The following is a 144,179-nucleotide window of genomic DNA, read 5'->3' as shown; positions in this document are numbered from 1 at the left end:
GACGAGAGATCTGAATGGAGGGATGTGTAAAAGTAGGCCATATCCCTTCTCGGGCTGTAGCACCACTGGTATAAATGGATGGCAAAAGCCGGTATGAACTTCTCATAGTCCGACAGTCAGGCTGGGCATGGTACGTATCCCGTATGGGGGACGAACATATTGTTCGGCGTAACAGAGATGTCCCACGGAAACGTTTCTTTGGAAAAATAATGCAATGATTTAAGTCTATTAATAAAAAATGCGCCATTTTACTGTGTCACAAAGTGCCTGTTTTACCCTATAACGTAGAAATTTGCGTCACTTAATGTTTCGTACTAAAGCCATAATGATTATACTAATTCCATAATTAAATGTCTGAACGTAACCATCTGAGAAGTTACACTGCAAAGACTTTCTTCCAAGCCAATAATACTAGGCCTACAATAGTTTTACTCAAAAGATGCATTGTAAAACTATAAGACGGATGTGAGCTGTGGTTTGTCTAGACCAGTGATGCTCAAACTACGGCCCGCGGGCCAGATCCGGCCCGCGACGTGGTTCAGACCGGCCCGCCAAAACATTGGCACAAAAGATAGGAAATAGAAAAAAAATTAAAAAGGTTGAAAATTTTTTTTTCTATGTTAGCATTCACTTTTTCTTTGATGGATTTCACTCTAATTTTTCTTCTTGTAGTAGTCACGTTAATTATTTTTTTCTGTAAGAACACAAGTTATTTTTTCGGCGACAAGAATAAACAGTTGTTTTAGAGTCTTGGATAGTTCCGCGGCTGTCTTGAGCTAGCCATGTCCTTGACATCTCATGTGTCTAACACAGCGCATCTTTTCTGCATCATTTTGATTCGTGTTCCTCTGATACCAACATGATTGGTGCCGCTCCATGTAACATTTGGTCGATATTGTAATGGGATGGTCGTAGAAACAAAATTGGAAGTTGAAACTTTCAGGAAAAGTGGACAGATCTTTTTTTTTTGTGGAACATAATAAGTCAATATGTTTGATCTGTACAGTAATATTTTTAAGTAACATAGCATAAAATGCATTCTAAAACAAACCATTACAAAAATATTGAGGCATTCTTGTCTTGAGCCGCAAAAAAAAGATCGGAAAGTTACGTCAAAAGTTGAGTAGAGTTTTGCGATTGGCGAAAATATTTACCAAGATGTCAAGAAATGAGTCGACTGTAACAGAGGCTACAGAGTTGCTCACATTTTAAGAAGAGAAATGAAGCCTAAAAAACTGATTGCTGGCAGAGAATAAATTCGTCCATAAAAAAACAAAAGTTGTAGCTTTCAGCTTTTCTGCCATGAAAATTGCAAAATGAGTGAAAGATGTTAGTGAAAATCCTAATTCAAAACTAAATGACAGAGCAGCAGATTTCGAAATCATTTCTATTGCCGCTGATTGACTTACAAAGCCAGACCTCCCTGCTTGAGAAATTTCGTCAATGCAGACAATAGATTTCTACGCCTTGTTGTCCTCATGAACCTTGCACATTTCTGAAATTCTGGGTATGATCACAATGTTTACAAGAACTTAATTTAGTGGAAAACTTTCAGTTACAAGACGCCTGAAACCATTGTTACATATTGACTTATGGGTGTAAGTAGATCTACAGCATACACGGGATTGTGATAAAACTATTTAAAATGTTTTAGTCTCTATTTCTTTTTTTATATCTTTCGTTAATGTGGCCCGCGACACGAGTGTCGGAAATTAAAATGGCCCGCAGGCCATATAAGGTTGGGCACCACTGGTCTAGACTGTAGGAGGACTTAAGAGACTTTATATTTAATCGCCATGTACAATTACATTTAGAACTAACTGAACACTAAAGCAACTCTTCAGATTAGTAGTCTTTATCTGATCGTTCATTTTTGTAATTACAAAAATATTTCCCAAATGACTTTGGGTATATAACCTTCGTTAAGAAATTATTTAACCGAGCGAGGCTCGGCCACCTGGTACTAGTAGTAATCTGAGTAATAAATGCAGCAGAGTAATAGCAGCAATATTAGATACAGCAGCAATATTAGATACAGCAGCATTATTAGATACAGCAGCAATATTAGATACAGCAGCATTATTAGATACAGCAGCATTATTAGATACAGCAGCAATATTAGATACAGCAGCATTATTAGATACAGCAGCAATATTAGATACAGCAGCATTATTAGATACAGCAGCAATATTAGATACAGCAGCATTATTAGATACAGCAGCAATATTAGATACAGCAGCAATGACACAGGAGCATGTATTTCAGCAGCTATATTCAGCAGTTACATTCAGCAGCATTCATAGCCTGCAATACATATATACAAAATCATATATATTCTATTTGATCTAGAACACTCATAGCGGGACTAATGGACGCCGCCATCTTTAATACAGCATGTTGACAACTATTATGACAAATAGTCCAAGTAGAAAACAAAACTAAATTAAAATATATCTAGCATATTTACACACAGTGTAACATAGATCTAGCAAAAGAAATCTAAAATATTTCTACACTTACAGGCCGTCCCAGGTACAGAAATATAACAATGATTAAACATACGCCAGATCACTAAGATCATCAACTGTCACACAGACAGAGATATACTTTACTGACCGCTGGTCAACTGTACAGGATGTAGCCTGGATTTAACTATTTATACTACCGGCCCTAACCCATATAACAAAAAGTGGAAGTACAAATATTAATTCTGGCACTAGCCTATAAAAAATAGAATACATAAAAATAGCTCTAGCCTATAAAAATAGGCATAAAAAAATAGCCATGGGAGCGCAAGCTCACATAATCTTATTTGAACACGCTTCAACGGGAATTCCTACACTCACCTCAAATGTTTCCTTGTATTTCGATTACGCTTCGGCGGATATTCCCGCACTAAAACGTGCATTTTGCGCACCACCTTATGTAGAAATTAGGTGGACTGTACTACAAGAAAGACTACTGATAAAGTAATACAAGATGTAGCCGTAGTAGGTAATACTATCTAGTGTACAATAAATTTCATCCTAACCCCTGTCCTCGTTTCCACATGCAAAAGAACTCGAGTTCAAATGAATAATGCTCAGGAAAATTCAACAATGGAAATTCAAAACACTTTAAATAAAGTCAATGGGATAGCATCACAAATCTAAGCAACAGTGAAGAATCACACAAGTGTTTTGTTTTAAATCCAGTCTATTGCTATTAGTTATCTTATCTTATATAATACAGACGTTACTTAAAAAAAGAAGATGATTACATCCTACGCGTAATGCATTTAGTCATGCATATTAACCAATGATCTAAATTCTACAAAGTCACTGGTTTTCCTAGCTAGATCAGGCAACCCATTCCATGCTCTAATATCACTAGGGAAGAAGGAGTATTTGTACAAATTTGTCTTAGCACATTGAACGAGGAATGCGCCTTTATCTTTGTGTCTTTCTGAGTATTTTTATTAGATTTTGTTTTTGTATTTGAAGATACAGTGTTTTATGTATAATTGCTACTTTACTTTTGAGCTTTCTGTCCTGAAGACTTTCTAGATTTAGTGATTTTACTAAAGGTGTTACTCTAGTCAACTGTGAATATTCTTTTGTTATGAATCTCACTGCTCTATAATATGTCTGTTGCAGTTTGTTAATATTTTCTTGAGTTAAGGGGTCCCAAACAGAGGATGCATATTCTATTATTGGCCTAACCAACGTTGAATAACATTTAGTTTTATGTTCTTATTTGATTTATAGAAATTTCTTTTAATTAACCCTAATGCTTTGTTTGATTTTTCGATAGTTTCATCAATATGGTGATTCCATGACAGTTTTTCCTTTATTATTACACGTAAGTATTTTGCGTTTTTAGTCTGTTACTGGTTAAACAAACCGGCTCTGCTTTCATCTACTGAATTCTGTTCCATCTATAGCCTTAGCAAGACCAATTCTTAGGAGATAGATCTACATTCTAGAAGCTGAAATTCTCGTTTTTAAAAATTCCCACAAGGTGCGTGATTTCACCCCCCCCCCCTCCTTTTCTTGTTAGTATTGTACGCTATTCGCCCAATGTTGTCCATCTACGCGTAGACTCGATTTTAAAGAAATGCCTAATGTGTAGATTTTAGGTCGTAAAGACAAATACATCTATAGAACTGTAGTGTTGAATGACCAATGGTCAGCATAAGGTCTACTTCAACTTGAGATTGCTGGGATCTGTGCTAGATTTTTAAGAAACGTGAGACCCTTGTTTCCTCTTTTGTCCCCCACACACTTCTGGCTATGAAACCTCAACAAATAAAGTTCATTAGGGAGATAACTCTGCTAGAGAGGACTCGCCATCTATACTTATTAGTTCCCCTGTCTTCAGTTAACGACACAGAAGCTAATAATGGCCAGATTTCCCTCCAGATCTTCCAAGCAATTCGCCCGTTCGCCTCCCAGCTCCCAGGCTCACAGAGGACCCGGGCCTAGCCGCTAGTGTCACGCCATCAGTTTATCAGTGGAATTTATATCGGGGCTTCTGCTAGCATATGGACAGGCCAGGGGGAACCCAATGATCTTGTAGCATGAAAAGTGTTGAGTCAGTGACCTGGTAGATAGACGCGCTTGTCCCTGATACGTACGTTGTTCTGTGACCTGTTTACTTTTGAAACAATTTATCCACTTATAAATAGCGGCTTATCAGACTTCTGAATTTTGTATAGATTTTTGTAGAAGAATCGACATTTTTCAGAAGGTATGTTATTTAGCGTAGAAAACAAAACTAAAACCAACTTTTCGCTGTCATTGACATGTAACTCTTCTTGGACTTTGGTCACTTTAAAAATGTTTTTTGCGTCTCAGTTTAAGAATATTGGAATGTGTGTTTGTCCAAGCTAGGATTCTATTCTGAGAAATAGCCGGTCAGTTATGCTGGTAACTAGGCTCGGAGGATTCCAGCTGCGTGGCGCCTCCGTGGAAACGTCTAATAGTGGAATTAGATAGGCTAAGTGCGAGTAGCGAACCAGGCCCGGCCTGGCTTCCCTGGGTGAGCTTTTTTTTTCTCTCTCTCTCGGGATTGGGATGGAAAAAACGCCCGGGACCCAGTCCAAAAAATACGCCACGCTTGGCCCAGTCAGTCACAATGGTCGCTTATCGCTGGGAACTCTCAGACTGGACAGTGGTGAAGAGCCCCATGTCCAGCCTGGTTTTTGGATAAAAGCCTTTCTAACAATCAACGGGATAAAGGCCTTAGGCGCCGATTCCCTACTGGACTTTTGTTGAAGGTAACTAGGCTACTTATCGCCTCCTGTAATACACGCCCACTTAAGAGACTAGAGATACATTCAAATTACGTTGATACATTGTTCGTATTTTTAGACACAGTTTTAAGTTAATTTTTTAAATTTTTGATTTAGAATAGGATGGCTGTGTGTTATGCGCTCTGAACTGCCGTTACGAAGGGTTTGAACCCTGTCCGCCTCCATCCTGCGGGAGATTTGGTTGAGGTCAAAATCTTCACATCTGAAGGACCATCCGAAACATGTCAATCAAACCAATTATTTGTTAAAATTTGAAAGACTTGTACTTTACTATTGACATAATACATTTAGTTTCAACAGCACTGCATCAATTATGCATAAGAACAATTCATGCATAGTCAATAGGCCCTAATATGAATATTCCTGCTTTTTAATAAAGTTACTATCTTGTTTGAGAATGTAAAAAAAAAAACCAACAACAACAACACTACACTGAGAGGAAGGTCGCAGTTATATGTAAATATGCACAAAATCGATTTTCTTTACATAAAACGTAGGCGTCCTATGCGGGTCCGTCGTACTCACACATTACGTCACACACCAACTTACATGTAAATGTCATAAGCAATAGTGATTAGGAAATAAACAATAACATACCGTTAATATGATCAATAGATGCAGAGGCGTAGTGGGGGGGGGGGGGGCACGATACTCATTGCGCCACCCTCACGGGGGCGCAAAACGCTGAAAGGCGCCACAAAAAATTATTGTAGATATTTTAGTTAGGTCATACATTCTAAGTCTATTTTTATTATAATAGTATTAAATACTTTTATTTATAAGCCTATATTTCTAAGTAATGTTCATGGATAATGGGGGGGGGGGGGGCGCCAATAAAGCTTTTTGCCCGTGCACACATTTGCTCACTACGCCTCTGGATATTGAGGAGGAAATAAGGATTTCTGACAACTTGTGTTTGAAGCAGTGTTACCTCATGGTGATCATGGACAGCTAGATGTACAATATATATATGTCAGGCACGGTTACATAGATAGTGAGGTGATCATGGACAGCTAGATGTACAATATATATATGTCAGGCACGGTTACATAGATAGTGAGGTGATCATGGACAGCTAGATGTACAATATATATATGTCAGGCACGGTTACATAGATAGTGAGGTGATCATGGACAGCTAGATGTACAATATATATGTCAGGCACGGTTACATAGATAGTGAGGTGATCATGGACAGCTAGATGTACAATATATATATGTCAGGCACGGTTACATAGATAGTGAGGTGATCATGGACAGCTAGATGTACAATATATATATGTCAGGCACGGTTACATAGATAGTGAGGTGATCATGGACAGCTAGATGTACAATATATATGTCAGGCACGGTTACATAGATAGTGAGGTGATCATGGACAGCTAGATGTACAATATATATATGTCAGGCACGGTTACATAGATAGTGAGGTGATCATGGACAGCTAGATGTACAATATATATATGTCAGGCACGGTTACATAGATAGTGAGGTGATCATGGACAGCTAGATGTACAATATATATGTCAGGCACGGTTACATAGATAGTGAGGTGATCATGGACAGCTAGATGTACAATATATATATGTCAGGCACGGTTACATAGATAGTGAGGTGATCATGGACAGCTAGATGTACAATATATTTATGTCAGGCTCGGTTACATAGATAGTGAGGTGATCGTGGACAGCTAGATGTACAGTATATATATGTCAGGCACGGTTACATAGATAGTGAAATAATTTGTCTACTAGATTTGTAGACTAGTTTTTGAAAGTTCTAAACGACAGAGATGCAATAATAGCCTGGTCGTGTGGTAAGCGCGATGGACTGTCATTCGGTCGCCTCGATGGTCCCAGGTTCATACCCGGCACGCTGCTATCGCCCTGCGGGATGTTTGCACCAGGAAGAAGATTCTCTGAAGCTTGAAGAAACGTCTGAAAGATGTCAAACTTGTTATCACGTCATAAATGTCAGCAGTAATGTGAAGAAATAAAGAAAGCAGCAGCTACTTTCAATCTTCAATCAAGCAGCCACTTTCAATCTTCAATCAAGCAGCTACTTTCAATCTTCAATCAAGCAGCCAGTTTCAATCTTCAATCAAGCAGCTACTTTCTAACTTCAATCAACGGATCTTCAAAGCTTAAAAAAAAACTTAATTGATTTGTGGGTGATAACCAATATTATATTATGCATCTTCTGTTATTCTGTTTGTGACCCTTGAACTCAAGAGATCATTAAGCATACGCATAATAGAGCCCTGAGATTAAAGCCATTGAATATTCACATTTGACTATAGCAACACCATTTCCAAAATCTGTAAATTTAGAGACACCCCAGGAGAGAAGACTAAAACATTAAAGCAGCAGTAATACATAAAAAAAAACTAAACCATAACTTAGAAATACAAAAACACAGCCTAATAAAATACCGAGACACAAAGAAAAAGGCACATTTCTTGTTCCATATGCTAGGATGTAATATAACCGGACCTTAAATCAGTGAACATTGATACTGACCATTGGGAAGATATAGCCCTAGACCGCACTGACTGGAGAGAGACGGTGACCATAAAGCTATGGACTGTGAGAAAACATGGGCCTCAGCTTTGGAAGAAAAGCGTGCCATACGAAAAATGGCCAGCTCCTCTACCACGAAAGCGAAAGCCACCTTATGCTGCGATATTTGTGGACGGGAGTGTCTCTCCAAAATAGGGCTCTACAGTCACACGAAGAAGTGTTCGAGATGAACCATAGTCGCTCATTACAAACTCTAAGCTCCTTTTCAAGCTGCTTGACGCATGATATGCTATATGCGCCATTACATTATGTATGCCCATAACATGCTGTATCCCCCATTGCATTTTGCCCATTATATACTGTTTGCCCCATAAAATGGAATGTTCTTTGGTTTCACTAACACTACTTGCACACTATTATAAAAGTCAATGTCTGTATTTCACTCAATGGACACTCAAGCCAATACTACCGTGTCAGTGGCGCTGAACTCATGACAGAGCTGACAAAGTATATACACAAATATTATCTTATTATTAATTAATAAAGTCTCCCAAACAATTGATACAAAGTTATTACTACCAGGCAGCCATCCGTAGTGACTGGTGAATACTTGTTCCCCCCCCCCCCCCTCTTATTTTTTCGTGGGGTGACTATCCGCAGAAATAAGAGAGTGATCATTTCTTTACTTCTTCTTACTTCTTCTCGTCCAAACTCTCGAGCCATGAAGAGAATTATATATATAGATTATTTTTTAAAGAAAGTAAAAATAATTAAAAGTTCACAAATTTTCTCCATCTAGAATTGACCACAAAAAGACGAATGAACTTGGATATAAGTAACAGATTTATTTCTCCGAATTTTCCAAATTTGTCTATTAAAAATAAACGAGAGAAACTAGATGTCTGAGATTCTGAGAGAGATTATGAGGCCATTGTTCCGGTATATTGATTTGTTTCCCCCCAGGTTGGTCTACATGACCTCGTCTCTAATTAGGTCTATAGCGATCCCATTAACGATTTGGCTCTACATGTAAAACCTTTTAAAGAACACTGTCCTGCGTGCTGACCAGCTGGAGACGAATTCTCTGCCTTCAAAGGTTATTTTTGAGGGACGCACATTTTATATTAAAGTAGTTTGTTCAACAAAGAGGAGTTGTGTGTTCAAAAAAAAGGATATACATAAACTATCAAATTTATAGGAAAATCGTTAGAGCCGTTTTCAAGATTTATAACAATGTTACTTTAATTTTAAAAACAAGCAAAATATTTAAAAAAAACTTTTTTTTTTTAAACTAAGGGAAAGAACTCGGCACTTACAACTATATTTCTCAATAATGTAAAACTATTTCCCGTATTTGATATCAAACAAAGTAATAATTACCAATAATTAATAGACTAATTGGTAATTTCTAAATTAATTCATGAATTGCTAGGTACTATAAATAATTGTTTAAAGTTTTAACTTTGATCTGAGAATGTGTGAGGGGAAATAACGTGTTCAGTTATCTAAGGTGACGAAACCCTACATATTTAGCCGTATCTGTGAATACTGAAGAATTAATTCCACTTGTTAATATTAAACAAAATAATTAATTACGAGTAATTAATTGAATAATTGGTTAATTTTTTTTATTGATTCATGTCTTGTCTATGTCAATAAATAATTGTGCAAAGTTTCAACTTGATCCGAGAAGGGCTGTGGGGCAAATAACGTGTGCAAACTTTTTACCTCAAAGTCAAACAGACCGACAGACAGACAGACAAAGTGAGTTGGTAGAAGCTGTGTAGTAAAATATATGTCTGAAACATAAATTGATATAGGCCCTATTTGTATCGTAATCATATACATGGGATATAAAGTCTATCCTATGGTAGATCTTCTTTAATGGTTTAAAGAAAACAATAAAAGTTCTGAGTGAATAAAAGCAATCATTTCTATCTCAGTACTTTGTCATAGTGTGATAAGACATAGCCCAACAGTTTAAACAAACCAATCATTTCTATCTCAGTACTTTGTCATAGTGTGATAAGACATAGCCCAACAGTTTAAACAAACCAATCATTTCTATCTCAGTACTTTGTCATAGTGTGATAAGACATAGCCCAACAGTTTAAACAAACCAATCATTTCTATCTCAGTACTTTGTCAAAGTGTGATAAGACATAGCCCTACAGTTTAAACAAACCAATCATTTCTATCTCAGTACTTTGTCATAGTGTGATAAGACATAGCCCAACAGTTTAAACAAACCAATCATTTCTATCTCAGTACTTTGTCATAGTGTGATAAGACATAGCCCAACAGTTTAAACAAACCAATCATTTCTATCTCAGTACTTTGTCAAAGTGTGATAAGACATAGCCCTACAGTTTAAACAAACCAATCGTTTTTATCTCGATACTTTGTCATGGCATGGTAAGTCATAGCCCAGCAGTTTAAAACATTGGCCTTTTAATATTTATTAATCCAGAAACAGTGCATCAAATACCGACAGTTGTGAACATAAACTCTCTTGCTAATGGTGGCAACAGGCGAAGACATTATTCACTAGCATACTAAATTATTCGTTGGGCTCGTGGTCTAAAATTTGATTTATAGGTCTTTATATGTCGTAGGGTAGTAGACGTTTCTCCAGAGAGTAGTCCTCGGAGAATTCTCTAGACACAACAGAAAGACGCGTTTAGTTTTTTAAAAAGTGCATTTGTTTTAGTCGGCGTTTCTCAACGTCTAGTAGTCCAAGTCATTTCGGTACCAGGCCATGAAGTTTGGAATGTTTGTAGCGAACAACGATTTGTAAAAATATACCTTTTTTTTTAAAAGTAGACTGGGGAATACTGTGTTTTGGAAAGAAGAAGTCAACTCAAGACTGGGATTTGGATTTTTTTTAGGGCGACCCTGAATTCTCAAAACTCTGGTGGGTACATGACATGAGTTGGGGAAAAGTAAAGGAAGTTGATCGTTGTGCTGGCCACGTGACACCCTGCTAGTAACCGTTGGGAAAAGAAACGGATGATCTTAGCATCATCTGCACTAAAGATCGCAACGTCTGAAAGGGAAACTTTACTTTAAGAAGTCAAGTTATGTGATTATTCAATGTCAACTCAATGGAAACGTATCGTCGACTCAATAGGTTCATGAAAAAGTCAACTCAATAGGTTCATGAAAAGTCAACTCAATAGGTTCATGAAAAAGTCAACTCAATAGGTTCATGAAAAAGTCAACTCAATAGGTTCATGAAAAAGTCAACTCAATAGGTTCATGAAAAAGTCAACTCAATAGCTTCATGAAAAAGTCAACTCAATAGGTTCATGAAAAAGTCAACTCAATAGGTTCATGAAAAAGTCAACTCAATAGGTTCATGAAAAAGTCAACTCAATAGGTTCACGAAAAAGTCAACTCAATAGGTTCATGAAAAAGTCAACTCAATAGGTTCATGAAAAAGTCAACTCAATAGGTTCATGAAAAAGTCAACTCAATAGGTTCATGAAAAAGTCAACTCAATAGGTTCATGAAAAAGTCAACTCAATAGTTTCATGAAAAAGTCAACTCAATAGGTTCATGAAAAAGTCAACTCAATAGGTTCATGAAAAAGTCGACTCAATAGGTTCATGAAAAAGTCAACTCAATAGGTTCATGAAAAAGTCGACTCAATAGGTTCATGAAAAAGTCAACTCAATAGGTTCATGAAAAAGTCAACTCAATAGGTTCATGAAAAAGTCGACTCAATAGGTTCATGAAAAAGTCGACTCAATAGGGTCATGAAAAAGTCGACTCAATAGGTTCATGAAAAAGTCAATTCAATAGGTTCATGAAAAAGTCAACTTAATAGCTTCATGAAAAAGTCAACTCAATAGATTCATGAAAAAGTCAACTCAATAGGTTCATGAAAAAGTCGACTCAATAGGTTCATGAAAACTTAAAAGAGTTGTGAAAACTAAAAGTCAGCTCAACAACAGAAAGTCAACTTAATGTATATTTCAATATTCAAGGCAATACAAAAGGGTACTTCGGATAAAACAGCTTGAGAGGCTCTGGTTAAATGAATACTCCCACGCAGCTCCATGTTTAATAGTTTATTTGCTAAGAGAAATGTGTAGTCACTTGTGTTGTGTCTTTGTGTTTGTTGTGTTCATGTGTTGTGTCTTTGTCTTTGTTGTGTTCATGTGTTGTGTCTCTCGTGTGTGTATGTGTGGATTATGTTTCGTTCTCAATAAAGTAGAGACAGATATGAGAGCCAGACACGTAGGTTTAGGTGGCCAACTGTCCAAACCCTCTCCCCTCCTATCAGAGATAGCCGCTTGTCCCAATGAAATAAACAATGTGACGCTAGTCGAACAGGGTAAAAGATGGCTTTGGTGAAATCAAGTTTTGAACTTCTCTTTACAAAGCTTACATCTACTCCCTCTGTCTGTCTGGGGAAAAGTTTGAACACAATTTTTCTACTGCACACATTCTCGGAGCCAATAGACAATTTGTGAATCATAAAAAATTAAATTATTCAATTAATTACTGGTTATTAATTATTTTGTTTGATACCAGCAAGGGAAATATTCTTTCAGTATTCAGATAAATGGTTAAATATGTGGGCTTTTGTCCCTTTGAATAATTGTACACGTACACACCAATTCAAGGATAAAGTTGAAACTTTACAAAATTATTTATTTTACCTAAAAAATCACGAATCAATTAAAAAATTAACCAATTATTTAATTACTTAAATAATTATTTTGTTAGATATCAAAAAGGGAAATAACTTCTACAATATGCGGAGTTGTGCGGAGTTCCTACCCTTAAAAAAAAGCTTTGTTATTTTAAAACAAGATTTGCTTGCTATTTTTTAGTCCAACTCGAAAGACGGTCAGATAAACAACACTAACACAATATCTGATACAAGCAAGTGTATAGATTTAATACATTCCTTAAACAAGTCTTTGGTTTATTTAAAATCCAATGTCAATAAATCTTTTGTTTTATTTCTTCTACGTTCAGATTCAGGAGATCTAGGACTGAAACAATTAGTGGACAAATGCTTGGATAGTCTGTCAGGGGAAGAAAAAAACAAGGCTGTCGAATCAATCATTGGAGATCAGAATGTTTTTCTCTCTATCGGCCTACTTGCTTCAACTTGCTCTAACCTAGCAGTACTGACCAGAGGTCATGTCCAGCTCTCAATTTCACCCAGTAATCACGTCCAGACAGAGACGTGGGAAGGGATAGGGGGTGAATTGAGAAAGATCACGAAACTATTGAGCCCAAAACACTTTCTGTTCTAACATTGACAGTAGACCAAAATATTCTGTTACAACATTGACAGAAGACCAAATTTTGTTCTAACATTGACAAGAAAACATTTTATGGTCTAACATGAACAGAAACACAAAGATTTCTTCCAAATGAGATTATGAATTAGCATCAGAGCACATGCTCCTGTACTAACGCTTACAAATGGCGAGTCTCAATTTTTAAAAACATATTTACATTAATAAAAAGGATTTGGTTAATATGCATGACTAAATGCATGACGCGTAGGACGTAATCATCTTCTTTTTGAAGTAACGTCTGTATTATATAAGATAAGAAGATAAGGATCTGATGTTTAAAATGAGTACACTAGTACAGTATTTGTACATTACAGGAATAGATTCTGCATTTAGAGTAAGCTGTCTAAAGAAAATGAATTTATGTTCCATTGGTGTATGTAGAAAAACAGCAGCTTCAAAAGTTATGCCAAATGCAATATGAAGCTTTATTGAAGTACTGGATGGCTGAATGATGCATACTGGACCCTCGATCGGATGGTCTCGATGGTCCCATATTCATAGCTTCATACCCTACCCGCTGCCATCTCGCGTAGTCCTGCGGAAGGTTTGATCTAAGAGTTTGAGCTAAGAATTTGAGCTAAGAGTTTGAGCTAAGATGAAATGAACTTCAGATCTGAAGGAACACTCGAAACGTTAAAAAAACAAACAAGTGGAAGACTAAAATTTTTATTATTATGTTAGAAATGAACGAGTAGTCATTCTCTGGCGCTGCCAGGGTCGAGTTTCGCTAAAGAGAAACAAAATTCATCGTAGTCCCTTTAACAGTTTCCACTGAGGAATTTTCTGGTGATGTGGCAGGTCTGCAGCAGTACCGCCCTCTGACAGGCAACGAAGATGTTCCTAGGAATGTTAAGGGCCTTGAAGGTGTCTGTGAGGTCAGTTGTTATTATCCCCTCGGTTGATATAACAATGGGGTATATTGTTATTTTGGACAATTTCCATAGACGCTTAATCTCCAAGCCCAGGTTCCCATATTTTCTTTGTTTTTCTATCTCAGTTTTTCTTAAATTATGAGACAGTGGTACGGCGATATCGATAATGGTAGCGGTTTTTTCTTTTTTATCGATGAACAGCAGATCCGGGCGATTGAAATCTACCGTTTTGTCGGTCAGAATAGGCCTATACCAGTATAGCAGATGTTCAGTAGACTCGAGAACCTCTTGAGGAGAGTATTTATACAAAAAATAATACACACCTTTTGTTGCAAAGACTTCGGGGGGGGGGGGGAAGAAAATTGCAGAAATTAAGATAAACATGGTAAGAACTATGACTAGTAATATGGCTAATAAAATGGTAAGAACTGTGACTAGTAATATGGCTAGTAAAATGGTAAGAACTATGACTAGTAATATGGCTAGTAAAATGGTAAGAACTATGACTTGTAATATGGCTAGTAAAATGGTAAGAGGAGGCGCGATGGCTGAGTGGTAAAGCGCTTGACTTCCGAACTGAAGTCCCGGGTTCGAATCCTAGTGAAGACTAGAATTTAGTCCACCCAGCTCTAATGGGTATCTGACATTAGTTGGGGAAATGTAAAGGCGGTTGGTCGTTGTGCTGGCCACATGACACCTTTGTTAACCGTGGGCCACAGAAACAGATGCCCTATAGACCTCAAGGTTTGAAAGAGGAACTTTTTTAACAATAATGATAAGAACTATGAATAATAATATGGCTAGTAAAACGGCTAGTAATATGACTAGTGATATGGATTAAAATATAGCTATACAACTTGCAACTTGGCAAGCTATATGGCTAGATATATGGCTAGTAATATGCTAATTGACTAATAAAAAGAGTAAAATAGCTACACTGCGTGATAACTAATTCACTATAAGAAAATGTCTCAATCTACATGTAGCGGCTAGTCTATTTCAGACCAGTGTCCAGTCTAGGACTGCGTCTGTTAACTTAGTTTCCATAAGACATAGATGGATCCATCGCTCTGACCTTGCGAACACGCTCTCACAGTCCATCATGTGACTGACGTCCTAGGAAACACGGACAAATAGATTGCGTTCAAGTACATCGACCGATGACATCATCTGTGTCCACAATTTAGACGTATTTATGGCTTGACATCTTAGGGTCAACAGTTTTTAACCCTGACTCTACTAGATGTAGTAGAGTCTGGTGGGAAAACCTCAGAACCAGTAGCTTAAGCTTTCTAGATTGTATACAGTGTTTAAATGCTTTTCTGTATTGGATATATCTAAAAAAAAAAACAAGGTTACAAAAGACAGTTTGTGTGGAAACACAAACTCAAAATCGGCCCCCGAAGTGGTCCACCCAGGCAGGCTTCAATATTTTCAGAAAGAACATCCGCATGAAATTATATCAAAGACAAATGAGAGATAGGAATGGAGAAAGAAGGTTAACAGATCTTGTGTAGTGCCCCAACGGTCCCGCAGATCAAAGGATAGATGAAAGTGAATGTAAAGTTAGATGTGAACCTGGCCTAACTAGTTCCCCTTTTAGACCTTGTGGTCTATATGTGGCCTACAGTTAACGAGTGTGTCATGTAGCCAGCACAACGACCAACCGCCTTTACTTTTCCAGAACTAATGTCAGGTACCCATTAGAGCTGAGTGGACTCAAAGAGGCGCCCAAGGATTCCAAAGTTGAAAATCCCAGTCTTCACCAGGATTCGAACCCAGGACCCCCGGTTCGGAAGCCAAGCGCTTTACCGCTCAGCCACCGCGCCTCCCCTGGTCTAACTAATGTCTTATAATTGATCTAATTGTTTTGAAAAGGCTCAATCTCTCTGTTATGAAATTATATTCTGTATCGGTTATCGTTCTTGTGTTTACATGTGCTTGTAACTCGTCCGTGAGAATGTGTTCACGAAATGTGTGTTGTGTATTCATTCAGTGTATTAAAGCCATACTATACAGACATGTTCTTAACATATTGGAATCCTTGAGAATAGGGAGGCCACTACCCTAACAAAATTCAGGAGAATGAAATTTACATGATTACTATTCGTTTTAAATTAGGTCTAACTTATAATGCATACTAATTAGCTTTTTCTCTTTTAAAAAACTGCTTGCATAACTGATTTTAAAAAATTAGATTTTTCGCTTTCAGAAAAAAAAATAGCTGTTGCATCAGAACTTTGAATGGTCTAAAATATTGTGATGTCGGATTTTCAATATCTTTTCTAGTTTACGAGATCTAAACGGGACGGACGGACAGACATTTCGCACAAAATTAATAGCGTCTTTTCCCCTTTCGGGGGCCGCTAAAAAACACGTTTATGGAGGTTTCTGTATAGTTAAAAACATAATTCCATTAAAACAAAAGCATTTCTACATTTAATGTTATGTGTGTGGTTAGTCTTAAGTAATAAAAGTGTACAATTTTATTTTTATTTTTTCAAATATTTTTTTTTTATTCCGTAACAATTTCACATTTACATTTTTACATTGCCAAGAACACACAAGCCAAACAGGAAATCTCCGGAAGTGCAAGAGGTTCAGGCTCTTTCACACGGTCAAGATTTTGGAGAGATTATTCCTGATTTTTCACATTGATTGCTAATAGTTTACTTTTTCTTATTTATAAGACTTCCAAGAGCTCCGTAGTCCTGTCTTCATTTTTAAATCAAGTTAGGAGGAGACAAAAGATTTTAATTGTTGAGACAGTACGTGCCTGTTGTCACTTCATAGTCAATAAATACATACATTAAGTAATATATAAAAAAACAGAAATGCAAAATAATAAACAATATAAAATTTAGTTTTGAAAGTTGGCTCATTAGTTTTGTTTTTATGAGAAACTTTAATGTATAGACATATATACATATGTCTGTGGTTATATGTATAGACATATATACACATGTCTGTGGTTACTATGTATGCTCATTTCGTTTGTATTGTTGTAATATTTTGTTTTATGCTCTATTGTAAAACAACCGTCCTCCAGGATTATGTAGTGATGACTAATCTCAATGTGCTGAATTAAACTTCTTTCACCAAAATGTTTAAATCTTGTAGACATAACACAAAAATGAGAATCGAAATGTGATCCATAAGCTTAGAGGATCTCGTGCTGGAAAGAAATCTGCTATGAAATACAAAGTGAAGTCGAGATCTCGGCCATAACTAAAATCAATTTATTGAATTGCAGCCACTCCTGTTGTTGCTGGGGCGATAAAAAAATTTATTTGATAAGACATTTTTCCATTCACGTCCGCAGCTAGACAAATTTCAAGTCCAATGTTTGCACAGGTGGAATATTGAATGACCAACACATGATAATAAAACGTTGTAGACAAAACCAACATTTACTTTCAATAGTCTATTTGAACTTCATTAGTTGTTAGCAGTTGGGTTTAATATTAAATGAAATTTGAAAAAAATGTATCTCTAGTTATATTATATACATTAACGGATCTCTAATTAGTTTATTACGTGTTTTTCATTATTAATATCTTATGGGAACATAATTAAATCTAATACTTAATATATTTTTTAAAAAAAAATTTGATATATAAGATTTCCAACTATGACACTCTATGTGTTATGTTGCAGCTGGTGTTTCTGGTTTCAAAATATGTGCTAATAATTTATGTATTTTAAAAGGTATACGATAATTTGTTTTATTTTAGCGCTGAAAGATCAAATTTCTAAAGCCTATTAGCTTACCGTACAAAGTGGTTGTTATTGTTGAGTTGGTGACAGTGATCTGTCAATATGGCGTCTGTAACATTGTTACGTTTGTCCATTTATCTCTCCCAATCTTCCCCTGGATATTTCTTACGTTATTTTTAGTTTTCTTTATGTCATACCCCCAACATTTCTCCATATGGTTTACTCTTCTTTTTCTATGTTAACGTATTTTATTACATGCGCAACTGTAATTTAATCTTAAAATTGAAATGTAAATAATCAAAGGTGATATTACTGTGTTTGAAGTTAGTTGGAAAAATTTGATTGTAAAAAGATTTGATTTGTGCTTAAATTATAAATACGTTGAAAGGTAGAAGCCTAAACTCAGAGATCTGTTAGGCCTAATGAAATTGTCTATAATGTTCTTTGCTCTGCATGATTCTTAATCACTCTCTTTAGGTCTAGTAGAAATAATTCTGTATCAAGGCAAGCTCGTTGGTCAGGCATCTTCACATTCTGTCTAATCATGTCTCACGCCATGTTTCCAGTGAAGTACTGAGATTTATCATGGCGCTGCCTGGTGTCTCAAAATCTTCACTAGTTCAAGGTTAGCGTGTGACATGATATCGTCTGACAGCCTCGAACATAAGAAATCGTATAGACGGGCTGGCATGGAAACACGAGATGAAATTGACATGCGGATCACTCGCTTCTTTAAATACATCTCCAATTATCGACCTGGTAAAAGGGGGCTCTCATTCTAGTTTATGTAATAATTGTTTCACCATGAGTTAAATTTCTAATTTTCTGATATTAATTTTGCACAGAAAGTTATAAGTGCTCGGATGCGCCCATGGAAAAAAAAAAAGGGAGGACAAATCATTTGAAACTCAAGAGAAGTAACAGAAATAGATCTGCATCTAGGAAGAACATAATTTCAAAAACATTGGAAACTACGCCAGCGTTTCGCTTATGAAAATAAAAGGTCTTATAGTTGTATATTGTTAGCTTCAAAGTTTAAAGCGGCGACCTACAAACTAGAAAAGGAGTTAATTCCATTTATAACCAGCACATCAGTCAACTACCATTTTTTCTTTTGTTCGAGATACCAAACAAAACTACTAATTACGAATAGTTAATTAACTAATTGGTTTATTTTTTTTTTATTGTTTATTGTTTTGTCAGGTACAAGAAATAATTTTGCACAATTTCTGCTTGATCCGAGATTGGGTGTGGACGAAATACCGTGGACAATCTTTTAACCAGACAGACAGGCAGAGTGAGTTGATACAAGGTTTGTAAAATAGTATCTGGGTATACTCTCTAATCCCTCAGGCCCAACACACTCTTAAAAACAAATAAGAGATAGAGAGAGAGAGAATCACTGTAATTAAAAGATAACAAACCTAAATATGTAAATTCTACTAAACACTATTTTTAATCTCTTGTCTTATAGATGGTAAAACATTATAATAATTATTATTATTATTACTTTAGAAATGAGCCGATATTCATTATCTGGCATTGCCACGGTCGATGCTCAACCTAATTCGACCTGCGGCCCATTATAATTTCCGACACTCGTCGCAAGCCGCATTACGGAAAAGGTGCGAAAAAAAAAAAGAAATAAAATTAACCTGTAACTATTTCCTTAGAAACCCATGGAACTAGTACTTACATTGATTACCTGGGATAGTTGATATCTTTATTTTTACTCGTCAAAAATGGCTTCAGACCTTTACCTAAAATGTGAGCAACATTGTAGCTAGCTTAACCACCGATTCATTTTCTTGTTTTTTTTTGCAAGTATTCCCATCAATCCTCCTGTCTTTATGCGTTGTTTGACAATTCGCAGCTCGAACCAAGAATGTCGCCATAATGTCGTTTAATTTTTTTTTTAAACAACCACACTTTCTTTCTAAAACAAATATGGTGGCTTACCATCATGTTCCACAAACAAGTAAAGATACGATCACATTTCCTGGTAGATTCTACATTGAAGTCCCGTTTCAAAAAACATAAACGGTCTTAAAGGTCATGGTAACAATCCATCAGAGAAAAGTTGAGGTCTCTTATTTTAGTTAAGATACATTTTTCAACCTTCTTTTTTTTTTTTTTTTACACTTTGTGCTTATGTTTCGGCGGGCCCGATTTCGCCCGCAGGCCGGATTTTCGTCATGACAGCGTTAGAGTAAAAAACAAAAAACTCTTGTAGTCCCCTTAAATAGCGACCACTAAGGAATTTTATGATGCGGCAGGTCTGCAACTGTACTGCCCAATGACAGGCCCTCGAATGTGTCTGTGAAAACGATTATGATAAATGAAAAACTGTCATGGAATCCACATATTGATGAAACTATAAAAAAATCAAACAAAGCATTAGGATTTATTAAAAGAAATTTCTATAAATCAAATAAGAACATAAAATTAAAATGTTATTTAACCTTGGTTAGGCCAATAATAGAATATGCATCCTCAGTTTGGGACCCCTCAACTCAAGAAAACATTAAGAAACTGGAACAGACTCAAAATAGAGGAGTGAGATTCATAACAAATGAATATTCACATTTGACTAGAGTAACACCTTTAGTAAAATCACTAAATTTAGAAAGCCTTCAGGACAGAAGACTCAAAAGTAAAGTAGCAATCATACATAAAACACTGAACCATAATCTTCAAATACAAAAACAAAATTTAATAAAATACTCTGAAAGACACAAAGATAAAGGCACATCCCTCGCCCCATATGCTAGGACAAATTTATACAAATACTCCTTCTTCCCTAGTGCTATTAGAGCATGGAATGGGTTGCCTGAGCTAGCCAGGAAAACCAGTGACTTGGCGGAATTTAAGTCATTGGTTAATATGCATGACTAAATGCATGACGCGTAGGACGTAATCATCTTCTTTTTTGAAGTAACGTCTGTATTATATATGATGGTATAGTGCGTGCGCTATTGTACTTTCAATAGGTTTATTTAATATAAAATAAACCTGTATCGTTTTAAAAATGGTGTATCTGTATATGAATAAAAAGGTAGCATTTTAATTTTAAAAAAATAAAAGTTTTTGCGTTCAGCAGAACAATAGCGCTTGTAACACGTTATAGTTATGGGTGAATCAGGTTGTCAATTATGCTTTATGTTTTTGAGATCCAACTCTGGCAGACGTACAGACAGACCACACAAAAACCAATAACGCTCTTCGCGGAGTCACTAATACAAATGTACGCAGAGTAGTTTGCAAACGCAACCCCCTAAACTATTTATACAAGTATGGATATTTCTGTTTAGACATGCAGACCAAATAATGACTCAGTGATCAATTGCATTGTGAGATGCAGAGCTGAGAAATTGTTTTTTCCCATAGAATTACGAAAGACGTGCATAGAATTCATAAAGCAGAAGACAAAAAAAAAATAACAACCTGAAGTAATCGTGTGAAATCAGGCTTAGACATTGCTTTGCATCTGACATACAGAAGAGAACTGTTTAGATTGTGGTCAATCTTTGTCAGTATTTGATATGGGCTACAACTCTGTGAGGTCATTTTTTTTTACTTGCATCAAAGTACTTATGTTTAATGTTACATTTTGTCAAAACTACTAATGAATGCTTAAACTGTGAATATGTAATATTACAACTGTAATATCGTCATAGACGTGGAAATGCAAAAGGTATAATATGAGGAATATGATGTATATATATATATATACATACTTATAGATTTCAAAACCGTTTGACCAATAACACAAACTTGAATTGTAGAATAATAATCACAGAGAATACGTCAGGTTTATTGACAGATGATACATAAATTAAAATAATAAATCCACAGTTGAAAAAAAAAAGTACTAAAATAAAAGACAATATGAAATGAATAAACCTAACATTATTGGAGATGTTCACGAGAAACGAAACAATGTCAAGGACGCTCCATTGAAATTCACTGTTACCAACTAAATAAAAGAAGAATTGAGCTCTAATTGGAACACTATGTCTATGTACCAAATTACATTTATTCCAGCTAGTTAGTTGCCCATAAGTTTCAAGTCATAGGATGAAGGTCTTATGCTTCCACCCAGTGGCGTCACAAGGCAGGTGCGGGGGTGGGGGGTGCGGTCCGCACCGGGTGACACCCAAGTCGAAAAAATGCACTTTTACAAAATGTAACCTTTACAAATACAAATGACTCCCTTGAATGTCTCTCACAGTGCAGTATCAACATGTCCCAAACCTTGTTAACTTAATATTGTAATCTTCCTAGTAGGAGAAAATGAATGCGCTGAGGACGCCAGGAGAAAGAGTTTCTGAAGATCATAAATGTAGAAAAATAAAATGATTGACGAACTTAAATTTTTTTATTGTAATCTATTCAGAAACACACAGAATTAAGCCCCTCGCACGTCATTAGACGTATATTTCTGCAAGCTCCATCCACAGAAATCAGTCTAAGGCGACTTTCACAGCCACTTCTCAGCTGGTGCCCACAGAAGTCCTCAAAAAGGTGTGACGCTTTGTTAGACGTGAACTCTGGACGGCCATGTTTTTTTGTTCCTCTTTTCGGCTTTCATATTCAGTCTGACTTTGTTCAACGTGTCTCGTCTTGTAGGTCTCACAAATGTCAGTCTGACTTTGTTCAACGTGTCTCGTCTTGTAGGTCTCACAAATGTCAGTCTGACTTTGTTCAACGTGTCTCGTCTTGTAGGTCTCACAAATGTCAGTCTGACTTTGTTCAACGTGTCTCGTCTTGTAGGTCTCACAAATGTCAGTCGGCGTTCAGTCGCAACTTTCATTAGACGGCGAATGCCTGTGCGGGAAAAGATTTCTCAATTGATAACATCATCTCGGTATGTTATTCTAATGATCCTTCTCAGCCATCACTGCTCAGCCTCTTTTCAGCCTTCCACGTCTCGAAGTTAGGAGGCCGTTGGGATAATGATTGTATTGTGTAAGTGGATTTTAACCTCCAGGCTAATTGCTGTGTTTGTTCAGATAGATCGTACTTTTTGAAAGACGGCTCCTGCTTTCCAATCCGTCACTCGAGATAACACTGTGACTAAATAGGTGAACTTTTCTATTTGTTCAGGATCAGTCTGACCAATGTTGATGGGGTACTGGGTCACCTGCAGCCAATAGGTATAACTTTGAGGTCGTCTTTATCCGTCATCCCGTGTATATATTTAATTATATTTCAATGTAATGCTATGTCGTCTGCAAAATCCAACTCGGTTTGATTTACGTCATGGGAACCTGAATGGAATAAGATGCACCCTAATTTCATATTCGTCTCGATGTTGAAGAATTCCACCGTCTGTTGTGATACAACAGCTTGATTTGCTTTAGACATGTCTCTGAATTCGGACAAATTGTTGCGAGATGCCTTATTCTCTTGCTATAATTCAGAGTGATTCCGATTGACGCTATCAAACTTTTTTTTTAAATCTACAAAACATCAATATTCTTTGTTGGCATTCTAGGCTTTGCTTGACATATACATTTCAGTACTGATTTGTTTTTTTTCAGAAGCAGCTGAGAAACACTAGTATACTTAAAAACTTTTTCCGCAAGGATCTCTTAAATAATATCTAATAAAAAAAATAGGTTAAACTTAATTTTTCTCAATTCAATAATTGTACAATTTTAATTTATATAATAACTTTAGATAAACTATCCAAAAAAAAACAAAAAAAAAAACAAAAACCCAACAACATTGTAAACTAGAATCAAAAACAATTTTCGGGTGTAACCAATCAATGAATCAGCTTACAGTTTTATTATTCAATATAAAGAAACAAAATAAATAATAATAAATAATAAACAATAGCTGTTTGTTTTTTAGGGGGAGATTTTTTCTTGGGGGGGGGGGGGGTGACACCCCGAGCTTCTCGCACCGGGTGACACCGACTCTAGTGACGCCACTGCTTCCAGCACAGTAACATAAGGGTGTGCACTAAAAGGAAGAGCTTCAAAACATTGTGCAGTGATCAAAAGTACACACACACACACACACAGAGATCATATAGCTCATCAAACACTTCCTTGATTGTGTACACCAGATACACACACACAGAGAGATCATATAGCTCATCAAACACTTCCTTGATTGTGTACACCAGATACACACACACAGAGAGATCATATAGCTCATCAAACACTTCCTTGATTGTGTACACCAGATACACACACACAGAGAGATCATATAGCTCATCAAACACTTCCTTGATTGTGTACACCAGATACACACACACAGAGATCATATAGCTCATCAAACACTTCCTTGATTGTGTACACCAGATACACACACAAAGCTAGCTAGTTAGAGTTATTCCGCTAGGTATGAAAATATACCAACCGAAATAAATTTAATAATTACAAATAGATCTATTGAACAGAGCTGGGAACATCTACAGTTTTCTCAGATGGTTGTTAGTAGCTATCATAATGCTTGCTATCCTTGCCCTGGTAATACGTCACAACAAAACTACACGAACACCAGTAAATAGTTACAGTACAAAAGTACTGGTAATAAAACAAAAGTACTGATATTAAAACCAAGGTGATAATAATAAAACTAAAGTACTAATAATAAAACTAAAGTACTGATAGTAAAACTAAAGTATTGATAGTAAAACTAAAGTACTGATAGTAAAACTAAAGTATTGATAGTAAAACTAAAGTACTGATAATAAAACTAAAGTACTGATAGTATAAAACTAAAGTATTGATAGTAAAACTAAAGTACTGATAATAAAAGTAAAGTACTGATAGTAAAACTAAAGTAATGATAGTAAAACTAAAGTACTGATAATAAAAGTAAAGTACTGATAGTAAAATTAAAGTACTGATAGTAAAACTAAAGTACTGATAGTAAAACTAAAGTTCTGATATTAAAACTTAAGTATTGATAATAAGACTACTGATAATAAAACAAAAATTCTTCTTTTATAATTTGATTTTGTCTTTGAAGAAATGGAGTTCTATCTTGTATGCTACTTTGTTATTTAACTCTTTCTATAACTCTCTCTTTCTCTCTCTCTTTCTGAAAGATATTTTTCAATAATTTGTTTGAACTTAATGTGCAGCCATGCTAATAAAAAAAATGAGAATGTCTGTGTCTAGGTGTAAGAGAATGAGTGAGAGAAAGAGAAAGATGAGAGAGAGAGAGGGAGAGAGAGTGAGTGAAAAGTTCAAATGAGAATCGAAATAGAATGAAGATCATTTTAAATATTAACCCCACTGATCTGTTAAAATTAGATATTTAAGGTCATTTTAAATATTAACACCGTTCGTTGATCTGTTTACATTTTGATCTTTAAGATCATTTAAAATATTAACCATTAAGATTTCGAAACACATTGGCACACCAAATTCAAGGATGCCATATTTAAATATCATTGTCGCCAACTCAATAAGTGAAACCACTTTGCGCTACAAGCGACAGACTTTAGAAATTTGATTCTATAGTGACAAAAAAAAAGTGAAACACATCTGTAGCTCACCCATAATTCCGTGTTCTGAGCTTGCTCATTAAGGATTTCCCGCGATGTACGAGAACCACCCACAACATAATTTAAGGCAGTTTTGAATATTGATAGAATTGAGGTTTAGCGTGACCAGGTCTGTCCTGGTTTAATTGGTCGACCTGTCCCGCTGTTTCAACAAGGAGAAATTGAAATCGTTTTTATAGAAAGGATCATTTGGAGGATCCGAGACAACAAGATTTCTATCTAGAATGTTCTCGGTATTGGAATAAAAAGAAAATGTTTGCTTATTGTTTGTATTTATGAATTCAAATTAATTAGACAGTTGTTTTGTTCATACCATCCATCATTATAATGTTGACTTTCAGAGTAAGGTAACATTTTGTGTAGGTCCAAGGTGACTACATATAATCATACTTAACATACAGAGTTTAAGACAATTTCCTTAAACGTAATATCTTCAAGGATGAGATTAAGGTCATCTGTTTCTTTGGCCAACCGTTTACGAGCAGGGTGTCATGTGGCCAGCACACGGACCAACCTCCTTTACTTTCCCCAATTAAAGTCTCAGGTACCCATAGTGGTGTGTTGACACAGGGGCGCCCTAAAAGTCCCGAAATTAAAAATCCCAGTCTATAGCGAGATTCGAACCCAGGACCCCAGGTTCGGAAGCCAAGCGCTTAACCACTCAACTACAGCGCCCCTACTCACGTGACAGTAGAGACTATTAAAGACATAGTGCACTACAATACAGTGTTTTTGTTAGACTTTTAAAAAGACATTCCTGGAGCGCACAAAGAAGTTGTTTGGTGCCTAGGCCAAGCCTCGAAGTCTGCTGACGTGTTCACTGTACTCCCCATCATTTGTAATGGGATGTTTTTCCGTTTGTAAAATTAGAGTCTCAGCTTGCACAGGGCCTCAACATTTCTTAGACCGGCCTTCTAGAAACTTTCAAATTTTAACAAAAATTATTAATTTGTTTTAAAATGACTCTATGAAGTCTATGCGAAACAAAACCTGACACAGTTCTGTAGTGATATCATGATATTATGTTCATGAATTCAGAAAACTACAAAGAAGGCCTATATATAGTCACCAAATTTAAATGTTATCAATTAGGTCCAAGATTGCTAAGATCTCGTGGGAAATAATGGCATCGGGGAATGCACGCCAGTTTACATGGCTAGAAGAAGTGTATCGATTGTCATTTCAATAATATCTATGTTCCAAGTCAAGAACCAAGCATATAAGAGAAGTCGATGTTTCAGGTCAGGAACCAAGCATATAAGAGAAGTCTATGTTCCAAGTCAAGAACCAAGCATATAAGAGAAGTCTATGTTCCAAGTCAAGAACCAAGCATATAAGAGAAGTCGATGTTTCAGGTCAGGAACCAAGCATATAAGAGAAGTCTATGTTCCAAGTCAAGAACCAAGCATATAAGAGAAGTCTATGTTCCAAGTCAAGAACCAAGCATATAAGAGAAGTCGATGTTTCAGGTCAGGAACCAAGCATATAAGAGAAGTCTATGTTCCAAGTCAAGAACCAAGCATATAAGAGAAGTCTATGTTCCAAGTCAAGAACCAAGCATATAAGAGAAGTCTATGTTTCAGGTCAGGAACCAAGCATATAAGAGAAGTCTATGTTCCAAGTCAAGAACCAAGCATATAAGAGAAGTCTATGTTCCAAGTCAAGAACCAAGCATATAAGAGAAGTCTATGTTTCAGGTCAGGAACCAAGCATATAAGAGAAGTCTATGTTCCAAGTCAAGAACCGAGCATATAAGAGAAGTCTATGTTCCAAGTCAAGAACCGAGCATATAAGAGAAGTCTATGTTCCAAGTCAAGAACCAAGCATATAAGAGAAGTCTATGTTTCAGGTCAGAAACCAAGCATATAAGAGAGGTCTATGTTTCAGGTCAGGAACAATACAGATAAAACTAATTTATGTTTCAAGAGAGAAAAGAAATGTTTAAGTTATATATAAGTCAGGAACTGTGCTGCTGAGACATGTCTATGTTTCAAGAAAGGAACTGTGCTGCTGAGACATGCCTATGTTTCAAGAAAGGAACTGTGCTGCTGAGACATGTCTATGTTTCAAGAAAGGAACTGTGCTGCTAAGACATGTCTATGTTTCAAGAAAGGAACTGTGCTGCTGAGACATGTCTATGTTTCAAGAAAGGAACTGTGCTGCTGAGACATGCCTATGTTTCAAGAAAGGAACAATGTAGATAAGACATGTCTATGTTTCAAGAAAGGAACTATGCTGCTGAGACATGTCTATGTTTCAAGAAAGGAACAATGTAGATAAGACATGTCTATGTTTCAAGTCAGGAACAATGTAGATAAGACATGTCTATGTTTCAAGTCAGGAACAATGTAGATAAGACATGTCTATGTTTCAAGTCAGGAACAATGTAGATAAGACATGTCTATGTTTCAAGAAAGGAACAATGTAGATAAGACATGTCTATGTTTCAAGAAAGGAACAACGTAGATAAGACATGTCTTTGTCTCAAGAAAGGAACAATGTAGATAAGACATGTCTTTGTCTCAAGAAAGGAACAATGTAGTTAAGACATGTCTATGTCTCAAGAAAGGAACAATGTAGATAAGACATGTCTTTGTCTCAAGAAAGGAACAATGTAGTTAAGACATGTCTATGTCTCAAGACACGAACAATATTATGAAAACATGTCACTGCTTCTACTTTGAAGCATTGTGACCTTGACTAGGAATCCATTTGTGACCAAGAGGAAACAAAGTAACTAGAGATGTCTTACAGTAGTTGGTTACTTTGAGACTTTGCTTTCTTGTTATAAGTTAGATCCCAATATTGATGTTGGTAATTGTAATCAAAGTTTCTAATGAGAGACACAGAGAAGAAAACTTCAAGACATCGAGTAGAACAAAATACATGGCTGAAATACATGGCTGAAATACATGGCTGAAATACATGGCTGAAATACATGGCTGAAATAGTTCGGATAAGTCTGAAAACATTTGTCCGATGTTCGTCCGATGCATGCCAAGATTTGTATCTTTGTTTGTGTCTTTGTTTTTAATTCTTTGTATTCTAAGAATCCTCCAATGCGTTCCTTGAGCACAACATACAGTTGTTTAACTCCTCGACGAGACTCAAGTGACACAGAGTGAGCTACATTGTTCTTGGAATTCATCTATTGAAAAATAATTGATCTGAGATTTAAATCAATAAACTTAATAAAGCACAATTATAATAGACAAATTTAATTATTGGCATGTATCTCATTTATTTTTGTTACACTTACCTATATAAAATACCTTACACCCAAACGTGTTTACTAAGGCTTCGATCCCAAACATTACGGATGAGTGTTTCAGATGGCCACCCAAACCCAGCTGGGACAGGGATCGTTTTACATATTATGATGAAGCAAAAGCCGTGTCTATTTAAGTTTTCTTGACGTATTCTGCGACTGTTATCTACAAGGGCTTTTCTTTGGGCCTCAGATCTGTATCCCACGGCATTTTTGAGAGGTCTCCAACTGTCTCTCTCGGGTGCCATCTGCTGCCAACTACTTTTCTCTATGCCAGTGAAGGTGAAAGGGCGCCTGAATTAATTCTTATAACGCTTGCAGAAGCACCTCTGTCACGCCTCTGTTTGCTATCTTCTTTGGCACAAATCTGAGACTATTGAGGCACGTTCCGCTCAGACGGCAATGTGTTCAACTGTCAGTGCTCTCTGTCCCATATTAAAACAAAAAAGATGGTCGTCACAGAGCTTCCCTATGCCGATGATTGTGTCTTCTTGGTCACACTGTGTATAAGCTCCAGCTCGCCGTTAACGAATCTACATACTCTGCCATTTGATTTGGTTTAACACTAAACATCGGGAAAAATAAGTCATGTTTCAGAAGTCACCAAATAAAAGTTGATCACCGCCTTGCTAAGGGAAGTTAGCGCTTTTTGGACGCCTTCAAGTGAAAATGTGGAGGAATAAACCGTTTCTCCTGCGTAAAATAAATCAGTGTTTTCTAAGCAGTGGTTCTCACCACACTTTTGCCACTGAGACCTGGTAGCTCTAAAGAAAGCATCTAATGCTCCTCGAACACTTCAATAAAGATGCCTTCGCTCCATAATGGGACTACGTAGGCAGGACAACCTTACAAATAACCATGTTCTGCTGGAGGCTGGTGTGGACAGTATAGAAGCACTACTTACCTTTTGACTGCTTGCCATAGTACTCGTATTTTATAAGTGGCAAGCCGTCCGGCTGTAGCCACAGGTGGTGCCCTAAAAGATATACTTTAATGTTCATTTGTGTAAAACGGTACAAATTGCTATTTGAGGGTTAGTCTGTCTAACGACACTCGGAAGCGGAAGTGCGCATAGAAGTTACTTCGTCCTATCCGGAAATCAACCGGATGTGGAGATCATTAAGCAAGACTATCACAGATATTTCTTGTTCACTCTTGCGTATTGATTTTTATTGATTTATTTTTTTTTCTTCTAAAAGTTTTTGTATTATTTGGTTTTGATTTTTTCTTTTCTTGACATAATTTGATATCCAGTTGGAACGAACTCAATGGTTGGTCAGCACGTGCGACATGAAGTCTTCTTTGTCTTGGGGGTTGCCTTGTTTTTGTCTAAACACATTCAGGCCCTAGTGATAGTTACTTGGGACAAATGTGTACTGCTAGATTCAGGTGTTGTTTAGGCCAGTTTGCGCTCCGTTCGATGGCTATCCTTCTCTCTCTCCCTCTCTCTCTCTTTCTATTTTTTTCTCGTTCTCTCGTTCTCTATCTCTCTGTCTTTTTTCTCTGTCTTTTTCTCTTTCTCCGTTCTCTTTCTCTCTCCCCCTTTATTTTCTCTCTCTTCCCTTTCTCTTTATCATCAAATGAATTTCTCCATCGTGACTTTTCAAAGTGTTTCTCAAAACATTTACCAAAAAAAAAAAACACACACTATCTTTTAGGTGTAATTGTTTTCTCTGTGGCCACGTTCTTGTTTGTTTAAAACAGAATATTTTATTTCAGTTTTAACCCAAGAATTGAATGCCACGTCCAGATGTTACCCATATTGCTTATTTTCTTTTGGGCCAGATTTTCAGTGTCTCAAAGCAGTGACCACGTTGGCCTTATGGTGAAATGTACAAGAGAAAAGCAAAAGAAACTATTGAAAGAACACAAGTTTGCAGACGAAGCAATGTGTCCCCAGTTACATTTCAACGCCTAGGATGCAGCGAGGTATCGTTAGAAGAAGTATACACTCAGATGACTTATATTGTCATGATTTATTATACTATCTCAAAGCCTGGAATACTCAGATGATTTAGATCAGCGTTTCTCAAACCTTAGGACGTGCTACCCAGAGAGACACGTCATGCTAAGAAAAGAGCGCGACCTTGGCCTTTTCGTTTAAAAGCAAACATTCTGATTTATTTTTATTGTAGTCATAAACCTAGATTTGGGTATTCATCAAGTTAAAAAGATAATTATTACCAATGTTTTAAAAATCAAATTCTTAAATATATTAACGCCATTTCATTTTCAAAGTAGGACATTTCATTGTGCATTTTAGCGTTGTCCTACCATCGTTATATTGTCCTACCATCCTTCTGTTGCCCTACCATCATTCTGTTGTCCTACCATCGTTCTGTTGTCCTAGCATAGTTATGTTTACTACCATCATTATATTTTCCTAACATCATTATGTTGACGTTTTTTTTGGTGAACAAAACAGGCCCGCCACAAATTATCTTACGACGATGAACTCTAATTAAAAAAAAAAAAGGACTTGCTCTACTCTGTCTACTGCCTCGAATGTCTCCCACACTACAACATAGGCCCGTCCAATCCCTTAATAATTGAACTCTATTTGACATGCACACTTTGACTAGAAGAAATAGCGCGCTGTAGACGAACGGAGAATGAATTTTCGGAGCTCAGAATTAAGAAATAAACTTTAGCGCTGGTTTTAATCATTTCTCTAATCTACAAAACTCCCCCAAACTTCCCGGCTGTCTTGATGAGGACGCGATTGTAAATAATTTGGCTCTGTGTAAAAGTTTGAGAAACACTTGAGTTCGATTTAAAATCTATTCTTTATCCACTTGACTAAACTTCTCAATAATTTCTTATGACATGATACACAATCTTTTTTTTTAAAGCTAGAAATGTACAGCTCCCCTTCCATTCCCTCCCCCCTGTCTTTCGTTCTGTCTGAAAAGTGACCAGTCAGATCAAAGATGATCTCTTCTAGACCAGTAGACTTCCTTGTCTTCTTCAATTTGTCTGGGGCCGCGCTATATTGGCTAGAGCGCTACAGCATAACTCGCTCTGTACAAGTCGGCTTTTGGACAGAGGACTTAATCACTGTTGATGACTTGGACATCATGAAGAAACGAGGCATGATCTTTCTTACTCGTGCTGGTTGTGTTGGCGATTCTGTGTGTGTGTGTATGTTGTGTGAGTGTGTTGTGTGTGTGGGGGGAGGGAATGATAGTTAGTCATGGGGCTTTTTACTTCCGGCAGGGATGAGAGGGGTTTAGTATGTTTTACATCAAAACAATTTTGTTTACTAGCAGCATTGTGATCTCCAGTTTTATTACATTATTCGATAGCATTCATTTTGAACACGTAACAAACAAAAGCATACTTTTAAAAAACAAAGCCTATCTAAGGGAAGGAACAGCTAAGTACTGCCATTTATCTGAAACTTACATTATATCCCTTTCTGTAATAGAAAGCAACATTAATTAATTAGTACTAAATGGTTAACTAATTGGTTAATTTTTGGATTAATTCGTGTATTGCTATTTATGCAAACTTTCAACTTGATCCGAGAATGGGAAGTGGAAGATAAAAGATGTCAAAGCATAGGGGACTAAATCCATATATATATATATTGTTAAAGCCTCTGCGCGGTGTTGATTCTTGACAATATGTCTAGTGTAGATCTGACTGGAAGTAACGCTGAACTCAACTTATTCAGTAACACCGGCGAAAGGCCGAAACAATCAAATATGTAGTCGACGCTGATGTTGTTCTATAACGATATTTAATAATCAAGAAGGGAATCGTCCGATGTCAGCTATGTCCGTAAATCATTATCTATTCTATTGTACTCAAGTCTACTACAAGAAGCGTCTTCCTTTTTGCGTCGCTTAGAGCGTTCTTGTTTTTTAACCAACTTTACGTCATCGTCGCTAAGTAAAACTTTACCCTATTCCCGAAACAAATAACTAATTCCTAATCATGTCATAACAATATATATATGTATCCACATATCTTATTGGGCAGCATTTATTACCCTTATTTCAATATAAAAAATAATAATTAATTACCTACGATTAATTAACTTATTGTTTAATTTTTAAAATAATTCATGTCCTTTCAAGTTTAATAAATAAGTGTGCAAAGTTTTATATTGATCCTAGAATGGGAAATGAGAGAAAAAAAAATGTAAATACTTTTTACCAGACAGACACACAGAAAGACGGACAGACAGACAGAGTTGAAATAAGGTTTGTAAAAAAATGGGTTTCTCTTTTATTTTATCAACAAAAGTGTTGAAAGAAAAATTCAAACTGAAAGATATCATTCTCTATGACACAATAAGACATGCACAAATATGCACATTAGAAATACTTAATCTACAACAAATTTGTCACGGTAGTACTCTATTGCGACGTAGGGACAAGTAGACTCCATCCGAAATGGCAACCATAAGAAGGTGTAACAATAGATATAGATGGAGGGCAACAAAATGTTGAGTAGTAACATTAAGAAGTTGATTTTTAACAACAAACAAGTTCTCCTTTCAGACCTTGTGATCTATAGGGCAGATGTGTTTCTGTGGCCTACGGGTAACGAGGGTACCATGTGGCCAGCACAACGACCAACCGCCTTTACTTTTCCCCAAGTAATGCCAGGCATCCAATAGAATTGGTCGGATTCAGAGGCGCCCAAAGATCGCGAAATTTAAAATCCCAGTCTTCACCTGGATTCAAACCCGAGATCTCCATTTCGGAAGCCACGAGCTGTACCACTCAGCCACCGCGCCTTCAAACAAACAACAAAAAAGCAAAATAAATAAAAATCCTTTTTACAAACAAAGTTTATCTAAGGAAAAGAACTCTACACTTACAACTATCTCTTAATAATCTGGAAGCTATTTCCCTTATTCAATATCAAATACTATCAATTACCAATAATTCGTTGTCTAACTGGTTAAATGTTAATTTTAATTATGTTTTATTAAGTACAATGGATAATTGCTTAAAGTTTCAGGATGTATTTTCGAATCTTTGTCTTAAGGTGGTTAACATTTTAACTTTAATTTCTTATTAGGCTCTAATTAGTAATGTAAACTTGTATTTTAAAAACCCTAATGAATTGTGTGCTTTTTGTTTTATAATAACATTTCTGTCTATGTCTCTCTTCTGTTTGTTGGCTGCCATACTGATATGGTATTGTTAGCTTCGAGACGAGTGTACACTAATCAGAGAAATAATCTTTTTGGTTGCCATAAGTATTTAGTACTTTTTAAAGTGGAAGGACTTGATCCATTTCTACTACTCATTAAAATATTTTTCTACTTAATTTCTGTTCATATCTTATGTACATTGTAGTCACGTGACTAGGCCGTTATTTTAAAATGCTAATATAAAAAGAGTGTATATGGACAGAACTATCTTATCATTGTGCTGAAGCTAACTGACGTAAGAGATTTCGATCCAACACTGTACCTAAGGCTCTCTACAAAACTCAATTCTTTCTTTTTTTCGGTCTGTTCCGCATTTAATATTCCTTGGGAGTGGCAACAAACAAGGGAGATAATTTACTTCAGTGCCATTAGGAGTGCTCTCAAAGCCTCTAACTCGTGTTTGCTAGGAGCAGACACAAAGTCGAATCCGATTCTCAGGATATCTGGCGCTGATTAGAGTGCCGGGCGCCTTTAGCAAGGCGATAATCTAAACAGAGAGATCAAACAGAGAGATGGCAATGTGTACATCAACACCAGGTCTGGTCATGGAGACAGTGATTTATAGATTGATGCTCAAAACGAAGTCAAAGACGCTTAGTATTTTTTTAAAAAATCGCGTTTGTGTACCACATCTTTCATTCTAGAGTAAGCTCAATGCAGCTAGGGTACGTGTGGGGGCATTGGCATTGAGAGGGGCATCTGGGAGAAGGTTTGCGAGCTACTCGAATCAAGATTCGAAGTCATGCCCTCTTTCAAATTAGCCAAGCAGTTTAAGTCACTCAACACATTCAAATACAACATTACTTTAACATATATAAGCATATTTATTACGCAATAGACGAATAGAAGCATATATGCTACGTAATAGACCAACAAAATCATATTTGTTACGTAATAGACCAATAGAAGCGATATTTGTGGACGGGAGTGTCTCTCCAAAATAGGGCTCCATAGCCACATGAGGAAGTGTGCCCTGAGATGAACCATAGTCGTTCTACGACTGAAGGAGGCCAACAAAGACCGTTAGAAGCATATTTTATAGTTATAGATAAATAGAAGAATATCTGTTACGTCATAGATCAACAGAAGCTTTTTTGTTACGTCACAGATCACATTTGTTTATTTTTTTATTTTTTTCTTGTTAAATGAGTACCATTGCATTTCTACAGCATGCTTAGTGCACTCTGGCCCAATTCTCTTTTGAGGACAGGGGGGAGGGAATATCTGGGAGTACATCTCTCGTTTCGGTTAAAACGACGAATTTAAAAATCATGGTCTAACTCGATGATTCGAACTTAATGCCCCTCAGTAATGTAGCCAAGCTGTTAAAACATCTCACACTCCTACTTAACCATTTACTAGCAATAGATTACAATAAAATAGTTGCGTTCAAACAAACATGAGTAGTCAAGAAAGAAGCAAATAAGAAATCCTTTACGTTCCAGTAGGATGTCGTGCTTAAATGGATGTCAAAAGGATAGACTACATGCACATGAACTCATTCCGAGAGACACGCGAAGTCAAAATACAATCAGATTCTCAGCCGAGGTGCATGCCTACCCAGATAGCTACATGCACATGATGTCTCATCTAAACTCATTCCGAGAGACACGCGAAGTCAAAATACAATCAGATTCTCAGCCGAGGTGCATGCCTACCCAGATAGCTACATGATCTGTTCGCACATAAATCTCTGTGACAGCACCACCCAAGAGCAGCCGATGATAGCTCCAGCTGAGGATATTGAGATACGAACCCATGGGATGTAATTAAAGCCTTGTCAGTTTTTATTAGAGCTGTGTGGACTTAGCACGAAACGTGAACTCTGGGAGGGAACACTTTCCCTCTCACAACGTCCCCGAACTCTACACGAGATACATAACAGCTTTATCAGATCATTAGGGGCTTCAAATGTAGGTCATGCCTGGCCCGTTGCATGAGGTGTGCGAATCGATACAATCAAATGTTAAATTGTCTTTAATTGCAGTTTAGAAAGGAAAATTAGTTTTTTTTTCTCCCCATAACATTTAACGACAATGATTGGAGCTGACAGGGTCAGGGTCAAGGTAACACACAAGAGAGCAGAGTTTCTGGAGAAATAAATGAAGAAGAAAATATTTTTAATTTCAGAAACCTGTAATTAAATAAAAAGGCTATGAAACGATTCATCAAGGTTTATTGAAAGCTACCTCTTAGTCTCATGTTTCACTGGAGGCAGGGGCGCCCCCATGATTTTTTGCAGAGGGTGTGTTTGTGTGTGTGCAAATTGCGACCTATGGTTTTAGTGCGCCCCCTTCTTTTTTTTTTTTTTGCCAAATGTGATATTAAGAGCACTGTAAATGTTTATTTCATGAAAAAAAAAAAAACTAAACAAGTAAACAAAATATCTACTGTACACGTTTTTAAGTTTATCCATGCGGCCCTACGGTTAAAAAACAACAAAACTGCAAATGTTCACTGTCAATACCTTTACTGAAGAAGTGCTTATCGTCGCTATGGACAAGATGGCGATGAACGCTTATCGTACACAGTCTGAGAGTCTTCTTCACGTACCAGCTCTTGCCTCGTTTTAGGAACCGTAACAGAAAATCCTGTTTTGAAACCCCGTAGGGAAGGGGACAGTGGTAAGATCACTGCTCTCCGGCAAGCTCTCCATCTACCTGACCCCAAATTGCGATGGCTCTCCATCCCTTTGGATCTGGTCTGTATGGAAGAGAGGCGATCTTTGACGTGAGGGCAGCCCAGCACACGCAAATGTACCACTAGGCTTTCATACAGCAATGGAGCGGTCACTCCATCTTAAGCTGCAAAGGGAAAAGATCGTCTCTCGAGACGTAAAATGCCTCAGACATGGTTGGCCATCAACTCCTGATCAGCTTATTCTAGTTTATAACAATAATAGCTTCTCCTTGCCCCTGTACTTAAGTGGAAGTTGCTACTTTCAAGAAGTTAATTGATTTGAAGGTGCAAAAATTGTCTAAAATTTGGCTACTCAGAATTCAGGGAGGCGGGGTGCACGTACATGGTGTGCATGTGCATCAATTCCTAATAAGCCTAGGCTGGTTTTGTGTGGTGTCATGCACAAATTGTAAGAACATTTCTTTCTTGATAATAAACATTATTATTATTATTGCTATTAGTCTAATACAATAGCTTATCCTTACAACTGTACTTCAATGGAAGCACTACAGTTGCTACTTAGAAGGAGTTAATGGATTTGAAGGTGCAAAAAATTGACTAGAATTCGGCTACTCAGAATCCAGGGGGGGGGGGGGTGCACGTGCACAACCTTGCACCCCCCTGCGGGCGCCCATGACTGGAAGTTACGTCTAGGACTCTAATTTCCCTGTCAGCTACGTCTAAGACTCATGCATCACTGTAAACTACGTCTAAGACTCACGCATCACTGTAAACTACGTCTAAGACTCATGCATCACTGTAAACTACGTCCAAGACTCATGCATCACTGTAAACTACGTCTAAGACTCATGCATCACAGTAAACTACGTCCAAGACTCATGCATCACAGTAAACTACGTCTAAGACTCATGCATCACAGTAAACTACGTCCAGGACTCATGCATCACTGTAAACTACGTCTAAGACTCATGCATCACAGTAAACTACGTCCAAGACTCATGCATCACTGTAAACTACGTCCAAGACTCACGCATCACAGTAAACTACGTCTAAGACTCATGAATCACTGTAAACTACGTCTAAGACTCATGCATCACAGTAAACTACGTCCAAGACTCATGCATCACTGTAAACTACGTCCAAGACTCACGCATCACAGTAAACTACGTCCAAGACTCATGCATCACAGTAAACTACGTCCAAGACTCATGCATCACTGTAAACTACGTCCAAGACTCATGCATCACTGTAAACTACGTAAACTACGTCCAAGACTCATGCATCACTGTAAACTACGTCTAAGACTCATGCATCACTGTAAACTACGTCCAAGACTCATGCATCACTGTAAACTACGTCCAAGACTCATGCATCACTGTAAACTACGTAAACTACGTCCAAGACTCATGCATCACTGTAAACTACGTCTAAGACTCATGCATCACTGTAAACTACGTCCAAGACTCATGCATCACTGTAAACTACGTCCAAGACTATGCATCACTGTAAACTACGTAAACTACGCCCAAGACTCATGCATCACTGTAAACTATGTCTAAGACTCATGCATCACTGTAAACTACGTCCAGGACTCATGCATCACTGTAAACTACGTCTAAGACTCATGCATCACTGTAAACTACGTCCAGGACTCATGCATCACTGTAAACTACGTAAACTACGCCCAAGACTCATGCATCACTGTAAACTACGTCCAAGACTCATGCATCACAGTAAACTACGTCCAGGACTCATGCATCACTGTAAACTACGTAAACTACGCCCAAGACTCATGCACCACTGTAAACTACATCTAAGACTCATGCATCACTGTAAACTACGTCCAAGACTCATGCATCACTGTAAACTACGTCCAAGACTCACGCATCACTGTAAACTACGTCCAAGACTCATGCATCACTGTAAACTACGTCCAAGACTCATGCATCACTGTAAACTACGTCCAAGACTCATGCATCACTGTAAACTACGCCAATTTTTATGTCTGATTTACGTCCACGACTCAAGTCTTTTCTTCTTATCTTATCAATTAGAGATTTTCCATCGAAAGAGAAAATCTCACTTCTAGCTACGATTAAGTATATGTTTCACTGCAACCTACGCCTATGACCCAAGTTTCACTGAAGGTAAGTCTATGTTTCACTGCAAGCTACGTCTATGGCCCAAGTTTCACTGGAAGTAAGTCTATGTTTCACTGCAAGCTACGTCTATGGCCCAAGTTTCACTGAAGGTAAGTCTATGTTTCACTGCAAGCTACGTCTATGGCCCAAGTTTCACTGAAGGTAAGTCTATGTTTCACTGCAAGCTACGCCTATGGCCCAAGTTTCACTGAAGGTAAGTCTATGTTTCACTGCAAGCTACGCCTATGGCCCAAGTTTCACTGAAGGTAAGTCTATGTTTCACTGCAAGCTACGCCTATGGCCCAAGTTTCACTGAAGGTAAGTCTATGTTTCACTGCAAGCTACGTCTATGGCCCAAGTTTCACTGAAGTTAAGTCTATGTTTCACTGCAAGCTACGTCTATGGCCCAAGTTTCACTGAAGGTAAGTCTATGTTTCACTGCAAGCTACGTCTATGGCCCAAGTTTCACTGAAGGTAAGTCTATGTTTCACTGCAAGTTACGTCTATGGCCCAAGTTTCACTGAAGGTAAGTCTATGTTTCACTGCAAGTTACGTCTATGGCCCAAGTTTCACTGAAGGTAAGTCTATGTTTCACTGTAAGCTACGCCTATGGCCCAAGTTTCACTGAAGGTAAGTCTTTGTTTCACTGCAAGCTACGCCTATGGCCCAAGTTTCACTGAAGGTAAGTCTATGTTTCACTGCAAGCTACGTCTATGGCCCAAGTTTCACTGAAGGTAAGTCTATGTTTCACTGCAAGCTACGCCTATGGCCCAAGTTTCACTGAAGGTAAGTCTATGTTTCACTGCAAGCTACGTCTATGGCCCAAGTTTCACTGAAGGTAAGTCTATGTTTCTCGTTCACTGCAAGTTACGTCTGAAACTCAAGGTTGGCTATCTTATAAAGAGAAGTCTCGTGATGTTAAGTTTAAAATATCCTGATTCCTTTATGGAAACCAATGAACCATATAATTTAGTATATTGAAAATCACACACACACACAAAATAGTTTTATTATAGATTCTACAAATCTCCTAATTAAAATAAACAGTTTTTCTTTAAAAAAAAACTTCAATAGAAATCTAGAGGATAATTTTATTTGCAAAAAAACAAAAAAGAATACCTAAAAGAATCGTGTTGTTGATCTGACAGCCAACTGTCCGAACTCTGCCCTGGGCAATGTTAAAAATACTAATATTCTAATGGAAATGTATTAAAATAAAAACCAATGGTATTAGAGCAGTCTGTATCTTAGCAACCATCGAGACCTATTGTAAATATACGTGAGATATTTTTAAAATGTGGCGTGGAAAACTAACAAGATATTGGACTTCAACTTGAAATGTAACTTTAAAAGTATCTGTCATGATCCTAGCAATATATGTACACACATTTATTTATTGATGTAAAAATAAAAGAACTAAATAGGTATGGATATGTGTAGGCCATTATCCTACTAAACGTAAACAATCTTACAATTCTTATTTACCAAACATATATTTACCAAGCTTACAACACGTGTTCAGATTAATAGAGAAACAAACATGTAGGAGCTATATGATCGCAGTTATATGTAACTGCTGTTTCTTTTTAACAAAGCTTCTATCAACTCACTCTGTCTGTCTGTCTGTCTGTCTGATACAAATTTTGAACACGTGATTTTTCCCACTTCCAATTCTCAGATCAAGTTGAAACTTTGCACAATTATACATCGCTAGTAACCAAACATGAATACATCCAAAACTTTACAATGTATTTAAATAAATAGTGATAATTAACTTTGTTGCATAGTGAAAATATAAATTTTATAGCATTGAGAGAATATGGATGTAAATGTAGAATTCTTCCCACATTTTTTAAAGTATTTCTTTTTATTTGCTTGTTTGTTTATACACACTTAGACACGTTTAAAGTAGACATAAATTATTGATTAATTGCTGCAATATTTTCAATAACTTGTGTTCATGTAAATAGCGATGAAATCAGGAAACTATACAGTATTGGTTGTTGCTAAGTATTTTAACTCTGTTTAAAGGAATGGAAAAAAAAACAACACTTTGTCAAAACTATTTCTAATGTGAATGATACTACTGATTAAATTATAAACAGTATACAAGTTTCCATATCAATTCATTGTGGTGTGTTGCTATTAAATATTTCATTCCAAAACCGAAATGCAAAAGATTGTTTGGAAAAACGGGGAAGAAAATGAGGCGAAAAAAAAAGACAAGCTCAGACAAAGGCTCGAACCACGGACCTCTCGTTTAGCTTCATCACATAACAGTGACCCAGAAACAACATAGAATAGTAATACTATAACCAAAAAACCCACCTAGAAGTTTCCATACTTTGCTCCGCCTTCCCCCTATCCCCAATTCTAATAAGATCAAAGCATGAATCCACGACTCTGCAGGTTTAGACCTTGACCAGATGTTGTGTAAAAAAATAACAACAAAAAAACAACAACATATGCTGGCCAGCAGAAAAAAGAAAATTCCAAAGAAATATTTGGAGAAAGGGTCAAGAATTATTTTAATTAGAGAGAGAGAGAGAGAGATGTCTGAGTTCATTGAATGCTCATTAGATGTTCATTGTATTTTAATGCATGTTTATTGTAAGTTCAATGTATGTTCAATGATCTTCAATGTATGTTCATTGTAAGTTCAATGTATGTCCAATGATCTTCAATGCATGTTCATTGTAAGTTCAATGTATGTCCAATGATCTTCAATGTATGTTCATTGTAAGTTCAATGTATGTCCAATGATCTTCAATGTATGTTCATTGTAAGTTCAATGTATGTCCAATGATCTTCAATGTATGTTCATTGTAAGTTCAATGTATGTTCATTGTAAGTTCAATGTATGTCCAATGATCTTCAATGTATGTTCATTGTAAGTTCAATGTATGTCCAATGATCTTCAATGTATGTTCATTGTAAGTTCAATGTATGTTCAATGATCTTCAATGCATGTTCATTGTAAGTTCAATGTATGTCCAATGATCTTCAATGTATGTTCATTGTAAGTTCAATGTATGTCCAATGATCTTCAATGTATGTTCATTGTAAGTTCAATGTATGTCCAATGATCTTCAATGCATGTTCATTGTAAGTTCAATGTATGTCCAATGATCTTCAATGTATGTTCATTGTAAGTTCAATGTATGTTCATTGTAAGTTCAATGTATGTTCATTGTAAGTTCAATGTATGTCCAATGATCTTCAATGTATGTTCATTGTAAGTTCAATGTATGTCCAATGATCTTCAATGTATGTTCATTGTAAGTTCAATGTATGTTCATTGTAAGTTCAATGTATGTCCAATGATCTTCAATGCATGTTCATTGTAAGTTCAATGTATGTCCAATGATCTTCAATGTATGTTCATTGTAAGTTCAATGTATGTTCATTGTAAGTTCAATGTATGTTCATTGTAAGTTCAATGTATGTCCAATGATCTTCAATGTATGTTCATTGTAAGTTCAATGTATGTCCAATGATCTTCAATGTATGTTCATTGTAAGTTCAATGTATGTTCATTGTAAGTTCAATGTATGTCCAATGATCTTCAATGCATGTTCATTGTAAGTTCAATGTATGTCCAATGATCTTCAATGCATGTTCATTGTAAGTTCAATGTATGTCCAATGATCTTCAATGTATGTTTATTGTAAGTTCAATGTATGTCCAATGATCTTCAATGCATGTTCATTGTAAGTTCAATGTATGTTCAATGATCTTCAATGTATGTTTATTGTAAGTTCAATGTATGTCCAATGATCTTCAATGCATGTTCATTGTAAGTTCAATGTATGTCCAATGATCTTCAATGTATGTTCATTGTAAGTTCAATGTATGTTCAATGATCTTCAATGCATGTTCATTGTAAGTTCAATGTATATTTATTGTATGTTCATTGTGTGTTCATTCAATGTTCATTGGTGTTCATTGTATGTTCAATGTATGTTCATTGCTGTTCATTGTTGTTCACTGCTCATTACTGTTGGTCACACCCTACTGTCTGTCAAGCTACACTATTGTATTGATGTATAAAACGCGATCCTTCCCTTGAATGTATTTCCTGGTAGGAGACATATTCATTTTCTGTGATTGAGTTTGAAGGTTGTAAATGAACGGTATTGTGACCCTTCAGTTGAGTATTGGAAGGTCACGAAACTGTGTGCGTTGAATTTTAGAGATATTTAAAACCAAAAACAAAGTTACAAAGACAGTTTATGTGGAAACTCACTGGAAACACAAACTCAAAATCGGTCCCCGAAGTGTCCAAAATCGTAAAAAGGTTTACGTAACTATAAGTAGCGAAAATTTAAAAAACGCTTACATGATTAAATGTAGCCGAAATATAAAAAAAACGTTTGCTTGACTAGATATAAGTATTATTTAAAAATACACAAGATTTAGCCAAAATCTTAAAAAGGCTTACTGAACTAGATGTAGCTAAAATTTAAAAAACGCTTACTTGACTAAATGTAGCCAAAAGTTTAAACAAGCTTACTTGACTAGATGTAGCCATAATCTTAAAAACGCCGACTAGATTAAGCCAATACATTTTTTGTAGTGTTTTTAACGTGGCTAGTATTTCAAGTAATTTAAAATCTACGTGTGTACGCAAACATTTCAGTCGTTTTATTGTCCAGACATAAATTGAAGTTTCTTGTTGCTCTTGTTCCATGTTTATCTAAGGAACCCCCATGCCATCTCTTAGAGTCTGTGTGTCTTCCTAGACACAGTTATTTCATTATCTCCTGGAGCCTCACTTCAACCGTATTTGATCCGGCTCTGCCAAGGCAGTCAGATCAAATCAATAAAATAATCTCAGACCGAGAAGGAAAAACGTCTTTTGTGTTGCTTGAGAAAATAAACTTTTGGGACACATTCTCGACTCTTCACCGTACAGCAGAACTCTCTTCTTTTTGTCATACAAGCTGCATATTTACAATATCAACGTAGGCCAAAAAAAAACAAAAAAACACACACAAAAAAAAGGTTAATAAAATAAGTTTCATCCCTAGGTTTCGGCCTTAGTCTATTGGTTGTTGATATAAAGTTCTATTTGATATCTCAGACTACCTTCACCTTCGATTGTTGTACTTATTTTTTAACATCTGCTCACATCTATAATTTGGCCGGAAGTGGAGGCGCTCGGCAGACGTGATCTTACGACAAATAAGGGGAGATTACTCTCACAGGAAGTAGGGGGATAACCGGCTCTTCGAGATTTATCGAGTACTTTAGTTTGGATAATCGCCACAACCCAAGTCAGAATCTGTTGTCTGTCTGTCGTATTGATTGCCAGGAACCCCAGCGCTCACCCCAATCTAAAGCGCTTGATTTCCCTAATTCTATAAGTTTACCATTGAGTCACCGTACGAGTGAGATTATACTGGTCTACGTTAGATGTTTACAAATACACTGTACAGAAAACTTACATACATACATTTATATAAGCATATATACATACATACCCACAAACAAACAAGCATGCATTCATACATACAAACATACATACACACGTACATGCATTCATTCATACACACATACATACATACATACATATATACATACATACATACATATATATACATACATATATACAAGCAATGCTTTTTACTCAGTGATGGAGTGCCTAACTTTTAACTACTAATAAATTAATAATAAACATTAAAATACAAGAAAAGTAATAATTTTCCCCACAATGAAAAAGGTGCCAGTACGCCGTACCGGTGCGTACCGTCACAAAAAAGCACTTCATACAAGGATACATACATACATACATACATACATACATACATACATATACAATGCTGACATCAACACACACAAACACATAAACTTACATACAAATAAAGGTTCTTTACAATGAAACATACATTTATACATAAGTACATATTATCACAGACATATTCTTAAGTTTTCGTACATACACATATACATACAGTATCGTCAGGCTGAGTATCCTAGCCTGAGCATTTGTCTGTTACAGTCTGTTGAAAGCCAATATTTTACCATCTTAAATCCACCAATAGCAGAGCAGTTAACGATTCTCTGTGGATTCAATGTCTCAAAACAGTCAATGCTATTAAGTTTCTACCATTTCGTCCGAAACCAGATCAGAGGGTAGGAACATTCTAGACATGAAAAGTCTTGGTCAGTTCATTTGTAAGCAACAGTAAGAAAATATTAATGAACAACAACAATGTCCCAATTGAACTTTTTTTCCACCCACTTTTGCAGATAAAAAAAACAACAAGCAAAATATATAAAAAAAATACTTAAAAAACAACAACAACCAAAGCTTATATAAGGGAAAGAATCGCACAATTACTGCCATGTATCTCAATACCGTAAGACTTATCTCTCTATTGTTTTCCTATATTAAACAACATCATTAACCACGGCAAATTGATTAACTAATTGGTTAATTATTTGATTGATTTATGTGTTGTCATCCACAATGAATAAATGTGCAAAGTTTCAATTTGATCCGACATGGGAAGTGTGAGAAGTTATCTGTACAAGATTTGTGCCAGACAGAGTCAGTTGATAGCAGCTTTGTAACAAGCAATAGAAAAAATAATACTTTTTAAAAAAAGCTTATTTAAGGAAAGAACTACTAATTACTGCTATTTATCTGAAAATTACAGGGTTTTGGTCCCTTTCTGCTATATAAAACAAAATAAATTACTTAGTACTAAATGATTAGTTCAATTTTATTTTTTGATTGATTCGTATATTATCATCGACATGAATAATTATGCAAAACTTCAACTTGATCTGAGAATGGGAAGCTGGAGAACAAAAAGGTGTCAAAATTACGGGATTAAATTCATACATACACACACATCTCTCATTAGGTAGCATTTATTCTCCTTACATCTATACCAAACAAAATAATTATTCACCAACAATTAATTAACTAATTGGTTAGTTTTTTTATTATTGATTCATGTCTTATCAGATTTAATGAGATGCTTGTGCAAAGTTTTCACTTAATCCGAGAATGGGTAATGAGAGATTAAAGCATGTTCAAACTTTTTACCAGACAGACAGACAGATAGATAGACAGGCAGAGAGAGGTGATTTAAGCTTTGTAAAAATGGTTTACACCACTTTAATTATTAAGATATTTCTATTTTAATAAAAACTAGCTGAAATTAAACGCACGATTATTTATTTTTAATTTGTATCAATATGAGTAAATTTGTAAAAAGTGGGTTTGGTGTGGACATGTTTGGCACCAGTACTGAGATGTTCAGGATCTTGATAAAACATTGGCCAGAGAAACAGTTCATCTTCTTAGGTCGCCATGTCTCTGAATGAAACGTTCATAACGCAACAAGTGTCATTAATCACATGGCTGCATGGTGGTCGTCTGGTATGAGTGTCTGGTTACAGTCATGATGGTCCAAGGTTTAAACCCATGCCTACCGTCACCCCCTGAACGAGTTTTGGGCTAGGTCATAATAATCCCCCCCCCCAGCCCTTTCCCCTCAAAACAAGTTTCGTGGTTTTTTTTTGTTGAGCCATAATACACATACTTAATTAACATAATACACATACTTAATTAACATAATACACATACTTAATTAACATAATACACATACTTAATTAACATAATACACATACTTAATTAACATAATACACATACTTAATTAACATAATACACATACTTAATTAACATAATACACATACTTAATTAACATAATACACATACTTAATTAACATAATACACATACTTAATTAACATAATACACATACTTAATTAACATAATACACATACTTAATTAACATAATACACATACTTAATTAACATAATACACATACTTAATTAACATAATACACATACTTAATTAACATAATACACATACTTAATTAACATAATACACATACTTAATTAACATAATACACATACTTAATTAACATAATACACATACATAACATAATACACATACTTTTAATTAACATAATAAACTACATTAATTGATTGTTAAAATATTTGACAAGAAAAAACAGACCATTTCTTGCTATGAAGTGACTCATTCCCAATAGGAAGCATTAGAACCATTCTTTTAACAACTGGCGAACTTTTCCTTTCGCTCTGGATAATTTTGTGCGCCATTCTTGTGAAATGGGCACACAACAAGAAGAAACAATCCCCTATACTATTGAAGTCTATATTGTGACTGATTCATTGTAACATTCCCTTCAACTTGGCTAGAGCTTCTTTTACATTCAACTTCTGAGATTACAGCATCCTTTAAAAATCTCAATGGCCGCTTATTTATTTTCCAATTCTACGAAATTTACATTAATTACATGTGAGATTTTAATCATATTTTATGCCTTAAGAATGTCGTCATTTGTTAAACAGTGACTATGGGTTGGCATCCTGATATTACGGTGCTAGCTATTTCAATAGATTCGGTAAAAAAAAAATTGTTAAAAAGTCAAAGCAGTGTTTAAATGGTTCCCGGTCACTTCATCCCCGGTCACTTCATCCCCGGTCATTTCATCCTCGGTCACTTCATCCCCGGTCACTTCATCCCCGGTCATTTCATCCCCTGGTCACTGTATCCCCTGGTCACTTCATCCCCCGGTCACTTCATCCCCTGGTCACTTCATCCCCGGTCATTTCATCCCCTGATATTTTCATCATCTGATCATTTTTATGTAACAAATTGTAATTTAAAAAATTATGAAATGAGCAATATTTAATGTATTCATTTTTATTTAAATGACAAAATTGTAACACGTTAATGTTTAAAAGGAATTAAAGCAAAACTTATACAGGCGACATGATATCACGAGGATGGGTGAACTTCGCCTTTATTAGAAAAAAATAAAACCTTATTTCAAGGCTAAAAAAGACGCGCCCATTTTCAAGAAAGAGCGATTGAAAAATAAACTAAAGTGAAACATGGTCGTACTTGCACCACACCTTGGCCTTTGATGATAAGTTATCAGCGGCATGATCATAATTATTTTAATCGCACTTCTATCTCTCAAAAGATTTCCACTACTTGCACCACACCTTGGCCTTTGATGATAAGTTATCAGCGGCACGGTCATAATTATTCTAATCGCACTTCTATCTATCAAAAGATTTCCACTACTTGCACCACACCTTGGCCTTTGATGATAAGTTATCAGCGGCACGGTCATAATTATTCTAATCGCACTTCTATCTATCAAAAGATTTCCACTACTTGCACCACACCTTGGCCTTTGATGATAAGTTATCAGCGGCACGGTCATAATTATTCTAATCGCACTTCTATCTCTCAAAAGATTTCCACTACTTGCACCACACCTTGGCCTTTGATGATAAGTTATCAGAGGCGCGGTCATAATTATTGTAATCGCACTTCTATCTCTCAAAAGATTTCCACTACTTGCACCACACCTTGGCCTTTGATGATAAGTATCAGCGGCATGATCATTATTATTCTAATCGCACTTCTATCTCTCAAATTATTTTTTACTACTTCCACCAAACCTTGGCCTTCGATCCGGAAAATATTATGATATTACAACCCACACATCCAATAGAAGCACTATAGCCAAGTACACACCCAGATTTACAATGTAATATAAGATTTGTCATTAAGAAAACAAAGTGGAACAGGAAACACTATAAACGCATTAGTAACAAAATGTCAAAAAGCATTTTACATAATCATATTTATATATAAAATATTTAATTGGGGATGAAGTGACCAGGGGATGAAATGACCGGGGATGAAGTGACCGGGGATGAAATGACCGGGGATGAAGTGACCGGTCACCGTTTAAATACTTCAGGCATGGATATCTTTCGAACTAAAATTTAACGTCTGCTTTTGATATAAAATATGTTGTAACGTTTTAACTGTTTGTAGAATTGTATTAAAAAATTAAAAATGTTTAGCCGAAGTATTTGTTTAAATGTATATATTGTGATCAATTATGATTAACATGTTCCAATATTTATCCACTGACACTTACTTTTTAAAAATTATCAGTTATTCCAAAAGTGCATTTTTTTTTCACTAACGAGTATCACATGGTGCGGACGGCACCCCGAACCCCTTAATGACGCCACTGTAATTTTGTCCGACACGTTCCATGTGTCATGTTAGTCAAGCATGTTAATCAGACACTTAAACTCTGCCAAGTCGTTGGTTTTCCTGGCTGATTCAGGCAACCCATACCATGTTCTAATAGCACTAGGGAAGAAGGAGCCCTTGTACAACAGTGTCCTAGCATAGACAAAAAGAAATGACTTATAAATAAAAAGTCATGTAAAACAAGGAAACATTTGATGTTCTAAATACTGCTACTCGGTCACCCAAATACAAATTAAAGTTCTATCGTACTGACTTGGGTTATCTAAGTTTTTATTCAGTTTAAAATACACTAAGAAATAATACAATTATGGGTTTTATTAGATAAGACTTCTTTATTGAATGTATTTCTGACTGGGCGTAAAATTGAAAAGCCTTGTCAAAACATTAGTAAAGACAAAATATTCAATTTTAGATTTCTTCAGAAATCATTTCCCACTGTCTTTACATTTTTTAGACTAAATTAAAATTTTGCTGTTTGAGGTCAGACATTTACCAAATCTGTAGACGAAATAGGTTCTCCTTAAGAAAACACATAAAGGTGATGTTGTGAGATATACTTTACGAAACAAGACACTACAAAATGTTTTCTGCTGCAGGAGAGCTCACTTGTAGCGAGAGATAGTCCACTATATGATGATATAAGTTTGCTACTAAAATATTTTATAACAATCTTCGAAATACTAACATTTATTGAGTAGAGTCCAGAATAAATTGGACATTTTGAGGCATGTGGGGGGGGGGGGCAAAGTCATAAATGTGGTGTCTCCGGTGTACAGAATACTTTTTTTTTATTATTACAGCTTTTATAGAGCGCGTTACTTTCATGCTCAGAGCTCATTTGTGGACCGGTGGGGGGGAGGGGGTATCTAGGAGTTGGTTTTCCGTGCTGCCTTTAGGCGCTCAGTAAACTCTGCCCGAGTCGGGTGTCGAACCTCGAGCCCCTTTCTAGGTAGCCAAGCGCACTTGGCCTCTCGACCACGCTTCCCACCTACTTCTAAACAGATTCTATATTACGTTGTGGCTGCTAATGCTTTTCAAAAAAAAAAAATATAAAATAATGTTAGCATTTTTTTTGGAATGTTGGTGGGGGGTTGGTGGTTGTTAATTAATTGAGAAAGCTGCCAACTCTGGGAGATCGAGATATGCATCAATGGGAAGAAATTCTACACGTAGTGCGTCTACATTATTAATGAAAAGCAAATCTGATTGGAAGACACTCTGACGTGTGTCTGGAATCGCCATCTGGTAGTTAACAGGAATAATCTGGCATTATGGGAACACAACCTTAATAAATGATGGCATGTTGTGTATCGGAACAGTTCGGAAGATAAAATACGAAGAAATGTTTTTAATTTTAATTTTTTTTTTATGAGTGTGACTTTCCATCAAAGAAAAAAACGCTAGACCTTACAAGAAACTTGGACGTCTCTCTCTATATATACAGAACATGTTACTAGATGTTACATTTATTTCATCTATTCAGCCATCGGTTTACTTCAATATTAACTCGTGTATACGAAAGTGTTATTTGTAAATATTCAACGCAAACTTTCTGCATTCTTCTTATATATCACTTGAAAAACAAAGCAAACAAATAAGTGTATAGGCTTATACCTGTTCTGTTATGTCTATTGAAATATTTTTTAAGGCTTTTGCTTTTTTGTTTTTTATAATGTTCACATAACAGATTTGGCAATCTGGATACATTCTTCCAGTGTTATGAGATGGGGGTAGGTTGGCATTATCATGTGATCATATCGTTTTGTTTGATAATAAACGAGTTTGTACCATTTTTCAATTCGTCGAATTATTAACATAACCTATCGTGAAGAAAAGGGTGGTTTAGCTTGTTATAGTTTTTATTCTGAAGAAATGGCTGGTTTAACTTATTATGTTTATTTACTGTGATGAATTATGTGGTTTAACTTACATGAAATTGTTTTTTACCAGTCTTGAACGTTTTTTAAAGCAATTTATATGTACAGTTACTATGTTGTGGTATGTTTTATCTTATAATAATAATAATAATAATAATAATAATAATAATAATAGTAATAATAATAATAATAATAATAATATGGAAATTATTGTGATGAAGGCTAAACATCAAATTGTTATAATGTATACAATGGGTCAGAGAGATATATCATATCTTATAGCAGTGATAAATTTAAAAAAAATAATGGCTTACATATACATTATATCACAAGTAGTCGACCGGCGGCGTAGCATACGCCGCTATTTTGCAGGGCCGGCATTACGGCACTGCAATCTATGCGGCCGCAGTGGGACCCGCACTTTCATAGGACCCGCAATTTCATAGGACCCGCGCTAATTCTAGGTGTATAAATTATTAAATTAAACCATTTTATAACTTATAACAGATTTCCTGCGTCCTCCTGTCGATTTACCAGGAGCTCCTGGAAATCTGAAATTGCAAAACATACGAAAAAGTCCTGGAAATATACGGAAATTATTAAAATATTTCGAAAACTCATACGAATCTACTGAAATATATAGACAAAAATTGTCATTTTGGGGTGTCATTCAAAATGGAAAATGCCAATCCTACGCGCGATAAAAAAAACGGTATTATGCAATACACGTAATTGTGGAATCTAGAAGCTTCTCGCGCCTAAAACTAATGAAGAATTACTTGAGGTCAACAATTCTCGTAGATAGATTGAAACATTTGGTAATTCTTTCTATTGAGCGTGATCTATGTAGGAAACAGAATTTTTATAATATAGAATATGACTTCGCTACACGCAAGGCTCGTAAAGTAATTCTGAATTAATAAAATGCAAAGACGAATTTATTTTCTAATACAAACTCTTAATTTTCACTAATTATCCGTATTCCTACCCAAACTTAGCCCCGCGAAATCCGTTTCGCATAGGGCCCCACAATGGTTAAGTACTGCCCTGCCATTTTGTTACAGGTGAATATTACTTGTTCTCCCCCCCCCCCACTCTTTTTTTTTCCTTAGGGTAACACTAGTCCGTCCCACTTGCAGAAATAAAAAAGTGATCTTTCCTTTACGTGGTGTCCAAACTCTTGAGCCATGAAGAGAATTGTATATATAGATATGTTACACTTCAAAATCCTTTATATTTTACCCTATTATAAAGTTCGTTTGCTGCATCTTGAGTTTGTTTCTCAAATATTTGCTTTAGTCCTGTTTGTGAAAGTGAACTCAAATAGACACACCCTGCTCTATAGAGTTATTATATGTACTCATAATTACTCATATACAAATAGTTGCGATATTTTATTATGTTTTAACGTTATAGGGTAATTTGAAAAATTTCTGCTGAATTAATAACATATTAATCTACTTGTTAAAATGTTTTTATACCAGGTGCGAGTAGGAAAATGTGTGTGTGTGCGTACGTGTGTGCCTATGCTTGAGAATAGGAATAAAAGAGGAGGAGGCTTGTACTATATTAAACAAAACAAAGTGAAGTTTATTTCCTCATTCGTCATGTGTACGCCGTCAGGAATGGAATATTGATGCTGGTCAATGAAGAACTGATAGTGGCTGCCCTATAGAGGAAACATTAAAAATATCTTCATCAAAAGCCAATGACAGATGAACAGTTGAAATTATAGTTAGAAAAGTTTATTTGTTGAGAAAGTCTGACAGATGCTCGTATAGACATTTGTGTCTTTGTACAAGTTGAAAGATTCATGCCATCTCCTTATGTTTTACATTTCTAACCTTTTTTTTTTTTTTTTTTGGGGGGGGGGGGAGGGGGGGGGGGTTGTATTGGTTTTTATTTATTCAATGGTTTTTTTTGGTCTTGTTTATTTGGGTTTTCGTAGGACTAGAGTTGTTCTGTTTTCTTTACAGCACTACCAAAGTAAAGTCAAATACATTCACTCCAACAATGGCTCGAGTAAGTACATTTTTCATTTTTACATTTTTCTTTTAAAAAGTTTCTAATAATCACGTCACTACTGTTATCAGCATAGAAATTTTACAAAGAATATAGAAAAGTAGGACATGGTAGAATATGTGCTATTGTTTTGACCAATTGCGTTGCCGGATTTTGGGGTTCAACCCCCCCCCTTCGCAAATGAACACCCCCCTCGGAAGGGGGGAGGGGTCCGAAGTTAGTGACTGATTTTTTGCTTTGATTTTGTTTATTTTAGGTGAGATTTTAATATTAAACCATCTCTTGCCCCAGCACAACCAATGGGGTTTTGAGTTTAAAACACCCCTACCAGGGGGTTTTGCAGTTAAATCCCCTTCTTCTATAAAACAAAACAAAATGTAAACGACAATCCCCAAATTCCAAGAGCACAGCTTAGGAAGATTTTGATTTTAAACCCCCTCCGAAATTTGCGATAAACCCCCTCTTTAATATAAAAAAAGCAATTTACACACTCACAACACTTTGAGCGTAGCCAAAGGGGTTTTAAGTTTAAACTCCCCCTTCAGCGGGGTTTGAAGCTTAAAAATACCTCTTCAATATAAAAAAAGCAAATTATCACTCAAAATTCTATAAGTGTAGTCAAAGGGGTTTTAAATTTAAACCCCCCTCCAGTGTGGATTGAAGCTAAAAAAAATACCTCTTCAATATAAAAAAGCAAATTACAATCTTAAATTCTATGAGCGTAGCCAAGCCCTGGGGGAGGGAAGTTTGAGTTTAAACCCCCCTCCTCCAGATGGCTTTTTTAAAGTTTAAAATCCCTCCAGATGGTACGCTCCTACAGAGCGTTTTGAGGTTTAAAACCTCTCTCTATAATATTATTTTAATGCAAACTACAGTCACCAAATTCTATGACCGTAGCTAAATGGGGTTTTGAATTTAAAAACAACAAACTCCAGAGATTTTTCAGTTTAACCTCCCCCCCCCCCCAACAGATGATTTTGACGATAAAACTTCCCTTTTCGATATAAAATATAAAACAAACTACAGTCACCTAATTCCAAGAGCGTAGTCTAGAGAGGTTACACATTTCTGGGCTCAATTAATAAAGTGCAGTGAATAGTCAAATAGAAAAACACTAGATGTGGCTCAACAAAGATGGATAAGACAGATAGTAGGAGTCAGTTATAGAGTTCGGGTTTAAATCAAGGAAATCCTATGCCGAACTGGGAGTCGACCCCTTAGTAAGGTTGTGACAGAGCTTTACGCATAATAAGAGTTGCGATGACATCCTAGTACAACTTGGCGCCACACTTTCATGGAGGTCCTCAGAGCAGGTGGGAAGAGGCTTCAGACATTACCAGTGACAGATTTTTGTGAAAAAAGCTTGACGGCAAATGCGCCGAACGGCGCGGGAGGGTCTAAGTCAGTAAAAATAGCACATTAGGTTTTTGAAATAAAAATTTTTAATAGCAGGATAATGCACTGTAGATACCTCAGAATATGCATTTTTTAGGCTTTCAAAACCCCTTCCCACCTCCCCCCCCCCCCCCGAAAAAAAATCCTGGCTACGCCGATGGTTTTGACTCGGTTATTTCTGTTTTAGTTCTTCTTTCAGACTAAGTTTGACCTTTAAGTTTCAGTTATGTTATGGAATGTGTGTGTGTGTTTCTATGGTGACGGTGGGAAGACAAACGGCTTTGTCGTCAGCGGTCTTAGGTAGGACAGACGACTCCATATAGCCAGACTGAAAAGACGAGTTATTCTAGTGAGTTCGATTTTGTTCAGAATACCATTTTATAGCATTACTTAAGTCTACTTGATTTCATTCTCAGGTTGAATTGGTTTACATTGTAATCAAAGTTATATTGAGTTTTGTTCACAGAAAAGTTTATTTAAGTTATTTCAAGTTTTATAAGTTAAGATATAATACGCCTACAGGCTACAGCAGTTGAGCTGTCTACCAGCAGTTTAGCTGTCTACCAGCTGTTTAGCTGTCTACCAGCTGTTTAGCTGTCTACCAGCTGTTTAGCTGTCTACCAGCTGTTTGGTGCTACAAGTCCACGACCGTCCACAACAAACTAAAAGAAATGTTGGAATTTACTAGAGTCTACTAGACTAGAAGAGTATTGAGGTATATATTTCTACATAAAACACATTTAATAAATACCCAAAATAAAACCTAACCATTGTCAAGATTGGCCGAAAGCGTAAGCGAAGCAAAAACTGAGTTTCATTCCTGCAAATCTTTTTATTTTCTGTCGTTGATTTCTCGCTGAAACCGGAAGTTGTAAACATTTAGACGTCAATAGGTTGAGCAGGAATACGTGAGTTGAAATTCTGCATTCACGCACACGAAAGATGATGTCACGAATTCTGGGATGTCCTGGATAGAGAAACAGCTGTCCCAGAGGTATAGCAGTTCTAGCTGTGCACTATAAGTTATTATTATTTATATTTGGTTTCAAAGGTTCTTAAAGCCATGAATAAGCTACCATTGTCTAAAAATATTTCTAAATGGTATGCGTCTCAAATTACTCTTGACAATGGTCCCCATCTCACCTGCTCTCGAAGTTAAGATATTGGGCCTTGCGAAAATGTTTCTACTGACAGTTGAAAGATAGAAGACGGATACCAGGCCCTTAAAGCCGGGACATTTTGGCAATTCATTAAGAAGTGTTCGTTTGTAGAGGAACCTCTGGACATATATCGAACACAAGACAGATTTTACATTTGAAACAAACTGTTTTATACAATCATATCACTTCTATCGAGCTCAAGTATCTAATTAACATAAAATAAAGTGTGTGCTACCAGGCACAAATGATAAATAAGTTTAATAAGATACAATTTAAAGAAAACAATTGGCCTAGTCATAAAGCAAACATTTTGGTGTTCGACATTTTTAAATGGTTCAATTTTTGTGTTTTTTCACATTTTTATTTTGGAGTTATATCAGTGGAAAATTAGAACTTTTAGGTTATTGTAGTTATTGTCTTAGTTTCCAGACTTACCTACGCAAGAGGTCAGAAGAAGACAGGTCCAGAGAAGAAGACATTTAAGTAATCCTTTGGGTTGCGTCATCAGAGACTCGTATGTTTCCATTTTACACTCACTGTGAGGTAATACAAGGGACTTTCTCCTGGAGGAATTCAAAGTCGCGGCTCATCTCTACAAGTAGGTTAAAGTTCATCGTAGTGTCGAAAAAAGAAACACGAGCTCCCAGGATTCATTGGTGAATAAATTAAAATCCATGGTGAAAAAATATATAGACTTTACATTGATTCAAAGAATAACAGAGAAAATAATATTTTTCTTCTTGTCGCTACTACATATAGCGATTGTCCTTGTCATTCTTTGGGACTTTATAGTTCCTTTTCATGGTGTTTCTTTTGGTGTGACCATGTTCACATTAATTCCATCCTGCGTAGATAATGATTGTGCTACCTTATGCTGGATGACAAGAATTCATAAGAAAATGATGCGTAGTCAAAGAGTAAATTTTCTGAAAGAACTTATCCTTCTAGCTCTTGACAGGAGGAACATGATTTTCTTTATTATCTGTAGTAAAAAAAGAGTAAATAAAATATAACGCTATATCTTATAATTCTGCGAAACAAATAATGTAAACATACAATAGAGTCTACAAAACAATAAATTAGAACTAAAACAAAGGCTTAGCTTCTCTCCCCTTGTCCTGATTCTAAAACAGTACGAGTTGTAAAAGTCTAACTCAGTGATTCCCAAAGGGGTCTATATAGACCCATAGGGTTCTACGAAGACTTCCAAAGAGTCTACGAAAGTTTAAAAGGGAATTGGGGGTCTATGAGATGTGCACGGGGGTCTACGATAAAGAATCTCAATTCAGCATGTCGTGACTTTAATTTTGACAATTGGAATCTTTTCATACACACATTTATGATTTGTACCTTAAGAAATCCTTACAATTTTTATCATGCTGATTGAAAGAAAAATTGTTTTATTTAATTTAATAACTAGATTTAAATAGTGATGTTTTGTCTAGTTATAACTTTAACAAAAAGAAATGTAGACTGTACAGCGTTAAGTATTTGAAATTGAACTTCATTACTTCCTTGTCAAACAAGCGAGTGTTAATGTGCCATTTTTTTATGATGCTATGAAACCAATTAAGCTGGCGGATCATTTGAGATGAAGCCACCCTGATGAAAAGATAAAGGTTTGCAAAACTTTCAAACACTCAAAGATAAAGTTCATAAAACACCCACAAATCTCTCTTTGGCCTCACATTGAGAAGAAGATGATTAGTGAGCGTTTTACTATATCTCTTTACTTTTAGTCAAATACTGAAAACCTCACACGATAGGCAAATTATTGATATTACCATCCGTTGAAGAAATTGTAAAAACAGTTCGACAAACTTATATCATTAAAAGAATTTCATGTTTGGGTTCTGTGGCCGGTGTCTTGTTTTGGGCCTCTTGATGAAGAGTGCAATTTTGAAGACATGGTTGGCATTCTCTGGTGACACTCCAAGAGGGCAAAAGTCAATGGTCCCAATTTTGAGCTTCTGGAACATATGTTTTCTCATTATGATGTGAACGGTTCTGATGTGAAAAATTATAGGTGGTCCTACCGGAATAGTTTATAAAAGGTGTCATCGAATGAGAGCTTGTCCATTTCTCGTTTGTACAATTGACTATTAGTTTCTTCATTTCTTCCAGATAGAGTGCTATGTTCAAGAAAATGCTATGTTCAAGTGTGTATTTGTTTTCTTACATTTGGCAAGTGTGTCAGCCTCTATTTCCTTCTATTTCAACATTGGAGAACAACATTCTTGCTGCTGTTGTTGAGCTTTACAATGTGACACAATATGTTTTGTACAAAATCTTTTGTATGTTCCTTCAGATTTTGTGGATAATTACATCCTAGCCCAAACCTCCCGACTGGAGATGCGAGCAGGCAAGGTGACCACCGAACGTCAGTCCAGGCTTCATGAGTTGTTTTATTCACTAGGAATCAGAGTTTGTCAAGCTTTGAAGGACTATTTTTATATCGGCCATGAAAAAAAACCAAAACTGTTTGATGAACTTGGCTGATTCGTTAGCATGGTAACTGTTAGCTCCAGTGCTGCTATTTCTTCTCTGTGTTTATCATAGAGCTCATTAGTTATAATGAACTTAATTTTATTAAATTATTTTTTCTCCATTGGGCCATTAAATGAGTATTCCAGCTCCTCCGTTTGTGGTGGATTTCTGAGAACCATCCATACAAACTCTGACCCATTGGTTGTTAGGGCAATGGATTTATAGAAGAGCTCACTAAATTCTTGAGCTCTGTTGGAATGTAGTCAAATATTTCTTTCTTCTTACGTAAGTCTTTGCAAACGACATATTTCTGCAAACAACATATTTCTCTATACAGCTGGCTGAGTCAACCTTGTCTGGTAATGATGTATTTTTTTTTCAAATTATTGTGGCTCAAGAAATTCACGAAAACTGCTCTTTGTAAAAACTTTACTGTGATACTTAAGGCACATTAATATTTAATGTTTTAAAGAACTACTTCATAATACAGCAAATCCCTATATGAAAAATTATCTCGTAGCAACGGATGGTGAGCTTGCAAACCTTTAAAAACAAAAATTTCCAATGTGTTTAGTGATTGTATGCTATACGCGTATTAACTGTTCTATAATGGGCTTTAATTTGTGCCTGTTAATAGATTTATTTAAAAAAAAATAGTTCAACTTAAAATGTAGTTTTAAATTATGTGTAATTTGAAATTGATGAATTTTCAAAAATTCAATATAACTTAAGCAGGGGGTCTACGGAAAACCAGAAAACATGGCAAGGGGTCTACGAGACAAAAAAGTTTGGGAACCACTGGTCTAACTGAACTCTTTTTTTCTCCAGTCCACCCACAAAAAGACTTAAGCATTTAGCACAGGGCAAAATCTCGTTGACATTTCACGGAAGAAGAATGGTTTAAGTGGCTCTGTCAATCATTTGGGGTAATCAGTTATCAATAGCTCTCAGCGACATTGTGACTGTTGTAACAGCCTGTTAGACATTGGCCATTGATTTTCTTTCTTCCAGTCTGGAGTGGAGCCTGCACGCCAAAGCTAGACACAGTTTTATATATATCCAAATTTTTTTACTTTTTTTTTTCATTTTCCGCATCAAGAGATAAATTTAATAAATATTAGACTTTGAAGGGACACTAGAAATGCATCAAGTGATCTTATAAAACATTGTTCTCTGAGAAATATATTATTCAACAAGTAAAATAAAAAAAATCTTTTTAGAAATAAAGCTTATATTGAGTGAAATTTATCAATTATTTTGAATCAATCATGTAATTAATTTTAGTAGACCTAAGTCACTCAATCATCTCTGAAGTCACATAGTCATCTCTGGAGTCTCAATCATCTCTGAGGTCACTCATTCATCTCTGAAGTCACTCAATCATCTCTGAAATCACTCAATCATCTCTGAAGTCAATCAGTCATCTCTGGAGTCACTCATTAATCTCTAATCCAGAGAAGGATAGAGTTTAACAAATAGTTACAGCTAAAAACCTTTCAAACACGCACACACAACGCATCCCATGTATTAGCACTGATATTTATGATTTGGGTCAAGGTCAGATAACGAAGTAATTTGAAAGAGTATACATATTTTTCCCGTCAAAATGTGAACAAAGAATTCAATTCATTTTTACCTTTTAATGGTCTATATTATGCTGTTCAAATCACACAGCAAAGTTTGTGGAACAATTTATTTCACACATTACTCTTTACAAACTGTTTGCAATTACAGCTGACACATCGGGCCATGTTCAAATCACACAGGAAAGTTTGTGGAACAATTCATTTCGCACATTACGCTATACAAACTGTTTACAATTACAGCTGACACATCGGGCCATGTTCAAATCACACAGGAAAGTTTGTGGAACAATTCATTTCACACATAACGCTATACAAACTGTTTACAAATACAGCTGACACATTGGGCCATGTTCAAATCACAAGAAAGTGCTTATCAAAAGCAATGACTGCTTCAGGGAAAATGAAGGATTCAAAACCTATTTGCATCGGTGTATATCTCAATATCTTTGTAGGTATCGGTGCTTGTTTGCATATCGTTTTGAGTATCGTTATGTGGTTGAATATCTTTGTGGGTATCGATGCATGTTTTGAATATCGTGTGAGTATCGTTATATGTTTGAATATCTTTGTGGGAATCGATTCATGTTAAACTATAGTTACGTGTACGAGTTTTAATATCTTTGTGGGTATCGATGTGTCTTTGAATAATTTGTGTGTGTCGATATTTGTTGGAATATATTTCTGTGTATCGATGTGTGAAACGCTGAGTGTATGTGTTGAAATCTATTAACTCTCTGCTAGACTGGGGCCGAATACATAAAGTTGTAAAATTGACTCAATTACTGGCTGAGATCTGGTTCTGAATGACTATCGCTGCTCACTGACAGGGTAACAATCATTGAACAGTGAGGTCAGTAGAAGTTCAAAGATATATTAGTGTAACATCGGGCGCTGGACACTTCACGCGGAACATCATTTGAGTTCATGTTATCTCTAGTTAAGATTGTTCTTATTCCAGTGAATACATACATTCGTGTATAACAATATTTCACAATTTCACGTTAGGTCTTGGATGTGAAATAGAAACTGAAGGAAACCAAAAGTCTGTATACCCTGAAGCACTGTGAATAACATGGAAGTCTTCAGTACAATGATGTTTAAACTCAACTTTAGTAAACCTCACTGTTAAGTACTGTGATGTTTAAACCCAACTTTGAAGACAGCACTATTATGTACTGTGACTATAAATCCGACTTTAGATTACAGCACTATTACGTACTCTGATAATAAACCCAGCTTTAGAAGACAGCACTATTAAGTACTGTGATGTTTAAACCCAGCTTTAGAAGACAGCACTATTAAGTACTGTGATGTTTAAACCCAGCTTTAGAAGACAGCACTATTAAGTACTGTGATGTTTAAACCCAGCTTTAGAAGACAGCACTATGAAGTACTGTGAAGATAAATTCAACTCTAGAAGATAGCACTATTCAGTACAGTGATATTTAAAATTTATTCAGGAGACAACAGCCACGACGAAAAGGTTTAGATCTACATGCTGTGGCAACGATAAAAACAGCCATTTCAAAAACAGTTTTAAAAAACAAACAAAACAAAGTCATTCTGGTTAGTTGTTTTTTGTGTGTTCTGTATCGCCTCATCACGCCCATAGCACGCCTCTATACAATGTAGAGTGGAGGTATTATGTATTGTGAAGGTTAACTCATGTAGAGTCTATACATTACTATCTTCTTATCTCCATCACACACACACAGACAAACACACACACACACTCATACTTCTAGACTTCTGACAAGCCTGACTGTGTTCCTTACATGCATCTGTGTTGTGGTGTGGGTGTCTTTCATGTTGGTTTTAAGTTAAGATTAAATGTCGCTAAAAAAAAAAAGTCAAACTAACCACAAAAAAAAGGGAGGTGTGTGACCGGTGTGTCACGGTCGAACTATAATATAATTAAAATTTTTTTTTTAGATGAGTTTGTCAATTGAACTCTCGTGTTTATGTTTCGAATGTGATCACAGCGCATTGAGTCTACCTTTTGTTTGTTAACAGCGCTTTATACATAGAATTATTATTATTATTGAACCGAAGAGCCGAAGTAAAGTCATAGTGTGTACGAAGGACTAACTTTTTGTTGTTGGCCGGGAGGGGGGGGAGCGAATAATTGAAAATGCTACTAGAATTAACGGGCCCAAAATGAGAGTGCGTGTATGTGTCGGGGGCGCATTATGAAGCGGGTGTTTCCAAATCAAGTCAAAAGTCTATGTCGGAGAAATAACGACGCACTGGTTAAAAAACAAACACAACAAAATGAGGGTTAGAGAGAGAGAGAGAGAGAGAGAGAAATTTACTTGATCTTGAAAGACCCGCTTTATAACGCGTCCCCAACAACTACACGCACACAAGTGTTGGGCCGATTTGAGAGGCTCTTCTGAGGCTTTCAAACAGCATCAATGTATTCATCAAGTTTTGAAAATCATCTTAGGATCGAGATTATCAATTCCGTTTCAACTCTTATGTAAATCGAATTATTAAAATTGAATTGTGCCAAAAAAGCTATTTAAAAAATAATTTTAAAAAGTTAATCCGCGAATTAGTAACTTGGAACCCTGACCCTCAGATTTAAAGTCTGGTGCTCTACCGACTGAGCCAACCGAGTTTGATAAATGTCTGAGTGAATTACGCACAACAAGTAAAATGATTCAAAGCAGAAGTTTAATCTTGTACTTTTCAATACGTCGGCTAAAAAAAGAAATGTTGGGTCGAAACTGCGAATACAAAATTGTTGTTGGTAAATTTAACCGCTGCGGTTTCGATCATACAAGTATCTTAGTTCTCCTTGAGCCAAGGGATTTGGTAGTTTCAGTTTTGTATTTTTTTCGTCCACGGCAAGTGGGAAAATTAGTGATGAGTGATACATCAGTTCGAGCCCTTACGAATATATATATAGATAATAGATGTTTCCTTGAAGCCTTGTTACGACTGAACTTGATGAAATCTCACAAAGATTGAACAAAAAGTTAAACATAAAAATGTATTCATACATTTTCAAACAGGAAAAGAAGTCGCCAAAATGTCTAGCACATTTGTTGGATGAATTAGAATGTAGAAAAACATAAGAACGCACTTGTTTCTTAGTAGACAGGGGAGGAGAGATGGAAACAAATGATTTATGGTGAATAACCTTCACTTACAAAAACAAAAATGTTATATATACATGTATATGTTTCATTGTTTTCTAAAACTTTAAACTATTATTTGTATGTTCTCAAGTAAAACAAAATGGTTGCAGACATGATACATATGGTCCAATATTAGATATAAGACGGTTTCGTTCTTCTTTCATTTCACTCCATCTCCCAGATATTAATTAGAAACAATTAATATTGGCGGGTGTCCAACAAACCAAACGATATTAGGCCGGAATAGCCACAAAAGAGGCATGCACCCCCCCACCCACACACACACACACTAAGTAGTAATTCTTCAGGGTGTTATTTTTAGTTATCAAAATCACAATAGCTCTAATTTATTTTTACTTTTTTAAATCAGTTGCTAATTTCTAAACTTTTGTCACAAAGAGTAGAAAATCCAACCCCAAAAAGCCTCATAATCAGGTCAGGTCAAGCGAAGTAATCTGTGCCATCATTGCCCCTTGTGCCTGATCATTGTTAGACGCATAGTTAGTATTTTTAGTTTATGTAGAGACGCCCCATAATGGACGGATTTTGAACGCGACTAGTGACGCTAAGACTTAGTTGGGTTAGAGGCTACCTAGAGACAGAAAATCAGTTGGTGATAGGATTTCATAAGGGTAGGACGTTCCTTATCGACAGAGACATCGACTGTGGCCTTTTTGCTACATTAAACCATCATCTGTATTGTTCAACGGTTTTTGGACTTAGCTTCTTCACTTGTTACCTTTTGTGTGTGTGTGCCTACGTCTTAGTAGTTAGTCACAGTGAATACACCCGCACAAGAAACCCAAACATCTCCAGTGTAATGCTGTTGAAGTCAGACAGGCATCACTAACTACAAGACAGATAGGCATCACTAACTACAAGACAGATAGGCATCACTAACTACAAGACAGATAGGCATCACTAACTACAAGACAGATAGGCATCACTAACTACAAGACAGATAGGCATCACTAACTACAAGACAGATAGTCATTCATCACATCAGTCAATTGTGTTTTTACGACTTTGTGATCTGTAAGTATTAAGACCGAGGTTGGGTTTAGTTGATATAAATAGAACTCCGTGAGATACACGACACTTTATGATGACATTAAACGGCGTCACATTTTGTGTTGAATGTGAAATGATAAAAAAGTTTCATGGACACTATCATGGAGTAATAGGTGTCAAGGTCAAGGTTGTTTGAATTGTATACTCCATAGGTGTCAAGGTCAAGGTTGTTTGAATTGTATACTCCATAGGTGTCAAGGTGAAGGTTGTTTTAATTGTATACTCCATAGGTGTCAAGGTCAAGGTTGTTTGAATTGTATACTCCATAGGTGTCAAGGTGAAGGTTGTTTGAATTGTATACTCCATAGGTGTCAAGGTCAAGGTTGTTTGAATTGTATACTCCATATGTGTCAAGGTCAAGGTTGTTTGAATTGTATACTCCATAGGTGTCAAGTCAAGGTTGTTTGAATTGTATACTCCATAGGCAACATGTTTACAATTCGAGAAACAACAGTAATTTCCCAATAGAACTAAAAATAGCCAAGGTTTAAATATAGTGCGGGTCCATTTGTTGAAGTTATACTAGTTGAAGTTGTGGTTGTATCAGTTGAAGTTTTGTTAGTAAAAAAAATTAATTTTATCAAGAGGTTTAAAATCAAGTCAGCGTCGAATTGAAAGTCTAAGTAAAGGTTTGGAAGAAGTGGAATAAAGAAGAGAGAAAAGTGAACTATAACTCTCGAAAACCCAAACTCTGAATCTTCTCTATAGGAGAGTGACGAGAGTTTAGAGCTAGAGTGTAGAATGAAACTTAAGAACAAGCAGGAAATAAAAAAAAATTAATGGAAATTGATTAACCATCAGAACAACAGAAAAGTGAGAGAGAAAGGGGTGGGGGGGTAGAACTTAATAAGGAGAAAATAGTCAGACAGACAGACAGACAGACAGACAGACAGACAGACAGATAGATAGATAGATAGATAGATAGATAGATAGATAGATAGATAGATAGATAGATAGATAGATAGATAGAGGTTTGAAATTGAGAGCAAAAAAACAACTTACTAGAATTTTAGCTGAGTTCTAATTACATGGGAGACGTGTCTGTAATTACATGAAACGAAAATAAATGATCCATTATTAAAAAAAAAAAACGAGCCCCTACCCATCAATAAAGATAAGACAGTCTCCCAACTTAAAAGCATCAAACTCCACACTCCCAGGGCCCAAGTTTAGATGTTTTCTCTTTAGACTTGCACGTCTCTCTTAGCAGGCTATTGATCAGATTGTTTGCTTGACTACAGACACGATGTAGACTTGGAACCTATAGCCAGACTACACTCTGAGAATAGTCAAAGTCTATTTATCTATTTCTTCAACAATATGACTACAAATTAATCTTATGACAGCATATGAAACAATAGAAATGTTGAAATAAGGGTTAAAATATCGGAGTTGGAATTTAGTGACTGATTTTTTGCTTTGATTTTGTTTATTTTAGGTGAGATTTCAAAACTAAACCATCACTTGCCCCAGCACAGCCAAGGTTTTTTGATTTTAAAACCCCTTACCAGGGGGTTTTGAGTTTAAAACCCCTTACCAGGGAGTTTTGAGTTTAAAACCCCTTACCAAAAAAAAAAACCCCCCCAAACCCCCCCCCCCTAAAAAAATTCTGGCTACGCCCATGCAAACGAATATTCAAATGTGATTAGAGTAACACCTTTAGTAAAATCACTAAATGTATAAACCCTTCAGGCGAAGGCTTCAGGATAGGAGACTTATAAGTAAAGTAGCAATTATACATAAAACTTAATTTACAAAGAGAAAAACAAAACCTAATAAAATACTCAGAAAGACACAAAGATAGAGGCACATTTCTTATTCCTTACGCTAGAACAAATTCATACTAGTGCTTCTTCCCCAGTGCCATTAGAGAATGGAATGGGTTGTCTAAATCAGCAAGGAAAACCAACGAATTAGCATAGTTTAAGTCAGTGACTAACATGCATGACTTGATTGACACATGAAATGTGTATGACGTAATTATCTTCTTTTTTGAAGAAACGTCTGTAATATATAAGATAAGATAATTGTGCACATTTACAACTGTACCCATGTATAACTTTGAACATTATAATTTCCAAGCTAAACCATGTTATGCACTTTCCCATACAGTTCTAAAACGGGACTAGACAAGGGAGACCAATCAGTTCCCTATCGTCTGCTGCCCATAGCCTGACCATTAAGTCAAGGCTGATGTGTGTAGCGAAAAGTTGCCGAGATCTTGTTAGTTGATTTGACAAGATGTACTGATGCTATTAGCGTCTGCCAACACGGCTGGGTACTGGGGGGGGGGATGAACTGAAAGTGACAAAAGGCGGGGGGGGGGAATAGATTCATGGTTTGTTACTTCTAGAGCCGGACCAAAGAGTCAATGTTCTCGAAGAGAGGTGTCGACCAGATCACAGCTACGTGTAAACATTAAAACAAACTCGAAGTGAGGTGTCGACCAGATCACAGCTACGTGTAAACATTAAAACAAACTCGAAGTGAGGTGTCGACCAGATCACAGCTACGTGTAAACATTAAAACAAACTCGAACTTACGTGTCGACTAGTCACTAGATCACGGCTACATGTAAACATTTTAAAAAAAAAAAGAAAGGTGAAAGTTAACATTCTCTAGCATCTGAAACTGTAATTTAGTAGTAAATAAGATTTATAAATATAATAAAATCGATGTGCTGAAAACGTCAATGTTGTGATAGAGCTGCCTACAAATAATGCGGTTCTAAGGATCTAAAAAAAAAATTGTGTATAAGAAAATAAAAAGTAAAGTACCTCTTTTCAGACCTTGCCATCTTTGGAGAAGTGGACGGGGGAGTCACGTGGCCAGCCAACGACCAACCCACTTTTCTTTTCCCAACTGAAGTCGAGTAGTCATTAGAGATGGGTGGCCTCAGGGCCGTCCTATAAATCCCGAATTTAAATACCAAATCTTAACAGGGATTCGAGCCCTACTCCCTCGGTTCGAAAGCCTAGCGCTTTACCACTCATCCCACGCCCCCTTCTTTTTGTGCATATCATTGTTTTAAAAACAAACAAAAACAAAAAAAGAGGTTTGACCGTTACAAGCTTAGTTTTTGTGAATATCCTTGACACGAGAAGTATCTTAACTCACGTCTTAAACAAAAGTTGTTTTTTTTCTTATCCTTTCGACTTCATTGAGGCGAAGATGATTAACAACAACTACATGGTACAAGTCATACTCACATTTATGTTGCCTTTGTTTTCTTTTCTATATCTTAGTGCCAGGACTTTTTACAATTTCAAACTTATTCTCAATCTCTACTCCATTTTAAATCATGATGCATAACTCTAGTGAATGTTTTCTGTAAAAAATGGCTTTCCCTGTTATGTTTATTTTCTTTTACCCAAAGACTGAAAAAAGAAATAATCCCGCATGTCAATTTCTTTAGACCTTTACAAATCTATCAAGTCTACATTACATACATTTGAAATCGAATTCAATCAATGACGAAAAAAAAAACAACAACCCTGCCCCGTTCTCTTACCGGAAATAAGCTGCGAAATAAATGTTGGTCTCATTGATCGACCCCTGGAATGTATTTCGTTACCCGGGCTCTAGCAATGTCCAGGGTACAAGTCTATGTTCACTAGGCGGAATGACGGAGCGAAACAAAACTAAAGGAACTAATTGGTGAAGAGAAGAAGGAAGAAGCGATGTAATGGAAGTAAAGAAGAAAGAGATGGTTCTCAAATATTTGTGTCCGTTACATGGGCGTAGCCGGGGGGGGGGGGGGGCCGAAATGACGGATTTTATTAACTGATTTTTTGCTTTGATTTTCTTTATTTTAGGTGATATTTTAATACTAAACCATCACTTGCCCCAGCGCAAAACAAACAAAAAATAATGCAAATGACAATCCCCAAATTCCAAGAGCATAGCTAAGGAAGGTTTTAATTTTAAACCCCCTCCGAAATGTACTGTAAAACCCCCTCTTCAATATGCAAAAGCAAATTACTCACTGAGAATGCTATGAGCATAGCCAAAGCGGGTTTGAGTTTAAGCCCCCCTTCAGCGGGGATTAAAGCAAAAAAATACCTCTTCAATATAAAAAAAAGCAAATTACACACTAAAACATCTTGGGCATAACCAAAGGGGTTTTAAATTTAAATCCCCCTCCAGTGGGGTTTGAAGCTAAAAAAAATACCTCATCAATATAAAAAAAGCTAACTACACACTAAAAAATCTTTGAGCATAACCGAAGGGTTTTAAATTTAAACCCCCATCCAGTGGGTTTTGAAGCTAAAAAAATACTTCATCAATATAAACAAGGTTACAAAGACAAATTGTGTGGAAACACAAACTTAAAATCGGCCCCCGAAGTGGTCCTCCCAGGCAGGCTTCAATATTTTCAGAAAGAACATTCGAATGAAATTATATCAAAGACAAATGAGAGATAAGAATGGAGAAAGAAGGTTGACAGATCTTGTGTGGTGCCCCAACGGTGCAGCAGATCAAAGGATAGGTGCAAGTGAATGCAAAGTTAGATGTGAACCTGGCCTAACTAGTTCCCCTTTTAGACCTTGTGGTCTATAGGGCAGATGATGTAAAGTTCATCTGTTTTTGTGGCCTACGGTTAACGAGGGTGTCATGTAGCCAGCACAACGACCAACCGCCTTTACTTTTCCCCAACTAATGTCAGGTACCCATTAGAGCTGGGTAGACTCTGAGGCGCCCAAGGATTCCGAAGTTGAATATCCCAGTCTTCACCAGGATTCGAACCCGGGACCCTCGGTTCTGAAGACAAGTGCTTTACCACTCAGCTACTGCGCCTCTCCAGGCCTAACTGAAGTCTTATAAATAATTTAATTGTTTTGAAAAGGCTCAATCTCTTATTCGAATCCTCAAAAAAAAAAAAAAATTCCGTTATAAAAAAAAAATGTTGAAGAAAATAAAGTTTATAAGATTACTATTCGTTTTAAGTTGGGTCTAACTTATAACGCATACTAATTAGCTTTTTTTCTTTAAAAAACTGCTTGCATAACTGATTTTAAAAATTAGATTTTTCGCTTTCAGGAAAAAAAAAGTAGCCGTTGCATCAGAACTTTGAATGGTCTAAAATATTGTGATGTCGGATTTTCAATATCTTTTCTAGTTTACGAGATCTAAACGGGACGGACAGACAGACGGACATTTCACACAAAACTAATAACGTCTTTTCCCCTTTCGGGGGCCGCTAAAAAAGCAAAATTACACACTAAAAAATCTTTGAGAGTAACCAAAGGGGTTTAAAGTTTAAACCCCCCCTGGTTTAAACCCCCCTTCAGCGGGGTTAGAAGCGAAAAAAAACCCTTCTATAAAAAAAAAAAGCTAATTACACACTCAAAATGCTATGAGCGTAGTCAAAGAGGGTTTTGATTTTAAACCCCTCCCCCCTTTATCGGGGTTTGATGCTAAAAAATACCTCTTCAATATAAAAAAAATTTAAATTACACACTAAAATTCTTTGAGCTTAGCCAAGCCAAATGGTAGTTTTGAGTTAAAATCCTCTCTTCCAGATGGCTTTTTTTTTTTTTAGTTTAAAACCACTTCAGATGTTTTTGAGTTTAAAATCCCCCTATAGAGAGTTTTGAGGTTGATAGCCCCCTCTTCAGTATTATTCTAGAGCAAACTACACTCACCAAATTCTATGAGCGTAGCTGAATAGGTTTTAAAAAAAAGTCCAGAGATATTTTAGTTTAAAACCCCACAACAGATGATTTTGACGATTAAACTTCGACAAAATGAATTACGCATAATAAGAGTTGCAATGACATGGAGGCCATTACGAGGAAATCGCAAACAGGAACATCCTAGTACAACTTCACGCCATACTTTCATAGAGGTTCTCAGAGCAGGTGGGAAGAGGCTTAAGACATTGCCAGTGACAGATTTTTGTGGAAACAGCTTGCCGCCCAATGAGCCGAACGGCGCGGGAGGATCTAAGTCAGTAGGAATAGCACAAGTTTTGAAATAAAACTTTTTAATAGCAGAATAATGCACTGTAGATACCTCAGAATATGCATTTTTGAGGCTTTCAATACCGGAAATAGTGGTTGGCGGCGCTCCCCCAGATCCCATTGCTATCAAGGGTGGGGAGTCTATAAATTTTCCACTTATTCCAGGAAGAACTTATTCTAGGGTATAATAAACGTCTTCCAAAAGAATGAAGAGTCAGAATGTAATAAAGATTTATTAAACATATATATACACACACACGTATATATATATATATATATATATATATATATATATATATATATATATATATATATATATATATATATATATATATAATAAATAAATATAAATAAATATATATAAATTTCCGCGGGGAGGGGGGTTGAGGGGGGAGAAAAAATCCCCCCCCCCCCCCCCCCAAAAAAAAAAAAATCCTGGCTACGCCCATGGTCCGTTATCTTTGGCCATATTCTGTTGTTTTTTTTAAATATATTTTTAATGTATTGATTGTATTTCTCTATCTTCTATGCTCCTATAACAAACTCAGTGCGCTCTCGTAGAGTCTTTTTGTGAACATTTGTAGATTGAGTATCGGGAAGAATGTTTGCACTCTGCCTTTTGATATTAAGCAAACATAACTCAGGTCAAGTCAAATATCAATTTTAAAAATTCCTGGTCTATATTGAGATTCGAACAAGCCCCCTTTCTAGTTAGCCATCGGTTTATGCCACACATCTGGTTTTATTACAAAGCTTATATATTAACTCAATCCTTCTTTCTGTCTGGTACAGATTTTGTACACGTTATTTCTCTCCATTGTGTACAGGTTATTTCTCTCAATTCCCTTTCTGGAATACAAACGTCCCATTATCTATCTTTGACAATGACATGTTCTCACGTGACTGATAATAAATAAAATTATGGCTTTTATATAGCGCTACTTTCATGCTTATAGCATGCTCAGAGCGCTTTGTTCCAATCTCAGTTGTGGACCAGTGGGGGTGGGGATATCTAGGAGATCTAGATCAGTAAACACAACGCTGCCCGAGTCTGGTGTCGAACCTCGAGCCCCCTTCATAGGTAGCCAAGCCAAGCTAAGTTCAAACTTAGCCTCTCGACCACGCTTCCCATAGCACCATACCGAGAGAAGAATATAAAGAAAATATCTGTACAAAATGTTTCAAACTTCATTATTCATTGAAAGCAATGAAGTTGTAGAAATTTAGTGGGCAGTGATTATGGGCAGTTCTTTATTAGTAGTAAGCTTCTTTGTGGCCCATGTATTAATAGATCAATGGGAAGGTTTGTTCCAGAGGTCAAAAAGAAAAGATATCTTCTTTTCCAAACCTTTGTCCAAATGGCCAACATCTACTAGATGATTATTTAATCACAGATAATTTTTGGGTCGGGTAGGAGTCAGGGTCAATGAGCCATTGCCCAGGCAACTTTTTACGAGGCTCAAGAGAACGATATTCGTACTCACACAATGACCATTTGTAAGTCGCCACCTTAGAATGGAATGCTCAATTGTCCATCTTTCTTCCTTACCATCTGTAATGCAATGGGTACTTCACAAGCCAGCTCGAGGCTCCCTGTTTGACTATCTATGGCGGGACTTGCCTCTTGCAAATGTCACGAGGATGCCACAATGAATGGCGGTAAAATACTACATCCAATAGAAGCTGCCATTAATTTGATTCAACATGAAACAAGATTTAATTGGCAATGGTTAGGGTTATTTCAAAGAAGTGCAGTCTCGCCAGGACATTTCTCCTATCTTTGAGTAGATGTTGAATGACAATGTTCACGCGGCCCGTATTCAGACAGGTGACAAGCAGGACCACGTGCATTAGGTTAAAGTGGCAATCATGATTGAAATGAATATTTTGTATACAGGGAGGTAGGTTTTTGTTGCTTGCAGTTGAAAGCCTCTGTGTGCCTTTTCGTACTGAAAATTTCGAAACTGTCTTACTTGAATGGCGAACACATGTGTGGACCTGGCGGTTGGGCCGCCTAAGAGTTTGTTTGATAACCCTAACTTCCTTTGCAATATTGTTTAATCTAAGTTCTTTAAAAATTGTGATTCTGTACTCAAAATGTATTTCCATTTGAGAACCAACCATTTAGCTACACGTGATAGGTGAATGCGGCAAGTGGTGTTGATGTATCTCTTCTTTCTTTGTTTCCACGTGAATTGACTCTCTAAATGCACAAATATTTGTTTCCACGTGAATTGACTCTCTAAATGCACAAATATTTGTTTCCACGTGAATTGACTCTCTAAATGCACAAATATTTGTTTCTCTATTCTAACTTCACCACCGAGAAAGTCAAACCATTTGCTTTCTCTGGAAGGTCTCCCTGGAACATTTTATTTATTTCTATGATTTCATTTTGCGTTTATTTCACCTCTCGGTCATAATTAATTCAGTCCTCGGTTACGTCTGTTTCATACTGTTACAACATTGCAGATCAAAGAAGTCCTATATTAGGGGTTCTCAGCCTGTGGGTCACGAATCCCTTGGGGATCGATTAACGATTTGCCAGGGGTCGCCAAAGACCATCGAAAAAATGGATTGTTTTGTCTACTCTTCTATTGCTGTGTGTGAGAGTGGGGGGGGGGGGGGTCGCGAAAGAGTGGGGGTATTGTAAAAAGGGGTCGCCGAGCTTAAAAGATTCAGAACCGCTATCCTACATAGTCAGAAAGATTCTAAAGCTTGTGGAGAACTTCTATTAATTACTTAGTCAGAACATAATCCCATGGCAGAAAATACAAGATCAATACTGTACTGAGTAAACCATTGGTAGATAAGTCTTTCTGGATTCTTCTCTCTCATGTCAAGATAACTTCATTACATAATTGCAAACATTGTAAAGAAGATGGCAAAGTGGTATTTTTACACTTATACTTGTAGGCGACCCTTGTGGTCTGTCGTAACATGTGACCGCGAATTAACTAATAAGAGATTATTGCTACCATCAACAGATATTGTTAGAGAAAAATATAAATATTTGTAATTTTTCTCTTATTGAATCAAGCTAGTGTCAATAATTAAATATTGCGTAACACAAACTTTTATAAAAAATTTGTTCTAACAATGGTTAATATAATATGGATGTGTATAGGCATATATATATATAGATAGGGCCTACTTGATTTTTCTTCTTTTATGCATTGTTCGTCAAAAGGGTTAAAAGCCTGAATACTTCCTACGGTGTGTCCTGATTGAATGCTTTACATCAATTTCATTGGAGACAAATGTGTTGGTAAATGTTTTACATGTTTCGGATGTTCCTTCAAAGTTGAAGATAATTACTTCCTAGTCCAAACCTCCCGCAGGACGACGAGGGATGGGAGGGGGAGGGTTTGAACCCTGGACCATTGATAAATCTCAACGACAGTCCAGCGCGCAAACCACACGGCCAGGCAACGATCCAGAAAAAAACAGTAATAAAAGAAGATTGACATGAATTTGTTATTTTACTTCAACAGCAGAAATAGAAAATTCAAGAACAATAAATATAGAAAAATTTAAGTAATATAAAGTACAAATTTGAAATATCTCAAAATATATATAGTTAACATTTTCCCCTTACAAGAACCCGTTTGGGCCCCTATTGGTCGTGGGCCCCTTCGCGCCCTGGTTGCTACGCCACTGCTTCCTAAATATAAATGAAATTATAGACTTGACTAATTAATATTTCATCGTTTCATTTGGGGAAAAAAAAAGAAGACAAAATATAAATATAAATGTAGATAAAATAAAACCAAACCAACACCTATGAAAACTAAACAGAGCAAGATAGCATCCCTGACATCCACCAGAATCGTACCACTGTAAGTATGTCTCACTTAGCATAGTGACAACGTATCTGTGTCCTGTATCCCATTGAAACTGATACATGCCTTTTCCCAGGCTGATAGAGTGTGCGTGGCTATCTTAGTCAATGTGATATCACTAATTGTTTTCGTAACAGACTTTGCTCGTTTCATTTTGGTGTTGACATTGTTACAAAGCTTATATCCACTCACTCTGTCTGTCTGTCTACATTTTTTTTTACAAGTTATTTCTCCCATACTATTAATTCTTGTATCGGACAAATCAAGAAAGAATAAAATAGTAAACCAATTAGTTAATTAGTATTGGTAATTAATTATTTTGTTTGGTATTAAACATGGGAAAGAAATTGTACTTGACATATGTGGCGGTATAAGTACTAAAGTACCCTTTATACTTTGTGTAGAGAATAAAGTCTTCGCTTAAAAGTTTGAAACTGACAATAGATAACTATGAAACCTTCTGTTTCGTAAACATTTCATTGGCACAGTAGTTAGTGTGTTGGCTTGCGGAGGCTTTTTGTTTTAATAAAATACATTTAAAAAGCTATCTCGGTAACACAACCCAGATACCCCCTTCTCCCCCACCCCCCTTTTTTTTCCCAAACTTGTCCAGACAAGTGATAGGATCATAGCGCATTGAGAACGCTAAAATTGCGTTAAACAAGATTTATTGTTGTTAGTTTAGATTTATTACAAATTCAATTACATGACTGATTCAAACTAATTGAAACAATTAATATATACCTTGTTTTTAAAATGTATTTTATTTTCATATATTTTTCTTGTTTTAAAGTCTGAAAAGAATCCCGTCGTTTACGTGTTTGTTCCATGCGAGTTGTTCCTTCATGGTTTGTATTTGTTGAATTGAGGATGAAAGCGTTAGAGGTTAATCGTTCAAACGTTGTCTTTTTAAGGGGAAATATATTAGTCCCTAAGACTTCATTTTACGCGAGTATTGGATACAATACTGGATAGCAGATACCATGCTGTAAGCAATACTTTGTACAATACTTAGTGGCGGTTTTAGAGGTGCGGTGGGCCCTAGACGAGTGTCTAATCGGGATCACGAAGATTGGTACGATGGTTTGAAGGTGACAAAAGAGACTGCATATTGCGGGGCCCTCCTAAAGCGCGGGGCCTAGGGCGTTTGCCCAGCTGGCCACCCCCTAAGTCCACCTCTGCTATACTGGATACCAATTGTACAGAATGTATCACGTGATTAGAATGAACTGGCTGTCAAAATACAAGGGATGTAAAAAAAAAAAAGTGAATATATTTGATGAAAAACTTCTTCTAGAATGGTTCTGTTACTCCATCCCTGAGCACCCAAATAAAAACAAAAAGGTAATTAAGGTATAACAGAGGTATAACACAGGTATAACACAGACGTACAGTCACATAATAAGTGAAGAACTAAACATAACAACTGTTCTTTAATGGGATAGGACGGAAGGGACTGGTAAAGATATGATAAAAAGGAAGATGTGAACTCAAATGATACTACTACTACTAATTACTATACAGTTATGTAGTAGAGGCTCAACTGTACTGCGTGTTGTTCATGGTGTACCTCTCCACAGCTAGAAGGTTTGGACTTTTAAGTTTTAAAGGGAAAATCTGGTCATCAATGAACATACCAATGTGACATTTGTTTCTCTATACTTCTCGTTGTATATAAATCATAGACTTATATATAAATAATATATACTTATATAGTATAAGACTTATATATATATCTTATTTAGACAGGAAATCGGAAACAAATTCTTATCCGCGATAAATCGATTCACATACCTATATATGTGGAATTTTATGTACATAACTCTTTTACAAGCTGTAATGGAAGTCGCCCCAATCAATGTTTTCTGTAATGATCTTTAGTTTTCAAAGTTTAGAAATAATGCAAAATCATTTCTCGGATTTTCTTTAGTATGGGCTATTAATTCACGCAAATATATGAAAGAAAGCCATTTCCTGTTAGTTTCCATTAAGATAATGTTTCAAAAATCCTAGATTGAAATTTTAATCATCTTATGTACATTTAAATAGATTGATTACCAAGATCTTTCTAGATTATGTTTATAAAAATTGCAAAATAATAATTATGAGACGAGAGTACTCTTATTTTTGATGTTTAATTACTAGATCTAGATCTAAACAATAAATTATTTGTTACATAGGTTAGGGTTGAAAAAAAAACTTTACTTCTCATAATTACATTACAAAACAACGCCTTGTTTCAACTTTTACAAAAAAAATTCAGGACATTTATTATAGTGTCAAAAGATCTCCTTGTCCAGTCTAGATATAATACATATAAGTCTATGATATAAATATATGGTACTAGCCGGATATGACCCTTTGCCTGCAGGTCTTTGATTACTGATTTACTGGATAGATTTAGAACTATGTCAAACATGAAAAAGTCGAGTGTGAAATTCAGTGTAGGCCTACCAGTTCAGCCGACATATTCATGTAAATATAAAATACTGTGTTTACCCTATTGGTTTAAAATCTTTGTTCTTTCATAGAGCTAAATTTAGGTATTATTTTATTTTTTAGGGCTTCCCGATTGTGGGAGGGACATTAAATGTACACTTTAAGGTCTCCGCCTTAATCTAAGGAACATGTATGCCACTTTGTTTTATAAAGATTGGTCAAACTGGTTTTATTTTTATGCGTGACATGCATACTCCATACATTCTACTTGTATATGTTATAAATGTATAGAGTATGTTTGTGGTCTAATTGACGACTACTTCAATCTTAGAATGATTCAAAATTTGTGGTAAAAACGCAACATTGTTTTTTAAAACTTTAAAAACTGGAAAAACTGGATTAGCCTCCCTTGTTCAATGACCAATAGGGGAAAAAAACAAGTTCATATATTTCTGTAAATATAGAAAACAGACTTTAAGAATTTCGACCTTAAGTAGCACATGTAAAAGTAGAAATATAGACTTTGTTTCATGTTATAACCAAGACGAGACAAACTCTAAAACCACAATAATTACTTGCCTATATGTGCCGTAAAAAAACATTGACGTCTGCTGTGAAACATGTCATGATTTACCTCCCTTGCAAAGAAAAACCTGAATAAATGTTCACAATGGAAACCGGACATTAAGATCGGCACTCAAATTGTTAAAACTTTCGAGTCTGGCGTTTTAATGTAAAGGCAAAACTGGCCCCAGCCTTTGCTACCACCATCTCCCCCAGATACACGAGATGTTGGGTCACGGTCGATCAGCGAGCCTGCGATCTCCTGTTATAAGGGAGAGAGAGGGAGAGGGAACGTATGGGAATGGGGAAAATAATTGCTTACTTACAGCAGGGGAAGGGACAATCTGTGGAATAAGGGACATAACTGAGACTAGTACGGACAGAAAGTTAAACTGTGGTGTTAGGGGAACCCATTCCTCCAGATGAGTGGATCCCAACAGCGAGTGACCTCAAGATTGTTGTCTAAACTGTCGTGTTAGGGGAACCCATTCCTCCAGATGAGTGGACCCCAACAGCGAGTGACCTCTAGACTGTTGTCTAAACTGTCGTGTTAGGGGAACCCATTCCTCTAGATGAGTGGACCCCAACTGCAAGTTACCTCAAGACTGTTATCTAAACTGTCGTGTTAGGGGAACCCATTCCTCTAGATGAGTGGACCACAACTGCCATTGACCTAAAGACTGTTATCTAAACTGTCGTGTTAGGGGAACCCATTCCTCTAGATGAGTGGACCCCAACTGCAAGTTACCTCAAGACTGTTGTCTAAACTGTCGTGTAAGGGGAACCCATTCCTCTAGATGAGTGGACCACAACTGCCAGTGACCTCAAGACTGTTGTCTAAACAGATGAGTGGACCACAACTGCCAGTGACCTCAAAACTGTTGTCTAAACTGTGGTGTTAGGGGAACCCATTCCTCCAGATGAGTGGACCCCAACAGCGAGTGACCTCTAGACTGTTGTCTAAACTGTCGTGTTAGGGGAACCCATTCCTCTAGATGAGTGGATTCCAACTGCAAGTTACCTCAAGACTGTTGTCTAAACTGTCGTGTTAGGGGAACCCATTCCTCTAGATGAGTGGACCACAACTGCCATTGACCTCAAAACTGTTGTCTAAACTGTCGTGTTAGGGGAACCCATTCCTCTAGATGAGTGGACCCCAACTGCAAGTTACCTCAAGAATGTTGTCTAAACTGTCGTGTAAGGGGAACCCATTCCTCTAGATGAGTGGACCACAACTGCCAGTGACCTCAAGACTGTTGTCTAAACAGATGAGTGGACCACAACTGCCAGTGACCTCAAAACTGTTGTCTAAACTGTGGTGTTAGGGGAACCCATTCCTCCAGATGAGTGGACCCCACAACTGCGAGTGACCTCAAGACTGTTGTCTAGTTTAGAAGCTAGTTGTTCGTTCAGAAAATCTGACGATGCTTGAATCATAGGTCAAATTGGTGAGGTTTGTTTCAAAGTGTTTCATTAAAAGATGCTTGAATTGGTCAGTTTGGTGAGGGTTGTTTCAAAGGTGCTTGAATTTGTCAATTTGGTGAGGGTTATTTCAAAGGTGCTTGAATAGGTCAGTTTGGTGAGGGTTGTTTCAAAGGTGCTTGAATAGGTCAGTTTGGTGAGGGTTGTTTCAAAGTGTTTAATTAAAAAATGTTTGAATAGGTCAGTTTGGTCATAGTTGTTTCAAATGGTTTAATTGACCGATCCTTGAATAGGTCAGTTTGGTGGGGGTTGTTTCAAAGGTGCTTGAATTGGTCAGTTAGGTGAGGGGTTGTTTCAATGTGTTTAATTAAAAGATGTTTGAATTGGTCAGTTTGGTGAGGGTTGTTTCAAAGTGTTTCATTAAAAGATGTTTGAATAGGTCAGTTTGGTGATGGTTGTTTCAAAGGGTTTAATTGACCGATTCTTGAATTGGTCAGTTAGGTGAGGGCTGTTTCAAAGTCCTTGAATAGGTCAGTTTAGTGACTGTTGTTTCAAAGGGTTTAATTGACCGATCCTTGAATAGGTCAATTTGGTGGGGGTTGTTTCAAAGGTGCTTGAATTGGTCAGTTTGGTGAAGGTTGTTTCAAAGGAGCTTGAATTAATCAATTTGGTAAGGGTTGTTTCAAAGTGTTTAATTAAAAGATGCTTGAATAGGTCAGTTTGGTGAGCGTTCAGGACTTGTGATGACACTTAGCTAATAGCCACATCGGGCAAAAAGTAATAGAGAGAAAGGCTTCTCTAATTACAATGATTCAATTAGAAATAAGCTGTCTTCACTAACAACTCTGAGAGTAAAACTGACTAGGTCGAGTTGATTCTTGAACATATTTTTGACAAAGCTTAAATCACTCGCTGTCTGTCAGGTAAAACGTTTTAACGCGATACCCATTCTCGATCAAGTTGTAACTTTGCACAAATATTTATTGTACGGCACCTAACAAAACATTATTAAATTAAAAAAAAAAAAAAGCAACAAGTAAATTAAATACTAATTATTAATTATTTTGTTTGATACCAACAAGGGAAATTAATCTTTCTGTATGTGTCGGGTTTGTCTCCTTCAATTATTTCTCCAACACCCATTCTCGGATCAAGTTGAAACTTTCAACAATCATTTATTGTACCTAACAATCTATATTATAAAGTAGAAAGTAAGGCGTATGTATGTATGCATGTATGTATGTATGTGCCGAACAAAAATCAAAAGAGTTTGACCAATCTTGATAAAACTTGGCGTAAATGTTCCTTGAGTACTAACTTAGACCGTAGTGTATGTATTGTAGCCCTAAAACAAACTTAAGACCCTCAAAAAAAAAAAAAAAAGTTGACCAACTCTATGAAAGAATTATAACGATCGATCTAGGCCATGTTTACATCAGAAAAGATCGAAAGGATCTAGATCCACACTTTGCGCAGATAGTTTTTTACTTTGACACATGAAAATACGAAATATAGTCTATTGAGTTCATTATTAAATAAAATTAACCTTCAAATTTGTGTTTCAAAAGCATTTTTACATAAATTTGTTCCTTATAACTGCGAATTTAGAATTCCCGACGTACATTCTGTCATTAGACATTACCCGAAATGTTACACATCTCTCTATTCCTATGTCTAAAACTCTAATTCAACTATAAGATGATAGAACTTCTCTTCGCAAAGATAGTTTTATAATTAAACACATAAACATACTAATTATAGTCCATTATTTCATATTTTAATCAAATTAACATTCAAATTTGTTTTTCTAAAGCAATTTTCATACATTCGTTAGATAAAGCTGCGAAGCCGTGTTGAGGTATATTCAAATAGTTTCATTCATGAATCGCGTAATCTAATAAAAAAAAAAGGTAACGCATGCGCAGAGCGAAGCCTTCACGCACGTGCAGAATGAACTCTATCGAAGATTAGTCTAGATCTATGTCTAACTCAAGATCTACTTTATACTTTAACACATGAGCATACAAAATTAAGTCTATTCATTTAAAATTTTAATCAAATATATGTAGGCCTACAATCAAATGTTTTTATTTGAAAAATGAATTTAAGTCGATTAGCTATTTTGATAGCTCCATTCATACTAATTTTACATTCACGCATTCCGCATTCGCTTTACTTATAAAATTATTTTTTCATTTAATTGTTTACAAAGCACTCTCAGTGACAACATCAACAGTGATACGCAAATTAAGACCCGCGGGTAACATATGGCTAGTCTATAATATAAAGCAGAAAGTAAGGCGTATGTAGGCTATGTATGTATGTTACGCACAGAAATCAAAATCTTGAAAAAACTTGGCATAAATGTTCCTTGGGTACTAACTGTAACCGTAACGTATGTATAGTAGCCCTAAAACAAACTTAAGACCCTCAAAAAAAAAAAAAAAAGTAGCCCAACTCTATGAAAGTATTAGTATTTCATGGATCTAGGTTATGTTTACATGAAATAAGATCGAAAGGATACCCAGATAGTTTTTTTACTTTGACACATGAAAATTACAACATATAGTCGATGAATTCATTATTTAATAAAATTAATCTTCAAATTTGTGTTTCAAAAGCATTTGTACATAAATATGTTCCTTATATCTGCGAATTAAGACATCCTGACGTACTTTATAGTCCCATTTATTTTAACAAATCGGGTAAACCCGTTTTAATTGTACTTGATATTTCATACATCTCACGCTTCTTTCGTTTTTAATAGATATGAATGTATCGGCTTAACGGGTAAACCCATTTTCGAAAAAACTACTTTTATTTTCGTGGCGAAAGAGAAAAACTTGAAAGGACCATTATCTTAGTGACTTAGTTTGACATATATATAAATCCAATCCACTAGATTAATAGTACACCAACTAAGGCCCGCAGGCCGCGGATAATGTCCGGCTAGTACATGAATAAAAAAAAATTAACCATTAGTTAATTAATTATTTGTAATTAATTACTGTGTTTATCGAAAAAGGGTAATAAATTATACATTATTGACAATATAGTTGTAAGTGTGGGGTTCTTTCTCTTACATAAGATTTTTAAAAAAAAGTATTTATATATTTTTTTACTTGTATTTGGGGATTCCCGGTTTGTGCTCACTAAGTGATCCGGGTGACGTTTACAGCTGTGTGTGTATTTGATACGATTCAATTAGTTCGTTTTGTAATGGAAGAAATGACTATCTTTCTATCTGTAAATTGATTTTAAAGTGACATGCGCAGAGACTGATTATATCAAACATCTCTGTGTTGCCTTGTGTTGCGCGTGGTATAAACAACAACAACAGTACTTTAAAACATTTCAAGTCGTGGACAAATCCTATTATTAAAACGCTGCACGTCAACTGCTAATTACATTTGGATTCGTGCCTGGCCTATGTAATCGATACCCAATTATTTCAATTGTTCCCCCCACAAAACATTGCAGACAACTGTGTGAGTTTGAGTGTCAAACAGAAATTAAAAAGCTGTAAAAAAAAATATTATTGGAAAGATAGACGTTCATTGTGTTCACATCTTTGGGAATTGAGGCGGTCACTAGGTAGAAGCTTCAATATCTTACTTCGATTTTTGTATCCGGTCCTTGCTAGACATATCGATATGTCAAATAGTTATAATCGTTGAGCAATATTTCCCAAACGTTTTCCTTCACCAACACTTTGCACATTCGGGGAGCGGCACACACTTGAGTTGTTGTTAGAGAGATTAGATGAAGTCACGTGGTGGACTACTAGTTAATTAGTCCAGTAGTTCGTGTAACACCTATTCGGGACTCGCGGAACACTTGGGTTCCATAAAACACAGTTTGGGAAACACTGTCATAGAGAAATGGAGGCCTTCGTCACAGGAAGGGAAAAAAAAACATTAAGTTTCATCAATTTTAGTGGCGCCCCCCCCCCCCCCCCGAAAGGGGAACAGACGCTATTAGTTTTGTGTGGTCTGTCTATCTGTCCCTCCAGTTTAGTTCTCGAAAAACTATTTTTAGAACTATTCACTATTAATAGTAACAGACACGGGAGGTTATTTATTAAGGGAGATGACTATTTACCATATTTTAAACACATTTTTGCAAACGCTTTTAAATAATTTTTTTTTTTTTTACAAATGTATTGCAAAGTTTAGCAAGTTCTATCATACCAACTACCACATTTACAAAGAAAAAAAGGTTACTTTTTTTTTTAAGAGAAAAAATACATTTCTTATGCATATAAATGGAACAATTTAAAGAAACAATTAATAAATAGTTTTTCATATTATCGCATGTACTGCAGCGCAGTCTACCCGGGGCAGGTCACTGATCTAAAGAAAAAAAAAAGGAAATATATGTTTGTAAGGAAATATTGTTTTTTTTTCCCTTGAGGTTTTAAATAAGAGTTTGACACTTTACAAAACAATTAGATAATTATTATATGACATCAGTTAGGCCAGGTTCACATTCAAATTCACCTATCCATTGGTCTGCTGGACCGTTGGGGCGCCACACAAGATCATCAACCTTCTTTCTCAATTCTTGTCATTTGCATCTGATAGAATTTCATTCTTATTTTTTGAAAATATTGAAACCTGCCTGGGTGGACCACTTTGGAGGCCAATTTTGAGTTTGTGTTTCCACACAAACTGTCCCCAACAGAATAACATGAACTTAGAAAGCTCACCTTGTCCACATAGATAAAATGATCAAACTTAGAATTTTAAAGTGGTTGTCCTCACTCCATGGATCTCAGAAACCAGTGATATGGCGTAACAATTGGTAGGAATTTGTAAAGTAGGATGTACAGAAAGACGACGCCCTTTAATTAATACAGGCAGAACTTGGAAATTATTCCCACAACACAAAAAGGTTTGATATTTCAGACCTATGATTTACATTTCAATTTTCTTCTTTTCCTAGTTCTGTCATGTAAAGGTCTTTTGTTTTATTTATTTATTTCCAAATACGTCCTAACACAAAAATACAAACTTTACGCCAACTGAATACTACTTTCTAGCTTGAGTTCCTTCCCTTTTGATCGATTTCTGGAATATTTCTAAATTATGACAAAATATTTTCTAATTCCAAATTAATACTTTTGGATTATGATTTTAAACACGAGTGTCAAGATGAAAACAAAATGAACAAAAAGTTATTGAAAAAAAAAATAGTTGTATTTACAGTATAAAAGCAAAAACAAAATAATGTACTGTGTCCCAGTGAGAAGCTTCTTCTTCCTTCAATGGCAGTACACAATTCAAATCTGTACATCAATGTTAGGTCTAATCAAGTTGTACAAGCACACAATGATGCATACATAAAGTTGGAATGAGGCGAGGACATTCAATGCTATGTAAAAACTACACTGAATCAAGTGTGGCCTGCTGTCCCTGACATCTTCAAATCACATTAAAAAAAAAACCCAGTTTCCTGCCACAGTGACACTTTCTGTTCTACAACAATGACAAGAAAACAACAGAATGTCAATTCACTGAATTGAAAGGCGAATGTAATTCAAATAGACATGACTACATCTTGATAAGCTAAAATACTAACAGCATGTTCAAGACTTAGTTCTCTTGATTGTAATACAAATACTTGACGCAATATTAAATTAATACAACTGAACTGAACTCTCCAGAAAATAAAATTTTAAAAACCTTGTCAGGAAATTCTCTTCAGTACAAAGCAAAGTGTTTGGTTAATAAACATTAACAAAAAAAAAATAAATTTTTAGCTGGTAAAAATTGTAATTAAAAAAAAAAAAAAAAAAGCATGAGTAATCAATAGTCAGAATTTGATTAAATTTGTGTTCAACTTTCTCTTTAACAATGATGCTTTTGAAAATGAATCATTGAAGGGAAAGGTTCTGAATCAAATGAATCTCTCTCTCTCTCTACTGTTACAGTAAAGTTACAGACATTACTAAGCATTCTTCTTCTTTGTCATTGTCCTTAGTCAAAGACTCTTGGACCTTTAGGCACATGGAAACCAATCTCCTTAGGGGTGTCTAAGCTATTCTGTCTGGGATAGATTCAAACAGATGTAAACTGACCTATTACTGATGGCTCATATCCCAAGACTCCCCCATATTTCTTGTCTGTACTACATCAGCCATGCAGGTGTACACCATAAAAAAGTCTCCTTTTGGAATGGTGAGTGGATAGTGACTTGACATGCTTATTGGGGCTTTCTCCCTTTTGGCCTAATCAGCTAGTCTAACGACTGTTTCCCGAGTGATATGTTGAGGACGAGAAGCATTACTCTGGTCATCTTAGCCTATGTTGATTTCATTTAATAATTCAAACAATAAAGACATTTTATTCCATTCAAAGATTGGAAGTACTTGTGTTAGTAGATATTGACACAAAAATGCTGCCCATACAAAAATATATCTATGTACATTATCTTCAAACTTGATACAGTATTTCGTAAAAAAAAATAAAAAAATAGTGGAGTTACAATCACAATAATAAAACACCAACATTTCAATGCACTCTACAGACTTTGACAGCAATCTAGACAGTAACTTCTGTGACATAATAAGATGAACAACTTTCTGTTTATCAAAAATCATTTAAAAAAAAAATGTCAATGAAACAGTCAGTGATCAATAAAGCATAATAATGAGGTCATCATTAGTACCAGCCAAAACCTACTTTAGCTGCAATTGCAACTTCTGATTCAATACTGCGATTGAATACCATCTATTGAGAGCAAGAATGTATTCACTTATTTCATCAGTTTTAAGATTCAAGACACAGAGTTGATTTGTGCACATTTAAAACATCTTTCCCATCTGGTGATAACGTACAATGAAAATCAAAGCGATGGCTGACATTTGAACTTATTTAGTAGATGAAATAAAAATGTAGCTCTGAAATGAGATTGAGAAATAGTTTTGTTCTTAGGGGGGAGAGCTTACTCTGGGGAAATGGTCTCAGAGACACTACAACATGGACTGATGGTCTACAGAACAATGTTAAGTATGTATAGTGCAATCACACTTTGACCATAATATTAAATTTTTTTTTGATAAAATAGCATCTAGAATAGGTATAACATTATTAATGTTAAATTTATTTTGTTCTAAACAATAACTAGATTTCATAAACAGTATACAGTGTTCAATTTTAATAAAAATTTAATTCAGTGAAAACCAAAATCTCACATATTTTCTTTGCATAGGGTGGACATGATTTTATTAGATTGTAAAACTGAATCACTAATTGTCCAGATAATAAAATACAGAATGTCTATGAAAATGACCTCACATGAGGCTCAAGAGGTAGAAGCAAATATTTTTGTTTATATATCCATGCAAGACAAATGTACAGCTAACTGCTAGCCAATAAAAAAATAAAGTACATCTAAAATAGAAATTAATGAGGGAAAAAAAATTGAATCAATACACTCGTCAAAACCATTTAAAATATTTTTGTGTGTATGTTTCATCAACTACATAGAAATAAAAATTATTCAATTGATTCTATAATACCATTTAGAATAACAATTAGTAATAAAAATTATAAAATAAATTCTAAAAATACCATTTGGAATGAATATATTTCGGCCAACTTAACTGAGGTAATTTTCTAGGGGTAAAAAATTGGTAGTAAACATTTGCACATTGTATACAACATGAGCTCTCTAATTTTTGATAATACCTATAAGTATTTTAATTTTATCTTCCTACTTCATAACCTGGAAATAAACTATTTAAAATCTCTGTCAGAGTTTTGTTGGCGCTCAATGACATAGACTTGTCAAGCTCAGCTCGACATGCAGGGCAGGAAAAGACTTCAGCTTTGAATGATCTCTGTAGACAGCTCTGCAAAACACAAGATGAATATTAAGAGTTTAAAAACTATCATGGCAACACAATTGTAAAGATGCTCACCGCAATTTTTGAAAAAGTGAAATATAATAATGGAACAGAAAAAAAAAGTCCACCACAGTTCTTTGCAGAAGTTCAATTTTTCTTTGTACAAAACAATAGGTAATACATTTAAAGAAAATGAGAAAGCTCCTCAGACTGGCTCAATATTCAGTAAAATAAATTGCACTGCATGGAATTTTACTTTAAAGCCTTTCAGAGAGAAAGTACAGTAAATAGTCAGCTTTCATCTACTCATTTTTCCATTAAAAGTATTGTATAAAAAGACATACAGATTATAAGAAAAAAAAAAAAAGAGTCATTATATATATATTACAGCTAAACTTACAATTTTTAAATTACAGTAAAAAAAAAACAAACTTACTTTACATATATTGTGGGAACAATGTAAAGTGATTGGTTTACAGACAATGTCTTGGCAACAAATGCATCGAAACAGTTCCTCAACTTTATCATGAAACACCTGATAACAAAGAAATTCCGAATTATTTCTTTTTGTTTTATATGTTACAAATGATCTATCAGAATAATACTAACCACCCCAACACGCCAAACTTAATTATGATTAAGATTTAAAAATAAATGGTGCACAAATGATCTCTCTTTTGACAACTATATTTTCCAATGAGATATTTATATTAGAATAAAATGATATTTATTTAGAAATTTCTGACCCATTCCAATAAACACTTGTAAACATGCAGAAGATAGTATGTGCGGTAGTAGCACTGACTGTACTTGAGAACAATGTGCTGTGTTGCTTAGTAACAGGTACATTAAAGAAGATAAACAAAGCCATTACCTTTGAACCACTTTTAACATAAGTCAGAGCTTCAACCCACAATTTCTTGTTGATCACATCATCCGCAATCTTCTTCTTAATACTGGTCTCTATGTTGTATTTAACAACTTTCTGCTTCTTAGTGTCAGGCTCAGGAGAAGATTCTTTGTCTTCAGTGTCATCTGTGAGAAAGGTTTGACAATGTTAACGTTGTGGACAAAAGTAAAATGTTTATAAGAATTCAAGGTCCAACGTGAGAAAAAACAGAAATGACAATTTTTGTATGATGAATCTACATCTTACATTATGCTGCTAAATATTACCTTTGCTTCGAGATTTACAAAACCAGTTGATCAAATAAGCGAAAAAAAAAAAAAAAAAAAAAAATTTTGTTCTACAAGCATGACACATGTCACTTATATTTTTAACACCTTAAAATGGTGTCAATAAAGGACCACCCATTTATACCAAATATCAAGTGCTCTTAAGTGTATCGAAATTTCAGCTTTAAACTTATCCTCCAAATGGCAACCAATGATTTTTACTTGATTGCAATTTGAAATGTAAAGAACATTCCTGACAACAACAAAACAACAACTCACCTTCCAGCTTTCTTTTTTTACTTTTCTTCTTTGGTGCTTCATCTTCATTCTTTTCTTTTAAACTCTCAAGATAGCCCTCTGGGTACTAAAAGAAAACAAAACTAGTTTAAGTACAGAACATTTGGAAGTCAAACTTGGGTATAAAAAAACAACCATATATATTCCACAAGTAAAAACGTCAGAATGTCATTTTGTTTTAAATGAAGGCTCGTAAAAAAACACAAGTTAGCAAGCTTAGCCATAAATAAAATAAGTTTCTTAAATACTTTGAGGATTGTCAATTAAAATACAATGCAGAAATATCATTAGAAGTTAAATTTAGAGTTCAACAGTTTAAAGTATTATTATTAAGAGTTTATATATAAAGAATTACTTAAAGACAAGCATTCCAAAGAAAATAAAGAAAGAAATAATGAGTGAAAGATAAATCATTGAAGATGAGGGAAAGATTCAAAAAGAAAAACATAAAAAATACTTTAAAAAAACAAAAAAAAAAACAGAGTTAATAAGAAGAGTAATTGTATCAATTAGTTTGGATCCAAGGTAATAGACCAACAACAATAAATCTGAGCGATTAATAATATTTTTACCAATTGTTTTTATTTAGCACTATTTCATGTTTTTAGCTCTCAATATGCTTTGATCCTATCATTTATATAGATCAGTTGCAAAAATATGGGGAAAGGGGTAGGGAAGGAAGGGATAACTGGGTAGATTTTACCCTAATAAATTGGTTTTTAAAAGCATAAATATAAAAAAAAAAAAAGGGGGGGGGACGAGCTGAATTTAAACTCATGGATCATGCCTCCCAGGGCAGAGGTGCTAACCTCCACTCTGCTAGTGAGGTACTTATGACTAGAGAAGATTGTATAGTTATATTTTTTTTTCTTTCAATTTAGAGCGGAGACCTATAAAGTGGACTAATTCAGCTTATACCACCACTTCAGTACAATTTCTTTTCTTGTCCGAGATACCAAACAAAATAATTAATTACCAAAAGTTAACTAAATTTTTTTTTTCCATTAATTCTTGTGTTGGCAGGTAAAAGAAATAATTATGCAAAATTTCAGCTTGATCGGAGTTTGGGTGCCGGAGAAAAAACAAGCTTAAAACTTTTTACCAGACAGACAAGAGTTGATATAAGCTTTGTTAAAAAACAACAACAAAATAATATCTAAATCTAATACCTGCATCTCTAGGCCAAGCTCTTCCGTCCTTTTCTTCCCAGCTTTAGTCCATGGGGCAGGGACAGGATCATCTCGTCGTAGCAAATAACGCCACACAAGAAAACCTGACTTGCCTTTCTCTGGCCAATATTTTACAACCTGAATTCAAGGGAACCAAAAAAAATCTGAAGTAATATTGTATTAAAAATATCTTTGCACAAATTTATGAAACAATAATTATGTCAGGATCTAACAACATTAAGAGACTGCCTTACTGTCTAAGCTGTGACATGTTTACTTGACATAATTTTGTAGCTTCAAGTAGTAAATGAAGTCATTAATAAATTGTGACTAAGTGAGTCTGGGGAAGCGCAGTGGCTGAGCAGTAAAGCGCTTGGCTTCCTTACTGGAGGAACCAGGTTTGAATCCTGGGATTTTTAATTTCAGGATCATGTGGATCAGTCCACCCAGCTTTGACATTAGTTGGGGAAAAGTTAGTTGGTTGTTGTGCTGGCCACAAGACACCCTCGTTGACCATGTGCCACAGAAACAGATGATCTTTACATTATCTGCCCCATAGATCGTAAGGTCTGAAAGAGATACTTTACTTTTTTTAAAAAGTGAGCATGACCAATCAGTCAAGTGATAAAGAAGTTTCAACTTAAGCTTTTATATTATTTTCTTAGAGGCTTTAAAATTCTAGTGAAATAATTATGTTAACTAAAATTGATTGGTGAGCTATATTTGATGGTTCCAGATTGTGAGTAATTATTGTAGCCATTGGTTAAGTTTGTATCTCTATTCTGTCCTTGTTATGTTACATTGATGGTCATAACCTAACACTTTATTACTTTATAAGAATGGTTTAAAAATAACAAAAGTAAAAAAAAAGTTAAATTACTTTATAAATGCCATCATATCGATTGCCTTCTTCTGGGGCATATTCGGAATGTTTTCGTCCTTTACAGTTTCGTACAACACGCACAGGTTTACCACCTTTCCAGTCTTTAGCTTCAGCCCCTTTCTTGTTATCTAAAGGAGCATTGCAATTTTTGGCTAGGGCTCTGTGTGACATACAAATTTTAGGATAAAAGAAAAACTCGTATTGTATATTATTATTTCAGGCAACTATAATTGTACATTTTGTACATAGTAAAATGTAGACAATTAAATTTACAACTTTCCAGGAGGTGGCAATAAAATATTCTAAATAAATGAAAGTACTGTGATCCAAAAAGTTCAATAAATAATGAGAACATTTTAAAAAACATGTTTACTATGTGGATCTCTACCTTTTTTAAGTCTATTTTTGACACAATTCTTCCTAAAAAATAAATTAAGCACTTATCCTGATTTCAATATAAAATGCATAGATTAAAAGCCTTAAAGAGTCAACTGGTTTTTGTGGTGCATTTGCAGCTAAACTTGTGCAATGAACTAGGATTTAAACTAATTTAATATAGGTAAGTAGTTTCCAGCTAATTTCGCAAAAATATATATGTAAGCTATAAATGAAAGAATGACTACAAATTACAAATCAGATAAAAGGGACATTAAGATAAGCTCTGAGAATGACTTGACCTACTTGTTCATTCGTGTCAACAGTTGGTCACAAGATTGTTCAGCTGTTCTTTTGTTTCCTGAAAGATCTCTGCCCCCACTTCCAGTATAATAGAATTCCTCTCCATCATCCTAGACAAATAGAAAGTTGACAAAACTGTGTCATATAAGTAATTGACACGAGAACAAAACATTGTTCTGTTTTATCTAGGAAACAAAGACATTATGAATCAATGTTCAATGTAAATTCAGTTCTATTTTTTCTCTGATAGAGTGGTTATAAATATGTTAACTTGTTCAAGTACATGAGAGTAAAATTCATCGAAGAGTATGCAATGAAAACAGATCTTGCTGTCTAACAGTTTTTTTTGTTTGTTTTTCTAATGATAAAATACTATTATATTTCAGCTAATTTAATTGAGATGGTCAATAACACAGAACAAATAATAGTAAAAGTAATAGAGCAATGATCACAAATGAAACTAATCATCCGTACTCGACTCATGTTGTGATAGACTTTTGATGTGTCATCATGTCTTATACATATGTTAACATTTAAAATGTATCAAGTTTTTCCTTTTACTTACAGCATCATCTTCATATCCTCCAGACAAGACAATAGAATAGGCACCATCTTCTTCTCTCCCATGTATTCCAGCCACATGTGGCCTATGTACACCTGCTTCACTGACCTATGAATAGACACATATACCAAAATAAGATAAAAAGAATCCAACACCAGTACAATAATGCTCTGTACCTAATGAACAAGTAACTGAAGAGAAATACATTCAATCTATCTATCATATTTTACAAGAACAATGTAATTCTAACCTGCACTCTAAACTTCCACAAAGTTCCCACTTCAACACCAGGAATTGGCCCATAGTGATTAGATGAGACTATAGTACACATTTTGCTTCTACCAACACAAGCCATTCCCTGATGAAACATTACACATAAACATTATTATTTTTATTTACAGTTTCTTTGAAGAATATTCATTTTAAATATGAATAATAAAAAAAAAAAAAAGTTTTTTTTACACAATAAAACTTACCTTTCCCCAGTCTCTGTTGCTGGTACTGCTGGCTGATGCCATTTTAGCTTTCTTCTTATTGACTTTCAGTTTCTCTCCAGTTTTAACTATTGCTGTGTCATCATTTTTGCATTCTGGACAATACCTATAATATAAACATTATTTTTTAAAGTGATTCAACAGTTAAAAGGTTGAAGATATAAAATCATTAACAATATATAAGAGTAATGTACTGACATAATGTATCTAAATATAAAATACATCAAATGTTTGGTAAACCAAAAGAAGACGGAATGTGAGTGGTTAGTTAGTAAGATGACCACTAACCCTAACCCCATGCCAGACTGACTCACCATTCCTCTTCATCTGGTACACTTTCTAGAGGAGGTTTCAAGCAGTACAAGTGGAAGGCCTGATTACACTCATCACATAGGATGGTCTTGTCTGGGTCCTTCTTATCACCGCAGTGCACACACCCGCAGTGCTTACATTTCTTGCTGGCATTGTCATTACATTTATCACACTCTGGCTTGTTCTCTCCTGAAAGACAATTGCAATTCTTAAACATCAAATTATAAAATAATACAACAGCCTCAGCAAATGGCTGAGTTGCATTAACTGCTGGTCTGCGTTATCTAGGAGTCTCTAATTAAAATTCCCAAGGAAACTAAACATGTTTAACTTTGAACTGAATAGTACATTTCCTTAAAGTGAATGTTAAAATAGTACATGCCAAGAAATGTACATACTTGTTGCTATATTAGTCTTTGAGTCTGATGAAATATCCTCCTCAGAAAGCTGTGTTCCAGGAAGCTCAATACCAAACAATTCTTTAATAAAAAGGAGGCGACAATTAGGAAGTGGAGTCAAGTTTGGGCTGAGGATGAAAAATATTGAGTCATATTAGCATACTAGACGATGCATAAAAGAATGTGTTACACAAGCCCTTCTTTATTATACTGACATTTTATGCAACTCTGTTCACTATGTTCTAGTCTTTTTAACTTTAATATCCCAATTATGTTGACTATTTAAAGAAGAATAAGATAGATGGCTTTACCCAGCTTTAACTGTTGCATATAACTCCTTCATGGTTCTTGTGTCTTTCTTACCAGTCACAATACAATCATACCAATAGCCTCTCATCTCAGGCTCTTCCAAGTTGTAATTAGCCATGATTAGCTGACCTACTTGAACATCTTGAAACCGAATAAGTGTACGAGCACGAGGTCGTATCTCTGAACTTAAAACTTTTTCAATATCATCGGGATACCTAGAGGAATAAGACAATGTTAGATAGGGTAGTGTATTCTTGAGCCTTCTTTAAGCATATATTATATATCTATCAATCTGTATATGTGTGTGTATAAATAAAAACCATCTTAGTAAACCCAATAATCATATGAACATTTTCTATTCTGTAATATCCTTGAACTCAACTCAGTGTGCCTATTCAAATCTAAATGAACCTCCAGTATACATGTGTATGTACTAATAAGTAGGACAAGAAGTAACATGGGATAGAGCAATAAATAAATCTTGTATTCAATTAAAATAAAGAAATAAATATTTTTAATCACAATAAAGTATCACCTACTTTTCAAAAAAAATATGGTATGTGAAACCATCCGAGGGAACTTCAGGAAGCTGTGATTTTTCTGCACTGCTATTGTCGTTTTCATCAGTCCGAGAGAGCTCCTTACGACATTCAGCAAGTCTTTCTTGAATCTCTGAGTCTATCCCATGTTCTACCTTCACAATTTTGGCCTCAAACCAAGCCCCCATTGTTACATTGATAGCATCAATGATATCCCCGACCTAAAGTAGACCATTAAGAGCATGTTTCATAGAAAGTCTCTGATGATGTTCATCTTGAAGAAAGCTATTGATAGTCTAATCATGCAAGTAAGGAAAAAAAAAAGTGTTCTTACTTTGTATATACTTGTTGAACAGCTATCTGATACACTTGATGTTGCAGCTTTACTATCATTTTGTGGCTGCAACACAACATACAGTTATTTTAGTTGTACTCAAAAGTGATATTGTCACATGATTATTTGATTTGTACTTTTGTCACATGGTTATTTTATTTGTACTAAAAAGTTACACATTGTGTATAAAAATACTTTTCAATTTAAAATTTTATATTTAAAATGATTAGGTTTTCTTAACTAAGAAGAAAGTGGTGGATAATAAAAGTGATATATTACCAATTTGCAAATTAAATAAAGAAAAAAAGACCCTTTAAGATAATTTTTGCAATTTAAATCTGTTTTCTGTCTGTATGATCAGAAAGAGCTTCTAAATAAATGTAAGATTACAGGGTCCAAGATTTGAAAGTTTATCCAGAATTAATTCCCAAGCCTTTCATTTATTTTTTTAAAACAAGACTTCATTTCAAAAATTGTACCAGACAAAGTGAGTTGATGTAGCCAATGTAAGCTTTGCAAAAATTAATTTAATGTAGCTTCTTTATCTTATGTACATACAAAAAAAATAATTCATTACATTTTTAAACATTTTTATTTCAAATGTAGAAATAAAATAAGTCTTCATAATTTTACTGGTTATATCTTATCTTATATAATACAGACGTTACTTCAAAAAAGAAGATGATTACATCCTACGCGTCATGCATTTAGTCATGCATATTAACCAATAACTTAAATTCTGCCAAGTCACTGTTTTCCAGGCTAGCTCAGGCAACCCATTCCATGCCCTAATAGCACTAGGGAAGGAGTATTTGTACAAATTGGTCCTAGCATATGGGACGAGGAATGTACCTTTATCTTTGTGTCTTTCAGAGTATTTAATTAAATTTTGTTTTTGTATTTGAAGATTATGGTTCAGTGTTTCATGTATAATTGCTACTTTACTTTTGAGTCTTCTGTCCAGAAGGCTTTCTAAATTTAGTGATTTTACTAAAGGTGTTACTCTAGTTAAATGTGAATATTCGTTTGTTATGAATCTCACTGCTCTATTTTGAGTCTGTTCTAGTTTCTTAATGTTATCTTGAGTTGAGGGGTCCCAAACGGAGGATGCATATTCTATTATTGGCCTAACCAAGGTTAAATAACATTTTAGTTTTATGTACTTATTTGATTTATAGAAATTTCTTTTAATAAACCATAATGCTTTGTTTGATTTTTTTATAGTTTCATCAATAAGTGGATTCCATGACAGTTTTTCATTTATTATAACACCTAGGTATTTTGCATTTTTAGTCAGTGTTACTGGTTTGCCATGAATAAGATTTATACGTGGAATTAATTTTAGTTTCTTTGTTACTCTTAACAACTGACATTTTTCAGGGTGGAAAGACATGCTCCAATTTGATTCCCATTTCTGTAATTTAGAATTCTCTTTGTAAAATATCTGTGTCTTGTGTTGTTTTTATTGTTCTATATATATGCAATCGTCTGCAAATAATCTGACTTTTGTTCCTGAAGTAATTCAATTTGGTAAATCATTTTTAAGTAAATTTAAAAATAGTAGTGGACCTAAGACTGTTCCCTGAGGTACACCTGAGTTTACTGTTATCTGTGTTGATTTAGAGCCATTTACTATTAAAGTTTGTTCTCTCCCTATCAGAAAATCTTTAATCCACTAATGCAATAGACCATTAATGCCAAAATATTTTAATTTTTTAAGCAAACTATGACTTTGTCAAAAGCCTTGGAAAAATCAAGTAAGATAGCATCTATTTGTTCACTATTATCTAAACCTTTTGAAAAATCATCAATTGGTCCTATTAGTTGTGTTTCACATGATCTATATTTCCTAAAGCCATGTTGGTATGGGGTGAGGACATTATGTTTGTCTAAGTGGTTTATGATGTTGCTACATATTATATGTTCTAGGATTTTACATGTGATGCTGGTCTGTAGTTTCCTGGGTCAGATTTTTCTCCTTTTTTAAATAGGGGGGGTGACATTAGCTTCTTTCCAGTCCTTTGGTACTCTGCCCTGGTTAAGTGAGGCCTGAAAGAGTATTTTGAACACTGGGGCTAGCTCATTGCTAAGTTCTTTGAGTAATCTAGCTGGAATACCATCAGGTCCAGATGCTTTATTTGGTTTGGTGTTGGCTAATAGTTTTTGGATTCCATTCTCTTGTACTATTATATCTTCTATGTTGTCTACTTGGTTCAAATTAAGTAATATGTCTTTGTCTCCTGGAGCTGAGAATGCTGATGCAAAGTATTTGTTTAGGATGTTTGCTTTAGTTTCATTATCATTATGTTATGTTCATCTTTTAATGGTGCTATGCCTGTTGTTTCCATTTTCTTAGACTTAATGTATGACCATAGGTTTTTGCTGTTATCTTACATTGTTTATGTATTCACTCTGCAGCTGTCTGCTTACTTTTTGGGTTAGGTGTTTAATTTTTATATACTTTTTGTAAACTCTTTCTGCATTAGTTTCTTTAAATTTTCTATATAGATTTTCCTTCTGTTTACAAAGCTTCTTAGTCTATTATTAAAACAGCATTTATTTATTTTGATTGATGTGTATTTAGTTGGTATATGATTTTCTATAATGCTTTTAAGATGGTTTTTAATGAAATTCCAGAGGTCATCGACTGGTTGGTTAATGTCTTTTTCTAATTAAAATGTTTGTTGAAAGTTTAATGCAGCTTGGTGTAGTTGTGTTAGGTTGCATTTAGAGTAGATTTTACTTTTGGGTTTTGTATTGGCTACTGCTTTTATCTGACTGTGTATTTTTATGATCTCATGGTCTGATAGACCAGGGATAATATCATAATCAACTACTAATCCAGGTCTGTTGGTTAAGAAGAGATCTAAAGTGTTTAATCTAGTTGGCTTTTTAATGATTTGATCTAAACTTAGGTTGTGTAAAGTTTCTATGAAAAGCTCATTTATATCCTTAAGGTTTTGGTGTTTATCTATGGTTAGTGTTTAACAGGAGTGGATCTGGCTAGTGGTTGGTGAGTTTGGTTTGGGATGGTGTTTAGGATGTTGTATGGGTTAGAAGTGTTCGCATTAAAGGAATCAAACAGTCCTGATGTAAACTGAGGTAACCCACACGGTACACAGTGCAATGATGCGTCTTTGTTGCCTAAGGCATAATACACAGCTGTATTCATATGGAGACATGATGCATGGTACCATAAGTTGTTTTATCTACAAAATAAGAAATTTACATTTTACTATTGAATTATTGACACACCTCACTGTTTTCTTTATCTGAATGGCTACTATCATCTGTAACAATTTCATTATTGGTCTTTTGCTCTTCCACAGTTTTGTCATCATTAAGTGATAGATCTAAATTCTTTCTCACAAGAATCTGAATAAGATCATTTAATCCAACATCATAATCAAAAAGTGTGTGCCCATCTTCCATCTGAAATAAAAAAAAATAGAGTACATGTGAAGTGTGATCCTAGTGCAATGTTGCAAAGCTTGAAAAGAAAAGTTCTACATCTAGAATAATCTAGATTTAGTTTTATATATAGTATATAGTCTAATAAAGATCTAAATCAAGAGCTTAAATTACAAATTAAAAAATAAAAATCTAGATCAAGTGAATTTATAAACAATCTTGTCATTCTAATCAGACTAATAATTCTTGTTAAAGACAAATTTATTTAAATCTAGATTCTATATTGACTAGTCTAGATCTAGAATCTTCAGACTTTAGAATCTAATAATAGATATAATATCTATAATAATAGTTCTAGTGACCGGTGTGAGAGCTAAATTATGGCGACACAACAAATCGTTCACTGACATTTTGTTCACTCAGAGACAACATGTTCATTAACTGGATAGTAACATATAATATCGTTAATATTATCGTTGCATGTTTAATTTGTTTACTAAACATTAAAGGTACATACAGGGCATTACAGGGGATTGATACATTATTAAATTTATTACTATATATAATACTATTATAACTTCTGTTGCTATTATTTCAACAAAAATGTGATATCTAAAGATCGGGCCTAATCCTAATTGTTAATTTTTCTAAAGCAAGAGGATAGTATGTGATAAAAATTAGACTTAAAAAACAATATCACCTTTTAAACATTGGACCTGCGGTGGCTGAGTGGTAAAAAGCTAGCTATACATCCAAACCAGAGATACCCTGTCCTGGTTTGAATCCTGGGTTTTTTAATTTTGAGTCAAATTGAGTCCACCCAGGTCTAATGGGTACCTGACATTAGTTTGGGAAAAGTAAACTAAAGGCTGTAGTAGGTCGTTATGCTGGCCACATGACATTTTCGTTAACTGTGGCGTGGGCCACAGAAACGATGACCTTTACATCATCTGCCCCAAAGATAAAATCTGAAAGGGGACTTTACTTTTACTATCCAGTGAATGATTTGTCATGAACCAACTGTCAGTTAACAAGTTGAAGCTGTCTGTGAACGATATTTCATGTGAACGAAGTCATGAATGATTTATCGGTGTACTCTAAAATGTTAGTTAACGAATTGTTGAGGAACCTTAATTTATTAGATCTAATATTATCAGATCAAGTCTCAACGAAAATCAGATACAGAGAGTGACAAATTACACTACACTTCATTACAATGTGATATATTATAAGACTAATCTGAGTATCACTACTCACTAGATTCTAGATCTAGATTTAGTAGACATACACTAGATCTATACAGTTCTAATTCTTAGACTAGTCTAACTTAGTCTAAGTCAGTCTAAGTCTAACCTGTTTTCCACGAAAGAATAGGCGCTGTTTTTCTGGATCTGCTTCAAAGGGTTCAACTAATCTTTTACGCAATTCTTCTATTTTAGTTAATTTACTAAGATTGTCTATCCTTACAGTCTTACTTCCACTAATAGATCTAACTTGAATCCACATTTTTATTAATTATTAGTCTATTAAATGTAATTAAAAACAAAAACAACACTGATTAATTCAATAAAAGGTTCCACGTCTACTGTCTTTTACTTCAGAAGAAGGAGATGGCGGGAAAAGATGAAAGTTTTAAGGAGTCGACTATATTTTTTACTCGATACCAATACCTCAGTTTTAAAAAAAAAGCATATTATAATAGATCTATGTCTAGATTCTACTAGTCTAGATCCAAGTCTACAGTCGTAGACATTATTAAAACGAAAATGAATCTTAGCTTTCTCCCCTCTTCTAAAAAGTAACATCTTATTATCAAACATTAAAAAATAGATTCTATAAAAATCTAGTAGTAGTCTAGAAAGTAAAAAAGTGTTGTTTATCTGAACCTAGATCTAGAATAGAATAAAAACTCGTAGATTCCAAACGATTCACTTAAGAAAGTAAAAAATATTGAAGCTCTTTTTAGTCACCCCCCCCTTTCCTATGCGTAATAATTAAATGAAAAATATTGTAGATGAAAAAAAAATGTTATTCAATATAGATCTATTATACAGGTTAAAAAAAAAGACAGTCACCGTAAACTATTACCGCAGCACAGCTGATTAGTCACATGACCTTTATGAAAAGAAACAATATGGCTGATTCCCGAGGTCCTCGGCTATTTGCTGATTTAAACAACGTTTTTAAAAGGGATCCTAACATGTAATTTATTTTTGTACAGATCTGTCTAAATATCTAGACTCTATAAAGATTTAAAAATAAAAAATGATAATCCTAGACATCTTTAGATCTATACTAAATAAATCTAGATCTAGACTATTCTAGATTCTGAATGAAGTATTTATTAAGTATTAGTATAAAGTATTAGAATCTAGATTCTATTTGTAAATGAAAATGTCTTTATGATTGAAGGCCAGTGTCGCCAGTGATGAGTGAAGGCGAAGGCCTAGCTAGTAAAACAAATAGACTATGTCATACTCACTTAAAGTCTTAAAGACTAGATTTATGTGACACTATCAGTATCACTATGTAGTATGTCTATTTTAATAGAATTCTAAGAATTACAATCATATAATCATAACAATGAATAATCATATATATATATAATGATTTAAACTAAATTTACAATGTAGGGATGTTACAATTTTTTTCAGAAAAATTATTTTAAGAATCTTGTTGTCTGATATGTTGTAGATTTGAAAGAGCCTTCTAAATTTATATGAATTATTTATGTATGATTCCTGGATGAAAGAAAATACATTTTCTATGTGTGCTTGTCCTTATCATAGCAACCAATGGGCACGATGTGAGGAGATTTGAATGTGTTGAATAAATATGCTTGCCATTTCTTATATATATTAATCAACTAGTCCAAAAACATGTTTCAAATGAAAGTTTATTGTTATTAAAATATCTGAACACTAAGCTGCATATTATATACTCATTAGATCTAAATCTACATCTATTTCAAAATGCGTAACTGCAGAAATAAATCAATGTCAGCCATTTTGACATCATTTCAGTCTAAGTTTTTTTTAAAATACGAAAAACATGCATATATGTAACCCTGCCGGCAGGGTTACATATATGCATGTTTTTCGTATTTTCTATACAGTCGTTTACCCCTGCAGCAGTAAATCTAAGTTTTTTTTAAACTGCTATAATAATTCAACCTATCAGAAAATTATTTAATGTCACATGACCAATCTGACCAATCACTATTATCTTGGCATGTAAACAAGAAGGCTAAAATTACAATGGTTAACAATGGCCTCCAGCATTGGATTCAACTGCTAAATATTAAAAAATTAATAGCATCCAAAGTGAACAGTATTATGTGAAAAGTAAAGCACTGAAATTTAGCCAGAAAAATGCTCTACAATACTGGAGAGTCAAAAGGCGTGGGAATGTTGAGCTTTTTAAACTATACACAAGGGAAATCGAACCTTTATTTAAGTCTAATAAAACGAAACCTTCTACTCCAAGTGGGAAAGCGTAATTTCATTCCCGGAAGCCATTTTTATTGGTCAATCAAAAACTATAACTCTTTTACAGAGAAGTATTCAATTAATAGGTTAAAAAAGTGCACCTTTAAGGTATGTAAAAAAAATGTCAGAAAAAAGTCGAAACAGTTTTTTGACTTAATAAAAGGGGCGTGTCACCGGATATTGTAACATCCCTATACAATGTCAATGGTGAATGTCACAATAAATAAACTTAAGACTTAAGAATGGACTTCATTCACCAATCATAAATAAACACATTTAGCCAAGTCATAATATTGATAAAACAATGAAAAATACATACCACCACGTGACAGCCTTTATGGATTACATAATTTGTATAGAAGATATTAGAATCACGTGGCTAAATGTTGTTTGTTTACGATTGGTGAATGAGGTCCAAAGACTTGACTCATGCAGTGTTTAATGAGTTTACAGAGAGTATTGACTATAATTGAGACAATACTCAATTTCACTAAATTAATCATAAAACAAAGTATTTAAAGTTTAAACCTAAACACTTTTAACAATAACTTAAACATCATTTTATTAATTTAGCATGTAGATGCTGCATGTCAATGTGAATGTTAGTAGTTAGTAATGTATTATAATGATGATGATGCTGATATCATTGATTGATGATACAATGAATGAATCAATGAAAAAAATGATTTTATAATAGATCAGATTTCAGATAGTAGATCTAGAATCAATCTATATAGTATTATATAGACTAGTGAGGGATATAGAATAGATGTAGATAAAGTTAGATATTTATTAGATCAAAAAGTTTTATAGAATATAGATCTAGATCTGTTTCATCTAGAATAGGTCTAGTCTGGAGTTACTGATAGAATAATAAACCAACATGTTCAACTTACAACACACTTTACATACATAGTCGATAATCAAGATCTAGTTAGTTCACTAGTCTTAAGTCACTAGACTCAGACTCATGAGGCTGAGATTTTCTTAATGTAGACTCTAGTGTCTAGTCTGCCTTTTGGATGTTCTTTCCAAAATGAAGATTATTACATCTTAGTTTAAATCTTCAACACTGGCCATAGGGTAGGGTTCGAACCTTGAATCATTCATTGAGATGAAAAATGTTGACATCCTGAGCATGTACCACACTGTAGATTTAGATCTATCTTAACTTATAAATCACATAGGTTACTTAAAAAGAAGATTATTATGTCTTAAGGGCATCAATTCATCAATCTAGTCATGAAGGTTAATTAGACACAAACTCTGTTTTTTTTGTTGCTCTTAATAATTGGCATCTTTCTGAGTAGAAAGGCAAGCTTCAATTTGATTTACATTCTGTAATTCTTCCAATTCTTTTTGTAAAGTTTTAAGTATATTTTGTTGTTTTTATTGTTCTAAATATCTAGAAACAAATCTGTTTTACTATTGTCACTAACTGTTGACTAACTTTATTGTTTTCTTTATCTGAATCTGCTGTCTCTTGATGCTTTTAAAGACTCTTATTATATATAGATCTAGTACCCCTTTCAGACCTTCAATTTATGGGGCAGATGCTGTGAAGGTCATCTGTTTCTATGACAGTTGGTGTCATTTGGCGAACCAACTGCCTTTACTTTTCTCAACTAATGTTAGGTACCTATTAGAGTTGGGTCGACTTAGAGTCGTCTTCAAAATCCATCTTTACTGAGATTCAAACCCAAATTCCTTGGTTTGAAATGCCAAGCACTTGACCACTCAGCCACTATGCCACCACTTTATATATAATTAATGTACACTATCCTGTTATTTAAGAGAAGTGTATAAGTCTTAATGCTTTCAATGAGAGTAAGATGTGACAATTATTATTACTTCTTGTGAATTTTATTTAGTATAGATCATTTTTATTTGTACTTAGTGATGAGTATGATATTTTGCCTGTCTTGGAGCCTACACATAACAGAAGTCCATTTCTACTGCAAGAACACAAACTTGGCGTGGAAGCCTGGGCAGTAAAAGTTTTAATGAAATATGTGGCCACAAGGTTGATTGGATGGAGAAGTCAGAACCCTTTGGTCAAATTCATTGGTAAATACTACAGATCTATACTAAGTTTTTATTGTCTAGCTTTTGCAAGAGCCATACTTATGAAGCATAATAATTGTAGAATCATCTTAAGGTTTACATTATAGTAATTAAGAGCTAAGACCAAATCTACAATTTCATTCATTGTAATGGCCTAAGTACACTTAATATCTCATACATAGCTTATAGTGAAGGGTTGAATGTTGATAGATGATTATCTTAAATGGATGTTGGTATTTCAGATCCTACTGAAGTTTTGAATCTAACAAGAGCACTGATCCTTTTTAATCCTGACAACTATACAGCCTGGAATGTTAGGTGAGGAAAGCCTAATATACTGTTGATAGTAATTATTTATTTTAGAAGAAGTATCAACATACATACAATCTTTATATTTGTATTTATAATAATACATTTTTAATAATTCATTTTCAATATCATTATCTGCAACCTTTAATTATTGCACTATATATTTTAATTAAGTTTGTGACATTTTTATTAGTGTTATGCTCCAATTAAAACTATTCTATCTCATGCAAGTTCACACAGCTTCTCGGAATTCAGACACTCTTCAAATAACTGAATAAAACTTAGCAAACCTTCAAAGCGTTTAATTACAGGGGGAAAATGGCAGTCGAATCTTATTTCTAAGCGTCTCTATCATCATTCCTTTGATCCTCTCTAAACATGTCATATTTCCTGCCTAATTCCATCTACTCTTTTGGTCCCAAGATTAATGCTCAAAAATACTCTAAATATATCTCATAAGGGTCTTACATATTTTTTGCTTCAGAAAGGAACTCGTTGAAAGTGGGTTTCTCAACATAGCTGATGATTTACAGTTTGGAGCTCTAGTACTCTCTAAGCATCCCAAAAGTGCAGAAACATTTATACACAGGTAAAGTAAATAGGTAAATTACACATTTACTTTATAGATACTAGAATATTATGAAAATCTATTGTTCTATTTTTATCTTGCTTTCATAATAATAAAGATTAAAAAATTATAGCTAATCATCTTTGCAACAAATAAGCATCAGTTTGACATGGTGGATGTGATAAAAATTTTAAATATTTTAAACATTTTTAGTGAGAAATGGAGAAGCTTCCTTTAGCTTCACATTTAGCATTCCTCTTTTATGCAAAGGTTGTATTTCTTCTCCAGGAGGTGGCTTTTCCAGCAGCTATTAGATCACTGCTTATCTTCAAGCTTAGACAGTAATGGCTCTGTTGCAGCAGTACCAGAGAACAATGCTGATAGTTCCATAAGTATGGATCTAATAGATGTCGATATTGTAGCTAGTCCAGAGAATGATGGTCTTTTAAGTATGGACCAGTCTCTGGAGTGTAGTAGATTGTTTAAGTTACATACCCAGTTAGAGATGAGAGTCTGTGCAAGAGCAGCTGAAAGGTATCAGTGTAACTACCATGCATGGTCTCATAGAATATGGATTATACAGCATTGTCTGAACTGTTCCTTACAGGTATTTATATAAACTAATTGCAATGGTAGTTTTTCATATTCAGATTTAAAAATATTATAAATCAAAACTTAAAAGGAGATTTTTGATAATTATTAATTTGGGGTTTCTAAACTTATATATATATATATATATATATATTTTAATAGCAATTAAAGTTTTTATTAAAAAAATAAATATAATTTCAGGTTCTTTTATCTGAGATGAAAGAAACAGAAGCTTGGAACTCAACACACATATCTGACCATAGTGGCTTTCACTATCGACAGTTTCTCCTGACTGAACTGCACAAGAGACAGGAGAAACTATCACTGCTTTCTATTAGCCCAGGGCAGCTTGTTCACAGAGAAATGGCTTATGTTTGTGATCTTATCCGCTCTTATCCAGGGCATGAGACATTATGGTATCACAGGTAGTCTGTTTATTATAGTCTTATTCTCACATATTTAAGGTTGCCTAAAGCTCCCATTGGAGTGGGTTAAAAAGGTGTCAATTGTGATGATGTGCATAAATCTTTATATAAAGAAGTTTATTCAGGTAGATGATTTGTAATGATATTTTTTTATTGAAGAAATCATAAAAAATTATCCTCAATCATCTCATTACATAATAGAAATCCTGTACAAAAATGTGGTGTGAGGAGTTTGTATAACATCTGCGCCTAGTAATAACCATTGAGACATAATCTATATTTATCAAATAATTCAAACTCTTTTTCATCACGTTAGAAAAAAACGTGTTATGACTATGCGTTAATTAAAAATTAAAATGTTAAAGGACGTCTGTGCTGCACAACTGTTGATAGTATACATGGATCACAAAACAGTCGTAAGATTTTATGTATTTAAATCTTGCATCAAAAGTGGTTATGCTACTTAATTGAATTATAAAATCAAATGTTATCACTTACAATAGTCAAAAAGGAGCAATTGCTTTACCAATGTGGGGTACTAAAAAAAAATAGTGTCTTATAAGCTGATTTTATGTAGATCTAGTAAATTGGAAGCAATAAATATTGGATTGTCATAGCTTTTCTTTTTAGTTCGAAACGTGACAGACTGACACACAGACCACAAATACAATAGTGACTTTGCAACATTCAGGCTTCTAATAATTAATCAAAATATTTAATAGCACATCATTCAATTAATTAAAGTCAGCCTTACATCTCATCATTTATTTATATATAACAGTTTGTTTTGTATTTTCTTGCAGGAGATTCTTGTTTTGTTTCATGTTAAACACACATCCATTGGATCAGGACACTAAGTTGTCTTGTAAATCCTCCAATGGCTTTTCAGTGTACCGAGATCAAGGGGAAGAAGCTTTAAAGAGACACAAAACATTTTTAATTGCTCAGGAATTAGAATCGGTCAATACCAAACAAAAATTGGAATCTTCTTCAAAATATAATCATATGCTGCTCGGCAAATATGTCCACTGGTTGCAAACATTATTGACTTCAACGTGAGGGCTCATCTCAGTTTAGAATATCCCAACTTATTATTAAGTTTGTTGTTACATATTATTTAAAAAATTACCCGATCCAGGGGTCTATGTAACTTTCAATGTTTTGTTTTTGTTTTGCCTGATTGGAAAGCTTATAGAAAACAATGTGCTAAGAATGGAAACATCGAATATGATGTCACAAGAATCATTGTTGGCAATGAAAAAAAAAAAGTATTCTTTCTTAAAAACATTGCAATCTTTATTTTTGATTCATTTGCTTTTCTGTTATTCCATTTTACTGTTAGATGTGATGTAATGCACTTAGCTGTATACCAAAGAATAATTTCATAGTTTGGTTGTACATCTAGATAAGAAAATCAACAAGTAATGTACCAGTAATATACATCTGCTTTTAACTGAATGAAAGACTTGACTTACATCAGAATCTACACAATAAAAAGAATTAATGGAATTCAAAGGGAATTTAAATGTTATGCTGTATTCAAATGTAAACTTTATAGTGATAAATCTATTCTTTGTTGTTAAAAGACGTCAAGATTCCTAAAAGAACCTTAAGCCATATTTGGCTCAACACAAAATAAAACCTGAATCATCTTCATTCCAGCAACTGTGAAATTCCTTCCCTGCATCCATATAGTTATGTATTTTATTCTGTAATAAAAGTCAATATGCCTGTTTGGAAATCAGTCAAACTTTGAACTGCTTAATTTCACGTTTTCAAAATGATTCTGAAAGTGTACTTGTCATTTTTGTTTATAGTTTATTTTAGATTCATAGATCTATCTGGATACGTTTTCAAGTCAAAAATTTTTTTCAATTATTTAACAGCAATGGAAAAAATGAGACTCTGCTAGTTGGCTACTGTGACATATGATGCATCATATCATCATAATGCTAGCTAGAACTTAAATAATTAACAATTAACATTTCAAGACTTCTACCATGCAACATTTTGCTTTTCTCCAAAGAGTTTTGAAACGTGACAATTAATTGTTGTTAAATAAATTTATCATTTGTGCAGCTACATTCTTGATTTGATTGGGACGTCCACTGTATACTTGCTCATGATCTTAGCATCTGAACAGGATGGATACCACATGGGCTTCATGTCCAACATACAGTAATCTACTTTCCCTAGCATTAGAAGCACTGCCTGCTAAGCTGTGATAAATAATGCAATTAGTTTTTTACTCAACTGCTCATATATCATTTAGATTTTGTACATTTTTTCATCTTGCAAACCCATCATGGATATCTGAATTTCATCATTTGACTGTAAATAGTAAAATCTATTTCTGTTGGTCAGTTGTCGTTTAATGGCATTGGTTCTTATGCATTTTGAAAGTTCTGAGTTCTTAGTTTTTTGGCATTGGGTTGTATGCATTTTAGAAATTCTGAGCTAACTGCCTCAGAATTTTCCCCACTTAATGTCAATAGACCTTGGCTCGCTCTATATAAAATATCTAAATTTTGACATCCTTTTTTTTTTTACACTGTCAGAACAGGACCTGTCTACCTAAATATTGTTGTATTAGAATATCTTAAATGTATTTGTTATAAAATGTTTCTGAAATTCTTGTGAAACACCAAAAAAAAGCATAAATTATTTAGAAGCTTTAATTTTGTTTTTTGATCAGCACAAACAAACAGAACAATAATTTGTTTTCTTCTTTCCTCACTAGTTGAATAGATAAATGTAACAAATCTAATATAAAGATTTGTTTGAATAGAGACTAACACAGCAGTGAATTACAAATATATACTAGTTCTGTTTACTGTAATCATACTCAATATTACTGTTGCATGATGTTTACGAACTATAGACTGGTATATATAAATGGCTACCGGTACTTCTGACTTGAATGACTATGGATGCACCCAGATGTACCTTTTAATATTCTTATAGACAGTAGGATTGTTATTCTAATTGAATACATTTGATGATGGTCACCCAAATTTATACAAGAAATGTTGAAGCAAATTACTGCGTGAAAACAAAATAGCTTCCAAAAAGAGTAATGGTACATGTACATTTTTTTTTCCAATCAAATATCAACTAAAATTCATTGCTTTGAGGAAACATTGAAACTTACATTTACAGGGGGGGGGAAAAAGTTTGAAATAAAAAATCTTCATTGTGGGCCTTTATGTTTTCAGTTAAAGCAATTTGTTAAACTATCTAGCTCCTAATGCTCTATAATGTGACTTTTTCAAAGCAATATAGTATTGGTTAGATCTAAAATGCAATTGGAAGTAACCTCCATATTTTTTTTCTTTGTATAATATACTATTTTTTTTTCTCATGATGCGAAGATCAAAGGATATATTAATATGTTGTTTATTTTAACATTGTTTAATTTAGTAGCTTATTATTTTACTGACTGTGTCATAAACAAATTAAAAACATTGTTAAACTTCTTGTCTTAATTACCTATAAAATTGGGTTGGATAAGACGTCATCTCTGTTCAGTCTCTAAATACACACACACACACATATATACTCTGAGAAACTTATCTGTTGTTGTTTTTTTAAGAGAAAACCTTATGTTTTTAGCTACTTATAATTATTATAATTTTTTTCAATAAAAAGTACCCATGATAATTTTAAAAAATGTTCAATAAGAATTCCCCATAATGCAGTGTTTTAGGCCATCTGTGAAAATGAACTTTTTTTCTAATTAAAATTTTAAAAAATTGTATTTAGTGTTCTATCGTTCAAATGTTATTTTAGTTGCAAAATTACGTTTTTTTTTAAGTTCTTTTTTTTTTATTTTATGAATTTAAAGGTAAATTTCGCAACTGAAAATCCATTAGTTGCTTCACCTCAACAAAAAAATCAATTAAGTATTTTACAAAGAGAGGAATAGTTAGTTTGTCAGTTAGCTTGTCATTGAATGAAGTGTTTTGTTGTCAAAGGAAATTTTACTAGTAAAATAAAAAAGCATTTTCAATTTTTTAAAAAATCACTAAACCTCAGAATTCATGAGTATTTCATAAAAATACATACACATTTCATTTCTGTTAGTTTGTACAAACATGACATTGCTGTAGAAAGTAAAGATTGGTGTATAATTCATACTTTAACATTTTGGAAATTAAAAATCTAATCTGCAGAATAAACAAAATCTACAATGTGGAGGGGAGGGGGATATATCTTAAATTTTGTTATATATATAGACTAAGAATTATGGCCTGTTGTTGTATTTATTGCCATAGAAAACCTTTAATCTATATACTTTAAATAAATATTTTTATTCACATGGTCATATGCGCCTACAGTAAAGTTTCATTTTTTAAAATTTAGTTTGAATGATACCTTGCAATCAAAGTTTTTAACTTTGTGAATTGATTTGAGCATGTCAGTCATATGTTTTTTTTTTTGTTTTTTTTTTTACTTTTTCAGGTTGTGAATGAGCATGTCTATAAAACAAAAAAAAATGTCAGTGACAAAATATTTTATTGATGTTTTAATTAGCATTGTAATAGAATCAAAAATTCTATTATTGACAGGAAATGATTTTACCATTAGTGATTTTTAACCTCAAGTAACAACAGATAAAAAAAAAAGCTTTGAAACAAATGCTACAGGGACAACATTTTATTGACAGTTTAACTAAAATACCAAATTAAATTTAAGAAGAAAATACTTTTTTAAACACATGTATGTTTAAAAAAATTTGTATACCAATAGAGAACTTTGGAAAGCTATATTTTTTGTCTCTGAATTTCTAAATATTCATTTCTAGTTATAGTACTTCTAAATGTTGTTGGATTTCTTATTAGGTGTGAAACAAATTGTGAAGTGAGACATTAAGTTGGCCATGTTTGTTGTGAAGGCCATTACTTTGTGATTTTAATGTAAGTATGTTACCCAAATGTTTGATTCATCAGAAATACACTGAAAGGTTAGAAAGGCTGTAGGTCTATTTTATTGAGTCTCTTTTTCACTTTTGTCCAGACACATGTATGTCGAAGGCGCCGCATGGACACAGTCAATGTAATCTGTTCTTTTTTCTTCTAGTACAACCATAGTGCTGTTATATAGGTAGGTTATAATTGTTTTCATATTTGTATTTTGGTTAAATTTTTTTTTTACTTTTTTACTTTGGAGTTAATGAAATAAAACTGATTTGCAATGTTTTCTCACGCCAAAAGACTTTTGTTTTGGCATAATTGAAACTACTTTATTCCATTAAAAAAAACTCGAAAATAAACTCCAAAATAAGAGATTCTCTCTAAACATGATTTGTTAGAGGAAAATGCAAAAAAAAAAAAAAAAAAAAAAAAGTCACAAGTCAGTGTCTCCACAAATTTTGTTTTAAAATGGGAATTAGTTTTAAAGTGATTGAACTATAAGTCTTGGTATTCATATTCACTATGTATGCATAAAAAAAAACAGATGGATATTTTAGTTTCTTAGAAAAAAAGTCTTACTGTTTTGTTTTTATCAAGTTTTTAGTCTGCTCTGCTCTGATATGCATCTTAATTGCACACATTAGCTTTATTTGAAAGTGAGACCTGTTTTATCCAAATATTAAAAAAATGTGTTTCTAGACGTTCCCATGAAATTTAGTTTGGGTTAATCTTATTTTGTCTGTTGAGCTTGATCAATGTTTCTTCACATGTCATTGTTTTAGTGAAGAGAGTTTCCAGCTTATCGCTTAAAAATGGATTTTACTTATTGATTATGCATAAACATTTTTGATTTGATTTTAGTGTTTATTTGTAGTAGTTACATTTTAATGTTTGTTTATATATTACACTTGATTTGATTTTAGTGTTTATTTGTAGTAGTTACATTTTAATGTTTGTTTATATATTACTACATACTTCTTTGAATCTCCAAAACAAGCTAATGTTTATACTAGTCTGGCACACATTTCAAAGAATCTCTTTTAATGAGTTTGATAAACGAAGATGATGATTACTTTTGACCTCTCCCTCACCTAAAAACCCTTGATCTTAATTTAAAAAGGAAACGTTTCAATAAAAGCATGCTTGTTATTTAACAACAGATGTAATTACTGTGATTCAAATCATTCGCAATGCTTTGTTCAATTTACATTTTATTATTGTTTAATGACTTGAATTTTATCCATTTTAATTTTCTGTATTCCAAATAACTTATATAGAAGCAATGATTGTTATATGCATTTATTTATTAGCCAAGATTTGGTTGGACTACCATACTGGTCATTTACAATGTTTTGATGCATTAGATTAAAAAAATTCTTTTTTTTTTTCATATTTTTACCTACTCAATAAAAAGTGGTCTGTTTGTGCCTTTGCTGTTTGATTGGTTCGCTTAGTTACAACATTATGCAGAGACTGTCTTCACAGAATATTTATATATATATATATATATATATATATATATATATATATATATATTAACTAATACAGATGCTTGTTTTTTTGTAACTATTATGAAAGAATTGGCATTGCTTATATTATTCATTGCAGCCAGTTTTTTTTTTTTTTGTCATTTGATTGGAAACAATACTCTTGAAAACAGGCAATTACATTTCATTTTTTAATATTCAATGGCTTTTATTTACTCATTTCTTAAAGTAGTTCTTCTTAATAAATAGTATTTTATGGCATTCAAATTTTAAATTAAAAGTAGTGAACAGTCTAATTTTTAATGCTGTTTAATATATATGGAATATATTTTATTTGCTAAGTTGACTTTTTTTGCATCCAAATAGTTTCTGTGTGCTAACTACAATAAGATTGACTTATTCAACAAGAGCCTATATACATTTTAAGTACCAAGTATTTTCAGGGTCTGGTATATATGGGTTTAATAATTTAATACATTTATTGTCATACATCTGCATCAAAATATTGGGCCACTTGTCTAGACATACATTTAAAAATACATAATACACAATAAGCATAACATAATTCTTCACATATTGATTAAATAAAAAAAAAATAGTATCTCCAATAGGATAAAGCAATTCCCTACTCTCTCTATGACATTAACTCAGTGCAAACACAACATTTGATAATAATTGATAATAGTTGACAGGGACATTCAGCATTACTTCACAATTTGTTAATGATTCAATGTGGAAAATACTTTGTTGTAACCCATAACATGATGTACCTGAATGCAACCAGTGTCTTGGCTTATTAAAGTGTAACTCACAGACAAAAGCTAATGCTAATAACTACACAGGCTCAACCCTGTCACTGTCATTCATGAGGTAATTAAAGTAATCAATTAAATTGAAAAATAATACAACGGAAATAAAATTAATGAGATTCATGAAAAAAAAACCCAAACAAGTTAATGATTGATTTTGTTAATATAAATTTTAGAGGCCAACTGTTAATGATGATTTCATGTGGCCAGCACAAGGCTATTATGAATTTCGTGGATGTTAGTTCTTAATCTACATTTTTTAATGTGAAATCAAATTTTTAAATGTGACTGAAAAAAAAAAGATTTTAAAATGGTCTACATTGTAACAAATCATGTATTGTTACTTAATGTTTGAACTAAATGAACAATTCATTGTTTTCATTTTCACTCTAGAAAGTCAACGTGTAAACACAAAACCATGCTGACATTTTGTTAGGTCAAAACCATTGATTTTGTTCTCCCAAATCTGCTTTAGTTGCCTGCACAGTTTGCCAAAATTCTTTCCTATCCTTCTGAAGCTCTAAACGTTGGGTGCGTTTGAAAAATCCAACCTTAAACACAAGTATATTGGGAGGATTAGTCTTTGTAGATAGATAGATAGTGTTACAATAAATGTAACAAAAAATGGGCAGCTGAAATTTTAAGAAACTATTTACCTACAATTATTAAACTACTTATCTTATAGATTACAGACGGTACTTATAAGAGAAGATAATTATGTTCTACGAATTTCATGTGTCAATCTAGGCATCATACTCCTAGAGACAATAGCAAGGATCAAGCTTACCTTCCACAGAATGACACACATGATGGCTAGAACAATCAAGCTTACCTTCCACAGAATGAAACACACAATGGCTAGAACAATCAAACTTACCTTCCACAGAATGACACACACGATGGCTAGAACAATCAAGCTTACCTTCCACAGAAAGACACACACGATGGCTAGAACAATCAAGCTTACCTTCCACAGAATGACACACACGATGGCTAGAACAATCAAGCTTACCTTCCACAGAATGACACACACGATGGCTAGAACAATCAAACTTACCTTCCACAGAATGACACACACGATGGCTAGAACAATCAAGCTTACCTTCCACAGAATGACACACACGATGGCTAGAACAATTATGCTTACCTTCCACAGAATGACACACACGATGGCTAGAACAATCAAACTTGCCATGAGGCTCCCAATAATGATCCAAATGTTCACTTGATCTCCAGGCTGAACGAAGTGGAAGGATGTTACTGACTGAAAGTATTTGTCGAATACAATTTTATATTGAACAAATACCTGTATTAAGTCAAATTGTCAAGATATTTAAATACAGACGTTGCTTCAAAAGAGGATGATAACGTCCTACACGTGTGCCTAGGTCATGCATCTTAACCAACGACTTAAATTCTGCCAATTCATTGGTATTCCTGTCTGACTCAAGAATTAATGAGGTATTCTCTATGATTTCTAACATAACTTTAAAGGAATAGTCTTCACTAGTCTTGATTACTATGCCTATTGGACACCGGCATTTACGTAACTAGTATCTCTCGCCTTTACTTTTAGATTGGCCCAAATTCAACTCTTGATTTTAAATTCAGATCTGAGACTGTTGAAGTTATTGTGGGGATGTACAAATCAAAAGTTTTGCTGAAGTCATGAGCTGGACAAATGTAGAAGTCATGAGCTGGACAAATGTAGAAGTCATGAGCTGGACAAATGTAGAAGTCATGAGCTGGACAAATGTAGAAGTCATGAGCTGGACAAATGTAGACGTCATGAGCTGGACAAATGTAGTCGTCATGAACTGGACAAATGTAGACGTCATGAGCTGGACAAATGTAGACGTCATGAGCTGGACAAATGTAGACGTCATGAGCTGGACAAATGTAGAAGTCATGAGCTGGACAAATGTAGAAGTCATGAGCTGGACAAATGTAGACGTCATGAGCTGGACAAATGTAGACGTCATGAGCTGGACAAATGTAGACGTCATGAGCTGGACAAATGTAAAAGTCATGAGCTGGACAAATGTAGACGTCATGAGCTGGACAAATGTAGAAGTCATGAGCTGGACAAATGTAGACATCATGAGCTGGACAAATGTAGAAGTCATGAGCTGGACAAATGTAGACGCCATGAGCTGGACAAATGTAGAAGTCATGAGCTGGACAAATGTAGACGTCATGAGCTGGACAAATGTAGACGTCATGAGCTGGACAAATGTAGAAGTCATGAGCTGGACAAATGTAGACGTCATGAGCTGGACAAATGTAGAAGTCATGAGCTGGACAAATGTAGAAGTCATGAGCTGGACAAATGTAGACGTCATGAGCTGGACAAATGTAGACGTCATGAGCTGGACAAATGTAGAAGTCATGAGCTGGACAAATGTAGAAGTCATGAGCTGGACAAATGTAGACGTCATGAGCTGGACAAATGTAGAAGTCATGAGCTGGACAAATGTAGACGTCATGAGCTGGACAAATGTAGAAGTCATGAGCTGGACAAATGTAGACGTCATGAGCTGGACAAATATAGAAGTCATGAGCTGGACAAATGTAGACGTCATGAGCTGGACAAATGTAGAAGTCATGAGCTGGACAAATGTAGAAGTCATGAGCTGGACAAATGTAGACGTCATGAGCTGGACAAATGTAGACGTCATGAGCTGGACAAATGTAGACGTCATGAGCTGGACAAATGTAGACGTCATGAGCTGGACAAATGTAGACGTCATGAGCTGGACAAATGTAGACGTCATGAGCTGGACAAATGTAGACGTCATGAGCTGGACAAATGTAGACGTCATGAGCTGGACAAATGTAGAAGTCATGAGCTGGACAAATGTAGACGCCATGAGCTGGACAAATGTAGACGCCATGAGCTGGACAAATGTAGACGTCATGAGCTGGACAAATGTAGACGCCATGAGCTGGACAAATGTAGACGCCATGAGCTGGACAAATGTAAAAGTCATGAGCTGGACAAATGTAGAAGTCATGAGCTGGACAAATGTAGACGTCATGAGCTGGACAAATGTAGACGTCATGAGCTGGACAAATGTAGAAGTCATGAGCTGGACAAATGTAGACGTCATGAGCTGGACAAATGTAGACGTCATGAGCTGGACAAATGTAGAAGTCATGAGCTGGACAAATGTAGACGTCATGAGCTGGACAAATGTAGACGTCATGAACTGGACAAATGTAGACGTCATGAGCTGGACAAATGTAGACGCCATGAGCTGGACAAATGTAGACGCCATGAGCTGGACAAATGTAGACGTCATGAGCTGGACAAATGTAGACGTCATGAGCTGGACTAATGTAGACGCCATGAGCTGGACAAATGTAGACGTCATGAGCTGGACAAATGTAGACGCCATGAGCTGGACAAATGTAGACGCCATGAGCTGGACAAATGTAGACGTCATGAGCTGGACAAATGTAGACGTCATGAGCTGGACAAATGTAGAAGTCATGAGCTGGACAAATGTAGACGTCATGAGCTGGACAAATGTAGAAGTCATGAGCTGGACAAATGTAGAAGTCATGAGCTGGACAAATGTAGACGTCATGAGCTGGACAAATGTAGACGTCATGAGCTGGACAAATGTAGAAGTCATGAGCTGGACAAATGTAGAAGTCATGAGCTGGACAAATGTAGACGTCATGAGCTGGACAAATGTAGAAGTCATGAGCTGGACAAATGTAGACGTCATGAGCTGGACAAATGTAGAAGTCATGAGCTGGACAAATGTAGACGTCATGAGCTGGACAAATATAGAAGTCATGAGCTGGACAAATGTAGACGTCATGAGCTGGACAAATGTAGAAGTCATGAGCTGGACAAATGTAGAAGTCATGAGCTGGACAAATGTAGACGTCATGAGCTGGACAAATGTAGACGTCATGAGCTGGACAAATGTAGACGTCATGAGCTGGACAAATGTAGACGTCATGAGCTGGACAAATGTAGACGTCATGAGCTGGACAAATGTAGACGTCATGAGCTGGACAAATGTAGACGTCATGAGCTGGACAAATGTAGACGTCATGAGCTGGACAAATGTAGAAGTCATGAGCTGGACAAATGTAGACGCCATGAGCTGGACAAATGTAGACGCCATGAGCTGGACAAATGTAGACGTCATGAGCTGGACAAATGTAGACGCCATGAGCTGGACAAATGTAGACGCCATGAGCTGGACAAATGTAAAAGTCATGAGCTGGACAAATGTAGAAGTCATGAGCTGGACAAATGTAGACGTCATGAGCTGGACAAATGTAGACGTCATGAGCTGGACAAATGTAGAAGTCATGAGCTGGACAAATGTAGACGTCATGAGCTGGACAAATGTAGACGTCATGAGCTGGACAAATGTAGAAGTCATGAGCTGGACAAATGTAGACGTCATGAGCTGGACAAATGTAGACGTCATGAACTGGACAAATGTAGACGTCATGAGCTGGACAAATGTAGACGCCATGAGCTGGACAAATGTAGACGCCATGAGCTGGACAAATGTAGACGTCATGAGCTGGACAAATGTAGACGTCATGAGCTGGACTAATGTAGACGCCATGAGCTGGACAAATGTAGACGTCATGAGCTGGACAAATGTAGACGCCATGAGCTGGACAAATGTAGACGCCATGAGCTGGACAAATGTAGACGCCATGAGCTGGACAAATGTAGACGCCATGAGCTGGACAAATGTAGACGTCATGAACTGGACAAATGTAGACGCCATGAGCTGGACAAATGTAGAAGTCATGAGCTGGAGAAATGTAGACGCCATGAGCTGGACAAATGTAGACGCCATGAGCTGGACAAATGTAGACGTCATGAGCTGGACAAATGTAGACGTCATGAGCTGGACAAATGTAGACGCCATGAGCTGGACAAATGTAGACGTCATGAGCTGGACAAATGTAGAAGTCATGAGCTGGATAAATGTAAAAATCATGAGCTGGACAAATGTAGAAGTCATGAGCTGGACAAATGTAGACGTCATGAGCTGGACAAATGTAGAAGTCATGAGCTGGAAAAATGTAGAAGTCATGAGCTGGACAAACGTAGAAGTCATGAGCTGGACAAATGTAGAAGTCATGAGCTGGACTATTGATCTAAACCTGATTGTGCAAAGACTCCTTGTCATAGAGCAGCATTGTAAGAAATAAATAGAATGAGCTGGCTAGAGAAGGACTCGATTAATGAAACTTTTTTATTTGATGATAAATGATGGATGTAATAAAACAGAACCTCAAAACAGTGAACATTGATACTGACACCTGGGAAGACATAGCCCTATACCGCACTAGATGGAGAGAGACGGTGACCAAGAGGGCTATGGACAGTGAAAAAACATGGGCATTGGCTATGGAAGAAAAGCGTGCCATAAGGAAAATGGCCGGCTCCTCTATCACTAAAGTGAGGGCCACCCAACCTTTGATATATGTGGACGGGAGTGTCTCTCCAAAATAGGGCTCCACAGGTAGCCTACGTGAAAAAGTGTTTGAGATGATCCATAGTCATTGTACGACTGAAGGAGGCCAACTTACATCTATTTTATGATACTTGTTTTTGTTTATTTTTAGGTTAATTGTCAAAACAAGGCAACACCAGCAGGGAATTAGTTAATTTCGCAATATTAGAATGAACTTAGTATGGTACTTTAGGTAAGGCTAAATGGACCTCATTCCCCAATCATAAACAAACAACATTTAGCCACGTGATAATATTGATAAAACAATGGAAAAAAAAACTGTCATGTGACAGCCTGTTTGTATTACGTAATTTGCATAGAAGAGATAGAGAACCACGTGGCTAAATGTTGTTTGTTTACTATTTGTGAATGAGGTCCAATATGTTTTAGTGATGTGTATATAATATTTCGATATATTTCTATCAATATAATGTAAACTGCAAACCTCTTTCTGTTGTGTAACTCTCCAAGGTTTAAACAGAAAATGTTTGGGTTCTTTGATTTCTATGTCACTTATAAAATGTAGAGTGTTGAACTCCTAGTGTAGACAAAATATACATATGCAAATTTAATACATATTGATACAAATATTAAAAAATCGTTGATAATAAAATGTAGCAGCAGGCTACAAGACTATATGGCTGGCTTAAAAAACATTTTATGCTTGTTTTAAAAGCATTTTCCTATGCGTCAGAAAGTAAACCTTTTGCAGAATAATATAAAGCCAATTTACATCTATATAACGAAAATAGTATATGTAAAGATTTCCATAACAAAAAAAATTATTAAATGGAAAGAACTCCGCATTTACAACTATATCTCAATAATTAATTGACTAATCGATTTTAAAAAAATATTCATGTTATGTTAGGTACAATAAATAATTATTTAAATATTCAACTTGATCTGAGAATGGGTGTAGAAGAATTAAGGTGTTCAATTTTCCAAGGGGACAAAACCCTACATATTTAGCAATATATGTGAATACTGAAAGATTCATTTCCCTTGTCGGTATAAAAAAAATTGTTGGTTATATTTTTTGTATTCATGTCTTGAATGAATAATTGTGCAATGTTTCAACTTGATCCGACAATTAGTGCGGAAGAACTAATGTGCACAAACTTTTTACCAGACAGACAGACAGACAGAGTAAGTTGAGATTAGCTCTCTAAAAAGAGACAGAGAAACTGGGCAGTAGCCTAACATATATCTTTTAATGGTAGCATTGTTTTCTACACCAGTGTGTGAGTTTCAAAACGTTAAAATTATTTAAAAAAAAAACAACAGCACACGAGATCACTAAGAGTGATGGCCCGTTATTTACTTTTTCAATCAACAGTTTGGCTAAATCTATGTCCATGTTGACATTGAGCTCCATATGACTGTTTGGCTGTAGATCTGTCTTCACTTCGCAGGTATGTACAGAGCAAAGGTCAGGGCCGTCCTCACACTTCTGTGAGACAATCAAATAGAAACACATTTTAAACATACGTTTTGATTCCATGCTTGTGACATAGTTCGGCCTTATTAAACATAGGTTACTTTTTGATTTCATGCTTATGACATAGTTCGGCCTTATTAAACATAGGTTACTTTTTGGTTTCATGCTTGTGACATAGTTCGGCCTTATTAAACATAGGTTACTTTTTGATTTCATGCTTATGACATAGTTCGGCCTTATTAAACATAGGTTACTTTTTGATTTCATGCTTATGACATAGTTCGGCCTTATTAAACATAGGTTACTTTTTGATTCCATGCTTATGACATAGATCGGCCTTATTCAACATAGGTTACTTTTTGATTCCATGCTTATGACATAGATCGGCCTTATTCAACATAGGTTACTTTTTGATTTCATGCTTATGACATAGTTCGGCCTTATTAAACATAGGTTACTTTTTGATTTCATGCTTATGACATAGTTCGGCCTTATTAAACATAGGTTACTTTTTGATTTCATGCTTATGACATAGTTCGGCCTTATTAAACATAGGTTACTTTTTGATTCCATGCTTATGACATAGTTCGGCCTTATTAAACATAGGTTACTTTTTGATTTCATGCTTATGACATAGATCGGCCTTATTCAACATAGGTTACTTTTTGATTTCATGCTTATGACATAGTTCGGCCTTATTAAACATAGGTTACTTTTTGATTTCATGCTTATGACATAGTTCGGCCTTATTCAACATAGGTTACTTTTTGATTTCATGCTTATGACATAGATCGGCCTTATTCAACATAGGCTACTTTTTGATTCCATGCTTATGACATAGATCGGCCTTATTCAACATAGGTTACTTTTTGATTTCATGCTTATGACATAGATCGGCCTTATTCAACATAGGCTACTTTTTGATTCCATGCTTATGACATAGATCGGCCTTATTCAACATAGGTTACTTTTTGATTTCATGCTTATGACATAGTTCGGCCTTATTAAACATAGGTTACTTTTTGATTCCATGCTTATGACATAGTTCGGCCTTATTAAACATAGGTTACTTTTTGATTCCATGCTTATGACATAGTTCGGCCTTATTAAACATAGGTTACTTTTTGATTCCATGCTTATGACATAGTTCGGCCTTATTCAACATAGGTTACTTTTTGATTCCATGCTTATGACATAGATCGGCCTTATTCAACATAGGTTACTTTTTGATTCCATGCTTATGACATAGTTCGGCCTTATTAAACATAGGCTACTTTTTGATTCCATGCTTATGACATAGTTCGGCCTTATTAAACATAAGTTACTTTTTGATTCCATGCTTATGACATAGTTCGGCCTTATTAAACATAGGTTACTTTTTGATTCCATGCTTATGACATAGATCGGCCTTATTCAACATAGGTTACTTTTTGATTCCATGCTTATGACATAGTTCGGCCTTATTAAACATAGGCTACTTTTTGATTCCATGCTTATGACATAGTTCGGCCTTATTAAACATAGGTTACTTTTTGATTCCATGCTTATGACATAGTTCGGCCTTATTAAACATAGGTTACTTTTTGATTCCATGCTTATGACATAGTTCGGCCTTATTAAACATAGGTTACTTTTTGATTCCATGCTTATGACATAGTTCGGCCTTATTAAACATAGGTTACTTTTTGATTCCATGCTTATGACATAGTTCGGCCTTATTAAACATAAGTTACTTTTTGATTCCATGCTTATGACATAGTTCGGCCTTATTAAACATAAGTTACTTTTTGATTTCATGCTTATGACATAGTTCGGCCTTATTAAACATAAGTTACTTTTTGATTCCATGCTTATGACATAGTTCGGCCTTATTAAACATAGGTTACTTTTTGATTCCATGCTTATGACATAGTTCGGCCTTATTAAACATAAGTTACTTTTTGATTCCATGCTTATGACATAGTTCGGCCTTATTAAACATAAGTTACTTTTTGATTCCATGCTTATGACATAGTTCGGCCTTATTAAACATAGGTTACTTTTTGATTCCATGCTTATGACATAGATCGGCCTTATTCAACATAGGTTACTTTTTGATTCCATGCTTATGACATAGTTCGGCCTTACTAAACATAGGCTACTTTTTGATTCCATGCTTATGACATAGTTCGGCCTTATTAAACATAGGTTACTTTTTGATTCCATGCTTATGACATAGTTCGGCCTTATTAAACATAAGTTACTTTTTGATTCCATGCTTATGACATAGTTCGGCCTTATTAAACATAAGTTACTTTTTGATTCCATGCTTATGACATAGTTCGGCCTTATTAAACATAGGTTACTTTTTGATTCCATGCTTATGACATAGTTCGGCCTTATTAAACACAAGTTACTTTTTGATTCCATGCTTATGACATAGTTCGGCCTTATTAACTCTTATTTTCTTTCAACAGTATAATTACAAATACAAATAATAAAAAAAATAATCGAAATTTCACAGAAAATGTTGTTGCATACATTTTTAAAAGGGTTGAAATGAAACAACTAGAGAAATATTAAGAGATTTCATTCGCACCCTAAGACAAGATGCTGCAAGGAACTGTGTAATGCAAACTTATTGGTTCTACGCAAGGGAGATTATGTCAATTAACTTATTTGTAGATGTTCGGATTGACTCTTTGCTATAATGTAAAATCAAGGGCAATCACTCAATGAAGGACCAAGGTGATGAGATGAGTGATGTTTCTTACATGTGATCAAAGATGTGAGACGATCACATTGAACATAAAATGTCTATGGTGGCTACGATTACGAGTTCATTTAGATCTGGCCTGCAGAGTTCACTGTCGCCGACACTGCATTCCACTTACATACATTTGTACATTTGCCCTCACCAACGTGAATACCAAGAACGTGAATACCAAGAACGATAGTGAATCAATTCAAGCGATGCACTGGCCGTAGTGGCGCGTGGGACGGTGCAAGGGAGATTCATTGGCACACCTTCCTGACACGGCCGAAGATGACAATGGGGCAGAGTAGATACTTGCACAAGATACTTGCAGACATACCTGCAAAGTGCAATGCAGAGAAAATACCAGCTAATTTCGTGGCTGGTTTCCTGTGGGACTACAAATCCTTCACTAGACGAAAAGGTCTGCTGACGCGGCGTCTTAGAACAGTGGCCCTGGGATCTACAACAGAGACCCACACTATCTGTCTATGTGTTAAGTGGCTGGCTTCAATGACAATCGTCATTAGGAAGGGGAAGCAACTACCACGACAACTAGAGAAGGGAAAGCAACGCCCGCAGAGATCAGCGCGGGAGACTTCGTGGAGAATATGCTCCTTGCCGTCTGCTATTCGCAACGATTAACCTCCAACTGAACTGATAGAAACTCATTGTCCCATTGTGAACCTGTTTTTTTGGGACGAAAAGCAACAAGAAGGGGGCAACGTTCTAACTCTGCCGACGCAAATGGTGCGCACCAGGAAACTATTTGACACACGGGATGGACCGAGAGAGAACTTGGATGGAATTTGTTGAAAATATTTGTGAAATATTCTCATTACAAACAATATATGAGAGCTACGTGACATCTCTATTGGTTATTTTCATTCAAATTATTTTCCGCATTCTTAGTGATGGTAAAAACAATTTGAAATATACAAAGTAGTCGATAAAGTGTTCCTACCAGAAAACAAAACTTGTCCTGGCACTTGTTTGGCACTGATCTTCGACGTCTTTTATTCTCTAGAACCCAGTCAACAGTGGTCGTAGAATAAGTAGTTGGAAAGTCTTTAAAAAGTACAAGTTTAAATTAAACATAGATTTTCGATGAAGTAACAAGGCCATTGTAAAAAAAAAAAAAGAAAACAAAACAAAAAGTTTAAAATGAAAACCCTTTCCCCTAAAGTTATCATTTCAACCTCAGAAACAAAATAGATTAGTTTTAGGCCTATACAATTTTACCTGGTGTAGTACTTGTAATTTGATCACTTGATGTACATTGGACCTTCCCGGATGGCGTCAACATCTGAAACAGAAAGCCCATCTATTTTGAGAAATACTACTAGAACTGGTGTCACACTTAATTTAGCACTTGCTTCTTTTCATTTGGAAGTTATGCAAAGTTAAAAAGTCTTATTTGAGTCAGATGTGGAAAAATGTGTTATTCATCAACATGCTTTTAACGTGGCTACACTATAACACCATCTTTTCGTAGCTTCTAGACTAAAAATGTACGCTCCTCTCTTAGACATAGTTTTGCTGTCTACATGTCTATGTCTATGATTTGAATGTGACGTTTTAAAAAAGAAAAAAAAACAATAACAACAAAAATTAGTTAGGATTTTTTGTGTGCACTAAACTTTTGTTTTGTTTAATATTTGTTAAGGTTTTGTAAAATATTCCATGTGCTCACACCTCAACAGTGATGTTTGCCACTAACTCACTCCTGTCATCTAGAAGATGTGGGACTCGAACAACAATCTCAGTGCGTGGTAGATAACTAGGACCTTTATTCTGTACAAGAAATTTATGCGTCACATTGATGGGAGTTCGTTGTTGGTCGCCGCCAGTGACCACTGGCTCTCCATCAGATTTCCTTTCAGTTCTTTGCATCGCAATCTCTTTGGGGGATGAAATGCTAATACAAGTTGAGAAAAAAAAATATTTTATTGGTATTAAAATAGTAAAAATGGATAATAAAGCTTAAAAGCATTTTGTTATGGTTAGGGGTCATGCAAGAATTTCTGTGGGGTTCAGATTCAGTAGGCTATCTTTCTTTACCCACTCTCACAAAACTTTCTTAACAGTATATTGTAAACAGCACTTGAAAGGCTCTGTGTTTTGCCAAAGTCCATTTCGACAGATCTTCGGTTTTAATTTCTTAAATAGCATTTTCAAGTAATGCATAAAAGAAGCTCTTAAAAATTTTTAAATAAAAAAAACAAACTTAAACACAAAAAACAACAAGACAAAAAGTTCTGTGCATTATATTTTGAACAGGTAGGTCTTAATATATAAACGTCTAAGTTTAATGAAGAGCAGGGACATAGCTAGGAATTTGCCATCATTTGGGGCTCGTGGGGCTTGACCTCTACCTTGGGAGCCCCTGCATTTTGCGTAATATTTAATATTTAATGTAAAAAACACTAATTCGGTGACCCCCTCAATTGGGGGCCGGGGGGATTCTCAAATTCTTCCCCCTTCTTCCCCAGCATAGCTACGCCACTGGTGAAGAGCGAGCTCCAAACCATTGGTTTTCATGAATTGATAAATAAAGTTTTATCACAATGCTTCTAATGATGGGTATGGATCAAATACATCTTTGTTCATATTCACAAGTAAATTGTTACATACCTATATACACTTCTTATAGCTTTCATTCCTCCCTACCTTGATATTTCGAGGATCGATGCAATGTTAACATGTCCAGTCAACAATATAGCGTTGTCATCCACATTGATTTCTGGACTGTGCTCATAATTGTAAGGCGTAGTGCTTACTTTAGCGTTAAGGTCCTTCTTAATGATGTCGTCGTTGATATAGGTTTGATTTATATCAAACACAATATGAAACTCAAGTTCATCCTTAGGGCTCAGTGCTTCATAAGAAATGCAAGTAACCTGTTTTTTTTTTTTAATTTAAACAAAACAGCAAAGTATCACTGGTTTAAATTGAATATAATAATTTATTTTTAGTTGGGGAAATATATTAGAAAAGGACAGCTGTGCCCACCACACAACACCATCTTTCATAGCTATATTAAAACATAATAATACTGTGTTTAATATATGTGTGTTTTGCCACAAGAAAAAAATGCATTCTTATGGTTTGTAGAGTAAAGACCAAATATCTTAAGGTAATATGCTAAGTATGCAACCGATATTATACAATTCAATCACTGTCTGTTTATATGCACAGAATATAAAACTATGAATTATCTTGACAAATTACCAAAGTCTTCTCTGTATCAGCCAAGTCGATGCCAGTTGTATTGAACTCTAATGATTCCAAAGCACAGTTCACGTCTGGTTTGGATTTCACAAAAGTTAAGATGGAGTCCACTTCTGCTGTAATTTTTACTCCGTATGCAGTTTCATTTTTATTTCTGATGTTAATTTTCATGACAACTTGCTACAAAATAATAAAAAAAAAACGTTTCTGTTAGCAGTGGATAATGTTGTTTTCAATATTAGAATGGTGAATCTAAATCTACATTCGATAGATGTATTGTAATGTAAGAAAGTATGCCTATATAGAAACATAGAAACCTTTGTATAATTCACAATGATATCTGTCCATTGTGTGTGTATGGGGGAGTGTTGTAACGTAGCACTAACAATCAAGTCTACCTCACATTGGAAATCAGAGCCACACTCCTTCTTTATTGTGACCTGAAATACAGTCTCATTATTAACAGAGAGAAGGAAATATAGCGATTGGATACCAATGTTAAACCAAAGGAAAAAGGCAGGAATAAAGTTATTTATAGCTATTTGATATCAATGTTAAACCAAAGGGAAAAGGCAGGAATAAAGTTATTTATAGCTATTTGATACCAATGTTAAACCAAAGGGAAAAGGCAGGAATAAAGTTATCTATAGCTATTTGATACCAATGTTAAACCAAAGGGAAAAGGCAGGAATAAAGTTATTTATAGCTATTTGATACCAATGTTAAACCAAAGGGAAAAGGCAGGAATAAAGTTATTTATAGCTATTTGATACCAATGTTAAACCAAAGGGAAAAGGCAGGAATAACGTTATTTATAGCTATTTGATACCAATGTTAAACCAAAGGGAAAAGGCAGGAATAAAGTTATTTATAGCTATTTGATACCAATGTTAAACCAAAGGGAAAAGGCAGGAATGAAGTTATTTATAGCTATTTGATACCAATGTTAAACCAAAGGGAAAAGGCAGGAATAAAGTTATTTATAGCTATTTGATACCAATGTTAAACCAAAGGGAAAAGGCAGGAATAAAGTTATTTATAGCTATTTGATACCAATGTTAAACCAAAGGGAAAAGGCAGGAATAAAGTTATTTATAGCTATTTGATACCAATGTTAAACCAAAGGGAAAAGGCAGGAATAACGTTATTTATAGCTATTTGATACCAATGTTAAACCAAAGGGAAAAGGCAGGAATAAAGTTATTTATAGCTATTTGATACCAATGTTAAACCAAAGGGAAAAGGCAGGAATAACGTTATTTATAGCTATTTGATACCAATGTTAAACCAAAGGGAAAAGGCAGGAATGAAGTTATTTATAGCTATTTGATACCAATGTTAAACCAAAGGGAAAAGGCAGGAATAAAGTTATTTATAGCTATTTGATACCAATGTTAAACCAAAGGGAAAAGGCAGGAATAAAGTTATTTATAGCTATTTGATACCAATGTTAAACCAAAGGGAAAAGGCAGGAATGAAGTTATTTATAGCTATTTGATACCAATGTTAAACCAAAGGGAAAAGGCAGGAATGAAGTTATTTATAGCTATTTGATACCAATGTTAAACCAAAGGGAAAAGGCAGGAATAACGTTATTTATAGCTATTTGATACCAATGTTAAACCAAAGGGAAAAGGCAGGAATAACGTTATTTATAGCTATTTGATACCAATGTTAAACCAAAGGGAAAAGGCAAGAATAAAGTTATTTATAGCTATTTGATATCAATGTTAAACCAAAGGGAAAGGCAAGAATAAAGTTATTTATAGCTATTTGATATCAATGTTAAACCAAAGGGAAAGGCAGGATTGAAGTTATTTATAGCTATTTGATACCAATGTTTTTGCGTACTTCTTCTACGTACTTCTTCTACGTACTTCTTCTACGTACTTCTTCTACGTACTTCTTCTACGTACTTCTTCTACGATGTTGTTAGCTTTGAGTGCATCCAAGAGTGGACCGTCATCAGGACTATGAGTAGGTTGTATTTGAAATGTAGTCTTTATTTCAATAGGTGTAAACCTGTCTAGTTGAATCTGAGCCTGAAAGTGAAACATTATGTGATAAATTTCTATTTATTGACATTTCCAACCTCAATCTGCTTTCATTGCTCTCAAAACATTTACATTTTTTGTAGCACCTCAATGTTCTTCAATGAGATACTCTGGTGAAATATTTGAATTGAATGTTTAGTCTGACAAGAACTGAGCATTGGTCATACCAGTGGACGAGTTATTAGAGAATCAATATCTAGATAATCTATTTGTCAACAATGATGTTTTTAGAACAAAAGTTTTGTTTCTTTGCATTCACAAATAATTGAATTGTAAATTTTGAATATCAAAACAACAAAATAAATAAATAAATGAAAGGAGTTTGCGTTACACGCGGCGGCCGGTATGGCTCAGTCGTAATTACACATTACTTTGTGCCAAAACATACACGTAATCAAATAATGATGCGAATCAATACGAACTTCCTAAAAATCTTTTTACAGAAGCAACACTGTACTCTAAAGGGGCGCTGTGGCAGAGTGGTTAAGCGCTTGGTTTCCGAACCTGGAGTCCTGGGTTCGAATCTTGGTGAAGACTGGGATTTTGAATGTCGAGATTTTTAAGGCGCCCCAGAGTCCTCCCAACTATAATGGGTGCTTGACTTAATTTGGGAAAAGTAAAAGCGTTGACTGAAGAAACAGAAGACCTTAACATCGCAAGGTCTGAAAGTGGAACTTAACATCTAAATCTGAAACTATTAACATTAATGTCCGTCTTGATCTCTACAGGGGTGCACATGCCAGATATTAGGTCCTTTACCAGTTTAAGTAAGACCACCAACTCAGAACAAACTGGAATGTTTGGACTTGCAGATTCTAGAACTGTTGTTTTCACAGTAGAATAGCTAGTTCCTTGACCAGTAGGAAAAGTAACTCTTTTCAGTCCCTCAGATTGTATGTGTGTATCAAGGAAGTAGTGAATACTAAAGTCTGGAAAATAGGCATACAGAGTTAAAGACACAACTTTCTGGTCTATCTATCTATCTATCTATCTATCTATCTATCTATCTATCTATCTATCTATCTATCTATCTATCTATCTATCTATCTATCTATCTATCTATCTATCTATCTTCTTGTCTATCTATCTATCTATCTATCTATCTATCTATCTATCTATCTATCTATCTATCTATCTATCTATCTATCTATCTATCTATCTATCTATCTATCTATCTTCTTGTCTATCTATCTATCTGTCTTCTTGTCTATCTATGTATCTGTCTTCTTGTCTATCTATTTATCTGTCTTCTTGTCTATCTATGTATCTGTCTTCTTGTCTATCTATCTATCTGTCTTCTTGTCTATATATCTTATCTTTCCAATATAGGTGTACTTACTGACAGGTTGAAAATCACTTCCTCTAATGGCATGTATCAAACAAAACTGGACTTTAAAACATTTTCCTTGAAGATTAAAATCCCGGCTACATGCTGATCTCAAGTCAATGGGGTTTGGAGAAGCTGTAAGATTGACTTGAACATCAACTACTGGCCTTCAAGGAAATAAAACATGTCTATGTTCCAAAATGTATTCCTACAGTAATAAGGTTTGGTACAAATGAAAGTGTATGAAATATATTTATATCGATAATGATATTTATTTAGACAGAGGCTTCCTGGGGAAGAGGGAGTAGGGAGCGGAGATGTAAGGTCCAGGACTCTGATGCATATAGGCTTAAGAGTTAAGGGGGGAACTACAGCACTGTAGACTTTCAATTTGTAGATATTGCCATACTTGATCTTGAAGTCTGGCCAAAAGCAGCACTGGCACGAGCAACACTCAAATCTACCTCGTCATCTAGATTGACATTTGCTAATATGGCACTTCTCAACTAAACAAACTTTTTAACATTTGCTTGTTTTTTTCCATCTATGAAAATCTCTGGTTTTGGGGCTGATTTATTTGGAAGAGGTTGGTGCAACAATCATTACAATCAGAATCACCCAATCACAATCATAAAACAACAATCACATTATCACAAAGAAACATTACATTACAAGATCTCTATACATCAACAATAAAACAACAATCACATTATCACAAAGAAACATTACATTACAAGATCTCTATACATCTGCAGACCGTTTCAACTGTCTACTACTTACTTGCAACGAAATATAACCACGGTGTCTGTGAGTACAGCGGAGACTGCGAAGACTGGGTACGTATTACTTAAGGGAGCATGCTGACTTGAGATTGTAAATCCAAAACCTTTCAGTAAGACGGGGACTTTTATCTAGAACATAATACAATGACTTAATAGCATCTCCGATCGAGAGAAATGACTAAAAACTAAAAGAAACAATAAACAAATAACATAAACATGAACTTTTGATTTCAAAGAATCAATTCTTCCCTAATGAAACTAGATACTAGCAATACTTTTTCATGCCATTTATTTCTTGCAATGCTTCATTATTCCAAGGAGTCTTCCCCGAGAGCTTTGGACAATCAATTTCTTCTATTTACAGTCCAGCTTATGATTTGTACATTAGACAATGTTTTGTACGTGCATCTCTTTAGTCAAGACAAGGAAACATTGGAGTCGAGTTCGGGAATTCCCGCTGAAGCCGTGTTCAAATAATATTAAAAAAAAAAAAGAAGTTTGCCAAATCTACTTTTGAGGTGATTACATTTCTAAAAATGACAGCGATCAAAGACAATTTGGCCATTTAGGTAGCTATTTTTTCCCCAAAGATATACATAAACGATCAAGTTTCTAGGAAAATCTTCAGAGCAGTTCACGAACTACCAGTCCACTTCACATGAAGTGTAAGCTGATAGGAGAGATTGTAAAGCAAGCTTAGTGTTACAAAAAATGCTCCTATAAGTTAATTTTAGTGTATTTAAAAAAAAAAAAAAAAAAAAAAAAAAAAAGTTAGTTGAAGTGTATTTAAAAAAAAAAAAAGAAAAAAAGTTAGTTTAAATGTATTTAAAAAAAATAAAATTCTGTTACACTTAGAGATCATAAGAATGAATGAATTTTGTTAATCAAATCAAAGTATTTATCATATTCTATATGCAAACATTCTTTGAATAGCTTAAAAGTGACTTTGTGAACAAAACTAATGATGTACTTTTGATTAGTTGGAAGACAACGCTGCTGCATGGACAAGTGTTGCCCACTATAACCTTTGACATTCAAGAAACGTTTCTACATGAAACAAGAAAAAGAGAAACTACTTGTTTCTTTTCAAAGACAATACCTCTTTGATACCTCTTTTATACCTCTTATATACCTCTTTTATACCTCTTATATACCTCTTTTATACCTATTACAGAGCGATTATTTTGCTCTTAATAATGAATGTAAGATTTAAAAAAAAAAGGAATATTATGACCCCACCCCATTCCCCCCTCTAACCCGAAATAATCCTGGTTGAGCGAATGTATAAATCTATTACACTTTGAACAATTATAACAGTCAAACGAGAGTTTTCCCCAGTGTCGCTAACGAGCTAGTAATTCTTTCCCCAAAGCTATGCACAGAGCTGGACTGGCCTTAGAGTGGAATCCCCAGGGCAGAAGACGTAGATGGAGACCAAAAAGAACATGAAGCCGAGAGGACAGGAAAGAGCTAGGAAGCCATTAAAAAACTAGCAAGAGAACTTGGGGAGTGGCCTGTTTTTACTGAGGCCCTATGTTCCCCCAGACCCCCTTGCTGGCAATGGCGGGGAATCTACAATGTTTATACTAACTCCAGGAAGAACCTATTCTAGGGCACAATAAACGTCTTTTGAAAGAATGAAAGGCCCAGGAGAGATCTGAATGGAAGGATATGTTAAAGCAGGCCAGAGCCCTCCATGGGCTGTAGCGCCACTGGGATGGGATGGATGGATGGATGCAAGAATGAAGGGTCAGAATGTAATACAAATTATGTACAAACACACACACACACACACATAAATACGTATAAATTTTTTTTTCGCTGGGGGGGGGGAGAAAAACAATCCCCCCCCGAAAAAAAATCCTGGCTACTCCCCTTATATATATATATGTAATATATATATATATATGACATTAAAACAAAAAAAGAAAGTCTGTTAAACATTTTATTTTAAATATAAATCAACATTGTGTTTTCAGATTTCTACTCACCAAGGCTGTTTCACTTACATCGTGTAATGATTAAAGGCAATGTAAGTACACATCGAGTTATAAAAACATTGGTGTAATTTAACTAGACTTTAACTCACAGTTTAAAGCTTCCTTACCTGAGAGGCTTGAATTCTTTGACTTGGTACATTAACAAATCCATTTAAAGATCCCAAGTAAATGTAAATACTTCCAGCTCCATCAGTTTCTCCAGGAGCTCCAACAGCAAGGTCTAGAAACGACAATGTTAGTACAATACATCATCCCCTAAGTCTTCCAGTCGAAATCAAGAGGCGTAGCGTGTATTTTTTGCCTCCAGGAGCGTGACAATTAACCCAACCACAGGTCACAAAAACCTAAAAAAAACTAATCACAATTTATGAGTTCTAGTAAAATTCAACAGATGTGCTTTCAAAACACAGGTTTTGGAGCCATGTTGAACATATGAAATATTTTGGGTTAAATGTCCAAACTATATTACTATCAGATATCCCAAATTTGATTAACCCTAAAGTGGCCCTACTTCCTATGATAATTGGCAATAATTAAGGCCTCTAATCTGAGGGTGGTGTTAACAAAACAGTAGGATCCCAATCCAACTGTTTTTTGTGTGTAAAATACATTCAATTAAAAACCCTAATCCGACGCAAAATACAAGCACTTCTAATGAAGTTCTATTTAATCGTATTCAACTAAGGCATTACGATTTTTGAGGTTGTGTTGACCCAACGATTTCATTTCATCTATTTACTTGTGAGAAAATATTCATCATTTGCTACTCACAGAATTTACGTGTACACTGTGACTGTGTACACATTTGAATGTTTTACTCTTACCAGAAACTCCATCAAGATTGATATCTCCAATGTCGGCCATGGCTGATCCAAATCTTGCAGACTTTTGTTTAGATCCATCCAGAGTGACGTCTCTTTTTATATATTTCTAAATACAAACAGACAAGCAATAATAACTTAGTAGGGCAATAAAATATTTGCTGCAGTTTGTAAAATATTGTCATTAAAACTAGAAGAGTTTCTTTATTGGGCATGTTGACATTGACATGCTAGCAAATCTCTTCCATTTCGAACTTGAAGAATGAGTGCAGTATTTCACAAGACCACGCAAACCCAGGTTTGCTACGTACATATCTTGGTTTCCACATTTAATGTAGGGAGGTCTACTTAAGTTGTTTTCCTTTTGTCGTCTGCGCATGTCTTTGACATAGGCCCTCAAATGTGTGTCCCGCGGCCTGAGTAAGAGCTGTCTCTTTCAGAGGCCATCCACGGCCATCTGCTTTACTCAATGACAGTGACAACACAATAGCGGCTGAATGGATCTTTATAGCACAAGCAAATATTATTGATATTGGTGTTGGTCATAGACTTGGGGTAGTGTTTGTATGATTATTTTAATTTTGTTTACGATTTAATATACATCATGTAGTTTTTTTTCTCTTATACCTTTGTAAGTAGGTCGTAATGATATAAGAAAACCATTCCTTGATCTGGAACATGGTCTGGGTTAGACCACTCAGTGTAAAGTGGGGCACCCACCAGAAGCTCATCATAAGCATTGTTATTTATATTCACAGAACCGAGACAGTAGCCAAAACTGGACCAGATCTGGTAAAGAGAAAATTAGACTCGATGAAAGAAAATGTTTTAATGACTTTGTTTATGTATTCCATTTTAATAGTTTAACTTCTCCACCAAAACAAAAACTAATTACCTGAGTTCCATTTATTTCTTGAATAAGTTTATTGAATATGTCGTCTTTGTTCCAGTGGATGATTTGTACCTTAAAATAGGCAAACAATGTTATGTGCAGGCCTGTTTAAAGAACAATTACATAGTTCATTTGTTAATTTTTTGGGGTTTTTGCATCTTTACCATTACGTGTATTAATATCTTTTGGAACATTGAGACATAAATTAATCTGCCTGCCATGTCCCTCTCTAGACGCTGTCCTTCATTTAGCTAACTTCCTCATTTGTAGTGTTGCTTCTATAAATAGTAACTAATCACCCACGTCATGGCTAAACTTTTCTTTCCAAAATATGAAGGCGCTTAAGAAAAAATGGACAAGACTATAGAGTTTTGAATGTATAGGCCTTCTTAAGAAGAACACAATGGGAATGGTCGTAAAGGTATGTATGAGATCTCCATAGCTAATACCAATGGTATACTGAACCCCAAATGTAAATCTTTTAATCATCAACCATCCTCTTTCATCTGATTTTCAACTTTCTGTATTAGATATTCTTAAACATCAGTTCATTATAATAAACAAATTACATTATGTATGAATCCCAAAGCAAATGTCTATCTCTAACCTGTCCAAAGTTCAGCATAGTTGGACCTCCAACAGCGACACAAACTCCTCGGTAGCCTTCGTTACAAAATGTTCCCAGCTTGACAGAATAACCTGCATCCATTCAATAGGGAAACGGAGTATAAACTATAAAGTTTATCAATTAATGATTTCAAAAACAGCTCTTAGCTTTGAGTCCGAAGATTACAGAAAAGTGTAGTCACATGGTGACGCGCACCCAATACTGACAAAGGTTTAAGTATTCCTTTACTGAAATTGAAATTGTCACTAAAGAGGGAATTCATGTCAATAAGAAATGTTAAAATCAGTAAGACACACCTGGGCCCTCGTATCGAACCAGAAGATGATAATTCATTACTAGCTGGCAAAAGATTAATAGCTGAAACGTTTTTATCTTTGATTTTGTTCACTAGGTCTTTTTTTTTGGGGTCTAACTATTAAATTTGAAGACTTCCAGATGTTTCAGATGATTTGTCACTGTCTGAACTGATACTGTACAAGTACAAGCCAGCAAATCCCAGCTACTGCCTTACTTGCTTAACAGCTAAAATATTTATTTTGTCGGAGTTGTGTATGTACATAATTATTTGTAAAGCCTCATTAATTTGTCCACAAGTCATTTTTTAAAGTACTTTGCAAACCTTTAACCGTGAATCCTAGATCTATAGTTTGGATAACTATCCTCAACTTCTTGAGAAGGAAAATATGCCGAAGCCATTTTTTCACTGTCTTTTGTGACTGGTTGGTCATTTTGTTATGTTGTCCAGTTGATTGCTACTTATGTTATTGTATGTCCCAGGTGTTGACATCTACCTATTTTAGTTATCTACATTTTTTTACTTGTATCAGTGCACTCTATATTTAGACTTACCAAAGAAATAGCCAATTACACAGGCTATCGTGACGTTTCAGAGTAATGGGAATTACCAAAGTAACTTAAACTTGTTTACTTAGATAGATGTAGCTAGAATTTAGAATCCAGTAAGTAACTACACCTGAAGCCAATTCAACTGTAACTTATCAATATCAATGATAACGTTTCATATTAACTTATAACTTGAACGTCTTCGGGTACCGTAAATATTTTAAAGTCAGACTAACATTATCTAGATTTAACTTATCCAGGTAGCTTTAAGTTTCATAGTGAAGAGAAACGTACGTAGTCAGATGTAAATGGCTGCAAAGTGTAAATTACCCAGACATGCGTAAATTACTCAGAAAAGTTAACTTACCCAGATAGCCGTAACTTGTGGCATTCAAATTTGAGATGTAACTTGTTAGATTATAGTCACTCATATTTCCAGAAGCTATATCATAAACTTGTACACCACCTGAATACATAACAATAGATATAAATCTGTACAACTGGCATGTGAAATAAATATTATGGAAATAGAGAATTTTATTTTCTCTCTCTCTATCGTTCTCCCTTTCTTCCGAGTCATTGTTCTAGCTTCTGTTCTATTTGTTTAGTTCATTTATTCCGAAAGTTGTCTACATAGACCCCCCCCCCAGGTGTCTGCGAGAACTTTCGATGGAAATAAATGAATTGGAGGTACAAGACGGGGGTCCACGATAGTAAATCTCATTTATGAAAGTCGAAACCCTAATTTGGATTTTTGAGTAATGGTATTACCTCATACACTCACAGGATTAGAATATTAGGCAATCTTGTTATTCAAATATAGAATTGTTATTTTAAATGTATTTATTTATTTAAAAAGAACTATTTTGACTACTGGTAACTGATACTAAGCATGGCCGAATCTAAAAAGGAAAGCATAATGTTGATTAGTTGAATGTTGACTTCATTCTTTCGTTATCGAACATACAATAAACGAACAACAATTTATGCACAAAAGTTTTCAGTCTAAGTTCTGACGCTTTGAGACCATCTATTAGGAAGAATCATTTGAACGACGCCACCAATGTGAAGCGGATGCGGATTTAAATACCTGTGGACATTCAGAGATAAAAGCTCAGAATAGACCCACAGTGGACATAATCTTAGCTTCGACATCAGAAAATAGAAGATGATGAATTTCAAGCTTCTTTCATTTCTTTTTGGCTTTTTTATTTGTCTGAGAGGCCAAAACCATTGGCCTATCTAACAGGAGTGCTTGAGTTTGATCCCCGACTCGAGCAGAGCTGTGTTTTCTGAGCATCTGGAGGCAGTTCGGAAGCCTCTCCCAGATGCGCCCTCCCCCACTGACCCATAAGGGATATTGGACAATAGCGCACTGAGCACATATCAGCTTTTCGATTGCGCTGTAGATAGCAACCCCAGACTATAGAAAAAAAAAGATATTTATAGCTGTTGATGAAGTTTTAAAAACGGTCTTTAAATGAATTCCTTTAACAACAAAACAGTTCAAAGGCTTATTGATTAAATGAATGAAGACACTGAGAGTTTTTTATGTATTTATTTGCAAATGTCATACTTCTCAATACAGTTGGACGAGTCAACATTGCCTGGAAATAAAGTATTATTATTGGAATAAGTTCGTTTTAGTACGGATAAAGAAGTCCACTAAGAACTGCTCTTTGCCAAAAATTGGACATAAAAATTTCATGTTTTAAAGAACCATCTTATAAAAATAAGCAATGCCACTATCCAATCTAATATCAGTCGCAACGGATGGAGCATCTGCCATGTTGAGGTAGGCTACTTCATCGGATAAAAAAAATGTACTCTAAGTATTAGCATTGCGTTATATAGTTCATGATTGTTTTCAAAAATTGCAATATTAGCGAAGCAGAGGCTCTAGAGAAAACCGGAAAACATGTCAATGAGTCTATGGATCATTAAACGTTTAAAATCAAATCACTGCTAATTGTGAGTTTTGGGTTTACATTTTTATTCTTTGTTATATTTATTACTTTTTGACATGTGAAATAATTCTTGTTGGATATATGAATTGAAGTGTTTTGAATTTTACACCTGGATTTGTTCGTGTTTTATTCAATATGAAGTCAAGTTGTATTATGGAAGGACGTGGAATGGATGGAATTTATTATAACAACAGAATTATACTCTATCTTGATAACTAGGCATCTGACACCTACCTTTGGCGTTGAGTAATCCAGGTGTTCCTACTGCTACAACACTCTAGAAGTAACAATAACAACTGAACATTAACTAGTTGAATTTTCAGTTTGTTAAAGTTGGACAAAACATTTATTTGTGTTTCAGGTCATGCACTTAATGCTGTCAAGAAGAAAGAACTTCCTGGATTTAAACCTTCGCAGTCTTGAAGTTAAACTCAAGCATCGCAAATGCTTTGGGAGCCAACTTTTAGGAAGAATAAGGAGTCTTCGACCCTTATGCATCTTGCAGAACATAGTCTACATTCCGACGCTGTTGATCCAAAACTGTACCAAACAGCTGTGTGAAAAGTATGGTACTGTAGTGGGTTTCAAATCTTGTTTTGAGAGTTGTGTTACGCTATCAATTATAGGTTTTGTTTCTCAAAGAGTTGTCTGGATTGTTACAAATTTCTGACCCTTAGGTAAAACTTTCTCTCCTTCGTTGGCATGCAAAGATGTTTACATAAATACCTTTATGAGGACCATTGGTCCGACCAAAAAACTTGACCCATAATACTGACCAGTCTCTTTCTAGCTAGTAGCCGGCTTGTGCGTTGAGAGTGACAGTATACAACAACGTTCAACCTAGATGTTGTCATGAGTTTTATTTTATCTAAGCTCTGAGATATAATATACTTTTTTCTACGACTATAGTCGGTTGACAATCCTCTAACTTTTTATTAATAAAAATGCAGTCAAAAATATTTCTATTACTATTCAATTTCTAATTAAACACACATCTATATAAATCAAGTATATCCATTTTTAAATTCAACCTTCTCACCCCATCAGAGTCGGCTGAGAATCCAAATAGTGAGCCTCCTTTCCAGTATACATGTTTATGATACATATTTTTCGGGACATGGTGAAAATAGCCAACAGCTTGAGAATAGGGGCCGAACTCCTGGATCTGAGATATAACAACATTACAAAGTTGCTTCATACACAAAATTCATACCAATTTTGTTAAAAAAATCTTCAAATTAAAACTAAAAAAACTCCAACAAAATCTACTATAAGCCAAAAAGACAAACAAACCCAAAATGTTTCTAAAAAGACAGCCGGAAAGCTCTTTAAATGGTCGCCAAAGATACACAGCTTCTATACCAGACTGGCGTAGAAAGGGAACAGAGAATTTCGAGTGGCTATCGGGAGAGTACGTTTTTAATTCTTTTTGTAGTCAGTGCCGAAGAGAGGCTCTAAGCTATTAAAGATTGGGTCCCTGGTACGCTATTTGTTCGCGTGCTCTTTCTTTCAAATAATTGGAAAATATTCCTTTAACCATTTGGGGGGGGGGGGGCGGATCTTCTTATCTTATCTTATATAATACAGACGTTACTTCAAAAAAGAAGATGATTACATCCTACGCTTCATGCATTTAGTCATGCATATTAACCAATGACTTAAATTCTGCCAAGTCACTGGTTTTCCTGGCTAGCTCAGGCAACCCATTCCATGCTCTAATAGCACTAGGGAAGAAGGAGTATTTGTACAAATATGTCCTAGCATATGGGACAAGGAATGTGCCTTTATCTTTGTGTCTTTCAGAGTATTTTATTAAATTTTGTTTTTGTATCTGAAGATTATGGTTCAGTGTTTTATGTATGATTGCTACTTTACTTTTGAGCCTTCTGTCCTGAAGGCTTTCTAAATTTAGTGATTTTACTAAAGGTGTTACTCTAGTCAAATGTGAATATTCGTTTGTTATGAATCTCACTGCTCTATTTTGTGTCTGTTCCAGTTTCTTAATGTTTTCTTGAGTTGAGGGGTCCCAAACGGAGGATGCATATTCTATTATTGGCCTAACCAAGGTTAAATAACATTTTAGTTTTATGTTCTTATTTGATTTATAGAAATTTCTTTTAATAAATCCTAATGCTTTGTTTGATTTTTTTGTAGTTTCATCAATATGTGGATTCCATGATAGTTTTTCATTTATTATAACACCTAGGTATTTTGCGTTTTTAGTCTGTGTTACTGGTTTGCCATGAATAAGATAAGTGGAATTAATTTGTTTTAGTTTTTTTGTTACTCTTAACAACTGACATTTTTCTGGGTGGAAAGACATGCTCCAATTTGATTCCCATTTCTGTAATTCATCTAATTCTCTTTGTAAAATATCTGTGTCTTGTGTTGTTTTTATTGTTCTATATATTATGCAATCGTCTGCAAATAATCTGACTTTTGTTCCTGAACTAATGCAATTTGGTAAATCATTTATGTAAATTAAAAATAGTAGTGGACCCAAGACTGTTCCTTGAGGTACACCTGAGTTTACTGTTATCGATGTTGATTTAGAGCCATTCATTATTAAAGTTTGTTCTCTCCCTATCAGAAAATCTTTAATCCACTGATGCAGTGGACCATTAATGCCGAAATATTTTAATTTTTAAAGCAAACTATGGTGGTAAACTTTGTCAAAAGCCTTAGAAAAATCTAATAAGATAGCATCTATTTGTTCACTATTATCTAAACCTTTTGAAAAATCATCAATTAGTCCTATTAGTTGTGTTTTACATGATCTATATTTCCTAAAGCCATGTTGATATGGTGTGAGGACATTATGTTTGTCTAAGTGGTTTATGATGTTGCTACATATTATGTGTTCTAGGATTTTACATGTGATGCTGGTAAGTGATACTGGTCTGTAGTTTCCTGGGTCAGATTTTTCTCCTTTTTTAAATAGGGGGGTGACATTATCTTCTTTCCAGTCCTTTGGTACTCTGCCCTGGTTAAGCAAGCAGGGGATCTAAGCTATATCTTATGTTGATGATTAAATCCAGCACTGGTTAGAGGGGACAAAATTAATTTAATTGTTATGTAGGATCTTATGACAGCCTTGTATTTTTTTTTTTCAAGAATGCCAGTTGACTAAAGGAAGGAAAATAAAAATATGGATTAAGTACAAGAAACAAGCTAGTGATAGAACGTCTGCTACATCTACTTCCGTTCCCACCATGACGTTACCCATGGCAATGAAGAATACGGTATGAATGTATTAAAATGAAAAAAAAAAGAATCTATTCCATTTGACTTATGATTTTGACGTCACTGACACTGTCACTGCCAGGTCCAACTAAAACACATCTCCCAAGGAAAGCAGGACTTTTCTCTTTAATCTTGGTAGTATTAAGCCATCTCGGAGCACACATCTGTCAAACAATTCATGGACATAAATACACGCTATAAACATTTGGCTAATTACAGATCCGTATTGGAAAACAACAACAACAAATTAGAAATATATTTACATAACAGATATATATATATATCTATATATTACGTGTATACATATAAAGAGACCGACAGATAGATGATAGATAGATGGATAGATAGAGTAATGAGAAGAAAGAGAAACAAAGAGAAAGAAAAGGAAAGAAAGAAAAAAAAAGAGAAATAGAAAGACACGGGGAAAAAAGAAAAACGAAATGGAAAGAAGATTCAGAAAAACTTAAAAAAAGAAATTTTAAACGAGAAAAATAAAAAAAACACCTTTTAGAAAAAAAACAAAGCTTATATTATACGTCAATTAGTTTGTGAGATTAAAAACATTTTTAACAATTGTTTTTGTTTAGCGCTATTTCATGCTTTTAGTTTTCACAATACGTAAATATCTTATCACTTTTAGGATCCGTTGGGAAAGGGTGGAGGAAAAAGAAGGGTGTATCTGGATGAATGTTACTGTAACACTTTTTAAATGCATATAAGAACACAAGTTGAAAGACCTGAATTCAAACTCAGAGCTCAAGCATCCTGCAGATAGCATACTAACCACTGTGCCAATGAAGTGCTTATAAACATAGAAGGTTTTATAGTTATCTATTGCTAGTGTCAAACTTAAAAGTGGCGACCTCTAAAGGGAACTAACTCAACTTATATTACCACTTCAGTCGAGTACAATTTCTTTCCCTTGTTCGAGATACGAAAGAAAATAATGAATTACAAATTGTTAATTAACTAATTGGTTATTTATTTAGATACAATTGTGTATAATTTCAGCTTGATCTTTGATTTGATTTGGGGAGAAACAATGTGATCAAACTTTTTAGTAGGCAGACAAATAGACTGACAGAGAGTGTTGATGTAAGCTTTGTAGGCCTACAAAAAATAGACAATACTCACTTTATGGAGCGATTGAGGATATTTTGATCTTTATAACTTAGATTTAATACAAAAAGAAAGATGTTTTTACCTCATCCCATCACACGCCCCCCTCCCCAACCGAGAAAAATAGACTTAGATGACGTGTGCAAAATGTTCTTGAACATTCATTTATTAAACACTTGAATGAAGAGGGTCTACATGCGGAAATACATGAAGTTTGGTCAAGATAAATAGTTTCTACTTCTTAAGCCTAATTTTATGCTTTTAAAACTGAAGTTTTCCCAGTCTGGCCAAAGAGCTAGCAACTCTTTTCCCAACGATATATATCAACTGTCAAATTTCTAGGAAAGACGTTAGAGCCGTTTTCGAGAATCGCGTCTACCCAGTCTTAACCCAGGCAACTATCTAAATATGTGACTTGAATAGCGGTATTGTAATAGAAAGAAATTTAACTAAAGACATAGGAAGGGAAAGAAAGGTAAAGGGTGAGTGAGTGCACCACTTACCAGTCTATGTGTTGAGTTTATCACTAAAGTCGTTGTTCCGAACCCTTCACCATTGGATCCATTTAACAAACCTGACACATAGAATTCATCGAATATTTACATTTCGACCTAACAATTTACATACATGACATGTACATCGTTAGTTTCCTAGAAGCCAATACAGAGCGGTGTACATACACATCAATAAATGTTATATTGATATTAGTTTTAGCATTAAAATATATGGCCTATTTGTTATTTGTTACATAAAAATTATGCAAATTCAAAAGTATTTCTAATTCATTTAGTTAAATTTGTCCTTATATTAAACAATTAACCAAGAAGCTAAAAAAAGCAAGGGGGGTTATCAGTGTAATAAAAAAGGGCCGAAAATTGGGAAAAAGGGAGTGGGTAGGTGGTTTCGGTAAAAAGCAGCATAGAGTATATTAACTATTTCGATATTAAATTGAGAAGCCGAAAAAATGTCCGAGTTTAGGGAGGGAGCAGGGAAATAGTTAAAGTATTAGTAGGCCGAAAAGTGTGGGTCCGGGGTGGGGTGCATTATAAAGCGGGTTATTTCAATTCAGGTCAAAAGTCTAGAAAAATGTGATGCACAGGGTGAAAAAGAAACAAAATGGGGTTCCAGTGAGAGAGAAAGAGAGAGAGATGGAGAGAGAGAGATGGAGAGAGAGATGGAGAGACAGATGGAGAGACAGATGGAGAGAGAGATGGAGAGAGAGAGCGGGCCGTTCCAATTCAATGTATCAGGATCTAGAATTCAAGGGCTATAAAATTTTAAAGGAAAAAAAGGGGGGGGGGGTCGTTAAAATGTGGACCTTTAATTTAAAGTTAAAAAAAACCCAGATGTTCAGGCCAAAATAAACACTATATAGCCTGGAAAAAAATCAACCGACTCAGCCGGTGTGTAATGCTAATAGTTATACTAATCTCTAAAGACGTATAATACCACAGAGTTGTCCATAGCGAGGAAGAAGTTCACAGCTTTAATTCATTATTATACGTCTCCAGAGCAATCTTTTCCATGTGCAACTTCTCGTGTGATGAAAGGGAGGCTACTCCTAGATAATAATCCACTGTCATAGGATAGGCATTGCTAATCACCAGATGCTAGTTATGGATGTCATCTGTTGTTTGTTTTTACATACATATTATATATATATATTGTATTTAGTTTCCATCCATTGGAGTTTTTCTATTAATTATATAAATACATCTAAAATTAAATATGACATAAAAATACCTGTTTGACTTGGGTAGAAAATTGTTTCTTCTGGCAGACTCTGTGTGGAGAAAATGTTTGTAAATTTCAAGATCTGGCCAGTTTTTTCATCACCCCTCTTTTTTGAATTGGAATTCGGAGCGCTGATCATTGCACTAAAAATAAATGAACTCAAGAACTATTCCCGAGCTAATGACCGAAACAATTTCCACACATTTCTTACATTAAGTAACAAAAGTTGATTTAGACAGTCTAAAACAACAATAACCAAGAATACCACAATTAAGAGAAATGCAATAATAAGAAAGGAAACAACAAAGCCAACTCCTTAGCAAGTATTCAACCAGACAAAGGTCAAAGGACATCTTGTTCGAGACCAATCGTTATAGAAGGCCTGAACACTGACCTGCAACGTCACAAACTGTAGGCAGTTTAGACAAATAGCTCGTTGTCACGCCGTACAGACCTATGACGTGGCAGCGAACTATTGGTTTAAACTGCCCAAAGGTGTTGAGGCCTTCTATAACAAATGATTTCGATCTTGTTATAATGGCATTATGTTTGCCAAGAGAGACATGTAGCCTCGAGGGTTTGTGAAGACACAAGTGCTTACTTTGGTCGTGGAGGTGCGGGCGTGACTTTTCATGATGATAAAGTCAAACAAGGCTGATTCACTGGCTGACAAGCACAGAGGCGTCAAAAGTTCAACTATAGTCATTTATATATATAATTCTCTTCTTCCCTCAACAGTTTGGACGAGAAGTAAAGGAAAGATCATTCTCTTATTTCTGGGGATAGTCCACGAGAAAACAAGAGTAGTGTTCACACTACGGATGACTGTCGTTTAAAGTTATAAAACCCTGCCCGCTACAATCCCCCTTTGTCCGGCGGGAGGTTTGCACTAGGAACTAATCTAAGTTATCTACCATGTATATATATGTAAATAGCAGGGCCGGACTAAACCATTGTGGGGCCCTATGTGAAACGGATTTTGTGTGGCCAAGTTTGGGTAGGGAAGCGGATAATAAGTGAAATTTAAGAGTTTGTAATAGAAAATTCGTTTATGCATTTTATTCATTCTTTATTACGTACAGAATTACTTTACGAGCCTCGCGTGTAGCAAAGTCATAGAGTATATCATAATAATTCTGCTTCCTACATAGATCACGCTCAATAGCAAGAGTTACCAAATGTTTCAATCTATCTTTGACAATTGTTGAACTAAAGTAATTGTTGATTAGTTTTAGGTGCGAGAAGCTTCTTTCACCAGATTACACAATTACGGCTGATGCATAATGCCGCGCATAAGATTGGCGTTTTCCATATTGAATGACACCTCAAAATGACAAATTTTGTGTATATATTTCCGTATATTTTAAGGACCTTTTCGTATATTTTGCGATTTCGGGAGATTTCCAAGAGCTCCTGTTAAATCGACAGGAGGCCGCGGGAAATCTGTTATAAGTTATCAAATGGTTTAATTTAATAATTTATACCCCTAAAATTAGCGCGGGTCCAATAAAAGTGCGGGGCCCACTGTGGTCGCATAGGTAGGTTGCAGTGGTATAAGGTCGGCCCTGCAAAATAGCGGCGTATGCTTCGCCGCGGGTAGACTAGTTAGCTATATTCGGCTCAAACCATGCGAGTCTGGACTTGGTCAAGTGTGACGCTTACCCTTTAGTTTATTTGTATAATTACAATTCGAGTCTGCTCTTAGTCAACAAAAAAATCTGGTCACGATTACAACGCATAATAAAATCGGTCATTCTCAGCTTTTGAATCTGGAAAATTATTTATAAATGACACTTTTAGCTTTTGTAGACACAGGGTATCAGGTAGTAATAGTGTGAGGTCCGTTCACCCCTTCTTATATCTTCTTTTATATCTTCTCTTGGTGGTCTAGGGTAGTCTGAATAGTTCAAAGGTCAAGAGCGAATAAAAAAAAACAGCAACAACAAACTAACAAGATTTTCAAAACAACAGCAGACGCAGAATGATAATCTTCCTTTTCAAAACTTTACATGCTTCATTAACAAATAGTGGATAGAAAGAATCAATACCTCATTAATAAAACTTCAAGAACAAGAATGGAAATAAAATCATTGTACTTACTCTAGTGTGCCAATGTCTGAACTATATAAAGCACCACTATAACCAAATGATCCACCGACATTATCTTCCCTTGTAATAACACGGACATTAGTGACATTTACATTATGAGCGCTTATTATAGCCAAGAGTGAGTACATACAAATGTACGGTGGTAGACCTACATTCCTTAACCTCATGGCTGGTCTTGTGTGTCCAGTGTAGTCACTGTTGCACTGTCTACAGCAACTTTGACGAACACGCGCCCGAACTAAGATTCTAAAACCAAAACACAATAGATCCCTCAAGAGCATACGAGTAGTCAAACAATAAACAGGACACAGAAAAGCGATTTTAATGGTTCTCACCCACACGACCCCCTCTCCCTGTGTTTCCCAGACGTAACCCCTATCTTTGTCTTGCCTCTCACCAACACACACGTGACACACACAGACACAAGGTCATTACGTAGGCTCCCTGTACATCCGTGCAGAGAATAAAGTATTACAACTATCTCACAGTGCCAGATTTCTGGTTCTAGAATACTACTATAGAGTCTCTTTTGATTGTGAAATGCCCAAAGATAAAGCAGTGACAGAATTTTTGGTTTGGTTAGAAAAATGACTAACTCTGACATCGTTAATGTAAATCTACGTTCTTTCACGCCCAATATAAGAGACAATTATCTACTCCACTGCTGGACTTCATCAAAGTGTGTGTGTGTATTTTTTAATGTGGTGGCTCATTGTCTAGAGCTTTGAGGATCCTGGTCTGTCTCCATACGTGAGATCCTGTTTCTCATGGTCAATGTATCTTTGCACAGTGTTCACACTCAGAAAGTGGAGGCTATCACATTTCACATGTCTCGTCGTGTCCTATGTGACTATTACTATCTACAACGACATCCTTAGTTGGCTCACTTCAACGTACGGAGCTACTGCTAAAAATAGACCACCTGATAGATATGTCAGTTCTGCATCCGTATTCGTAGCCAACGTGAACTTTGGGTACTAGATGTGTGATACACTAGGGCTTTTTTTTTAAAGACATAAGGGCACTTTTTCAGCTTGGAAAGTCTTCATGGAAAAACAAACGTTGGGTAAAGAATTATTGAATCAAATCTCAAGTCAAGGGGAGATAACACCCTCCCTCCCATTC

The 144,179-nt window shown here is 35.1% G+C and overlaps 4 protein-coding genes across 8 annotated transcripts in view; 1 reads left to right on the top strand and 3 right to left on the bottom strand.

The window, feature by feature from the left end:
* Nucleotides 1-73,141, bottom strand: part of LOC106072402 (uncharacterized) — an 89,322-nt gene extending 16,181 nt beyond the window's left edge. Inside the window, exons 1-2 of one of the 2 annotated variants that reach the window (XM_056037043.1) lie at nucleotides 73,078-73,141; nucleotides 55,482-56,028 (exon numbers count right to left, since the gene is read on the bottom strand). In XM_056037043.1, coding sequence (XP_055893018.1) covers nucleotides 55,482-55,572 — 91 coding nt within the window. In that variant the 5' untranslated portion in view covers nucleotides 55,573-56,028; nucleotides 73,078-73,141. Of the gene's footprint in view, nucleotides 1-55,481; nucleotides 56,029-59,169; nucleotides 59,280-73,077 lie in introns of those variants that run through there. The other variant, XM_056037036.1, reaches the window with a different exon arrangement.
* Nucleotides 73,142-82,745: 9,604 nt separating this feature from the next.
* Nucleotides 82,746-97,594, bottom strand: LOC106072405 (E3 ubiquitin-protein ligase UHRF1-like). The gene is made up of 17 exons (XM_013232772.2): nucleotides 97,328-97,594; nucleotides 95,819-95,995; nucleotides 92,564-92,629; nucleotides 92,230-92,450; nucleotides 91,693-91,905; nucleotides 91,382-91,509; nucleotides 90,986-91,172; nucleotides 90,654-90,777; nucleotides 90,428-90,535; nucleotides 90,181-90,285; nucleotides 89,619-89,725; nucleotides 88,935-89,097; nucleotides 88,055-88,192; nucleotides 86,868-86,952; nucleotides 86,287-86,447; nucleotides 85,849-85,947; nucleotides 82,746-85,418 (listed from the first exon to the last, which is right to left on the bottom strand). The coding sequence occupies exons 1-17, from the start codon at nucleotides 97,478-97,480 to the stop codon at nucleotides 85,272-85,274; spliced, it is 2,382 nt and encodes a 793-aa protein (XP_013088226.2). The 5' UTR covers nucleotides 97,481-97,594; the 3' UTR covers nucleotides 82,746-85,271.
* Nucleotides 97,595-98,095: 501 nt separating this feature from the next.
* LOC106072407 (protein prenyltransferase alpha subunit repeat-containing protein 1-like) lies at nucleotides 98,096-106,583 on the top strand. Its single transcript, XM_013232773.2, has 7 exons — nucleotides 98,096-98,176; nucleotides 101,360-101,529; nucleotides 101,769-101,844; nucleotides 102,320-102,424; nucleotides 102,692-103,010; nucleotides 103,196-103,419; nucleotides 104,223-106,583. The coding sequence occupies exons 1-7, from the start codon at nucleotides 98,109-98,111 to the stop codon at nucleotides 104,476-104,478; spliced, it is 1,218 nt and encodes a 405-aa protein (XP_013088227.2). The 5' UTR covers nucleotides 98,096-98,108; the 3' UTR covers nucleotides 104,479-106,583.
* A 4,481-nt stretch (nucleotides 106,584-111,064) lies between these two features.
* Nucleotides 111,065-143,439, bottom strand: LOC106072408 (integrin alpha-9-like). 4 transcript variants are annotated; one of them, XM_013232777.2, is made up of 26 exons: nucleotides 143,046-143,438; nucleotides 140,955-141,088; nucleotides 139,715-139,785; nucleotides 138,161-138,256; nucleotides 135,889-136,014; nucleotides 135,084-135,126; nucleotides 133,250-133,348; nucleotides 132,019-132,110; nucleotides 131,415-131,483; nucleotides 131,147-131,308; nucleotides 130,523-130,628; nucleotides 129,806-129,918; nucleotides 127,697-127,827; nucleotides 126,929-127,083; nucleotides 126,349-126,518; nucleotides 125,452-125,577; nucleotides 123,853-123,975; nucleotides 123,536-123,715; nucleotides 122,975-123,204; nucleotides 122,000-122,222; nucleotides 121,547-121,610; nucleotides 121,269-121,372; nucleotides 117,454-117,582; nucleotides 116,575-116,667; nucleotides 111,776-111,892; nucleotides 111,065-111,179 (listed from the first exon to the last, which is right to left on the bottom strand). In XM_013232777.2, exons 1-26 carry the CDS (start codon nucleotides 143,333-143,335, stop codon nucleotides 111,066-111,068), a joined length of 3,360 nt encoding a protein of 1,119 aa, XP_013088231.2. In that variant the 5' UTR covers nucleotides 143,336-143,438; the 3' UTR covers nucleotide 111,065. The 4 variants fall into 4 exon arrangements, with proteins under 4 accessions (XP_013088231.2, XP_055892978.1, XP_055892970.1 ...); XM_056037003.1 differs by having other exon boundaries at nucleotides 140,955-140,994; nucleotides 143,046-143,437; XM_056036995.1 differs by lacking the exon at nucleotides 117,454-117,582 and having other exon boundaries at nucleotides 143,046-143,439.
* Between the last annotated feature and the right edge of the window lie 740 nt (nucleotides 143,440-144,179).

The sequence above is a fragment of the Biomphalaria glabrata genome, chromosome 1 (assembly GCF_947242115.1).
Source record: "Biomphalaria glabrata chromosome 1, xgBioGlab47.1, whole genome shotgun sequence".
Taxonomy (NCBI): domain Eukaryota; kingdom Metazoa; phylum Mollusca; class Gastropoda; family Planorbidae; genus Biomphalaria; species Biomphalaria glabrata.
This window is presented reverse-complemented; position numbering and strand designations above follow the sequence as displayed.

Coding starts and splice junctions, on each gene's coding strand:
- LOC106072405 (XM_013232772.2), bottom strand. CDS start 97,480: ATGTGGATTCAAGTTAGATCTATTAGTGGAAGTAAGACTGTAAGGATA. Junction 90,536..90,653: donor GCAACAGAGACTGGGGAAAG/GTAAGTTTTATT, acceptor ATGTTTCATCAG/GGAATGGCTTGTGTTGGTAG. Junction 86,953..88,054: donor AGCTTGGCCTAGAGATGCAG/GTATTAGATTTA, acceptor GTTTTCTTTTAG/TACCCAGAGGGCTATCTTGA.
- LOC106072407 (XM_013232773.2), top strand. CDS start 98,109: ATGGCTGATTCCCGAGGTCCTCGGCTATTTGCTGATTTAAACAACGTT. Junction 98,177..101,359: donor TTTAAAAGGGATCCTAACAT/GTAATTTATTTT, acceptor ATTTGTACTTAG/TGATGAGTATGATATTTTGC. Junction 101,530..101,768: donor CCCTTTGGTCAAATTCATTG/GTAAATACTACA, acceptor TTGGTATTTCAG/ATCCTACTGAAGTTTTGAAT.
- LOC106072408 (XM_013232777.2), bottom strand. CDS start 143,335: ATGCTCTTGAGGGATCTATTGTGTTTTGGTTTTAGAATCTTAGTTCGG. Junction 127,084..127,696: donor GTGGTTATATTTCGTTGCAA/GTAAGTAGTAGA, acceptor ATTTCCTTGAAG/GCCAGTAGTTGATGTTCAAG. Junction 111,180..111,775: donor TGTGTGTCATTCTGTGGAAG/GTAAGCATAATT, acceptor CTTGTGTTTAAG/GTTGGATTTTTCAAACGCAC.